The 128,492-nt window shown below is 34.8% G+C and overlaps 5 protein-coding genes, 1 long non-coding RNA gene and 5 other non-coding genes across 32 annotated transcripts; 3 read left to right on the top strand and 8 right to left on the bottom strand.

Moving 5' to 3' along the window:
* Positions 1-5,918: 5,918 nt before the first annotated feature.
* On the bottom strand, positions 5,919-15,137 carry THFS (10-formyltetrahydrofolate synthetase). The gene is made up of 5 exons (XM_006849480.4): positions 14,845-15,137; positions 13,867-14,016; positions 7,597-8,772; positions 7,213-7,359; positions 5,919-6,338 (listed from the first exon to the last, which is right to left on the bottom strand). The coding sequence occupies exons 1-5, from the start codon at positions 15,004-15,006 to the stop codon at positions 6,063-6,065; spliced, it is 1,911 nt and encodes a 636-aa protein (XP_006849543.2). The 5' UTR covers positions 15,007-15,137; the 3' UTR covers positions 5,919-6,062.
* A 5,698-nt stretch (positions 15,138-20,835) lies between these two features.
* On the top strand, positions 20,836-21,438 carry LOC18439313 (uncharacterized). Its single transcript, XM_011626972.3, has one exon. It carries the CDS (start codon positions 20,954-20,956, stop codon positions 21,200-21,202), a length of 249 nt encoding a protein of 82 aa, XP_011625274.1. The 5' UTR covers positions 20,836-20,953; the 3' UTR covers positions 21,203-21,438.
* An 8,474-nt stretch (positions 21,439-29,912) lies between these two features.
* Positions 29,913-76,358, bottom strand: LOC105421053 (uncharacterized). Of its 21 annotated transcripts, none has more exons than XR_016053845.1 (8): positions 75,597-76,358; positions 73,583-73,860; positions 73,398-73,459; positions 70,812-70,871; positions 66,240-66,343; positions 30,988-31,138; positions 30,594-30,745; positions 30,050-30,469 (listed from the first exon to the last, which is right to left on the bottom strand). It is a non-coding gene; the product is annotated as an uncharacterized LOC105421053 (long non-coding RNA). The 21 variants fall into 21 exon arrangements; XR_016053848.1 differs by lacking the exons at positions 30,050-30,469; positions 30,594-30,745; positions 30,988-31,138 and adding exons at positions 42,032-42,322; positions 42,697-42,808; positions 68,351-68,391; XR_016053846.1 differs by lacking the exon at positions 30,988-31,138 and having other exon boundaries at positions 29,913-30,469.
* LOC148782208 (small nucleolar RNA snoR80) lies at positions 65,557-65,686 on the bottom strand. The gene has a single exon (XR_016055184.1). It is a non-coding gene; the product is annotated as a small nucleolar RNA snoR80 (small nucleolar RNA).
* LOC148782207 (small nucleolar RNA snoR80) lies at positions 67,609-67,737 on the bottom strand. Its single transcript, XR_016055185.1, has one exon. It is a non-coding gene; the product is annotated as a small nucleolar RNA snoR80 (small nucleolar RNA).
* LOC148782206 (small nucleolar RNA snoR80) lies at positions 70,058-70,184 on the bottom strand. Its single transcript, XR_016055186.1, has one exon. It is a non-coding gene; the product is annotated as a small nucleolar RNA snoR80 (small nucleolar RNA).
* Positions 72,046-72,175, bottom strand: LOC148782205 (small nucleolar RNA snoR80). The gene has a single exon (XR_016055183.1). It is a non-coding gene; the product is annotated as a small nucleolar RNA snoR80 (small nucleolar RNA).
* Positions 76,359-79,488: 3,130 nt separating the features above from the next.
* WCRKC1 (WCRKC thioredoxin 1) lies at positions 79,489-83,913 on the top strand. 2 transcript variants are annotated; one of them, XM_006849482.4, is made up of 5 exons: positions 79,489-80,029; positions 80,108-80,182; positions 80,938-81,004; positions 81,961-81,978; positions 83,681-83,913. In XM_006849482.4, the coding sequence occupies exons 1-5, from the start codon at positions 79,698-79,700 to the stop codon at positions 83,777-83,779; spliced, it is 591 nt and encodes a 196-aa protein (XP_006849545.2). In that variant the 5' UTR covers positions 79,489-79,697; the 3' UTR covers positions 83,780-83,913. The 2 variants fall into 2 exon arrangements, with proteins under 2 accessions (XP_006849545.2, XP_088720550.1); XM_088864424.1 differs by having other exon boundaries at positions 79,562-79,994.
* A 174-nt stretch (positions 83,914-84,087) lies between these two features.
* Positions 84,088-90,353, bottom strand: LOC18439315 (uncharacterized). The gene is made up of 2 exons (XM_006849483.4): positions 89,208-90,353; positions 84,088-84,375 (listed from the first exon to the last, which is right to left on the bottom strand). The coding sequence occupies exon 1, from the start codon at positions 90,230-90,232 to the stop codon at positions 89,240-89,242; it is 993 nt and encodes a 330-aa protein (XP_006849546.2). The 5' UTR covers positions 90,233-90,353; the 3' UTR covers positions 84,088-84,375; positions 89,208-89,239.
* Positions 90,354-104,325: 13,972 nt separating this feature from the next.
* Positions 104,326-104,407, top strand: TRNAS-GCU (transfer RNA serine (anticodon GCU)). Its single transcript has one exon. It is a non-coding gene; the product is annotated as a tRNA-Ser (tRNA).
* A 12,829-nt stretch (positions 104,408-117,236) lies between these two features.
* On the bottom strand, positions 117,237-121,025 carry LOC18439317 (Aha1 domain-containing protein). Its single transcript, XM_006849484.4, has 4 exons — positions 120,443-121,025; positions 118,892-119,446; positions 117,800-117,879; positions 117,237-117,545 (listed from the first exon to the last, which is right to left on the bottom strand). The coding sequence occupies exons 1-4, from the start codon at positions 120,755-120,757 to the stop codon at positions 117,452-117,454; spliced, it is 1,044 nt and encodes a 347-aa protein (XP_006849547.1). The 5' UTR covers positions 120,758-121,025; the 3' UTR covers positions 117,237-117,451.
* Positions 121,026-128,492: the final 7,467 nt, after the last annotated feature.

Raw genomic sequence — 128,492 nt, 5'->3', positions numbered from 1 at the left:
TATCATGGATTACAAAAAAAAAAAAAAACAAAAAAAAAAAAAATCCGTACGGACTCGCGCGATTCACTGTTCGGACTCGCCGACTCCGTACAGTGAATCGGCGATTCACTGTACAGAATCGTCCGATTCTCTCTAGAACCGGACGAATTCCGATTTTTTAGGCGATCCGGTCCCCTTTTCACGATTTCCGAGTCGAACAGGGCGAGTCCGGTTCGACTCGGCGTTTTTTAAAACACTGCATAGAACAATTGATTTGAGTTTTTCTTTTTTTCCCTTTTTTTGTCATATTGCTAGACTCAAGATATTACATCCCAAAATTTAAGATCCCAAAAATACTCCTAGCTTAGATTTTATCCGTGGACGAAATGGACAATATGCTCCAGTGAGGGCATCATACACTTTTCAATTTTGTTTCTTATCAACTTCAACGTGGTAGATCTCATAGACACCAAGGTGCCTTCTGTGGTCACCGACACTACCCTACTAACACCTTAAAAAAACTAATTCCTAAAAAACGTATGGGCCTGTCTTCCCCATTGAATTTAAAAAAATATATATGTTTTTCATGAACTTGGAATGGTTCTTAATTATTAAAAGCATAATCATTGGAGGTTTTAGTTTGGATACAAAACCTCCTAGATCTACTTTCACTAATTATAGAATGGAGAATTGATTAGGTCCTACCTTTGATCAAGTTTCGATTGAAAATTAAAACATAGACTAATTTTCCACATTTGGAGGATAAAATATTTGGTCTTGTAAGATAGTCATCGTGTATGTTGGTGGTTTTGAGCCAAACATCGGAACCAAACTTCAGGATAGAATAGTTAGGAAAATACACCCAAACATTCCTCCCCCTTCCCATGAAACTTAAACCCCATTCACTAAGGGGCCTAGGGATCCATCCCCAATTGTCAAAATTTGACCATAATAATTTTGGCTAAATGTACGGTAGTTTGTGGAAATATCTCGTAGTTATCAACTAGATCAGCTGATCGGATCACATAACCAAAATCTAGTTTGATTTAGAGCCCATTAGAGATTCAAGTGCTAAATGATGTAGATCCCATTTAAAAACACACTTTTCATTAACAAAGAAACGGTACAACCTATGCTTAGAAATAAAATGTATAATAGATAGGGAAAATATCTCCATACCTCCCATTTTTAAATTTTATATCTCAAGAGACCCAAAGTTTCAAAACGGGTCATAAAAATTCTAAGTTTTATATTTTTTAACCCCCTAAGCTAACTTTATCCCCTTTAAACCTATGTTTTTACGCCAAATAAATATAAAAAAGATATATCCTTTCAAAATACCATCATTTCTCTCTTTTCATGTGATTTTCTCCTAAATCTCACTTTCTACTTATTTTCCTACTCTCTCATCCCTGTCTCTCACTCTCCCTCCTCCCGTGTCTCACTCTCTTTTTCCCATTAGAGAGACAAAGAGGGTGAATGTTAGAGAGAGAGATTTGGGGGGAATATATCACAAAAAGAGATGAAGGGTTTAGAATGAGCATGTCTTTTTTATATTTGTTAAAGCTAAAAAAATAGTCAAAAGTGGGTAAGTTAATCAGGGGTTTAAGAGATATATTTGAATATTTGGGTCTATTGATATATGAAAACCAAAAAAATGGGGTACGAGGATATTTTCACTAATAAATAAAGATGCAAGAAACAAAAGAGGTGTCAGAGATTACCTCAACCGGGCTTAGTACACTCCACGCCAAGTCTCTTGCTTCCAATGGTGTTTGGGATTTTTTATCGGTCTCTTGATTTCTCTTTCTTATGGTAAAACCCAAACAATGCGCATGGATCCCAATTTAGAACCACCCACCTAAAGCCTCAATACTTAGGTCTAATTCAAACCCCTTGGCTTGATCGTTATGAAAAATAGAGATCAAGAAAGGAAGGAGAAAACTACTAGCTAGGGACGATCCATTTGCGGCCCACAAAATCACATAACCAAAACCTAGTTTGATTTAGAACTCATGAGAGAGATTCAAGCTTAACCTAGCCTAGCTTGGACGTGTCCCCCGGAGGATAGTGTGTGAGAGAGAGAATGAGAGATAGGCTAAGGTGGGGCGTAGCTCTTTAGGTTTCTTGGAGAGAGAGTAAGCTATGTGGGGTGTGCCCCTTAGAGAGGCTAGAGAGAGATATACTCTATTTTAGAGAGAGAAGAGAGAGTAAGTAAGTGTTGTAAAGAGAAAAGGATGAGAATTATCCATTTTATAGATTTTTCATGTATTAGGGTTTGCCATAAAATTGTAGAAATAAATCTTGACCGTCGATCTAAGAAGACTTGTGTGGGGTGAGAGATTTGAGTCATCTATTCCCTAGATTCATCATCAAGATGCTAAAGAATGTGCTAGAACTTTACCCTCCACTTCTTAAACTTATTCCCATCAAATAAGTTAAATAAGAAAATTATCTCTTTACTTTCTTTATTAGTAAATATTCATTTTTTATTTTTCAAATCCAATTTTTTTATTAATAAGATATTCTAAAACTCAATATTTTCATTCCTTAATGCAAGTAAGCTTCTCTTCAGAAATAAAAAGCCAACTAACATGAGATGCCTCTCGCAATATTTAGCAAGAAAAGGCAATCCCCTATGGGTGGGGCGTGCCACCCTTTGGTGGCCACTCATGGGCCCCACCCAATTGCCCTATGTGATTTCAATATGCCTCCAATAATTATGGAGGATCCCACATATTTTAGAAACAATAAAAATTGATTTTTAGATTTTTAAAACCTCTTAGTTTATTTAAAACTTTAGAAATGAATTTCTCTTGATTTATAAATTCAAATGACAAAATTAAAACATCAGAGGATTCATAAAAATTCAAATAAACATTCTAAAAATCAAATAATATAAAATTAATTAAATTAAATTAATTTCGACAGGATCCGGATCCGAATAGGTCTAGGATTTAATCAATACATAAGAGCAATTCACATTCAACTAGGCACCATGATCCACACTCGCTTTCTCAACTTGACCCAGAAGTTCTCATGACTTACAATCTACTGCAGGGGCTCATGATTAGACCACCAAAGTCAATCAATGGGCTAGGGGACGTAATCTAAGTCAGTGGATTTCAAGTTCTCCTCTATAGACAAACCATGATGCAACTATGACTCTATGGTGCATAGAGGTAATCTCTCGTACAAGTAAACGCTTCACCATCAATGATGGATTACTATCTCAATATGGTTATCTATATACATGTCGAGTAATGATACAACGATGAGGTTTTAGTCATGTCAGCGCTCATCTGGGCATACTCCAGCCTCATCAAGGGCTAACCTACTAAACCCTCATCAGTTTTATCTATATGCCCAAGTACCTAGGTTTTCCAACTCGGCTGGCCTAGCACGTCAAGCCAAGTCCAAGTATCGGCAAATTGCATTTGTTTAGTATAGTCCACAAAAGGACCATACTCCCATTGAATTTATATTTCACTGTATACAAGATCTCATAATGCCTTTAAAGACCGCATAAACTCAACACGACTTTATATAAACTTTTTCCTATAAATAAAAATTTTCGATACTAAAACGACAACTCTAGATACCATTTAAAGGTGCGCCTTTAGGGCCTCAGCAGTACGCAAACCACACCCAAATAAAAAAGGACCCAAAATCTTAGCCAATGCATGACTTATCATAATGCTGTCAATCGTCACGTGGTCTCGTACGTCACAAAGAGAGCGATTGAGGAAATTTTGCTCTTCTTTACGCAGCCTTCGTATTTGTCACCAATAGAATTTTCAAGGTCATCGCTGTTTATGATAGGAATGCCAATTCGCTGGTCCTAGTCAGTACCGTTTACGATCTAGGTTTAATCTTGAAGCATAAGTTTTTTTTCTAGTACATTAAGAACTTATTTCAAAAAAAAAAAAAAAAGATTGCCAGTACAATTGTAAAAATTACATCCCAAAATTTTTGATAAAAAAAAATCTATAACATGTATTTTAGTCGAGGGAGGAAATGGATAGTATCCTCCCTAGGGATGAGAGGGCTTTTTTTTTTTTTTTTTTGTTCTCTAATAATTGACCTTTTCCATTATTTCACCCTTCTTATCGGTTTTCCCCCGTTCTTTGGTTTATTGTTCACTTTTCTGATATATCGGTTTTCCTCGGTTCTTTGGTTTATTGTTCACTTTTCTGATATGTCTGTTACCGAAGTGTGGAACCAAAAATAGATCATTTTTTTCCTTTTTTTTTTTTTAACCTTCTCTGCGTTCAACCCATTAGAGAAGGCGCTATGGTAAATCAAAACAGTTTTGAGTCAGCATGAATCTTAAAGGGGAGTTTGGACAAACTCCTCGATTTATTTGTAATGGGAAATAGTAGAAATGGTCCGTTGGTCCACTCGATTTGTACGAGTATCGTTACACACTCCCGCGTTTACGTCAACAGGGAGGGCCCATTATCTCTGCCCCGGGAAAATGGGAAAAACCATCTTTACCCCTATATCTCAAATAACCCCAATTCAGTTGTTCTCTTTGCCCTGTCAAAAGTTGTTGCAATGTCCAAGCAGCCCCTAGCTCTCCCACGGGTCCATATATGGTTGAGGGTGGAAACAGGCTGGGGGGCCCGGCCGGGCCCTTCCTAAAAAATTAGGCCCTGGGCCACAAATGTGGCCCGATGGCCAGCTGGGCCTAGGCCAGGGCTTAGACAAGGCCAGCCCTTATTTCTTTATCTTTTTCTTTTGTTTCTTTTTTATTTTATTTAGCCGGCCAGGGCAAGGCCTGGCGAGGGCCCGTTTGGCCCCATCTGGGCCAGCCCTCGGGGGAACAGGGCTGGCCCGGCCAGCTGCCAGCCCTAATACGCCGAGCCTCACCAGCATATCACTTGCAGGATAGGCACTTACGAGGCCCATCACCATTTCATAATGCGAATTCGACGGTGATGGAGAAAAGCAGGACCCATTATATATGTCATGCCACGTTCTGGTTGGTCCCTTCTATCTCCATGAACATCCAGGCTTGAGGTAAATGAACAAGTGCATAACCCCTAATATATAAGACGCTGGGAATTCATAAAAAGTCCAATTATAAGTCAAGTGAAGGACAGGAAACTGAGCTAAGAAGAAAACAAAAATGGAAGACTCTTTTGAGGTATCAAAAAAAATCATCAGATAATTCAAAAATCCACCAAGTATACCATGATGCTTATCCAACAGAAATATTTTGCCACATCCTTATCATGGATGATGATGATGATGATGATGTCATGATGGTCATAATCTTGTTAACCATTCACTGTTGAGGCCTCATTTGGACATACTGCCTATTCACTTGTATATAGTATGATTACTAGTACTTATTGTAAATTGAAGCAGAACAGGTTTTATTTTTATTAAATTCACTAATTTTTTCTGGGTTTTGCAACATTTTTCACATATTCGGGATTATGAAACAGCACATAACCATGAGGCCCGAGTGGAACAAATTGGGGCCAAAATATTCTTTCTTGTTTCAGTTAGAAATGAGGCGTAAGCATGAGTAGTGGTATGTTCAAATGGCGCCTAAGAGAATGGCTCTCAATCTTAAGATAGTTATCTCATCTCTGGTTTGAGCAGTTAACTGAATAGAATGAGTTTTGACCTTCCCAAAATAAGAATATATCCCTTCCTAAGAGAAATTCCAAAGAGAAAAACATTTCATAAGATTTCCAGATTCTAGCCAATGGCTGACTAATATGAAGCCATCTCATCCAGTTCTACATGGGCTTGGTGAACTGTGCAACAATGTCTCACGCTGTACTATGAAAAAGTCATGGGTAATGGGTTTTGCTCATCGCAAACACTACAACAAAAAAATTCCATATCACAAGTACTCAACATCAGGTTTTCAATTTACTAGACGCTTTGGTAGACTGTACACGTGACACAAATGCGCACACAGATTCATCAAAGAAAAAAGAGAGCTTTTTATTAATCTTTATCATGTATCTTTCTCACACAACAGTGAATTGGGGACCTCAAGCATCCATAAACTTGAGCTCTTACCCAATCACAACACATTAATATGAATAAAGAAACAGAAAACTTCAAGAAAGGCCTCTCACCTTTCCAGTCGAGGTGTCAATATCAATATCAAAGAAGCAAGGTCGTGTTGGAAGACCAGGCATGGTGCTCATGGTACCTACCAGTGGGTATATGAAGCCGGCTCCTATGCTTGCTCGAACATCTCTAATGGGTAACATGAACCCATTTGGAGCTCCTTTTAAGGATGCGTTATGCGAAAATGAATACTGGGTTTTAGCCATGCATATAGGCAGCCCTGAAAATCCTTGCTTGGTATAAATCTCTATTTGCTTCTCAGCCTTTATCAATTCAAGAAAAGGTAACAAAGTTAGCAATCTCATTTATTATAGAAAAAGTGAAATCAACAAAACATACTTCTTGTGAAATAGCAAGAGTGAATCTATTCACAACTTGATCACAACTTGTTTGTTCCAGAACATTAGGCTTGGTTTGTCACTGGATTGGGTGGGTAAGTTGAAGATTTGGCCAAGTCTTAAATCTTTGAATTGGAATATGATTTAGAAAGACAATGTTAGAAAGAATTACACCCAGACGGCTCTTTTCAACGTGGCTTGGGTAATGAGAAGACAAACCTTAAGCGCTGGACCCCGACAGCTCTTCTCAACATAGTTTAGGAGGCTGAGGATTCTTAGTTTAGGAGGCTGTGGATTCTTTTTTACTTTTCTTTTTTTCTTTTTTTTTTCTTTTTTTCACCAAGCTAGCAAGGGATTCATTAGGCGTGGCCCTCGCCATATCTTTAATGTTCTGTATCAAGTTTAGTTGATCTTCATTCTCACGGATATGGAAGCATTGGACACTCACTTTCTTGCTCCCTGATGGACTGATGCAGGACATTTGTGTTTGTAACGTTTTTTGTATGTTACATACTTCAACAAATTTCAATGTTACTAAGTTTCAAAATTATCAACTCATATCCTTCTCAAGAGGCCGACTTCAACGCCAGAAAGTTAAACACACTTATCATAATACAATCACATCTCATCAAATTATTCACGTTTTCCAAAATATTAGAAAGATAACACTTTTTTTAAAAAATCTTTGTATTCTATAACTTTCTATTACTTCATGCATGTTTTCATAAAAAGTCAATTCAGCCAAACTAGGTAGTCAGAAAATTGGATAGGGATCTAAGTGCCATAGGAAGGATTTTACCTGCTCTGAGTACTCGACACTTGCAGCTCCATAAGATCTCGCAATTGCTTCTATCTTCTCTTTAATGCTAATGTCCAGTGGGTATAGAAATTGTAGGCTCTGTTTCTGATTCTCGCTCGCCCTTTGAACTGCAATTCCCAGATCAACCTGCAGAGTTTGGAGCAACAGAAACAGTCAAGAACTTGTTACTGGTGCTCTCTCTCTCTCTCTCTCTCTCTCACACACACACACACACACACACACAAAAACCCAGTGTGCGCACACTGTACAAGCACAGAGTCAGGCTCTATATAGAACACCTCACTTGCATATCTCTCTCTCTCTCTCTCTCTCTCTCTCTCTCTCTCTCTCATTACACATGAATTGGGGAGAGTGTCTACTCACCGCTCCCTTTCCTCCATGCGCATGATGAGTGCACACAACTGCATCAAAGGCGCCAGCTTCCATTGCAGCACTCTTCACTGCATTAAGCTCAGAATCGGTATCAGAGGCAAACATATTGATCGCAACCACTACATTCACCCCATAGGCCTTTGTGTTTGATATATGTCTGGCTAAATTAACACACCCATTCTCTACAAGACCTACATTCTCACTCAAGTAAGCACGGTCAAGAGGCTTCCCCGCCACCACCTCAGGGCCCCCGCCATGCATTTTCAGAGCTCTAATGGTGGCGACTATGACAGCACACTGAGGCTTCAACCCACTATACCTGCACTTTATGTTCATGAATTTCTCAGTTCCTATATCAGCACCAAACCCTGCCTCTGTTACTACAAACCCACCTTGCCCAACAAGCTTCAAAGCTATTTTATCAGCAACTATGGATGAATTACCATGAGCAATGTTCGCAAAAGGGCCAGCGTGTACAAGAACTGGGGTACCTTCAAGAGTTTGCATCAAAGTTGGGTTAATGGCATCTTTCATGAGTACTGTTAAGGCTCCCCCAATGCCTAAATCATCAGCGGTTATGGTATCCCCTGCCCTACTGTTACCTATAACCATTTTCCCTAGTCTCTCTCTCATGTCTGAGAGTGAAGTCGTAAGAGCTAGAACAGCCATTATCTCACTAGCCACCGATATGTCAAACCCTGTTTCTCTCACCATTCCCTTCTCTTCAGGACCCTGACCCACTGTGATTTTCCTTAGGAAACGGTCATTTACATCCATAACTCTTCTCCAAGTGATGGAATCGGGGTCAATATCAAGCCTGGCAAATCTCCTGACCTCTTCTGGTGTGAGGTCATCAGGGTTCCGCTTGGAGATTCCGAGTTTGTCAAGGCGCTTGATCATAACATCAGCAAAAACCCGCTTCTTCTCTTTGTTGGGTGGGCAAAGCCTGTTCATTAAGGCCTTATCAGATTGTGAAGCTTCATGAAAGATTCGAGTATCAATTGCCGCAGCTAAAAGGTTATTAGCAGCTGTGATAGCATGAATATCGCCAGTTAAGTGAAGATTAAATTCATCCATTGGGATCACTTGGCTATAACCTCCCCCTGCTGCTCCTCCTTTGATACCAAAGGTTGGCCCTTGACTCGGTTGACGCAAACAAGTCATCACCTGATACATAGGAAAAGTTCATGTTTTCAGAATTGAAAAGGTTTCCTGAAACTAAAATTTCAGGAGTCTGCCCATATTGCACAATCCAATTCTTTGATCTATTGATCACCTGCTACTTTCGTTTATGCAAGGGAACCTCCCATGATCAGAATGATAAAAGCTATATTTAGAGAAAAAAATTCAGTGTCTTTCATCGTCCTGCACTGACAATTTCGAAGTACCTAGTAAGCTAGTAACGGACATCTATAATAGTTTGTGATCCCATCTGCTGTAAATATAAGAGGTTTTACAGCGTCACAGTCTATTTGGGACAGGGGACCATTTAGTCCAAGAGGTTACCTGGTAATATGTTGAGATACATATTATTAGCGTTATAGCATGTTAAGCCAGGCTTAGGTTGCTTCCATAAGGTTGGCACACCTGGAAATAGATTTCCCTGTGATGCTCAATCAACTGTGGGTCTCACCATTCCTTAAATGTGGGGCTCAACACCATGAAGTTTAAACATCCATGGGAGTGGATGGACCAGACACAATGGCTTAGGGGAAGCCACACTGGCATGGCTTTACAGCCAATGGATGGCCATAGTAACAAATGAACGGATGAGAAGAAAAGTACTCCATGTGGAGATCTGAATATGGTGAAAAGAAACACAAACAACTAGTAAAGAAACACAATCAACTAGTAAGTTCATGAAGTAATTTTCCAGACAAAAATGTTAAAAGATTTCTGTCATGGTTAACAATGAATACACATTTCTTGTTGGCCTTAATAATCAGCATAAATGAGGAAAAAAGAAACAAGATAGCAAGAAGGAAAAACAGGACTTCTTGACAATGGCAATGCATCATGCATGACGATGCCAGACACATATTCTGCAAGCTATCATGTTTTGATTCAAATATTTGAAGTTGGAGGAATGGACTCTCTAAGGACTGGTACTTTTGAACCAGGCCTCATTTCTCTCTGACACAGTAAGCACGCGGGATGTAGCCAAAGAGGGATTTAATCCCATTAAAGAAATGTGGTTGAAGAGGGCAGAGCAAAAAAGAGAGAGAGAGAGAGAGAGATACAGAGAGAGAGGGGGGGGGGGGGGGGGGGAGAGAGAGTTACATTTGGGTTAAATATGGGTCAAATCAACATGCTACAACCCTTCACTTATATTAGGCTATATGTATAACATGATAATCTCCTATCCAATATTCAAGGAAAAAATGAAGTAGTGGATTGCAAGTTCTCTCCAAAAAACGGAAAGAAAGAAAGATATCCTGACTGATTAAAGTTCGTCAAGTGAGATGGGAGCTGCAGTTAGAAAACAAACTTGTGTGAGCATTACTGAAAGTTTTACATTATTTTCTTAGGAGCAACTAGACAACACATAACATTTATGCACCAGTTTGGAAAGGGATGGCTTTCTTTTGCACCAGTTTGGAAAGGGATGGCTTTCTTTTGCAGTCTTCATTCTTTTAGGACAATACAGCATACATAAAACATACGGACATGGCATCCAGTACCCGGTCACAAGATGCAGGAGATGAACCATTTTTCTACATTAGTGCTCCTAATCTCCAGATTACAGTTCACCATCACCATCCATCTTAAGACAAGAGGCCGGATTGTATAGCACACACATGCCATTATGCTATATTTTCCTTTACTTGTTATCAGTATAAAGATATGCGGACTTATGGCCTCATTGAGGATATGGCCCTTAATAGAGCAGAATGGCAGGCCATAATTCATGTAGTTGGCCCTATTTTAGTTGAGAAAAGGCTTTCATGATGATGATATTTGTTGTCACATACCCATTCCATATGTAAAGATGCACTCAATCTTGTTAAATAGTGACAACAATTCAAATTCAACTTTTTCCCGAAGTTTACTTTTTCAATAGATTCAAAGCATAACCTATGTTACATAGAAATTGACACACATGTCTATTTGTGACAGATTCAAAAAGCGGTCTGCCTAGGAGAACTAGGCGCATTGCCCAGGCCTGGCAGACCAACTAGGTGGGCTATCCTTGGGAGCCTACCTATGGATCCACCTAGACGGCGCCCAAGGACTGCGCAAGTGCAAATATACCCATCGGGTGCTGTATTTTTGGTGTTTTTCTTTTTTATTTATATTTGGATTATAAAAAGGGAAAATTTCATATAGAACCCTAATTCTTCATATTATTTTATGGTAGATCCTCCTTCCGTTTTTCTTTCAAACGGCATAAGGAAACCCCTAAAGATTTCACCGCACTCCCTCATCTCTTATCTCACTCTTTTATTAACTTTTGACCATAAAAATTAGCCCCAACAAATCTTTTTATACGATATCAACCCAAAAACATTTTTAACCCTCTTTTTCCCTTTCCACCCATTAAAAACGTTTTTGGGTTGAAATAGTATAAAAAGATTTTTGAGGTTAATTTTTATGATTAAAAGTCAATAAAAGAGGGAGATAAGAGATGAGGGGGTATGGTGAAATCTTTAGGGGTTTCCTTATACCGCTTGAAAGAAAAACGGAAGGAGTATCTACCATGAAATAATATGAGGAATTAGGGTTCTATACAAAATTTTCCCTTATAAAAATACACATTTTTAATAGAAGATCTAGACCTAAAACAGGATTACCGGATACCCCTCACCGCCTTTTGAACCTAGGCCGCTTCGGCTTAGGCCCCCCCCTGGCTGGGCCACGTAGGCAGTTGGAGCGTTGATTTGTGACAAGGTGATGGGTGTCATAAACGTGAACCCAAAAAAAATTTCATCTAGACACAACACATTTATATAGTATACGGGTGTATACACGTATGCATATGTGTATATACATAAGCATCTTGAAAAATATCTGCAATTCGCATTGCATCTAAATATACCACAACTAAAATGTCATAACAATAGTAAAGCATCACAAAAAAATTAAATTAAAGTATTATTACTTTGTGAATCGGAATGTTATTCATCAAAAATTTCTCATAGTCCAATCCAAGGTTGCATCAGAACAATGTGGAAAACAGTTCAAAACAGTTATGCTGCTTATTAATTTAAAATAAAAATGGGGAATGAGGTTGAGGTCATGGTGGTAGCACTACCTGAGCCTCCTCAGCTACCGGTCTAGGTTTCCATTCCCACAAACGCATTTGAAAACCACTAACTATTTCTAAACAGGTAGGGGCATGTATTCCCCATTGATCTACCCCAAAAAAAATATATATATTTTTAATTTCTAATTCTAAACCATTTTTTTTTAAAAAAAATTGATGGCCGTTTTTTAAATTGAGCTATGCAAACACAGACAATTTCTATATGTCAATATGGACAATTTTCATATGTAAATATGGACTACTTTTAAAATTGACTTTTGTAAATTTAGCTTTTCAAAATCAACTAGTGTAAATACAGAAAATTGTGCCTCTTTAAAAAATGAAAATGGGATTCAACTTTTTATATCTTAAAATAAAAAATAAAAAAATGTTTTATGAAAAATGGGTTTCATATCCATTCTAAAAGTGTTGGAACATGTGTCAGTGTCACCCAAGGGTCAAGATGTGGTCAAACACTGGACACGTGTGTCTATGATCATAACTAATTGGATCCATCCCTCAAATCTATAAATAGTAGAAGAGAAAAAACTGTCCTGGTTTCATCCTCAAGTTTCTAAGGGGGCACATAAGGTTACAAATTTGGCCCTTGAAGTGATTGACAACTAAAAACCAAGAAACAAATAGACTAAATTGTAAAGTTATGGAATTCATGTAAATGTCCACTCCCTTTATAAGTACAACAATGGAAAGACATTTGGTGGAGTGGCTAGCATCATTGTCTTGGAATCAGATTTTCTTTTGGGATAGAATTCTGACTTTATTGCTAGATTTCTTACAAAGGCAAGTGAGCTAGAGAAAATTAGAGAGGCCAAAGGGGAGAGAACTAGAGAGACTGAATGGGTCATTTATAGATCTGTGTGGCCAAAAATACTTCGAATTAAAACTACCTAATACTCCACCAGAAAACCTTAATTAGTTAGTCTTTGCTATCAGATAAAATAGGAGAAACAACTGATATTACAATCCTGAAATGATGTGGTGCAAAGTGAGCAAGCCAAGAAAAACGGCAATTCAAATTAGGCTATTAGGATAGCTCAAAAGGACAGTTCCAAACAACATGCAAAAAAAAGTGGTTTACAGAAGGAACGTCTTTGGAGAAATATAAGACCTCTCTTTTCCGCAATATATACAAAATATTTTCTTATCATAAACAAAAACAGGTATAAAAGAGGCCCTCTTTTTAAATGCCAGAAGTGCATAAATCCACAAGACTGGGATTTTATCATGTAAGTCAATACAAATTGCTACTCTTCAATTAAACACTTGCCCTGTATATTTATGATTAAGTAAATTAAAAAATAATACCAATTTGAAATGTTCATAGTTTGTACAACTGCAAGTGAAAAAGAAATGAACTAGACAAATATGAAACATGTTTTACGACAGATAAATTAATACATTAACAGCATCCCTGGTCAGAAACAAAATTAAGCGAATTATCGATAGTCTGCCAATGTCACTCATAAATATATCAAAAACATTCGGAAAACTCACTGAAAAATGCACTTCTCAAACAACTAAACGGAGGTTCCAATTTGAAGGGTCTCTCACTCATTTCTCTCAGTCATTGAAAGACACACTTTTGCAGCACATCCAATACACCACTCTTTTCTGAAGTCTTCCAGTTTACAGCTAGCGTTCAAACGAAATCCACTGAGAGAACAACAAAAAAACAAAACCAGAAGCACTAATTCAAATCAAACAACACTACTTTTGCAATATTTCAATCTATGTCTTTCACAACAAGGTTCATTGGGAAAAAACAGAGAGTAAAAGAACCAAAAAATAGGTGGAAAAAATCCACAAGCTATCACATTTCAGGAGTTTCAGATGGGAGACACCTTTCAATATGAAAATCAGAGAAGATTCCCAAAACATAAGTAAAGCCAGGTTATCAGAAGAAGCATAAGAATGATGACTAAATATTTAAGCCAAACAACCTAAAAACCAGAAGAAACCCTCGTAATAAATGTCAGAGAAGCGTCCAGAAACTTTACCTTTTTATCCAAAAAGGCCCCCAAAGCTTGACAGAGGCCCACAGTTGTAGTAGACTTTCCTTCACCAAGTGGGGTAGGAGTGATCCCCCCAACAACAACATAATACCCATCTCCAGAATCTTGCAGTTCATCAACCAAAGATAACAGAACCTACAAATACCAGCAAAGTTTACATTAAGAAGACCAAAATGAAAACAGGTGCCTTTGCAGTTGTTTAGGCCCTGAGAAGATTACACAAAACCCAACAAATAAACACAATGACAAACACAAAAGCAAAAAATTTTGGATATCATCAATTGCAAATAAATGTCCCCGAGAAAATATTTCAAAGATGACAATTTGGAAATCAGAATAAAATATACTCTTCTGCATTTGATCAGGCAACGATAAAAGCAGCTTTAAAAACCACCAATTGGAATAATCAAGAAACAACAAAGCATTTCGGAGTTAATCAGCTGTGATAAATCAAACAAACCTACCAAATCAAGTAATAAAAAAACCAGCCAAGCTTTCTCTTGAAGTATTGAAGACTCATCAACTCTTATACTAAACAATCAACCAACTATAGCTCAATTTTTCTCAGAAGTTCATGAAGTGTTGATAACCAAAAAAGAGGGGAAAAATTAAGAAATGAATCCTGAAAAGCCACCAAATCTAACTCTGAGGAAACTAGATTATTTATTATATATTTATCAAGAACTGATATATGTACCAATAAAGCCCAATCTAACATGAGGAGAACAGGACAAATCATTTTGTTTTTTCAGTTTCCTTGATTATTGAATTCAGCAATAATGAAGAAACCAGAAAGCCTAATGCTTTCCCAGTTCATCAAATTCTGAGAAAACAAAAATAATAAGATCCCATATCTCAAAGATTAAGAACAACAACAAAAAATGGCATTTACTAACGAATTAGAGAAGGAGAAAAACAGCACAGAAAATAAAAGAAAGGAGATATGGGTTTTCAATTGATTGCCTTGGCCTTGTATTTTCCATAAAGATCGTATTGATTGGGGGTGAGATTGAGTTCTTTGGCTATCTCAGCTATGTGGAAAGGCTCGACAGAGTTGGCAATGTCTATGTCGGCAGGCACTGGAGAAACCACCTGCAACTTCCTCAGTGTGTGAGATGAAGCCATCGCTCGCTAGATTTGCAACCTCCCCCTCTAGATTGGCAATCTCTCTCTCTCTCTCTCGACTGGCAATGGGTTCTTGTTTTGCTCAACTTCGGTTGAGTAATGGCCCGCTTCTGGTCAGAAACTAGATGGACAATGAATTGGATATTTTCCACTTGTGAATAATAAATGATAATGGAAAACTGAAAAGAACGCGACTTTCAAGTTTTCAATTAGAGGAAATGGTAGATAAAAATAGACGAATTGGGTTTTTCTTCAATCATTCATTAGAAGGGTAGAGCATGCACATCTGTTGAAATTTTGAAAATCTTGAAAATTGACGCTCCAAAAAATGGATCACATGATGCTTTGTTTTCAAAACTTGAAATTTATTTTTTGTTCATGCATCTTGATGTCCAGATTCAAAACTTCGAATTTATTTTTTTTAATCGATTTCAATATATTTAGACATCAAAACATCTTTCATAAAAATTTTGAGATAGGCTCTAATTTTTTTTGAATTAGGCTCTAATTTGATTATTTCCCTGGACTTCTCAAATTTTTAGATATGAATCTAGTGTGGCAATGGACCCGAATCTGACCCAAGAACAAATGGGCAAGACCCGATCAAGGTCCAAGTATGGGTCTAAAATTTTGACCTGGCAGGTCAGGTGCGGATCTTAGTAGCCCGGACCCAACTCAAATAGTTATGTTATTTAAATAATATTTAATATATAATACTTAAATAATTTTAACTATATATTTAAAATTACAATATTAAAATAATGCATATATATTTAACACATTGATAAAATATATTTAAATATATAGATAGTTTGATTTTTGGGATGGGCCCAGGTCCGATTCTTAGTCCCATATCATATTTTTTGGTCTGGTTCCGGGTCCACGTTCGGGAACTTTGTACCCAATCGGGTCTAAGTCCGAGTCCAGGTCCCATTAGTATATTTTCAGGTATGAGTACAACTCTAGGTTGGGTTTGCCACCCCTAGACGTGACCCTATGTGATACGTTTTAAACCACTGTTCACAAACCCGGTTGGGTTACTCGGAACGGGCTACGGCCAGTTAGGGTGGTCAACTGCCCCCTAACTTAAAAAAAAATTACAAAAAATAAAATTTTTGTTTGTAATAGGTTTTTTAATGTTTTAAAAAGGGTTGGGAAGTATCTTGACCATAAATACCTATTTTTACATTTTTTTCATCTTTTCGGAATATTTTTAAAATACCCTAGGTACAATTAGATTTTTCAAAATCTATTTTTTCACTAATTTTTCTAATCTATTTTTTATGTATATTGTTGAATTATACTTGAAATATAATTTTCATATTATTTTTTAATCTTTATAGTTTTGTTTTAGATTTTTTTAACCCTTTTTACCCTAGTCAGGATCTGCCCTCTTCGGGTTGGCTACCCGAACCAGTTCCAAGTTCCTCAGACCTAGCTCATGGTCGAGTTTTGAGGTCGGTCAAACATTGTGTTAAACCATATCACTAACCTAAAAATGTTTTATTTTTTTCTTCCACCCTCAAATAAAAGAGTAATTTTTTATGGCAAAAATGTATAAAAGGACACTATCAAGATTGGTCATATGATTTAACTTAGAAAATTAAGTCTCAAAAGTTTTCGTAATTTTCCCATTCAAAACATGCCCGATCTGGGGCAGGACTCAACTGGTACAGGTCCGCTCCAAGCAAAGAAGTCTGACGACCCTTAAAACCCCCCTTTTTTTTTTTTTTTTTTAAGGGAAAAGTTTATATATAGCCGAGGCTCTAAACAATCAAATTAGAGCCTGCCTAAAAAATTTCATTAGAAAAGGTTGTTTTGATACTCAAATATTTTCAAATTGGTCATCTTGACATCAAGATGTATGGATATGAGAAAAATTTGAAATGATCAATTTCCAAAACTTAAAATTCAATTTTTTCTCATGTCCATGCATCTTTATGTTGAGATGATCGATTTGAAGATATTTGGGCATCAAAACAACCTCTTCTAGTGAACTTTTTGAGGTAAGTTCAAATTTGATTGTTTAGAGCCTTGGCTATATATAAACTTTTCCCATATATATATATATATATATATATATATATATATATATATATATATATATATATAGATTGAACATTACTTTATTTGATGTTTATACGGGCAAATCTTTATTCTTTAGTTTCTTGATTAGAATGGTAGATACATAGGTCCAACGAGGAAGTTCAACATTTGTTTGTTGCAAAATCAGTTGTAAAGTAATAAAAAAAACGTTATTCAGGAAGGTAGAAAGGGAACAAGTCCAACCTTTGTTTGTTGCAAAATCAGTTGGAAAATAAAAAAGCAAACGTTATTCTTGTTCAATCTCCATATCTCATGCCCATTATATGGTTGTTGCCGTTCAGCAATTTATATGAGGAAGTATAGTATAACATGTAACGCAAAATTGTTTAATATGGCGGGGAGTGTATTTCTACTTTTGAGGTCCCTGAGGTATGAAACATCCTTTTAGGTGGTCCATCTAAATATAATTGAAATTAACAGTTTAAAATGTTGTTTTTAATAGATTATTATTTTTAATTTTTAAAATTTATTTATTTTTTCATTATCATGATCTCCATATTAGAGATTATCTGTCCTTAAAAGTTAGGTCAAAAAATCCATCTCAAAAATAAATTTTTAAGAGGTAACTCATTTCTACATAGACTAACATTTCACCCTAATTGAGCTATGCCAATCGTATTGTCATTCTTACTAGGGAATTATAAGATTTAGATAAGGGTGAGTTTTGTTTATGGTGCCCACTGTACTGTACAATTAAAGCGCACCTCTAAATTTTTTCGGGAGATAGTTATGTTGTCGGTTGATAGCTTGAAAATTCATGTTCAACCTTAATTATAAAAATTACAATTTTAAAAAAATGTTGTAGATTGGTTAGATTTATAAAACGTTTAAAAATCTTGGAAATAGAAAACCCAGATAACTTGTGATGCGTTATTTTAGAATTTGAAATATCCATACATGTGAAGGTCGAGATATTCGATTGATATGTTTTCTAACTTCATAACACTTTTTTCTATTAGATTTATTGAAGTGCACCTTACTTCTACAAGACAAAATGGCAACTTTATATATACTTCTATTAGGTCTGGTAAGTGCCGGGCAAGGCTTGCACTAGTCATGGGTGGAGGTCTCTTTGGTTCAAGCAAGGTCCGGCTCAATCCACTCCTACAGGAACTATCGCCATCGTCGATCGAGTCTATTGCCAGCCCTACCAAACCCCCTTTTTTCCACTCACCTCACTAGTTATTTCTAGGCCAAGGCAGGTCTAATTAGCTCCAAGCCTCCAACTCAATCCAAGCCTGCCCAGGCTCAAGCTAGTGCGATAAGAATTAAGGGCCCTAGCTGGCCCGGGCCAGGCCCAAGCCGTTACCGACCATATTTATGTTTCCGTCATTATTCGTAAAATTGCCCGATCTAACCGCTAACCATCCGGGTAGATCCAAACCGGCCAGTGTCCGGTTTCGATTTTGGGCGATTAGGGTGATCAACTGGTATTTAAAAATAAAAAAATAAAAAAATGTGTATAAATTCTCAAAAATAAGTAATTTGATTTGTAATGCATTTTTAAATATTCATTACATTATGGTAAAGATTAAAAATCGTTTTGGTCATTAATATTCACTTTTCTATTTTTTTCATATTTTTTAGAAAAATTTTAAAATAACCATTGGAAATATAAAATAGGTTAAAACCTATTTTTTTCATTAATTTTCAACTTCATTTGAATGTGATTTGTTTTAATCATTCTTTATATGCTTTCCATATTTTAGCAGATTTGTTTTATATTTTTTTTAACACTTTTTTTACTGCATGGGATTTGTCCGATTAAAACGGTTGAATTAGCCGGTTTATCAATTAGACCGGTTAAATCGCTTCAAAGCCCATATCCGATTAACGGTTTTGATTCGATTATGCGAAGGCTGGTTCTGCACACGTCACTGCGGGTTGCTTCCACGTAGGTTAAGACGCGATATTTGTCATCCAACATGGCAACATGTCAGATTTATGACACTCTCTTTTTTATTTTAAATTACAAAGTAAACTCCCATCCCTATCCGATTTGGTGCATTTGTCACGAAGTTTCGGCGCTGCCAATTATATACCCTTTATTCTTTCCTTTTAATTCGATGAAGTCCGAGAAGGTTCCATGAAAATTTATTTTTTTGTTGGTTAAATCTCGAGCTTAAATTTGCACTTAATTCATTAGGGATTGGCTGAAACTTCCAAGAATTCTTGAGAAATATAGATCACTATTCCTAAAAATAAATGTATACTTTTGTGGTAGATTTATGTCGAATCTAGATGATATTTATCTAGGTTCACATTTGGAAAAACAACTCAAATTAGAAAATGAAAACTTTACCAAAATGCATCTAATTTATCTATAGAAAAAGTTTATATGGAGCCGAAACTCTAAACAATCGAATTAAAACTCACTTCAAAAATATCACTAGAAGATGTTGTTTTGATGCCCAAATGTCTTCAAATTGATCATCTTGACATCAAGATGCATGGACATGAGAAAAAATTTGATTTCAAGTTTTGGAAATAGTGCATCTTATAATGCATATTTGGATTGTCAATTTTCAAGATTTTTAAGTTTTCATAGATTTGCTTAATCGGTATTATTTTTTAAGCTTTAAATTTTATAACTAGAGATTAAAATATATTTTAAGGCTATCACAAAGATTTACAGTATTGAAACATCTTTTGAAGGTGTGATTTACTTTGATTGTTTAGAACATCATCTTTATACAAGCCGCACCTTTTATCTATTATTTAACTCTTTACCATGTTTAACTATTCCATCTCATCGATCACTTGCATTTTAATGGGATTTATTAAATCAAATAAAAAGAATTGATAACTATTAAATAGTACATCTTTTCGATACATTTACATAAAGAAAATGGTTCGATAGGGCTGCAACCCTATCTTAATAAGTAAAGCCTCACCTCATAACTCATCAAAAATTATATATTTAAGTGTTGAAAAACCTTTAAATCGATCTTTGAACATTATGGTAGTGCAAACAAATTACGATTTCAAATTCTAAAAACAATGTATATTGTAACAAATCATCGACCTACCATTTCAATCGAAAAATAAATACTCACATATTCACCTGTACATTTTTTTAGTTTCGAATTTCATTGTCGATGTTGGAAATTAATTTTAGACCCATCACAAAGATTTTTGAAGTGAGGCTTATTTTGTTTTCATGAAGACTAAGCCCTATAAAAATTTCATCCTTGGGATAATTCCTTTTAATAATTTGACCGTAGGAGTCAAACTTGAGACATGGTATCGCTAGGAAAGTTGAGATGTAATATTCTTAAACTTAAGAAGATAAGTGTAGTCATATATTCTGGTGCACTATAGTCACGAGTGAGTATTTTGAATTATTAATGCTTAATTCACGTATGCAGGTGCGTACTACTGGATGTTTTCGGAGCAATTTTCAGTTGACCAAAGTTCGGTCCAAAATTTCGCCTCCGAGTAGATGCTTGCAATCACGGTACGAAACGAAAACTTCCGGCGGAGGTTACCTCGGTCAATAAAAAAAAAAAAAACCTAAAGGGTGTTTTCGTCATTTCCAGCAGCAATAATTGAAGATCCCCAAGGAACAAGGCCAATCAGAGTAATTTTAAGAAAATCTAGGGGCATTTAAGTCATTTATAAATTATGCCACGTCAATGCGTACTCTTTCCGGTCTTCTCTCTCTGTCGCACAAGGGCGGCTCCAAGATGTCTATAAAAATACACCCCTTAGAAAGGGAAGCTCATCTAAGGTTCTTCTTTCATTTAGACTTCTAGAGAGAGAAACCACTGAGTTTTTGAAGTTTCAGAGAGAGAGAGAGAGAGTCCACTAGGAAGTTATTGAAGTTTCATCGCCATTAAAGATGGGTTCTGAAGGTTTTATCTCTCAAGACATGGCTGAGATGCTTGTGAAGGCTGGGTTGTTTTTTGGGGTTCAAGCCTTGGTTTTTCTCATCCTCTCCAAGTCCTCAAACCTGTTCAAAACCAGGATGAGGTCTTTCAAGACTGTGAGATCTGCGAGCATGAGGCGAATTCTCGCCATGATTTCCGACGACCACACCGGGGAATCCTCACCTCAGCATTCCCCCATTTCAACCCTGAAAGAACAGTGAAAGCCTCTCCCTGCAAAAGTGGAACTCTAGATATCATGTTGCTGCACTCATCACGGACACCAACAAGAACATATGTCAAAAATTGACCTCTTATTTTTTCATTGTTTGTTGTGAATTTTTTTTTTATTGGATTGATTTAGGATTGTGAAAGGCCACTTGAGCTACAGGCTGGAATCCATTGTTTGTAATTGCATTCGTACTTCATACAATTAATTGAATTTATTATTTTTTATTTATTGTGGATAAAGTGATTTTCCATTGAAAATAAACTGTTAGATTGGCTAGTAAAGTTGCTCTCCATTAAAGTCATGTGATTTAGGTTTCCAAACACAATATCAAACAGATTGAAGTTAATCAAATAATAAAGTAGGACAAAACAGACATATGTTTCTGTCTAATTTAATGACTCGGGTTAAGATAAAACTAGAGAGAGGGTAAAGAGAACAATTTGAAGTATAGAGAGAGAGGAAATGAAAGTATTATAATTAAACGAACCGAGTTATGTACAGTCAAGAAAATGTAAAACAGTAAAGGAAAAGGGTAAAATTTTGTAAAAAATAGTTAAAAAGCAGACAAACTTACGATAATGTAATCATTAGAAGATTGAAGACGATGAAAAAAAGTCTATAAAAGATGGATAATTCGAAATTGTCGCTTATACCTTGAATATTTTTTAAAATTTACAAGGAAAAAAACTGAAAGTTCTTAAATCATGTTAAAAACTATCAAAACCATCTATAACTTAATTTTAACTAATACAATGTTTTTTTTTTTATTTTTGTGCATTTTTAAAAATTAATACTAACTTTTTTGGGAATAGATTGAAATTTTTTTTTATCAAAATTACAATTTTGTCTTTATTTTCCGACATTTTAAATAGAGGTCACTCGTTAAAGTCATTTTTTAATGATTTGGTATGATTTGAGTTTTTATATAAGCACATTTAGATTTGATTTTTGTTAACGCGTAGGTCAGAAAATCTGAAAGATAGAAAGACCCCAGAGAGAAAACTGTGAGAGATCTTAGATCTAAACAAGCTCTAGCCATTAAACCTGCATCCTTAAGCTTAAAAACAGGTCCAAGGAAGTCACAATTACTTCTAGTCATTAAATATCAAATGGAATGGCTTGGAGCGAGTCACAAAGTCCAAGAATTTTTTTTTTGAATTTTGAGTCTAGTCAATGATATGTTTATAATCACCGGATCTGAAATCTAACGGACAAGAATTATTGTGACCTCCTTGTACCAAAAATAAATGATGTCATTGTATATTTCTCCTTTACATATCCCTATTTTTTATTATTATTTTGTTTCTTTCTTCTCCTCATGCACATATTTATTTGATGTTTGTAAAATTAAGCAACTTCACATAGAATACATGCGTAACATAGTGGCCCAAACGAATGAGTGGTTAACTTTTTAGATTTTTAGGCGGTTCGATGTTAAAAAAATTAGAAGTGTTGTTTTTTTTTCTCATTTAAAATCGTTTTATCTTAAAGATATTGAATTTCCCTATTGATACCCAACATGTGGGACAATAGAGCAATCCGATGTTTTCAATCGGACTGACCCAAAAAGGGGTTCAACCAATATTCATGCTATTGGACTGCCTTGGAAACAATAAAAATAAAATAAAAATTACAATGACAACATTAGACTGGTGGCAAAATTGGAATAAAAAAAAATATGTAGTTTCTATATGGCCTAGGCTTTACGAAAACAAAGAAAAGCCTCACATTGAATTCTCGTCCAAAAGCACTATTGGGATTGAAAATCTCCACGATGGCTCTAAAATTAATTTTCAACACCGATTATGAAATTTGTAGATTAAAAATGGTACAAATATTATGGATCTTTGAATGCTTATTTTTAGGGCGAAACAAATGACCTAGATAATGTACTATAATATGTAATATTTTTAAGGTTTGAAGTCCATTTTTTTCACAACCATAATGATTAAAGCGTAGATGATCGATTTGAAGGTTTTTTTGACACCAGAACTACAATTTTTGGTGTGTTTTCATAGAGCTGCAGCCCTGTAAAATATTGTCCTAAAAAAAATAACAACGAAAATGAGGAACCTATTTGTAAATGTCAAAAAATACGGACCAAACTGTAATTCCAATCAAATATTCTGGTCTACATGTAAATTTTCCTATTTGCCAAGTATGTTTTGGTGGCCAGCTAGTTGGCAACCCAACTTGCCTAGCCACCAGGGCAAGGCTGAATTACATGGCCAAGTCGGCTGAGTCCGAAAACATTAGTCTTCTTTTTAAAGATAAATAAATAAAATCATATCTAAAAAGCAACAATAGAGTTTTCCCTCCCTAAAGTTCTATTTCCTCCAACTCCTTAACCTTATTTTAATCAACTTGGACTCCCAAGAAACTGAAATAGGAAACTATTCTAAAACAACCCAAACCCACCTACCTAGGACTCTAAAAATAAAGAAAACCTATCCAATTTTAGCAATAATGTTCAAATGTAGACACCTAAACTAATATTGCCAAAAAAGGTAACTGATTAGAATGAGAAAGTTATTACGGCTTTGGATCAAAGGGGCAACCAAATGGTTGAGACGTGGAGATATGAGCTACTGCGTCAAAAGTCCTAATTGCATGAGAAAAATGTGATCCTCGCCTATGAGCCACTCCTAGTGCCTTCAAACCGCTTTTGTTCAAATTAGGATCAAGTTTTGCTGTCTTCGTTGACTCACCTATTTGTATAGGTTCTCCATATCTATTTGTATAGGTTCTCCATATGAGGTGCATCATAATCATCAAAGTTTTTTTTCAAGTATTTGAGGTTGGATATATAAATCTTAGTTCGTCATTCTACTCTATCATGGATGCCTCCAAGATTATTCATCGTCATCGTCATTAGAGCCTTTTTCTAACCATTAGGATTAGCTAACACCTCCAAAATTCATACTTAACATAAATTTTAGATCCAAATTTGTAGAAATTCATAATTTTATATATATATATATATATATATATATATATGGAAAAAACTCATGTACGCCCATGAGCTTATCATAGAGAATGCGCTCAACAACCCATATTGAATCTAGACCGATCTGACGTTCACAGATATTCAATAGTATTTGAATTTTAATTGTTTTTATACAAGTTGGATTAACCTGAAATTTTTTTTTGTGTGTTTATCAAAAAGAGGATAATCTATGAAAAATATCAAAAAAAATATTTTACATAAAAAAAATTGATCAAAATACCCTAAAAATGTTTTGGTGGGTATTTTGGTCAATTTATTTCATGTAAAATATTTTTTTTAAATTTTTCGTAGATTCTCATATTTTTTATGAACACAAAAAAATAAAATTCAGGTCAATCTGATTTGTAGAAAAAAAATTAAATTCAAATACTATTGAATATCTGTGAGCGTCAGATCGGTCCAGATTCAATCTGGGCCATTGGACGTTATTAAGGTGATTTGAGAACTTATTGAATCTGGGCCGTTATCAAGGTGGAGTTTTTCTGAAATTCTTCTCATAAATATTTAGAATTTTGGGGTTAGGGCAGAAGTGTAGCAAGACTCGACCGAATCCACTCAGAGTCGGCGAAGTTATAGTGAGTTTTGAGGGCAATTCACCACGTGCCAAAAAAAGATTGTAAAACAATAAAAGAAAAGTTAGAAAATCAAAAAATATTTCTAAGTATGTTTTTAAATAATTTTGATGGGTTTTAAGATGATTTGAGAACTTTTATTGTCACATGATCCAAGTATTTATTTTTCCTTTCTTGATTTGTTTGAAATATTCATCTTCTATAGTCTTTAATCGATTCTTATAACTTATTTTATTATTGTAATTTTTATTTTTATGTTTTCCTAGAATGAGTAGTACTCGCCACCTAGGGAAGTGGTGAGCACCATGTCCAAGGCAATTCCAAAAACAATGGATAGTTGTACAAGAGGGCAGGGCTTGGAGAGGCCAAGGCTAATCTTGGTCCAATCTCATATCATAGGGTCCTAAGCCCAGGTAAGACCCAAAAGAATAAGGCATGGGTGGTTCAGCCTATGCCAAAAAAGCCAAAACCCGGGTCTAACTTGGCTCAACCACTCCCAGCAACTAGAACACGGATGGAATAATAAAAGGATGCAGTTTTTTTTATGAAGCCTAAGCTTTCGAAAACAAAGTAACGCCTCACATCACGTCCTCATCCAAAAAAGACATCAAAAATATTTATGATAGCTCTAAAATCAATTGGAATACCAACTTTAAAATTTGAAGCTCAAATAGTAAAAAAATATACTGATCTTAGATATCCATGAACACTTTTTTTAGGGCAAAATGGACGATCTAGACATGTGTTACAATATGTACTATTTTTAGGGCTTGAAACCGTTATTTTTTCTTACAACTATAATGTTCATGGCCGAGTGATCGATTCGAACATTTCAGATGCGAGAGTTGCAATTTTCGGCGAGTTTTGGGTGAAGCTCTTTATTTGATGGGTTGCAGCCCTATCAAAACATTTTTCATAATCAAATTTTGGGTGGAATAATAAAAAATTTTAAGGAGCTGTACTATCATATACACTATTTTTAATATAAAAATAAAATTCGGTCCACTGTTTTGTTATTTAAAGATGAACTATAAAATTAAGTAAACACCCCTCTTTGCACTACAATTACATTAACATATTATGTAAATAGTGAATGTAATTTACATAAATTACCTTACTTAAGTTACATGTTACATATGTAAGTTGCAAATGTAGTTTAGATTAAACGAAAAGCAGCATGTGAGTCAGGGGACGCATTTTCACATTTGCATCGCCGAGGTATCGAATATCCGTCTTTAAGATAGACATACCGTTGCCGTCCCTCCTAAAAGAATAAATCTAACGGTTCAAAAAATTTCTCCATAAAATTATCCTTGTAGCTTTAATTATTTTTTCTTTTTTACATATTAATTATCTCCATGTTAGGGATTGTATATATCTAAAAAATTTCGGTCCTAATTCTATCAAAAAAAAAAAAAAAAAAGAGGGGCCACATACCTAAATGTGAGTCCTAGGACTCATAGAAATCTTGTCCAAGATTATTAACTTATGTATATTTCCATGTAAGCCCCCCGCGCCCAACCCATTAATCTCACGGCCTCTGAATTCTAGCCTGGCCCGACGGGCCCTTGAAGGTGCCTGTACGTACCTAAACCATCTCTAGCAGGCCTCTGCAGCCCGTTGGGCGTCTTGTCCCACTAGCACCCCTATTGTAGGTGGGTACTTATACGAAATTTCCACAATTGAACATAGCTACATCATTAACTTACCTGATGAAACATGAGCAATCCCTTAATTTTTGAGAAAACCAAAAGGCATTTAAGTATCGTAAAATAAGACCAAGTCATTGTTTTTTTTTTTTTTTTTTTAAAGTTAAAGACCAATTCATTGTTTATTATTGCATTATTCTATATCGAAAACTTTTACAACCATATGGAAGTACAAGCTAGTGCTCCAAGATCTATAAATAATCCACACTAGGGGGACTCTCTTCTCACTCAAGCTTTTCTTATATTTCCATTAGGAATTCGTTGATTTTCTTTGCCATTAAAATGAGTTTTGAAGGATTTCTATCTCCAAACATGGCTGATATGGCTGGTAAGAGTCGCGTTGTTTGTTGTGGTCCAAGCCCTAGTTTTTATCGTACTGTCCAAGTCCTCAAACTCATTCCGCACTGGAATGAATTCCTTCAAGACTGTGAGGTCTCCGAGAGTTGGGAGAATTCTTGCTGTGTTTTTCCACATGCCTCAAGGCGAACGATCTCCGATGCGCTCGCCCCCGCCGAACCCTACAGAATCCAAAGCATAGTTCTCTGTGTGTGCTAGGGAGAGAGAGAGAGATAAGCATTTGTTGTGTTGGAGCTTTAAGCCTGCCATCTTCATGTGGTTTTGTGCTTGGATGGTTTGTGTGCCTCTACTTGTTAAGAGAAGACTTAAGAGTGATTAACTTTTTGTTTAAGAAGATTCATTTAGATTGGTTTTGACACTTTCTAACTGTTTGCTTTCCGTGTAAGTAATGAATTTGGCGTTTCTCAATACAAGAAAAATTTGAAATAGCTTTTCCTCGATATAAAAAAAGATATATGCTCCAAAAATGATTCAAATCAAGTAGATGCATACGTACATGAAAATCTTAAAAATTGAGGGCCTGGGTAATATGTTGCAAGATGTATTATAAAATGACAGTCCGGATAATATGTTGCAAGATACACTATTTTTGAGACTTGAAATCCTTTTTTTTTTCTTTGTTTCATATACATACAGCACGATGTTGAGATGATCAATTAGAGGGGTTTTCAAGTAACAGCCTTTCATGATGGATTTTTAAGGTGCACCTAAATACCACATTTTAAAGTTGTAACTTTATATGAAGTTTTTCTGATTTAGAAATGACACAAGCGCAGAAAAAGGAGGGGGTTTAAGTCGTTGAAACTTGAATGCTTGAGGGTGCAACAACCAAAATACCTCCAAAGATAGGCCACACCTAAAATTATCTCCATTGCAGCTGTGATATAGCTTAACAAAGCACTTAAATATTTATGCATGGGATGGTATGCATTAATATTGTTACCTTTGTTGGACAAATTACAAAGGCCAGAAACGCCCCAGGATGTTAAGTTTAGGTGGACGGGTTGTGTCTGTATCATTTTCCTGCACAAAGAAGGTCGATGGAAGTTTTCTCGGGACTTCAAATCCAATGGGTGGTACATATGGGACTGGCCTTGAAAAACTGAGGCATGGGCTCCAAAATATGACATGAGGGCAGGGCCGGCACTGCACTCAACCTAAGTCCCGCCCGAAGGCTTCTACAAGCCACACAAAAGGGAAAAAAACAAATAGTTGCAGCATGTTCTTATTTATTATAAACTTGCACGGCATATAATCACTAATCTCCCTCCCTCAAATGTCCTGGCAAGGGGTTTATATAGCACTCAGACCCTCGCCCACCAATACAGTAGCCATTAAGGTCCGCACTATAGTTGCTATCCATTACTTTGGTGTGGCCGTTACTGACGCACTCCCCACACCTTCAATGTGTGCTCACATGGCTCATTTAGTGGGGATTACAAGTCTTGGTTAGCTTACATCACAAGTCTTAATTGTCCATACATGCAAATTCAAACTTGCATAATCCATTACAATAGCTCATTACATATTCAGACACACCGTCTCTCACATGATTAGGACCATCACCCAATCACTTGCTTTTGGCATTTATACAATTCAAATTCAAATGCTCACACTCGACTATAATGGCTAACGTACCTATCCAGCCGCATATATGATCAGCTCCCCTCTTTCTCACAATCCATGCCCATGTCTGGTATGTTGGTTGTCTTATGATCCAACTAACCAAGCATTTACTTGAGTTGGTTTTAGTCATCTGTCTGCACCATCTTACCAATTAAACTGCTAGCTCATATGTGCATGTGCGACGCACCAACAAAGCAATAATCATGCCGCTTGGTCGGTCAAGACTAATGGATGTCAACTCCATCATATTGGTATGTATGTTGGGAAATATAGCTAACCTTGCCAAAGTAGTACAAGTCCACTAAGGATTTACACATCCTTTGTAATTTATTTTGGCACTAAGGACAACCACTAAGACTTAACACATGACAATAAGGAAAGGGGTTTAACCTAAATTACGTAGGATCATGTTATACATGGTCTACAGATATTATAGTACACAATCGCTTATTCCATAGTCACAACTAGAGACGTGACATCCCAAGAGGTATACTTTCCCAGAGCCTGCATAAGCCAATTCCAAATTAGAAAAAAACGTCGTTGTAGACCCACAAACTCAAAAACCGGTGGCGCTTTGTTGACATTATTAGAAACAAGTGGTAATTCCCATCATGGCATTTTGTTGACCTTCTTAAAAACAAGTGCTAATCGGGTGGGTTTCTCTCACATCATTTTTTAAGAGTTCCTCTCTCCTCGATCATTGTCCACTAAAGAAAAAAAATCATTTGCACACAAAAAAAAAAGAAAAAAAAAAAAAGGTAAAATGCCTATTTACTCCCTCGGGTGAAACCGAATCCAAGATCAAGACTCCAAATTTTGGGGATGTAGAAGTTCGTAACCCGATGCTGGCCCCGCCTAAAAAGGGTCCCAAGAAGGGTGGTGAAACCTAATCCAAGATCAAGACTCCAAATTTTGGGATGTAGAAGTTCGTAACCCAATGCTGACCCGCCTAAAACAAGGTCCCAAGAAAAGTGGGCTGGAAACGGTCCTAACCTTCAATCCATAGATAAACCTCAATAAAAGAAACTTGAAATCAAGATGTCTCAAAAAATTTTAAAGTGAGTTGTGTTAAAATACTAAAATTCAAATCTTCTCTTTTGAAAATAATTATCCAGTGTGCTTATGTGGTTACAAACTTTTCAGATTAGAAATATCCTTCCAAGTAAGTCATCTGCGTGAGAAAATATGTATATTGCATATGCCCCAGCAAGATGTTTCTGGGCACCCGCCTAGACGGCCGGCTCTGTATTTTTTAACATTAGATTCCACTAAAACGCAAAACTTCGGCAACTACAACATATAACATCTTATGGCACCCAACTAACCTTGTATTTCCCTTCAATGAATAATGGACTACTTCACTTAACTGGCATATTTAGATGATGTAACAAAGTTCGACTTGGAATTAATTTAAATGCATAAGGAGTTATATGCTCTTCAATTGGAGTATTGATATTACAACAGTAGTGATATTATGGTAGTTTTTCTTTCATAATATGCTATCGATTACTTGGTATCTCCTGTACACAATCACAAATAGGATAAGCAAGTACACCAATACAAAATAATTTGAACACAATTGCAATATCATGATAATGTAAGCATAATTCAAAGCTTTATGCCCCTGATGTATGACCTTAAGTGGGGTAGGCGGCTTTATTGATGGTTGCATTCACGCATTAATCGATTCCGATCGATTCTAGCAGACAACTAGTCAAGTATGACAGCCCATGATTTTCTTGATTCCCATAGATTAGCAATATATTTACGCGAATCTGACCCAAAATTATGAACCATTGCATGCCAACCTTCTTCATAATCTTCTTCTCCTATATCCTCCAAGCCACAAATTCAGTACTCCGCTCGTTGTAGGGTGACCCGACCCGAGCGGGCCTCGAATGCAATACACCTGCTTTCTATTTGGCAATTCATGTTAAATCACCTCTCCCAGAGCTGTCTTGATCAATTAGATCTCCAAGTGGATGTTTCTAATCATTAAACCAACAAAAGCTTGCAATCATAAGCTACTTTCATTAAGATAAAGCACATCATAAACCGTTGCTGAAATATTTTAACAAAATGAAAGAAATTATGATGAAACACATTACATACCCTCATAGCCCAAGAAAGTAGAAATCCACAAGCAAAGAGTCTTTTCTCAAAGAATGCAAGTACCAATCCATATTCCGAGTAGCATACAAAAAATAATCTTGCTATACGTTGTATCAATGACGCCTACATCTCCATATGCATGGGTGGAAGTGCTGCAAGGCAAAATAACATTTCATGCTCTCCATCACTAAGAAAACAAGTTTGAAATCATTGTAATTGTCTTTCACCTCCTTACATCTGCTCAAAAGCATTTCCTTGGCAGACATCTTCACAAAAATCATTTCTACAAACAAATTTATTTAGTTTAGAGATATAATGCAAATGACAAATTAACAGTGATGTTAAAAAAAGGTAATTTGACAACTCATTAATGAGGTCATCATCATATAATCACCTCATCACTAAGATCGTCATGCACCATCAACATCACTGACATCATCTCTCCCATCATCACTCTCATCAACATCACCATCTCTCTCTCGAACTCCCTTAAGCCGATCGAAGCCACCGCCTAAGACCTATAGAATGGCCCTTCAAGGAGCATCCTAGAAGATTATTGAAGCCCACAATTATTGTTTATTACTTAATGATGAAGGAAAATGTCGATGTAATGGCAGCAATACAAATTATAAATAGGGGCGAGAGTGTGCATGGGTAAACATCATGCAAAAAAACCAAAGAGATGTATACTATTGCAAAAAGTTGTAAACATAAGTGTGATCCTTCGATCCACTCTAGTACTATGTAACCCATGTTTGTTAGCTTCCTCTTCATCCTTTGCTATTTCCCCAAACACTACTTGGAAGGATTTTTCCAATCTGAAATTTTGGTAACCAGCTTAGAATAAGTAGATGATTATTTTCAAAACAAAAAAAAAATTGACTTTTCTAACACTTAGATCTTACCCTCTTAAAATTGGAGGGTTTCTATACATTTGAGATATTATTGTGAAACATTCTCAATATTTCCATAACACAAACATGCTCATAATGATGTCAATGATACTCGAGATAATTATTACATAAACTATGATCTAAATATCATATTTGATCCACACTATGCACACATTTAATTACTCATAAATCAAATCATATGTTATGCCAATGCCTTAAAAGATAATCTAGTAGATGCTAACACAAAAGCAAATACTCATTTTCAATGATCACATATTCTAAGAACGCAATGCATATCCTCATAAGAAAAAAGGTAGGAGGCCCAATGGCATGGCTAAGAGTACAGCACTTGTAAGGGCAAAATAGTGGACTAAGGTTCAAGTAACCGCTCACAACAGGCTACAATGATAATGTCTTTCTCAAATTCACGTTATATGCTTTAGACCAGTGGTTTAAAAAACAAATCGGTGCCCCGGATCGGGCACCTCAAAAACCCATCCAGATCGGTGAATCAACGATCCAGATCAGGAATCGGCTGAATCGGTCGAATTAAACCTTAAAAAAAAATCCAAAAAATTTATTAAAATTCATTATAAATATTGTTTTTTAGGAATCCAATAAAAAATGTGGGTACTACATTATTAACTTTCATTTTTTTCATCAATTTGCGAATATTGAGATGTTCTTTCCATGTATGAACTTATGTTAACCATTAAATTTACATCACAAAAAAGAAAAATCATAGAATTATTACGGATGAAGTATATCATCATACATGGACTACAATAAAAGAATGGATTAAATCGATGAAAAAATAGTAACTACAATCTTGAATTGGCGAGAAACCCTAATTCGCTAAAAAAAACCCAAATTATTACAATCTAACTAATTATAATCTAAAATTATTACAACCTAACTAACTATAATATTATATATTAAAATTGAAATTGATGGTTTACATTTTATAATTATTTTATTACATAAATAATAACAAATCCAAAAAATATCTTATAATATCATCTAATTTAAAATATATTATTGACAACTGTAAAAAAATAGTACATTACATGATTTATAATGCAAATAAATTAATAAATAAAATAAAATAATTGGTTATCAATGTAGAAATCATTAGAATGTGTACCAATTTTCGAAATAACACTTTAATTTTTCAAAAATTTAATTTTTTAGGTTTCTAGAATAAATTTAGTAGAAGAGATTTTAGTAGAGAGAGAGAAATTTCAAATGGCCTCATTATATAAACCCTATCTTTAAATTAAGAGTAATGATACTATGAAACCATCACACACCCATGTGTGTAGGACCTCAAAGGATCACCATTAAATTTAACACAAATCTCTAGAAAAGTTATTACATGGGTGTGGGACTCGACTTTTCTAAAGATCTATGCTAAATTTAATGGTGATCCTTTGGGGTATTACTTTTTATTTTTTATTTTTGATAAGAAAAATAAGAAAATGATGCTGCCAAGGTACCTTTTATTTTAATTTTTGACAAGAAAAATAAAAAGATGTATTACTTTCTTTGTTTTTTTTTTTTTTTTGACAAAAAAAGCTTTTTTTATTACTTTTTATTTTTTATTTTTTTTGACAACATTACTTTTTTCCTTTTATTTTTTTTGAAAACAAAAATAAGACACTAGATAGCGGACTAGAGGAGGGTTCGAACTTGAGACACTTAAGCTGAAATCGATAGTGATAACCAATTGCACCACATCACCGGATGGTGCTTTTCTTTATATAATAAATTTATACATTATGTTATTGTCTCAACTCTCAACGTTATATTAGTTCCACATCGAAAGACGAGGGTAACATTTCTCTCTATAAATAGCTGTGATAAAGATTCTTGGTGCACACGTAAAAGCACAAGGGCAGCCCATATGACGTTTGAGGTGAGGTGCCACGTGAAGCTGCATTTCAACAGGTTTGAGGTTGCCACGTGTGGCTGCCGTCAGGCAGCTGTGTCGTGTCCCCTCGTATATCGCTAAGAACCGGCGATTCCTCTCTAGACACGCCCAATTCCATAAGAACCGACACGAGATAATCGATTTCCATGTTGACCCGAACGATTCGGGGTCGACTCGCCGTTTTTTAAATCCTTGCTTTAGACTTTCCGTTCTCAATCTCATGCATTCTCATATGTTCTTATGTTTCCTACTTGCTTTCATACAAATTCTCATGCACATGCTCATATCTATATAATTATCGAAGCTCATGTTTACAGATACACATATGATCACAAATACGTTCATATCTATCTTCTTATATGCGCTCTCAATATTCATTCATGTGTTCAAATGCTCACAACATCAAATCTCAAGCAACACGGGTTTGCACTTCTACAAATGCTCATTAAATTATCATCATATTCTTTTACGCAGGCATTGTTTTCAAAACTCCCTTAGTCATGGACCAGTACTATGCCCATTTAAAACCAAGGTGTAGAAGTAGTGCTAGGTTTTATTTCATTCACAAACTAATTCCTTCAAATTTTCATGGATAAAATACTCAAATTTGATGGCAAGCAGGTCCCATCGTGGGCCAATTTTAGAAGTCCCAACCCCAAGATCAATTTGGGACTTAACAATGTTTAACCAAACACATTTTTGGTTTGGAATATTTAAGACAATATCTCATACAATTTGGGACTTAACAATGTTTAAGAGATTTCTCTTATATTTTAATATCATAAGTCATCTCTTAGTAAATAGTCAATTGTATTAATTATATGCATATGGTTTATCCCATAGATAATTACTATCATTGAGACTACCCACAAAATGGAGTATCCTTACATCACATGGTCATATCATAATCCATACATAAATATGCCGCCCTACATAAGGTTTCACATGCTAATTAAAACATTTGCAAGTGGCTCATGAATGTTCCACTAAAAGGCATACTAGCCTTTAAGAGAACAATAGAGGCCACCTATGTAAAAATGAATGCATATGATCACTATGGCATGAAATATATAATCAAGTGAGGAATATATGGGTTAATCTCACGCAATCAGCCATTGAAAAATCAAAAGTCTAGCATAGAGATGCCTAGTAACTTTCACAAGCGGCATTTCTTCATGTGACTCAAGTTTTTCAATGTGGCACAAAATCAAAAGCAAGAATACTTACAATGCAGCGGAAGAAATGGCTCTTAGGTTTATAAAAAAATAATAATAATCAATTTCAAATAAGAGGGCAAATACTCAATTTGGTTTTTCCATAAATCACTCTTATATAATGCCTCTTCTAAAGTTTCTCATAAGCGAAATTGATCTGAGATATAAATTTTCAAAATCAAGAGCAAGGTTCTCCTTTTGAGGATGGTTTTACTATAAGATGCTCCCACACAAACTACACCAAGGCTGTTTTTCAAAATAACTTGAATTTTGGTTTTGGAAATACAAGTTCCTTTTAAGAAATACTTTGAAGGTCTCAAACAGAACTCTATTCAAAGATCGGTGACTATGAGTTACTCCAAAAGATAATGACACATAATTACGTGTCATAGCATAATGCTAAAGAAGCCCTTTTAGGGAGACCAATGGTGATAATGTGGAGTTTTGCATGGTCAAATCCCTTATCGAAAAATAACACAAAGTAGAAATACATAAAATGGGGTAGATTCTCCTCTTTGGTTTCTTACATCCACTTGTACTCAAACATTTGAAATTAGGAGATCCTTGTTTAGAAAGAACAAGTGTTTAAAAACAATTTCCTTTTATCATTTGTTCAAAATTATCACAACTCATACTCAAGATTCATTTGGTTCGGTTGTTCCCAATTTCCAAAATAGTGAAAAGCATGCAATTTTAAGGAAACTCTTATCTCAAACATGAAACCCTTTTTCATGACCAATGAGCCTTATGTGCCATGTAATAATCCTCACATGCTACTCATAATAATTATCAAACCATGCTCACACATACAAACATGTATCATGTCTATATTTAAGCATCACAAAATATTCACAAAACGAAAATACAATCCATTATCTTGACATCTTAGAAAGCTCAAAAGTATAAAACATGAAGCTTGAACCGACATAAGGACCAGTCAATGCTAATGATCTATTCAAGATACATCTCATAAGTTCTCATTTCACAAACATAAAAAATCTATTTCACATTACTCACATAAACACATATATAATTTCTACATATGTTATTTTATTGAATTAGCCATATCCAACGGATTGGTATTTTGAATCAAAGACCATAGATCTATAATCAAAACATTTATGCATATGCCATGTGTCATCAACTCATATAAAAGTGTAAACAATGACCCAAATATCTCAATGTGGAAGTACTGCCCTTTCTCAAGTTTATAGCTTCTGTAACTAGCATATAGCATGCCAAAATAATCTATTAATTAATCATAAGATAGCATGAAGTCAGGATGCTTGCCCTTAAACAAATGAATTCTTAATATACTCAAATAATGCATTAGAGATAGGAAGAAGTCACACCTTGCAGCCTTTTTATGACTGACTCACAGTGTGCCAACCCTTTCAACATCGATCCAAGATGTCCTTTTATCCTTTTGTCTCTGATTATGAACGTACTCATGACCCAATCCATCCTAATGTGCCTTTGGTTTTGATTGGGAATACCCCCAAACACTTTTCTGGTGTACCCCAAAACTTGACCCTAAAATTAGAATCTCTGGTATCAAGCTATGTGATCAAGATTCAGTGGGGTTTTACCCATTATTCCCACTGATCAAATACACTCCAAGATGTCTCAAAAGACTTATTAACCAAAGTGCCTCAATGGAATTGCATTAGAGTGTAAGATACCCTTATCTAGCTTACTCTAGGATGTCATATACAGAGTTTTCTGGTTTTTCAGGTTGAACATCATTTGATTCTAGGGCCATAACTTCAAAAAATACTCATCATTTACTCATGAGGGTTTTTCCCACTTAAAGTCAACTAAAAATGAGTCAAGAAACACTAGGGCTCAGCAAAAAAACATGCAATCAAATGGGTCAATCCCATCATTTAGAGGGCAATCCATGGGCTGTGTAGCAGAAAATACAGGTTGACATACCTCTGATAAAATGACCATGACTTCCAAAATTTACAGAATTTTCTAATGAGACTTGGTTTTTTCATTTCCCTATAAGAACTACATATCCCCCACTAAATGTAATATATTTTGATGCCCTAAAAATATCAAGCAAAGTACAAAGTTTCTGGAATTCTGTCACGCAGAACTGGCACACTAAAAAGATTAATCAATATCCCTCAAAATATGCATGATTTCACCATGAGGTTTGCTCCACATGAAAGTATACTCATAAACATAAAAAATTCCAGAGAATAAACACATCATATGATAGAAAACCATGCTCTATAATTTAATCAAAAACAGTGAGCACCTCTGGAAATTTAACCCATATTTAAGTGCTCTTAAGTATCACATTTTCAAAGACCATGCAAAATAACTTTGGCATCCATGATCAAGTACTTATGCACTTTCTAATTCATAATTAAGACCAAATATAAGGACTAAGGGAATATCTTAGAGCTTCGGCTCTAATGCCATTTGTCGGTGTGCAAAGCCAAGTACCAAGTGACTAATTTAAAAATTTTATCATTGTCAAACAAAGAGGTTTTGAAAATACATAAATTCTTCAAATAAAATAGCAAAGGTACATAATTGGCTTCACACTTAATTTAAAATAAAAATTACGAACTCTAATTTGTCCCTTTACAATTCTCAAGCTTGAAATACAACCAAACATAAGACAATGTTCAATACTCAAGTCCTCATGTATACAACACTACCTAAAATACATACTCAACTTTCTCATCGCTTATGAATTACATCAAACACTTCGAGACGGCAAGACCAATCTCCATCTTCATCAAAAACAAAAAATTATATATGCACAACTGACTTGATCATTGTGAGTCAAATATGAATTCAATTTTGCATGGTCTATTTCATGGCATTAAAGCATAAGATATATAGGCATAAAAGCAAACGTCTCATACATGCAATACTCAATTCCCCCAAAGCACAAAACATCAAATATATGTAACTTATAGTAAATAAACTTGTAAACAGTCAATGAGAAGCTAATGGTTGAACCCTTTGTGCCCGGGTCACAAATCGGACATTTTAGGGACTTCAACTTTGCTTCATAGATGAGAGCATGGTACTCAAGGAGATCACTTCACTTTACAAAGCTCATAATCAATTTTATACCACTAGATTAACTTCAAATTGAGAGATATATGATGCGGATCAAGTATCAAAATGAGTTGAGAGAGATGCAATATAAAAGGCTTAAACAATGAGCATACTACATACTATGGAGTATAGAAGCACAATGCATTTTCTCAAAGAACAAGGCTATCACGAACTCCGTCTTTTTCAATCTCAAATGTGAGAGAAGGCTCATTAATTGATGTTTAAACTAACTTGAATGCTGAGAAAATTCAGGTAATTAAAACTATGGAAATTGATGTCTAGATCATGAGCATTTAAACTAGACAACACATAATCATACAGTTCAATTTGAACATGAAAGACTATGGAAACTAAGGATGATAAGATGGAAAAACTTCTGTAAAATGAAATTTACAGCAAGCTATTGATGGAGAAAATATGTTTTAATGGAAACTAAACTTCAACAAAGTGATTACCTTGACTAAGGAGATGATCCAAACTTCAAGAAGAAGCTATCCATGGGAGGGGATCACCAAAACTTCGATGAACAAAAGAAGTCTAAATGGACAGTCACATGGAGCTCATATGGTCCCTCTCTAAGCTCATAAAAATGACCTCTTGAGTTTAGGGTTGATTGAACCCTTTGTATTTGTATTAAATGGTAAGTTTTGAAATGATCTTAGCCCAAAGGGGGTTACATGTGAGTGGAATAAGCATGTAACACAATTAATCAAAAACGTTATGAAATCTCAATTTAAAACTATACATTAAAACATGCTACAAATAATAAAACAAACTACATTATGACAAATAGATCCCCCACGCCGTGGCACTAACGTCAACATGACGTCAGTGTTGTCTATGTGGCCTTTCAAGGCCTTAAAGCCAAAAATCTTTTGCTCAGTTGGAGTAAGAGAGTGATTGAATCTGGGTGTTTAAGTCTTTCAAAGCCTTTAAAACCAAAAGTCTTTCAAGGCCTTAAAGCCAAAAGGCCATAAATGAATCTGGGACCTAGTTTCATTTACGCCGAGTACATGAGGCAATACGTGTTTATGTTATGAGAGAGTAATCTCTCAGGGAGGTGTGAGGGTCACCTCCAAGTCGGGACTATATTAGTGAGTATGCCTCATGATTGATGTGATGGGCCCAGGCTAGGAGTACCAAACAAATACAATAGAACCCGAGTATTTTTTTAGCATTCATCCTGTGTGGAGTGGTCATGACTCAAGATTCAAGAGTCCGTACACTGACACGAGACCACACCACGGTATATACCCTTACAATCACATGGGAAACCATTCCTCTATAGTATAATCTGACTTAGAAGAAACAGTGCACATGTGCTTTGAGAGAGCCCATGTTTTAGAAAACTTATATATCCTATAGGGGTGCACCTGTAAGCTATTGATAACTGATGAAAGAAAGCTTAGTTGGGGTGACTTTGATGTGGCCAATTATGTGTCCCTACCATAGACTGTGGAACATAGGCCTCTTGGGTCACCTAGAAACAAAGTGGACCACCATTTGGGACTAGCCTAATAGAATACTCTAATACCTAATGTCAAACCTAGAGATCTCATTACCTTTGGTCCATTTAATTTAATATTGATGAGAACATGTGTTTATGCTAAAATATAATTTAGAGAATTTTTGGGAATTTTTGAAAAAAAATTGGAATTTTTGAAATGCATAAAACTCCATTTTAATTATGTTTAGCTCAATGATCATCAAGGACATCCCATGGGGATGCTACGTGGGTCCCAAGAATGTCATGTGGCACCCCGACACCCCCCTTAGGCGCTGACGTCATGCCTAGTGCATGGGGGAATGTATGTCTTTATGTCATTTGTTTTAAACTAAGATGTGTGTTGTCATGGTGTTATATTATGTTACATTTCGTTATAACTTAAATGAGTATTATGTCTAATGTTCTTTGTACTCACATGTGCCACACTCTGACATGTGTGAAGCTGTGAAAATTATTTGAGATTTATTTTTTATTAAAAATTATTATCCACATAAGATATTATGACACGTGAGAGTTTCTCATGTAGCATCACCTCATAGATTTAAGCCATGGAAAGTATAAGTGTTGGAGAATTTCTATTGGTTGTATCATAAATATTTTATTCACATGTGGGCTTTTACCAAGTACCAAAATGCACATGCCCATGTACATAAAGTAGTCTTATGATTTTATAAAAAGTAAGGGCTTTTATGAAATCTCCTTTATGGACCTATGTGTAAATAAATTATAGGGCAAGGAACAAAAGATACATGGTTTGAATTAGAGTTAAAGGAGTGATAAAGGTGATTAAATCGCATCCCCTCATCTAAGTGGTTGAATGGGGATGAGTGGCTAGTATTATGGCCTCTCAGATGTCATAGATGAGATGCACCAAGGGTTAAGATCAATTCACATCCCACCACTTTATATAAATATCTCACAAGGTTCAATTAAACCTAACTTAACAAACACATTTGTGTACAAAAGAGAGAAGGATCTACCTAGGTTTTCACTCCCCAACCCTAGGCTCTTGGTTCTGATGATAAAACTCACCACATTTCCCATACGGTGTTGATCCATCTTTGAAGATCACTTTGAGTCATTACTACCATCAATGATTCATTAAATTTGAGTTTCCTTGCCATCATTTGATGTTTTCTCTTTCAAATACTTGCTGTAAATTTGCATGCTGTAAATTTGCATTCACAGAAGAATTTGCTTCTCTTTATCATTTATTTTCATTGATCTAAGTGCTTGAATTAAATAGTGTAGTCCTTACCTTGATCATGACTTAAATTGCTTCAACCTCCTTCATCGATGTCTAGTTTTCATTAGAGTTTTTCCAAGTGAATTTTTGAGCAATTTAGGTTGATTCATTCACTAAGATCAGTAAGTTTACATTCATTTTGGAGAAACAAAATTGGGTTTGTAAACTCCCCTATTGTGTTGAGAAACGATTGGTGTTCCCTCACTCCATATTGTATAGTTTGAGTTACTACACTATGATTTGTCTAGCCATTTTCACGTCTGAACTTCTCTGAGAATACAAGTATTTTTCACACCATATCTTCAAGTTCAAATTTGGCGTTCATGGTGAGCTTTTGTGTTGAGAACAATTTTGGTGGTCCCATGGACTACATAGTGTAGTAAGCTCATAGTTCGCTTGTTTGGTGTTGGATCATTCTTATATTTTTGAAATCTGATCTAACAAATATTTCTCTCTAATTGAACCTTAATAAGTAGTTTTAAAGTGATTTTAAGCTTCCCAAGTGAATTGATCTCCTTGTGCAAATAAAACCATCCATGCTCTCATCTATGAGACAAAATTAAGTCCCCAAAAGATCAGTTAGGAATCCGGACACAAAGGGTTCAACCTTAGTTTCTCAATGATTTCTAGCATGCTTATTTTCACAATTTACAATTTAATGGTTTATGATTTTAAGGAATTGAGTATATCATATGTGGAATATGTTTGTTCTTATGACTATGTAGTCTATGCTTCAATACCATGTTCGATTGTTGGTCATAAACCATGCACGTAGAATTCACATTTGGCTCATTGTGATCAAGCACTGTGCAAATTTAATCTTGTGCTTTTGATGAAGATTGGAAAAGAAAATAAGTATGTATTTCTTAACTGATGAGAAACTTTATGTATGATGTATTGTGTTGTGAAAGTGAGTAATGGAGTATTTGAGTTTTATCTTGTAATTGGTTGTATTTTAAGTTTGGGATTTGTAAGTGACCAATTAGAGTTGTAATTTTATTTCAAAATTCAGTATGAGCCAAGCTTAGTGAATGGAATTTGTATATCATTAACTACTTATAGGAAGAATTGAAGTATTTTAAAACCTCATGGCTTCACAATAATAATAAAAAATTAACTTAAGTGATAAACTTGGTCTTATACCACCAACAAAAAACATCCGAGTAGGGCTCTAATATGATCCCTTGGTCCTTCCATTCATCCTAAAATATAATTTTGAAAGTGCACAAGTATTTGATCATGCATGTCAATGTTTAAGTGTCATAGTTTTTGAAAGTTGATATTACTAATGGCATGAGGATCATGACTGGAAATTTCCAGAACTGATCAAAGCATTTAACATACTGAAAGGACAATTAATTCTTCATATAATATGATGATCTTTTGTTATATTGGGTGTTTTTAATAAAGTTTCATGTGGAAAAGGCCCCATGACCATAAATTCCATAACAACCACGCCCCCTACCGGCCCTGTTCGGCCCAAAAAGCCAGCACTGAGCCCACAGGGCGTGGGGTCGGACATGGAGGTCGAAATGAATCCGGTATCAAACAAGCACTCAATAACTTGAAAAAAAATTCTAATAATCATCGAACCAAAAAGATTTGAGCATTCACCAGGAACTAAGATAAGCATAAGTATTCCCATAAAACCATGAACATTACAAAAGGCATCATGGCCATACCAAGACCCATACATCCTATACACAGAAACAACAAAAAATATACAACCCAGATCATTACATAATCAAAAGGGCCCAAAGCCAAAAATATATATACAAGTCTAATGTCTTGACGGGGTCGGCATCCACCCAGATAGTCTTCTGGCGCAGGTTCTCCATCAATGCTGATTAACTATCTACATGGTGAAAGTAGGGGATGAGCTTCATAGCCCAGTAAGTGGAAACTTGATGTCATGATTTCATACATATACCAGTTCATTCATGCCACATATATCATACTTCAGTTTGCAAGTCTCACCATTCATGTAAGCATTTAACACAATTGACATTATAACCATCCTAGTTCTAACTTATTAACGTTAAGTCAAGCATGGACGTAATCAAGTGTCAATCAAAACAGATATAGCATAATTCGTAATATATATATCAACTATTGATCATGACATTCAGGCATAAGGATTGATCAAAGCATTTCAGCATAAAATATAGCAAACACCTCATCATCAAGCAATCACAACAAAAGAAGTCCTACAGTAGGAGAAGTGCCTACTTGGCTAGGAGTTTACACGGTCAGGGTGCTAATCACTATGAATGGGGAAAGGCCACCCAAACATCTCCTGCCCCAATTCCGGTCCTATCATGGGGAGTAGGGGAGGTCACAACTGTCGGCACAAGCTGGTAACAAGTCAGGTCATGCAATACGCTCAAAGCATGCCAAGAAATCACATATCACATCATGGGCACCTCACTGGTGTCAATCATGGCCATGTAATATGCTCAAAGTATGCCAAGAAATCACATCTCACATCATGCACACCTCAATGGTGTCAATCATGGCCATGCAATAAGGTTAAAGCATGCCGAGAAATCACATATCACATCATGCGTACCTCACTGGTACCAACCATGGTGCAATACGCCCAAAGCATGCCAAGAAATCACATCTCACATCATGCACACCTCACTAGTGCCAATCATGACCACGCAATACGCTCAAAGCATGCCAAGAAATCACAAATAATCACAAGAGACATCACCAGATTATATTATCATGCTTATCAATTCAAGAGACATTACCATGTCAGTAGCATGTTATATATCAATGTAATAACCATCATAATGTCATATCATCATGCTTATCAATTCAAGAGACATTACCATGTCAGTAGCATGTTATATATCAATCTAATAAATATTACCGTCATATTATCATGCTTATCAATTCAAGAGGCATTACTATGCCATTAGAATGTTATATATCAATGTAATAAACATCACTATGTCATATTATCATGCTTATCAATTCAAGAGATATTACCATGTTAGTAGCATGCTATATATCAATGTAATAAATATCATTATGTCATATTATCATGCTTATCAATTCAAGAGACATTACTATATCAATAGCATGCTATATATCAATGTAATAAACATCACTATGTCAATTTCTGATTTTCCAGGATGAATGTTGTACACTTTTAATGGCATATCATTAAATTTAAAGATCATTTAAACCTACAACCAATTTCTTGATAATCTCGACTCATATCAAGACAATTTTCATATAGCAAGTAACCCCAAATATTGGTCTAAAGTTTGTTAAAGTATTTGATTTTTCCTGGTGAAATTTTTGTTTTGCACAGTAGAAAATTCAGGATGACCCCCTATTAGAAATATCATCATAACTTTCAAACCATAAGGAATTTTATTAGGAGTCCAAAACCAATTTCAAAGTGGTTTCATCTCATTTTAGTAAATTTTGGTCAATCAAAAGCTTCACCAAAAAACATGTTAAATCTCTGGATTTTCATTTCATAGATCTGGCATGCATCAGCAAATAGTTAATAGCTTTCAAATTACATAAGATATTAATAAAAGGTCTTTTCCATGAATTTTGGTGGATCAGTAGAATGTTAATGTATTTCCACATGGAAAAGATCCCTTGTTAATATCTTATGTAATTTGAAAGCAATTAACTATTTATTGATGCATGATAGATCTGTAAAATGAAAATGCTGGGATTTAACAGGTTTTTTTGTGAAGCTTTTGACAAACTAAAATTTACTAAAATGATATGAAACCACATTGAAATGTTAGATAAATTAGTCTAGTTTAAAATTGGTTTTGGATCATAATAAAATTTCTTATGATTTGAAAGTTATGGTCACTATTCAAGTAGGGGGTCACCCTGCATTTTTTGCTGCACAAAAAAGAAATTTTATCAGGGAAAATCAAGTAGTTTGACAAACTTTAGACCAATATCTGGGGTTACTTGCTATATAAAAGTTGTCTTGTTATGAGTCTAGATTATCAAAAAATTGGTTGCAGATCTAACTGATTTTTAAATTTAATGATATACCCTAAAAGGTGGGCAGTATTCATCTTGAAAAACCAGAAATTAAAACCAGAAATTGACATAGTGATGTTTATTACATCGATATATAGCATGCTACTGACATTGTAATGTCTCTTGAATTGATAAGCATGATAATATGACATAGTGATGTTTATTACATTGACATATAACATGCTACTGACATCATAATATCTCTTGAATTAATAAACATGATAATATGACAGTGATGTTTATTACATTGATATATAGCATGCTACTGACATGGTAACGTCTTTTGAATTGATAAGCATGATAATATGACATAGTGATGACTATTACATTGATAATGTCACTTGAATTAATAAGCATGATGAAATGATATCAGTGTTTTAAAATGCGGCCACAACATGCGGGATGCGCTGGCATCCGCATCCCGTTCAGGCGCATATGCGCTTTTGACAGATGTTGCCGCATATGCGCCGCATCAAGCCGCATCATGGCCGCATCAGACCGCATCTCGCTCGCATCTGTTTCCACGAAATGTTTTTTCGATTTTGCCCCTAGGGGAGGGGCAAAATGGTCTTTTTTTTCCAATGTTTAGGGAAACTGTTTGGGGGGTTACTATACCCCTTAATCGAAGATTTCCAGCCACTTTTGTGGCTTTTTTTGCATAAATCGAAGGAAAAGAAAAATTTGGTGAAAATTTTTTTTTCATCAAAATCTTCGATTTGGCGGTTGTTTGATACTTGGATGTTCATTTGATGTCTTTTATTGTTGATTTGGGGATGTTAAGGTGAATTTGTGATAAAAAATTAGGGATTTCAAAGGCCGTGAAGAAATCGAGCACTACTTCACAGAGTCGGTAACTTTTTATTCCTTCTTGTACAATAATACTATTATACTTATTTTTGGAGCAATGTCTTCTTCCCAATCTTCTAGTGACAAAGATCCGGCTTAGAAATATGCTAAACTAAAAAATCCGAAAGATAGAAATTGTGTGATATGCTTGCTCTGTGGAAATACTTATATGGGTAGTATTTTTTGACAAAAGAGCATTTAGCCGGAATTTTTGGGAATGTGAGAGCATGCCCACAAGCTACAAATGATATAAAAAAGGAGATTAGAGAATATTTGGATAGATTGAAAAAAGATAAGAAAAAAAAAAAAGAATTACTTGATGATATGCAATTATTTGATGATGATGATGATGATGATATGTCTGAAATTGCTGAGGCAAAGGGGTACTCATACTCCAACCTCAAGAGAGAGGGTTATAAATATTGGTGGTAGTGCTGAGAGAAGAACACCTCTCTATAAGGGGCCAATGGATTCTTTTTTCACCCCTAGCCCCGAAATTGTGGTTCAGGAGAGAGAAAAAAACTAAACAAACCACAATTGACAATAAATATAAGAAAGAACAAAGGAAATCGGTATGTAAGTGGATTGCAAAGTGCATTTACATGGCCGGCATTCCTTTTAATACTATAACTCTGGATAGTTTTGCATGTATGGTCCAGACAATTGGATAATATGGCCCAAGACTTATTCCTCCTTCACTACATGAGGTTAGGGAGCCCTTGTTGAAGGATGTTGTATTTGATGTGAATAAAATTTTGATTTCTCAGAGAGAAGGGTGGGAGAAATATGGGGCCACTATTATGGGTGATGGTTGGTCCAATGGGAAATCAAGGGCATTCATTAATTTTTTGGGTAACTACCCAACAGGTACTTTAGTCACATGATGGTATATACTTATCTGGCTTGATGGATGAGATTGTCGATTTTGTTGGGGAGCAAAATGTGGTACAAATTATCACTGCCAATAGTGCCAACTATGCTGCAGTTGGGCATTCTTGACTTTGAAAAGGAAGCATATGTTTTGAACACCTTGTGTAGCTTACTGTGTTAATCTTATGCTTAAGGAAATGGGTACATCTTTATTTAATGGGGTGATTTTAAGAGCTATGTTTGTTGTTGGATTTATTTACAATCACACCATAGTCCTAAGCATGATGAGGTCTTTTACAAAGAAGAGAGAATTAGTGAGACCGGGTATCATTAGATTTGCCACGTCATTTCTCACTCTTCGAAGCCTAGCCAAGCAAAAAAGTGCCTTGAGGATCATTTTTGCTTCAGAGCAATGGAGTCAAAGCAAATGGTCAAAGCATAAGGATGGGAGAAAGGCTAAAAAAAATATTTGAATATATCTTTTTGGAGTCAAATACTTATTGCATTGGAGGTGGCTCGCCCTTTAGTGAGAGTGCTTCGACTGGTTGATGGTGATGCGAAGCCCGCCATGGGCTACATACATGAGGCAATAACTTGGGCAAGAGCTGAAATAGAAGATATTTTAAAGGATGATGAAAATATGCGTAAGGCTATGCTTGAAATTATTGATAGGAGATGGGATACCCAGCTTCACAGGCACCTCCATTTAACCGGTTCTTTTCTAAACCCATCTCTTCATTACAAGCACCCATCCATTGAGTCAAATCGTGTAATAAATGGTGGGTTCTTAAATATGCTGGAGAGGTTGGTGCCAGACAAAAATATCCAGGATGAAATCCAGAGCCATGAATTGATTAAGTTCAAGTTAGCCTTGGGAAACTTTGGGAGAGATATTGCCACTCGAAATAAGGACACTACAGATCCAGGTAAAGGCCAAAAGCCCAAAAATAATCTTACTTGTCTCTTACTTAATGTATAGTTTATTGTTTATTTTATACCCTTAATTTTTAACTATATTCTAAATTATAAAATATTATACAGCTGCATGGTGGGCATTATATGGAAGCGAGACACCAAATCTACCACGTCTTGCTATTCGAGTGTTGAATCTCACATGTAGCTCATCTGGTTGTGAGAGCAATTGGAGTGCATTTGAGCATGTAAGTCCTTTACTCCTCATTCCTTAATCTTTATTTCTTGAATTTCAATTTTCTAATCTAAAATCTAATTTATCTTATTTCAAATTTCTACCACAGCTCCATATAAAAAAAAGAAATAAGTTGGAAGCAAAAAAAGTTGAATGATTTGGTTTATGTGCGGTATAACGAGCGGCTTAGGGAGAGGTATGAAAATCGCACGAAGCTCAGCCCTATTCAATTATATGAAGCTGATGGTGATTCCGTAAGTAAGTGGACCGTGGATCCAAGACGAGCGTGTGTTTGAGGGTGAGGATCTTATATGGCTTGATGTCGAGCTAGCAACAGGGGTTAATGAAGAAGATCGACCTAACACTAGAGCACAAAGGAGTAGAGGAGCTGCTGGGTCTAGTCGCACTCGCACATTAGCTTCAGAGGTCGAGGAGGAAGCTGACTTAGAAGAGACTGATGAAGAAGAATACATGGAGGCCGTCGAGGATAATATTGATGATGCGCATGATGACTCTCAAGATGACTTGTCTGATTGATATTTGAAAAAAATGAAGTTCAAATTTCAAAATTGACTCTCAAAATGGATGATTGTATTAAGTTATTAACTATTAACTCTTCTTGAACTTGACTTTTGGCTTGTATTTTGTAATATCACTATTTTGTGCTTATGGTTGTATTTATGGTTGTTGATGGTTGTGCTTATGGTGCAAATTTGTGCTTATGGTTGTTGATTGTTGAATGCTTTACGAAGCTGATTTCAAGTTTCTAGATTCTATCAGGGGATAGTGGATAACTGGATACAGAATCTCCGACAGCTAATAGTTTTGAAGTTAATCATTAAACTAAAATACCTACTATCACATATATCACCTTCATATTTTTTTCTATACATTAACCTATTTTTTTTATTTTTTAGAATTTTTTTACATTTATTGACCGCATCATCGCGATGCACCCGCATCAGGGCCGCATCGCCGCATCGGCCCCCCATCACATCAAGGCCGCATCCCGCATTTTAAAACACTGAATGATATAGTGATGTGTATTATATTGATAGGTAGCATACTATTATGATGATAATGTCTCTAGGATTGATAAGCATCATAATAGACATAGTGATGTTTATTACATTGATATATAGCTTTATTGATATGGTAATGTCTCTTGAATTGATAAGTGTAATAATATGACATAGTAATATTTATTATATTGATATATAGCATGCTACTGATAAATGCCTCTTGATTTGATAAGCATGGTCATATGACATAGTCATGTTTATTACATTGATACATAGCATGATACTGACATATTAATGTATCTTTAAATTGATAAGCTTGATAATATGTATTAGAGATGTTTATTACATTGGTATATAGCATGCTATTGATATAGCAATATCTCTTGAACTGATTAGCATGATAATATGACATAGTGATGTTTATTACATTGATATATAGCATTCTACTAACATGGTAATGTCTCTTGATTTGATAAGCATGATAATATAACAAAGTGATGTCTCTTATGATATGTGATTTCTTCATATGGTTTGAGCGTATTGCGTAGCCATGATTGGTATCAGTGAGGTGTGCATGATGTGAGATGTGATTTTTTGACATGCTTTGAGCGTATTGCATGATATAATTGGCACCAATGAGGTACGCATGATGTGAGATGTGATTTCTTGGCATGCTTTGAGCGTATTGCATGACCATGATTGGCACCAGTGAGGTGCGCATGATGTGAGATGTGATACCTTGACATGCTTTGAGCGTATTGCATGGCCATGATTGGCACCAGTGAGGTGCACATGATGAGAAATGTAATTTCTTGGCACGCTTTGAGCGTATTGCATGGTCATGATTGGCACCAGCGAAGTGCGCATGATATGAGATGTGATTTCTTGGCATGCTTTAAGCGTATTGCATGGCCGTGATTGGCACTTGTAAGGTGCGCATGATGTGAGATGTGATTTCTTGACATGCGTTAAGTGTGTTGCATGGCTATGATTGGCACTAGTGAGGTGCGCATGACGTGATACGTGATTTCTTGGCATGCTTTGAGCGTATTGCATGACCTGACTTATTACTAGCTTGTGCCGGCAGTTGTGACCTCCCCAACTCCCCATAATAGGACAAGAGTAGGGCAAGAGATGTTTGGGTGGTCGTTCCCCCATTCATAGTGATTAGCACCCAGACAGTGCAAACTCTTATCCAAGTGGGTATAGGAAGTAGTGTCTTGCAAGGCTAGTGCCTATCAAAATCGCAAAGTGTGTTGGTGACCATGGGTGTGAGTGAGGTGTCACAGCTCAAACGGAAGCGAGTGGCACTTCTTCGATGGGACAAGGTAGAAGTTCCAACCTCGGACCCGAGGTAAGTGCTTCTATTGCAGGACTCCTTTTGTTGTGATTGCTTGATGATGAGGTGTATGTTATATTTCATGCTAGAATGCTTTGATCGATCCTTATGCCTGAATGTCTTGTTCAATATATGTGCATATATATATATATATATATATATATATATATATATATATCACGAATCATGCTATATATGTTTTGATTCGCACTTGATTACGTCTATGTGTGACTTCACGTTAATAAGTTAGAAACATGATGGTTATAATATCAATTGTGTTAAATGCTTACATGAATGGCGATATACGTGGCATGAATGAATTGGTATATGTACGAAATAATGACATCAAGTTTCCACTTACTGGGCTATGAAGCTCATCCCTTACTTTCACCATGTAGATAGTTAATCCACACTGATGGAGAGCCTACGCCAAGAAACCGTCAAGGCGGATGCTAACCCCATCAAGACGTTAGACTTGTTTATATTTTTGACAGTTTGGCTTTGGGTCGTAGGCCTCTAGGTTGTATATTTTTTTGTTTCTGAGTATATGGTGTATGGGCCTCGGTATGGCCATGATGCCCTTTGTAATGTTCATGATTTTATGGGAGTGATTATGCTTATCTTAGTTCTTGGTGAATGCTCAAATCTTTTTGGTTGGGTGGTTATTAGAATTCTTTTTCAAGCTGTTGAGTACTTGTTTGATACCGGCTTTGATTCAACCTCCATGTTCGATCTCGCACCCTGCGGGCTCGGTGCTGGCCTTTGTGGGCCGGTAGGGGGTGGGGTTGTGACAGTTATATCATGCATAATTTGAAAGTTATTGACAGTTTGTTAGAGAGTGTCTGATCTGTATAGTTATTTTCAGGAAGTTTGCACTTTTGTATGTGGGGGTTTTGAGCAATCAAAACTTATAATCTTGAGTTTGGGCCGAGTTTCTCTTTTGAGGAATTGTATCTAGTTCCATGTAAAATTGGGCTCATAAAAAAATTCCTCATATTTTATGAGAAATGGTCATTTTATCAGAGGTGTGTCAGCCTGTGTTTTCTGGTATACACTGCAAAACTTAACTCTCTGAGACACAAGCTATTTGTGTCCTTTTGGTCCATTATTTCATATACCCACTTAATGTAATTTATTCTATTTTGAGCCTATTATAACTGAGAAGAAGTCCCATGAGTAAATTTTGAATAAATTTAAAGTTATGTCCATATGATTGAATGATGCACATCCTGAAAAACCAAAAAAACTACATGAGCAACATTCTAAGTGTAAGTAGGGTATAGATATCTTATACTCTAATGTAATCCAATTATAGAGAATCAGTTGTTATAAGTTTTATGCCTTCATAGAGTGTATTAAATCAGTGGGATGACTGTATAAATCCCACTGAGTCATGAATATAAGATTTAATACCCGATACCCGAATATTGGTCAAGATCCGAGTTTCTTTCAAAAAGTGTATGATGTTATTCTCAATAAGGCCAAAGATACATTACGATAGATTGGACCATGAGCACAATGACAAAAAAGGGAAAGAGAAGATGAAAATAAATCAGAGATCGAAAGCAAAGGCTTGCCACTCCACAAGACGTAGCTATGGGATCACAAGGTATTATTCCTTACCTTTTTATGCATAACTCTAATATTTTGCCAAATTATTGTTTCAAGAGAAACAAACTTCACTCCATGATTTCTTATGGTTATTGATTGGTGGATTATCTTGGTATAACATATGATGATTAATAGTATCTCTTAGCATATTACACGATTATTATAATTGGAAAGCAAGGGCTAGTCACATAAGCTATAAACTTGAAAAATGTCAATACTTCCATATTGAAATATTTGGGTGCTTGTGCACACTCTAATATGAGTCGATACATAGAATATACATGTATTTTTATTCTAGATCTCTTTTCTCTAATTTAAAATACCAATCCATTGGATGTAGCTAATTCAAGAAAAATAACATATGTAAGAATTATATGTGATTAGATGAGTATTATGATACATGTGGAATGGTTATTGTTTGTGGCCTGTTTTATAACATGCGAACTCTTGAGACGTATCTTGATTATGTCATTTGCATTGACTAATCCTTATGTTGTTTCATGCTCCATGCTTTATACCTTTTTGAGCTTTCATAGATGTCAAGATAATAAAGTCAATTATCATATTCCCCTTTCGTGAATACTTTGTGATGCTTAGATCCCAACATGATTCTATTAAACGATTGGGTAGATATCGATTAAAGGATTCTAAGATGAGCTACAGAATTAGAGGTCAAATCAGGATAGGATCGAGTAATAACAGAAAAAAAGACTAGATCGTATAGGAACGGACACGATCGCACAAGAGTTTTCATGTATGAAATAAAATTTTCCTTAAAGTTGCATGTTTTTCACTATTTTTCAAATTGAGAACAAACCGAATCAAAATGAATCTTATGCAAGGAATGTGATAATTGAGAACAAATCATGAAAGGGAATTTGATTTAAAAACTTGTTTTTCTACAGTTAAACAACTTCAAAATAAAAACAAAAACACTTCTTTTTCTAAACAAGGATCTCCGGATTTCAAATGTTTTAGCAAAAGATGACGTTATAAACCAAAGGAGAACCTACCCCATTTTATGTATTACTATGGAAAACTGGGGTTATGACAATGGAAAACTCCATATTACTTTCACTTTTGGATGATCGCCCTAAAAAGACTCGTTTAGCATTATCCTATGACCACATAATTGTGTATCATAATCTTTTGGAGTCTCTTTGAATAGTGTTCTTTTTTAGACCTTTAAAGTATTCCTTAAAAGAAAGTTGTATTTCCAAAACCGTAAATTCAAGTTATTTTGAAAGACAAGCTTGTTGGTTTTAGTGGGAGCATCATTGATCAATCAAGTAGTAAAACCATCCTCAAAGAAAACCTTGGTCTTGATTTTGGAAAATTTATATCTAATATCAATTTTGCTTATTGAAAATTTTAGAAAAGGCGCTGTATAAGATTGATTTGTGGAAAAAACGTAATGACCTCGTATTTGAAATTGATCTTTTTATAAACCTATGAGCCATTTTCTTCCGCTGCACTATAACTATCATTGTATTGATTTTGCGCCACACTGAAAGACTTGAGTCACTTGGAAAAATGCCGCTTGTGAAAGTTACTGGGCACCTCTATGTTAGACTTTTTATTTTTCAATAATTGATTGGGTAACATTAACGCAATGAATCCCTTTTTGCTTCAGTTGTTCTCAATTTCTAAAATGGTGAAAAATATGCAACTTTAAGGAAAATCTTACAAGAAAACATTTTTTCATGACCAATGAGCCCTACATGCTATGTAATAATCGTCATATACCATTCATAAAAAATTTCTATACTCACTTGTACACATAAGAATTATATTGCATAACTAAGTATTCACAAAATGATAATACAGATCATGACATTATCTTGGCATCTAGGAAAGCTCAAAATAATAAAACATGTAGTTTGAGGCATCATAAGGACTAGCCAATGCTAATGACATATTCAAGATACATCTCATAAATTCTCATGTCATAAAACACCCCACAAATAATAACAATTTCATATATTTCATAATGCTTATGTAATCACAGGTATAACTCTAACATATGCCATATTTCTTGATTTAACCATATCAAACGGATTCGTATTTTGAATCTAAGATCATAGATCTAAAATCAAAATACTTATACATATGTCTTGCGTCTTTAACTCATATAAAAGTGGACACAAACACTCAATTATCTCAATATAGAACTATTGGCCTATTTCAAGTTTATAGCTTATATGACTAGTCCAAGCTTTCCAATCATAATACTCACATAACATGCTAAGATAGAATATTAATCATTAATTATAAGATATCAAAGGCTCAAGATGGTTGTTCTCAGACAAAAGATTTCCCAACATACTAAACTCGTGCATAAAGGGAGAAATAAGGCATACCTTATGTCTAATAAGGACCAAATCATAGTGTGCCAACCCCTTTGTTCCGATCTATGATTTGACTACACCATTTCTTTCTCCCTTTTGTTACTGTACGCATGGTCTCATTTATCCTAAAGTGTATTTGGCTTTGTTGACAATATCAGCATACACTATCCGAGAGTAGCTCAGATCTAGACCAAGACTCGGGTATCGAGTATTAAATCTTATGCACATGGTTCAGTAAGGTTTATACAACACTCTCACTGATCTAATACACCCTATGAAGTCATAAAAACTTCTAACAACTAATGCTCCATAGTTGGATTACAAGAGTGTAAGGTACTCGCACCCTACTTACACCTAGGACATTGTTCATGCAGTTTTTCTAGATTTACAAGATGAGCACGACCCACTTCTATGGGCATAACTTTAAAACTATTCAAAATTTACTCATGAGACATATTCCTAGTTACAATACACTCAAAATGAAACAAATTACATTAGGGGGTAATACGAAATAACTGATCAAGAAGGCCTTGGTCAATTTCTGCACAGTGTAGCAAAAATTGCAGTTTGACTTACTTCTGATCAAACGACCATATCTCATAAAATATGAAGAATTTTTCTATGATCTCAAATTCACATAAAACTAGACACAACTCCTAAAAAGTATAAGTCGGCCCTAACTCAATATCATATGTTTTGATTGCTTAAAACCCCCTAACGCAAAAAGGTGTCAAGTTCTTGGAAACTCATTTCACAAAACTAGCACACTCCAACAAACTGTTAATAACTTTCAAAATATACATGATTTGATCATGGGACGTTTTCCTTATGAAACTACACTCAAAAACACAAAATACCATAGAATATCAACATTTTATATGAAGGTCCTACCACTATGTCTAAACCAGTGAGCAGTTCTCAAAATTGCAAGTCATAATTCTCATGCCATTGACACTATAAATTTTCTAGAATTAAGGCACATACACTTTGGCATTCGTGATCAAGTGCTTACACACTTTGAAAATCATACTTTTAGACCAAACTAAACGACAGAAGGACAATATTAGAATCGTGCTTTGATACCATTCGTTGGTTATATAAGACCAATGAGCTGGAAACTCAATTTATAAATTTTCCACTTTTTTGAAACCATGAAGTTTTGAATACACAAAAGCTTCATAACAAAACTGTAATATACAAATTCCAACCAACCCACAAGCTAGACTTATACAAACCTTAAAAACTAGAAATTACAACTTCAATGGGTCCATTTACAAGTCCCTTACTAAAAATAAAAATAATTCAATACATTATTTAAATACTCAAAATGCTTGTCTTTAAAACACACTACATTATGCATACTCAAAATTCCTCATCCTTTTGAAATTACATGCTGACTTCATCTGCAATCTTCATCCTCATCAAATACCACAGTACTACACATACACCATGTACTTAATCATGATGAGCCAATATGATTTCAAATTTTGAACTTGCATGAACAATATAACATGGCATTAAAAGCTTATACTACAAAGTCATGAGAATGATCATGTTTCTCATATAATATACTCAATTCCTTCAACCATAAGGCATTCAATAACTGTAAATCACAACAAATAAGCATGCAAGCAAACATGGAGAAGTCAAGGTCGACCCTTTACGTCACAATTTAGACCTTCAGGTACTTACTGTTGTCCATAAATGAGTGCATAAGTGGTTTCAATAGCACAAGGAGATCAATCCATTTGGGAAGCTTAAAAAAAAACTTTAAAACCACTTAATAAGGTTCAATTAGAGAGAGTAATATGACAGAGATCAGATTTCGAAGGGAAATAGAGAAATCCAACTCAAAACAATAAAAGTGTGGTCCACCGGTCCACAAAACTTTTCTCAATGCAAAAGGGGAAACTCCAACCCAACAATTAATTCTCTAAAATGAAAATTAATTCACTGATTTTGATGATAAACAAAAGATATGCTCAGAAAAAATCGGATGGAAATAGACTATGGAAAACTAGACATGAAACAAAGAGATTGAGGGTACATAACTTAAGATCATGATGAAGGACCACACTATCCAAGTCAAGCATAGAGATCACTCAAAACTATTGATTGAAAGAGGTAAAAGCTTCTATAAATATAAGTTTACAATAAGCCTTTGAACATGAAAGAGTGAAATTATGAAGAGGAAAACAAAAATTGATTAGTACCTTGATGGTAGTATAAGCTCAACTTGACCTTGAAGAAGGGGGAATACCATATGAGATCAAATGATAATCAAAGATGATCAAACATAAGAGGCAAACGGGGTGGTGTGTGGATATCAATGTAGATCTCTCCTTCTCATTATTAGTTCATAAAAGGCGTTTCTCCAAAATTTGGGTTTTAATTGAACTTTAGGGATATATATATATATGTATATATATATATATATATATATATATATATATATGAAGTGATGAGATTGGAACTGATCTTGACCTTATAATGCAACTCATCTATGGCACATAAGATGCCATAATCCTAATCACTCATCTTCATCGAACCACTTAGATGAAGGGATGAGATTCAACACCATTATCATTCCTTTAAACCCTAATATGAGCCATTTGCCTTCTAGTCCTTGTCCCATGTTTTATTTCCATTTAAGCTCATATTGAAGATTACATAAAGGGAAAAGTTTATATAGAGTCGAGGCTCTAAACAATCAAATTCGAGCCTACCTCAAAAATTTTATTAGAAGAGGTTGTTTTGATGCCCAAATGTCCTCAAATTGATCATCTCAACATCAAGATGCATGGACATGAGAAAAAAAAATGGATTTCAAGTTTTGGATATTGTGTATTTTGTAACGCATTTTTGGACCGTCAATTTTAAAGATTCTCAAGTTTTCATAGATCTCTCGATGTACATTACTTTTTAAGCTTTAAACTTTATAAATAAAGATGGAAATATATTTTAAGGCTATCAAAAAGATTTTCAGAATTGAAACCACATTTCTCGACACTATTTGAAGGTACTCTAATTTGATTGTTTAGAGCCTAGGCTCTATACAAACCGCACCCTTACTTAAATAGCCATGGCTTTTTAATAAAAAAAAGAAAGCACACTAAGGATAAGGGCATCTGCAATTAAGTAATTTAGAACATCCATATGTGTATATAAAATATCTATAACACACAATCAATAGAAATTCACCAATACTTAGGCTTCACATGGCTTAAACCTATGAGATGATGCCATATGAGACACACTCACATGCCATAAAATCTTATGTGGGAAATAATTTTAAATCAAAATAATTCTCAAAAATCTATGGCTTCACATACCAAACGGTGGCCCATGTGAGAAAATTAAACATGTGACAAAATACTTTATTAAGTTATAACAAAATATAACAGCACAATATAACATGTTATAACATAATACCAACAAAAGAGCTAATGACAAAAAGGTCCCCATGTGGCTATGACATCATCAAGGGAAGGTGGGGGTGCCACATTGCATCCCTATATAGCCACATGAGACCATGGTGGCACCCCATCAGATGTCTTTGTTTAGTATTTATGTTCAACAAATTCAAAAAGCCTATTTTTGGTGTTTAAAAAATTCTAAAAATTTTCCAAATATTATCTAAATGATTTCTCAACATTATTACATATTCTCTTATCAATATTAAATTAAATGGACTAAGGTAATAAGATCTCTAGGCTCAATACTAGCAAACAGAGTATTCCATTAGGCTAGTCCAAAATGATGTTTCACCAGTATCTCAAGATGACCCAACAGACCTATGCTCCGAAGTCTATGTCAGGGGCGCATAACTGGCCACATCAAAGTCACTAAGCCAAAGCCTCCCATCATCGAGTTTTCAATAGAATATAGGTACACCCCTATGGGACATACTATTGTTCTAATACAGGGGCCCTCCCAAGGCACATATACACTAGCTCTTCTAAGTCGGATAATACAACAGAAGAGTGGCTTCCCATGCGACTGTAAGTGCACATATCGTGGTACAGTCTCGTATCAGGGTACGGACTCATGTCCATTGAGTCATGACCACTCCACTAAGGACGAATACTTGTAAAATACTCGGGTTCTATTGTACTCAATTGATTCTCGTAATCTTGACCAACCATCACAACCATGAGGTATCCTAATCAATATAACCCGGATTTGGAGGTGACCCTCACACCTCTTTAAGAGATTACTATCTCAAAGCACATGCATCCATTACCTCATGAGCTTTGAGTACATAAATTTAGGCCCTAATGCACCAAGATCCCTGATTCATTCGCTCTCTTACTCCCATTAAGCGAAAGACTATTAGCATTAAGGCCTGAAACGCAACATAACCAACAAATCCGGCTTAAAAGAGCCGGTGCACAAGTGCTTTGAGATGACCCCTATTTTAGGGAACTTATATTCCCATAGGGATACACCGATAATCCAGTGAGAACCAATTATAGAAAACTAAGAGTGATTTGATGTAGTCAATTATGTGTCACTGCCATAAACTGTGAAACATTGGTCCGTTGGGTCACATGGATCACTACTAGAAACTAGCCCAATGGAATACTCCAATATCTAATGTTAACTCATTACCTTTGGTCTATTTAATTTAATATTGATGAGAAAATGTGTGTTCATGGTGAAATATCATTTACAAAAAATTGGGAATTTTTTATCATTTTTCTTGAAATTTTTAAATCACATAAAACGCCATTTTAAATTGTGGGAAGGGGCATTATTGACAACTTATATGTTATTTTTAGAAAATGCTATTTTTAGTAAATTAAAGGGAAAAAGAAGAGCCAGAGAGAGCAAAGAAAAAAGGGAAAAGAGAAAAAGAACCGTGCACCTAAAGAGAGAGAAAGGTAAATAGGTCAAATTTTCCAAAAATAGCATTTTCTTGAATTAAAATGTAATTTCGTATTAATGAAATATGACCAAAATACCCCTCCCCATAATGCAAGAAATGACCAATTGGTCGCCTTTGGAGAAAGCCTAAGTCATGGACACCATTTGAGGTCAATTCGGGGGCTTCCCGTGGCAATTCGAACGATCAAACACCGTAGGATTGTTGCTCGTATTATTATGCATGTTTTGATACCCATTGATCGTCCTGAAACGGAGTTTTAAGTAAGAACCCAAAATCCAGCCAAGTCTATAAACTTTTGATTCTTCGACTACCAATATAGCACGATCACTGACGTTTTGAGAGCTCTTTCTTATCACAAATTGTAGAGAATATTATCACGATCATTTTGTGGTAAAATTCGTTCATTTTAAACTCCATTTGAGCGCATTCCAAATTTGGGAGGTCGTCGAAAAATGGGATTTCGGCTACCGAAAAGTGTGCCTTCTTTAACCTTCAAATTCAGTGTCATCCGACCTCCAATCCCACACAAAAATTATATCAAACTTAAGCCCTTCGAAGCAAGGTCGCAACGAACCCATACTTTCGACGATCCAAAATCAAGATCCCAAGATATCTCCTCTTGAATATGGAAATGTTTCACTTTTCAAGTCTGAAAATTCAAGTGTCGAGCCCATCTTCTCTCTAAAAATTCTCTCGTTTCGGGTCACACCATGATGTGTGTCATATGTCAAAACTAGCGTATTGACGAGATTTAGCTCGTGTCCGAATTTAAAAGTAATTGGACTCAAAATGAGCAAGTTATGAGCATTTAAAATTCACCCCGAAATGAGAAATCACAGTATTCATAAATGGTTTATGGAAACTGGTTCATGGAGGTTGCACCGCAATAGTATAAAACCCACATTTTTTTGGTAAGCTAGACACAGAATGGTCCCGAAGGGTCCAATTGAGCAGAAATTTGGTATTTCCGGGATTTTTCGACATTCCGAATCTAATGGTGGTTGTCCGTTCGTCTAAAACTTGAAAAATATGGTTGTAGTTATATGGTCATTTTTAGGACAATAGGAGTTGTATTTTCGAACCACATTTTGTCCTGATCATCTTAAACTCGTCAGATTGGGCTGAAATTTGGCTAGGATCCTTCAAGCACCCCAAGCCATCATCCTACAGGTTTTGGGGTCATTCTGCCTTTTTTAAAAAAACAACTTTATTTGATCAGTGCTTCCGTAATGCGTAGGCATTTTTTGTACCGGCGAGACCAGATTGCAACAGGTTCCTTCCTTATTCGTGCCGAGGGTTAAGTTAGTCAAAAAATACCCGATAACAATGTTCTTTTTACTCACATGTGCCACTCTGGTATGTGCGAAGCCATGGAAATTTTTTTGAGATTTATTTTGATTTAAAAATTATTATCTACATAAGATATTATAACATGTGGGTGTTTCTCATGTGGCATCACCTCATAAGTTTAAACCATGTAAAGTACAACTATCGAAGAATTTCTATTGGTTGTGTCATAGATATTTTATTCACACATGTGGGCTTTTACCAATTACCAAAATTGACATGCCCTTGTACATAAAATAGCTTTATGATTTATAAAAACTAAGGGCTTTTGTGAAATCACTTCTATGAACATATGTGGAAATAAACTATAAGGCAAAAACCAAAAGATAAATAGTTTGAATTAGGGTTAAACGAGTGATAAAGGTGATTAAATCTCATCCCTTCATGTATTTAATTAAATGGGATTGAATGGCTAGGATTATGGTCTCTCATGTGCCATAGATGAGATGCACCAAGGGTCAAGATCAATTCACATCTCATCACTTTATATAAATATCTCACAAGGTTCAATTAAAACCTAACTTAACAAACACATTTGTGAAAGAGAAAGAGAGAGAGAGAACGATCTATCTAGGTTTCACACCCCAACCGTAGGCTCTTGGTTTTGATGATCAACCTTGATCACCACATTTTCTAAATAGTGCTGGTCCATCATTGAAGATCACTTTGAGTTTCCTTACCATCATTTGATCTTTTCACTTTCGAATACTTCTTGTAAATTTGCATTTACATAAGTATTTGTTTCTATTTATCATTTGTTTTCATTGATCTAAGTGTTTGAATTGAATTGTGTAGTCCTTACCTTGAACATGCCTAAAATTGCTTCAAACTCCTTCATTCATGTCTAGTTTTCATTAGAGTTTTTCCATTTGAATTTTTTGAGCAATTTAGGTCAATTCATTCACTAAGATCAGTAACTTTATATTATCTTGGAGAAACAAAATTGGCTTTGTGATCTCCCCTTTTGTGTTGAGAAACGATTGATGTTCCCTCACTCCATAATGTGTAGATTGACTTACTACACCTTGATTTGTCTAGCCTTTTTCATGTCCGAATGTTTTTTAGTATGCAAGTATTTTTCTAAACCATATCAGTGTGTCTTCATCATAATTCCAAGTTCAAATTTTGGGTGCATTGTGAGCTTTCGTGTTGAGAAAAGTTTTGATAGTCCCATGGACTACATAGTGTAGTTAGTTCATAGTTTGCTTGTTTGGTGTTAGTTCTTTCTCATCTGATCCAATGTATATTTCTCTCTTTAATTGAACTTTCTTAAATGCTGTTAAAGTGATTTTAAGCTTCTCAAGTGAATTGATCTCCTTGTGAAAATAAAACCATCCATACTCTCATTTATAGGACAAAATTAAGTACTAAAAAAATCTGTTAGTGATCCGTACACAAAGGGTTAGACATTAACATCCCAATGATTTCTTGCATGTTTATTTTTAACAATTTACAGTTATTTAATGGTTTATGATTTCGAGGAATTGAGTATATCATATGTAAAACATGTAGTTGATGCTTCACTTCAATGCCATGTTGGATTGTTGGTCATAAACCAATCAAGTAGAATTCATATTTGGTTCATTGTGAGGTGCATATTTAATCTTGTGGGTTTGATGAAGATGAAGAGTGGAAAATAAATAAGTATGTATTTCTTAAATGATAAGAAACTTTGAGTATTTATGTTGTATTGTGTTGTGAAATGAGTAATCGAGTATTTGAGTTGTCTTGTAATTGGTTGTATTTAAGTTTGGGATTTATAAGGGACAAATTAGGGTTGTAATTTTATTTCAAAATTAAGTATGAGTCAGGCGTAGTGGCTGCAATGTGTACATCATTGACAACTTATATAAGAATTGATTTATTCTAAAACCTCATGGTTTCACAATAATGAAAAAAAAATTAACTTTGAGTCACTTAGACTTGGTCTAATACCACCATCAGTCAGCCACTAAGGTGAGTGAGGGGCTGCCACGTCACATCCCTATGGGATGTCCTTGATTGTCATATTGTGGAAACAAATTCAAAAAGGCTCATTTTGGGGTTTAAAAAATTTCAAAATATTATCTAAAATTTTCAAAAATTTTCCAAATGATTTTTCATTAATATTACACCTTTTATGATCAAAATAAAATAACACCAAAGGTAAATGAGATCTCTAAGCTTAACAATAGGCACTGGAGTACTCCATTTGGGCTAATCTCATGTGGCAGTCCACTTCGTCTCAAGGTGACCCAACAGTCTGTGGCAGGGACACATAATTGACCACATCGAAGTCACTTTAATTAAGCTTCTCATCATCAGGTTCTCAATGGATAATAGATTCACCATTGTATAACATATAAGTACTCAAAAACAGGGGCCCTCTCAACGCACATGTGCACTCGCTTCTTAGTGGGATCAAACTATAGAATAGTGGCTTCCCAAAATGCGACTGTTAGTGCATATGCCATGGTGTGGTCTCGTGTCAAGATACAAACTCATGTCCCTTGAGTCATGACCACTCAACACAAGGCCATTACTCAGAAAATACTTGGGTTCTATTGTACTCATTTGGTTCTCATCGCCATGGCCAATCACCACAACCATTAGGCATACTCAACAAAAAAGCCCCAACTCGGAGGTGACCCTCAAACCTCCGCGAGAGATTACTCTCTCAAAGCGCAAATACTCATTGCCTCATGTACTCGAGGTATATAAATCTGAGCCCCAATACACCAAACATCCATATTCAATTTCTCTCTCTTAGTCCCAACTCTAATACAAGGGTCCTCTCAAGTCACATGTGCATATGTAATCTTGTGATTTTTATGAAGATAGAGATTGGTCTTGAAGTGTTTGATGTAATTCATAAGTAATGACAAATTTCAGTATGTATCTTATATAGTGCTGTATAAATAAGGACTTGAGCAGTTGAGCATCACTTATGTTTGGATATATTTCAAATTTTGGATTTGTACAGGGACCAATTAGAGTTGAAATTTTTATTTTAAAATAAAAGCAAAACCAAGTTCAGTGGCAAGAACTTGTGTACATTTGCCAATTTATATGAGGAATCTATGTATTTTCAAAACCTCTTTGTTTCAAAACAATAAAAAAATTTAAATGAGTCACTTGGACTTGGCTTAACACACCAACAAATGGTATCATAACACTTATATGTCCCACAAGGGTGCACATGTAATCCATTGAGAACATGATGATGGAAAATTTAATTAAAGTGACTTTGACGCGGCCAATTATATGTCATTACCATAGACTGTGAAGCATAAATCCATTAGGTCATCTTGAGACAGTGAACCACCATTCTAAACTACCCCAATGGAGTACTCCAATGCTTAGTGTTAAGCCTAAAGATCTCATTTACCTTTTGTCCTATTTTATTTTAATGAAAAAAAATGTATTATTAGTGAAAAATCATTTGGAGAATATTACATTCTGCAAGGAGGCCATGTGGCCCCCACACGCCACCTAGGGTCCAACATCAACATAACATCATGGCCTATGCGTGGGGGCCCTTTTGGAATTAGGCATTTTGTTATATTGTGTTGTTTGTTTTATTTCCTAAGGTGTAGTATATTGTTGTAAAATGCAATTTTTATAAGGTTTTTTTATTTATTGCTACATGCTAATTTGACTCACATGGGACCCTTTTGGAAAGTGTGACAGTGATACCAATATTATTTGAGAAATATTTTGAATTAATAACCTTATCCATGTGAGAGATTATGGCATGTGTGAATTTCTCATGTAGCTTTGTCCCATAGGCTTGAGCCAATTGAAAATTATTGGTTGTTGAAATTTCGTTGGATGTGTCGCAAGATATTTTCTTCACAAGTGGGTTTTTTTAATTACTACAAAGGACATGCCCTTGTCCATATAGTAATTTAGTGATTTTACTAAAACGAAGGGCTTCTATAGAATCTCTACAATGCACTTAAATGGTATTTTTTTATGGGACAAAGAGACCAAAATGTTAAAAAATCAACTTAGGGTTTAATTAAGGGGTGATGGTGGTGTTAAAAACTCATCCATTTCCGTTGATATAAGTGGTCGGATGCGGAAGAGTGGCTAAAATCATATAGCCTCTCATGTGCCATAGATGAAAAGCACCAAGGACTAAAATCGCTTCACCACTTACCACTTAATATAAATACCACATGAAATTCATTCTTCACTAACTTAAGAGACCACTTTATGAACTTAGAGAGAGAGCAAAAGAGGCCCACGTACTTGCCCCTTTCCCCTTCCTTTACTCATCAAATTTTGGTGATCTATTCTCCTATGGTGTGCTAGCTTATCTTTGAGGATCAATCGGATCATCTCCATATCTAACGTAATCATTTTCTTGAAGTTTAGTTTCCATTAAAACATATTTCCTCCATCAATAACTTGCTATAAATTTCATTTTACAGAAGTTCTTCATCATATCATCCTTAGTTTCCAATGTATTTCATGTTCAAATTGAACCATATGCACCATCCCATGAATAAGTGTAGTCTAATTCGAACCCTCATCAACTAGACATCTATTTTTCCAGTTTTTTATTACCTAAATTTTTTTAACACATGAGTGAATATAAACATCATATCAGTGAGCTTTCTTCCACAATTTAAATTCAAAAGCATAGAGTTCGTGGTAGCCTTGCACTTTGAGAAAATGTCTTGTGATACTATGCTCCATAGTACGTGGTATGCCCATTGTTTAAGTCTTTTGAATTGGATATATCTCAACCCTCTTTGATACTTGGTCATCTTCATATCTCTATCAAATTGAACTTGTAAAAGTGGGTATAAAATTTATTATAAGCTTTCGAAAGTCAAGTGATCTCTTTGAGTATTGAAATCATCAATGCCCTTTTCTATTGGACAAAATTAAGTCCCTAAAAATCTGATTTGTGATCCGAGTACAAAAGGTTCGACCATTGGCTTTCCATTAATTGTCTGTAAGTTTATTTATTGTTAATTAATGTTTTGTGCTATGGAGGAATTGAGCATTCATACATGAAACATGATCGCTTTTATGCCTATATATCCTATGCCCTAATGCCATGATGAATTATTAGCAATAAACCATGCAAATTGAATTCATATTTGGCCCACCATGATCAAGTCAATTGTATATATGTAATCTTGTATTTTTTATGAAGATGGAGTTTGGTCGTGAAGTATTTGATGTAATTCATAAGTGATGACAAATTTGAATATATTATCTTATATAGTGTTGTATACGTGAGGACTTGAGTACATGAGCATTGCCATATGTTTGGTTGTATTTCAACTTTGGGATTTGTAAAAGGACCAATTAGAGTTGTAATTTTTATTTCGAAGTAAGTGTAAAACTAAGTTTACTGGCTGGAATTTGTGTAAAATTGCCAATTTATACGAGGAATTTATGTATTTTCAAAACCTCTCGTTTCACAATGATAAAAATTTAAGACATTCAAGAGCATAGAAATCTGTGCGTTAAAGAGGTTATATCCCCAAAATTTGGGGTCCTAAAACTAATCCTAGGTAGGGTTTTACCCGAGGGAGTAAATGGACAGTACACACCCGAGGGAGTAGAATATCTTTCGGCAACATTAATAGAGGACACACTATAAGTTTTAAACTCGAGATAGTGTGAATATGGAAATGACGGGGAAGTGTATGTGGAGTTTCCCGGAACAGCAGCAACAGAAAAAGGCCACAGTTCAGAATAGCCACAAAAGTTAGTATAGCGCCCAAGCCACTACATCTGGGGGAACTACAAATCAAGCCCACAAAAATTGGTGAAGGGGCACATAAAGGAAATACAGAGGATCTTATAATCATTTTCTCTATGATTCCTTTCCAATGAAAATTCAAAGGCAAAAAAAATAATGAATATTGTAAATATACTATATAGAGGTAATTTAGTCCACAATTAGTATCATCACCACACCCACTTTGATTTAGAAAAGTACAAAGAAAAGACAAAATAAAAGATACGATCAAAGACAAAAAAGGTGAAAATAAACCCAGAAAATGAATCAAAGGAAATAATAAGAAGACGCTCCTATGATTCATGACAGCACCAAACAAGTAATTTGAGGAAAGGGATAATAGGAAAGAAAGATGGTCTAAATAGGAGAGGAAAAAACAGGAGGAGAAAAACCCAAATGCAAATCATGAAGAAAAAGAAATAAGAAGAATTTGAAAACTTGGGTGTTTGTGAGCAACATAGATTATCACCAAGATAAGCAAAGAAAAATTGAAGAGAAACAAAAGCAAGTTAGGGAGGCCAGAATAAAAGAGACGAGCACGGTAAGGGAATAAAGAAGAAAACAACGAAAGTACGGACTTACCTTTTTCACTTTATAACAGAGAGAGGGGGAGGGAGGGAAAGAATCCAAGGCAACACAAAAACATGCGGATCCACCAATTTTTTGCATCAATGGAAACCCAATACCTGCAAAACCCGGAAAAAGCCAATAGGAGAATAATTTTATCATTCACATCACAAGGAACACATTTAGCTCACAAGCTAAAAATTTTAATCCTTAGAGACAAGCACTTAACTAGAAGTAAAGTAAACCATGCTTATGGTTGGGCGTGTGACTAATATCTAATTTGTGCTTTTACATATTCTGATATTCCTCTTTAGAGCATAATAAAATGAGATATTTACAAGCATCATTTAATCAAAACTTCAAGTCAACATCATATCTATTTAAGCAACCATTAGAAAAATATCAAAGACAATCCCTTTGCTAAAAAACACCATGCGTAAAACTACAATATTGCAATACTTTCTAGCCAATTAATTTTCTCACTACAATTCATGCTCCTTAACATAAAAATGATTAGAGGCTCGCTTATTCACATGCATTGAAAAGAAAACATCATCTTCAATATAAGTTTCACAAAAGAGTTCGTCTAAGTATAAGAAGTGGCAGAAGCATCCAAATTGTACAGTCCATTTGCAACTATATACCTAAAACGTACTAATCTGCATAAATAATCAATCAAAATATGAAACACATAAAAAAGCATATTAACACATGGAAAACTCATGAGATTATAATTTATTTGATGCAAATTAAAATAATTTTGTAGTCTCCCCTGTTTGCCACACATTTTTATTCAACCGGTGCTAGACTCTTTTCCATAAATTTACTCAAAACGAAACAAAAAAACAGTTTGTGGTATGACAACAACGAATTATTTTCACCCGTTGATGTGTACTAGTGTGGGATTTTTTTTATTGGAAGTATGCTACCGGCCAGATTTGCCAAACAAGAATGACGGGAATAGCCACACCACTGAATTATCGACAAATGTGGTTGTGCTCAAGGCCACTGCTCATTCATCCTATTCTAAAGTTCCTCAGCCGTAATCTATTTGATTCCAAACTGCAATAGCTAAGAACATAAACCGTTTCATGCAAGGGAGCATATCAAAAGCACTACCTGCTGTAACCAATGCTCTCAAACATTCGAACAAGCTATATTCCTTCCTCATAACTCTGTGCCACACAACTCCCTCCCAAAATCGATTCCAACAGTGAAACATTAATAAAGGACACAAGAAAAGTCTAAAACTCTAGACAGTGTGAATATGGAAAGGGATGGGACACACAATATAATCAAAAACCCTAGATACTGTAAATATGTAAAAGGGATGGTGCCTACAATACAAAATTATCAAAATAAAGATAAAGGGCAAACAAAAAAAGAGTGTCTGTGGAGTTTCCCAGGACAACAGCAACAGAAAAACGCCATCGTTCAGAATAGCCACAAAAGTTAGTATGGCGCCCAAGCCATTACATCTGGGGGAACCACAAATCAAGCCCCCAAAATTGGTAAAGGGCGCATAAACAAATACAGAGTATTTTATTTTCATTTTCTCTATGATTCAAATGCAAAAAACAGTAATGCATATACAATATTCTTTCAAAAAATAGTGCACATACTATATATGCACTCTACTCCACAATTGGCATCATCACCACACCAAAAAACAGAAATTTAATATTAAAAAAAAAAGATCAGATCAAAGACAAAAAGGATGAAAATAGATCCAGAAAGTAGATCACATGAAATAAAATGGAAAGATTCCTAATATTCATGATAAAATAAGTAATTTGAGGAAAGCAATAACAGAAAAACAAAGATGGTGTAAATCAGAGATAGGCAGAAACAAGAGGAAAAAAACTCAATGTGAATATCAAGATGGAAAACTAATGAGAAAAAGTTTTGAAAAGTTGGGTGTTAGTGAACAACATTGAGTGTCACCAATAAAATAAGCGAAGAAAACAAGATAGGGAGGCTGGATGAAAGAGGCAAAATAAAGAAGAAAACAACAACAAAGGCCCCTACCTCTTTCACTATGACACCAAAGAGATATGGAGAGAGAGAGAGAGAGAGAGAGAGAATTCAGTGTGCCTAAAATCTGGGCAGATCCGCGACTAATCTACCTTGAACTCCAACTTTTTTTGCATCAATAGAAACCTAACACCTGCAAACCGGGAAAACCAACAGGAGAACAATCTGATCATTCACCTTACAAGGAACACATCTGAATCACAAGCAACAATTTTTAATCATCAGAGACAAGCAATTACCTAGAAGTAAATTCTCATGATTATAGTTGGTCCTGTGACAAATATCTAGTTCATGCTTTTATAAGAATGGGATAATTATAAGCATCATGAATCAAAATCATAAGTCAACATCATTTCTACTTAATCTACCATTAGCAAATCTCAAAGACATTCTGTATGCTAAAGAGTCTTAACAGGTAAAACTATAACGTCACCAGGATGTCTAGCCAATTGATTTTCTCACTACAATACAGATGTATCACATAGAAACGCGTAGATGTGATCATGCTACATCAAAAAAAATAAGGCTTGCTTATATAAATGCTTTGAAAAGAAATCATCATCTTGAATATAAGTTTCACAAAAGACTCACAAAAAGTATACGTGGATATGGAGACAGCCATATTGTACAAGCCTGTTTGCAACTTAACTATAGCTACAATATACTAATCCGTGTTAGACATGTTGCATATTCATTTCTTAAGTGATCATCAATTAAAAGCAAAGAATATGGAGACAGCCATATTGTACAGCCTGTATGCAACTTAATTATAGCTACAATATACTAATCCGTGTTAGACATGTTGCATATTCATTTCTTAAGTGACCATCAATCAAAAGCAAAGAAAACACATAAATAGCATTATAACACATGGCAACCCCATGGGAATATAATTTATATGATGCAAATTACAATAGTTTAGTAGCCTACCCTATTTGCCATATTATTTTTTTTCAATTTGCTAGACTCTTTTCCACATATTTACTGAACCAAAAAATCCAGTTTGTCGAAATGAAAACAAAAGATTTGAAGAAATAATTCACGCCCACTCTCATGCAAGAGAGCATATTGAAAGTAAAACCTATACTAATCAAAGCTTTCAAAAATTCTACCAACCATGAAATGAACAAACCCCGATATTCCTTCTTCATAACTCTTTGACACACAACTCCTAGCCAAAATTGAATACCTTAGTGAAACATTAATATAGGACAAAAAATATGTGCAAAACCCTAGATACTTTCATTATGGAAAGGGGATGAGACACGATATTGTGAATATGGAAAAGGGATGGTGCCTACAATACAAAATCAAGAAAACAACAATAAAAGGGGGAAAAAACAAGAGTGTCCATGTAGTTTCACAGGATAACGGCAACAGTAGAAGGCCACGGTTCAGAATAGCCACAAATGCAAGTATGGCACCAAAGCCATTACATGTGGGGGGATCACAAACCAAGCCCCCAAATATTGGAAATGGACGCATAAACAAATACAGCGTCTATCTCAATTTTATTTTATCTATGATTCCCTTTTCAAATAAAATTTGAAGGCAAAAAAAAAAAATGAAAAAAACTCCAAAAATTCCTTCTTTGTAACTCTTTGAAGCATAACTCCTACTCAAAATTGATTCTAGTGAAACCTTAATATATGACACAGTGTAAGACCCTAGATACTCAGAATATGGAAAGGGGATGGGACACACAATGTACATGAAAACCCGGGATAGTGTCATTATGGAAAAGGGAAGGTGCCTACAAAACAAAATCATGCAAATAACGATATAGGAAATAAACAAAAGAGTGTATGTAGCGTTTCCCATAACAACGGCAACAGGTAAAGGTTCAGAATAATAGCCACAAAAGTTAGTATGCCGCCCAAGCCATTACATATGGAGGAAACACAAATCAAGCCCCCAAAAATTGGTAAAGTGTGCATTAAAAAATACAAAGTATTTTATTTTCATTTTATCTATTATTCCCTTTCCAAATAAAATTCATACGCAAAAAACAATAATGAATGTACAATATATAGGTACTCTAGTCCACAATCAGCACCATGACCATGCCCACAAAAAGAAGCTTTATTTGAATAAATAAATAAAAAGAGAGAAAAGAAAAGACAAAATAAGAGATAAGATCAAAGATGAAAACCGGAAAATAAACCCAGAAAGTGAATCAAAGAAAATAAAACGAAAGGCACTCCTATGATTCATGAGAACATAACACGAGTAAATTTGAGGAAAGGGATAATAGGAAAGAAACATGGTGTAAACCAGAGATAGCAGAAATGGTAGGAGAAAAACCTTAATGTGAGGGAAAACGATTGAGAAAAAAATTTAAAAAGTTGGGCAAGTGTGGGCAACATAGAGAGCCACCAAGAATAATAAGCCAAAAAAAAGAAAAGAGAAACAAAAACAAGATGGGAAGGCTCGAAAGAAAGACAGCCCAGGATGGCAATGGAATAAAGAAGCAAAATACAGAAAAGGGGCCTATCACTGTGATACCAGGGAGGGAGAGAGGGAGATAGAGAATCCAGGTCGTATCAAACCCACCAGATCCGTCATTAATCTACCTTGGACTCCATCATTTTTGCATCAATGGAAAACCAACACCTGCAAAACAAGGAAAACCCCAATAGGGGAATAATCTGATTATTTGTCTCACAAGGTACACATTTCAATCACAAGCAAGAATTTCTAATATTGGACACTAAGTAAATTAAATCATGCTTATAGTTAACTGTTCAAAGAATTAAATCATGCTTATAGTCGGGTATGTGACAAATGTCTAGTTCGAGCTTTTAGAATTTTCCCACTAGAGCATAATAAATGAGATACTTATAAGCATCCTTGAATCAAAACTTTAAGTCAACATCATATCTATTACAGCTACCATTAGCAAAATGTCAAAGACATCGCCTCTGATAAAGAACCCAAGGGGTAAACCTATAATGTTACTAATATATTTAGCCAATTAATTTTCTTACTGCAACTCTGAGCATATTGATACGGTTATATCACATAGAGAAAAGTAGATATAATCATGCTCTTAAACATCAAAATAAATAGAGGCTTGTATGCATACATTGAAAAGAAAACATAATCTTGAATAAAAGTTTCACAAAAGAATTTGCAGAAGTATAAGAAGTGGTTATGGATGTATCCAAATTGTACAGTCCATGGCAACTTAACTACAGCTACTTCTGTGTTAGACATGTTGCATATTTATTTCTCAAGTAATCAATCAAAAGTAAAAGAAACATAGAAAAAAGCATAATAACACATGGTAACTCAAGTGAATGGCATTTATTTGATGCAAATTACAATAATTTGCAGTCTCTCCCATTTGGTATATATTTCATTCAACCATCGCTAGAATCTTTTCCATAAATTTACTCAACCAAAACAATCCAGTTTTATGGGAATAAAAACCAAAGAATCATAGAAATACTTCATGGCCCATTGTGTAAGGGAGTAAATCGAAAACACTACCTATAGTAATCAAAGCTTTCAAAAATTCAAACAACCATGAAATGAAAAAAAAAAACGGATATTCCTTCTTTATAACTCTTTGAAGCATATCCCCTACACAAAATTAATTCCTGTAGTGAAACATTAATATGGGACAAACGATATGAGTGTAAAATCAAAGATACTCTGAATATGGAAAGAGTGGAAAGGGGATGGGACACACAATATAACAGAAAACCCTGTATACTCGGAATATGTAAATGAATGGTGCCTACAATACAAAATCATGAAAATAAGGATAAAGGGGGGAAAAAAATAGTGTGTGTGGAGTTTCCCAGAACAACGGCAACAGCAAAAGGCCATGGTTCAGAATAGCCACAAAAGCTAGTATGGCGCCCAAGCCATTACATCTGGGGGAACCACAAATCAAACCCCCAAAAATTGGTAAAGGGCGCAAAAACAAATACAGAGTATCTTATTTCATTTTCTTTATGACTCCATTTAAAATAAAATTCAAAAGCACAAAAAATTAATGAATATACTACATCTAGGTACTTTAGTCCACGATTAGCTGCATCACCACCCCTACAAAAAGAGAGACAAAGAGAGAGAGAGAGAGAGAGGCACAATGGGGCAAGGATGGATGAGAGAGGAGAGAGAGGTGTTGGGAAGAAAGGACTAGGTTTAAAACTAAAAGGCAATGGAAATGAAAAGAACACTGAGTTGACTCCCATTTTGTATGATAAAAATGTTACTCTTTTCAATATATATCTCTTATCCAACTATATTTTAGTGAGTATCTCCCTAGGGCTGTCTCCTCCAAACATTCACACCAATGTAATAGAATAAAATGTAATAAACAATACAAACAAATGGGGGGAAATTTGTCTTCATAATAAGCAGAAAACAAGCAACTCAAACATGAAACACACTTTTGATCAAGAAAGTGGAAAAGGTCAACATAGAATGATGGGGAGAGATTGTACCCGGCATCCATCTCCATATGATGAATATTGAAGAAAAATACAGTACATGTAGTATGTTACGAATGTTATATAAAAAATACTTCACATAAACTTGGATATCTTCTGAATCTATATCTATTAAAGCAATGATTGCAAACTTCAAAACTTCTCCTGCTGATTTAGCAAACTGTTTAAACCAAATACATAAATTATCGTCAGAAAATGTAATCTTGAAAACCTATTGGTGTAATCTTATTGGAGTAGCAATCAATTGTATGATCAAAATATTTATGTAACTAAAGCAAAATCGGAAAAAGAAACTAATAGAGAACCAAGCCACAGAGATAATGGGACAGATAAAATTTGAATTTTGAAGCTTCAACATATAATATACATGAAAAGCTACTAATCCACTTGTTCATGTAATTATGAATTTAATATTTAATCATTTAACTTCAAGACAATCAATAAAAAAACAAAATGAGCATGCGAAGTTTCATCAATCTACAAGACTTTGCAATTCAATGTAAAAGGAAAATCCCATCTGTTTGCTACCAATTTCGACAAACTAAAGGACACCTAACAAGACTAATCCAAAAACCAGAGGCACAACACAAAAGAAAACAAACAATTAAGAGGTAACAGAACAGAAACATCAATACAAGCAAACCATAAATTAAAAAAAAAAAGGATGTATACAAACCTGATCGTCAGAAAAAAGCATATAAAAGCGAAGTGACTAATCATCAGGCCACATTCCACTATCTGCAGAAAAAGTATGAGATATGGCAACAGTGGAAATTAGGACAGGAGCAAGAAAGATAAATTGTCTATATAGCAAGAGAGAAAACAAGGAAAGAAGAAGTAAAAGCTCGGAAGAGATATTACCATTTAGTAAAGTCGGATACATGCAGGGGCCTGCCAAATTGAAGAACGAGAACTTTGCAAGGGTAGGGTATCTCTGATGATGGAGTCCACTTCCTGCTTCTTCGATAAGGTATTGAGGAGTACATCCTTCTCTCTAAATTACTTCTCTCCAAATTTTCTCTCTGAAATATGGTGTCCTCTCTCTAGATCATACATAACTAATTTTTCTGCACTTCCTCTTTTGGAAAAACAGAGGAAGTCCGCTGCTGGCAATTTCCCATTTGTGCAAACATGGATATCTGGAAGCCATTGTTTTAACCGTTAGTTACGTAACTCATTGATTGAAGGTTGACATTTATAATTTCCACGGAATATTTTAATTCATAATGCATAATTTAATTTAACTATAAATCTCTGCCAGACAATGGAGCCCATGGGAGAATAGAAAATGCATGATTTCCCTCCCTTTCTTTTGCAATCTTTAGGAAACAAGTGCATCACTTCTCCAAGAGATAACAGAAAATGCCTCGTGAAAGAACGACACTATATAACGGGAACATATCCACAAGGCCATTGGCCCATCAGCAAATATGGGAAAACTCTGCCCGACAACAACACTTACGTAAGGCCATCTTGAAAAAAGTAAGAAAGATTCCACAGAGTACAAACAGTAGACAAGTTTGTATTGTATTCCTCAACAAGGATCCCTATTTCCAAACCAATGTTTTGAAACTCCGTCGGGCCTCGGACTGGGGCCTGACCCAAGCCGGGTAACTCAGGCAAGCCTCAGTGGACTCAGCATGTCCCATACAAGAACAAAACACGCCCAGAAAACCTCAAAAAAATGTGAAAAAAAATAAAAATAAAAATAATTAGAAATAGCGAAAACTAAAATGAGTAACAGAAATCATTAAGAGTCTATAAAAGATGAAAAAATTACATAAAATATGGATTATTGAAAATTTTATTTATACCTTGAAATATTTCTGGAAATTTTTCAAACCTTGCTCAAGACCATTTTAAGGCAATTTTTCAAACCTTGAAATATTTCAGAAAAATCAAAGAGAAAAATAAAAACATCGGAACATACAATAAGGAAAGTTATCAATTCAACACAAAATCTATAATTTTTGAAGTTCCTAGCAAATGCGAGTTGGCCCCTGGAACTCATTTCCGCGGACACTGAGATACTCGGACGAGTCAGAGTGGACTCAAGTCGATTCCTTGAGCAATGTTCCAAAAAACTAACCTAGTGGAGTAAAGTAGAGTCCTAGAGTAAATATTCTTATATTTAAAGAAAAAAAAAAGGTAAGAGTCCTTGAGTAACGTTCCAAAAAACTAACCTTAAAGCATGCTGACATAACACATACACATGAAACCGAACAGTAAAAAGAGCATGCTACAACCATAACCTGGCCTGAAAATCAGTACGGTGAAAGGCGATTACTCGAATCCCATTCAAAAGTTAGTGCCTTTCCTATAGCACATCGCATCAAAAGAACAATCGCACAATTATCAGATATTATCAGAAATATCAGATAAAATTTTGCTACACTATGAAAAGATATTAGAGCACCAAGATGAAATTGAACGCAATTAAGAACAATGAAGATTAATAACAATGAAGATCAATGTTTTTTAACTCACATCGCGCCTGGGACTCATCCCCCGGCCCCAGGCGACCTTGGCTGAGTGGTAGTTTAAAATAAAATAGGAATGGTTAAAACTAAACAAAAACAAGGCAACATAAAAAGTCCAAAAAATCTAAAAATATATATATAACATAGACTTAGAAAAAAAAGTGATCAACAGTTGAAATTCTAAAAAATAAAATTAAAAAAAAAATAAAAACATAAAAATAAGGCATGTGACAGGAAAAACTCACAAAGCATTGTAAAAACCAACAAAAAAAAAATTATAACATTGATCCCAAATTTTAGGAGGCCCAAATTGGACCCAAGTACTTGACTATGCAAGATTAGGCTCGGCCGAGTTTCGAATCATGCGTGAGAAATAATAATAATGAAGAACATACCTGAAATTTCGCTGAGGGCTTGATGAGAGAGGACGGAAAAATATGAGGGATGGGGACAACAAATAAGGGCTACAGCTTGAAGAAAGAGAGCAAGACAGATAGAGAGAGAGAGAGACAGCAACAAGAAGAGGGATATGAATAGAAAAAGGAGGTTACAGAGAGAGGAAATAAGGGCGTGAGAAAAACGAGGGGCTCTCTCTCTCTCTATCTGTAAAACGAGGGGCTCGACTGGGGTTGAATAAGAGAGTGAAAGGGTAGAGAGATAAAACTTGGGGTTGCAGGGGGATAAAGGAGCGGCTCGGCAGGGCTGAGAGAGAGGGGAGGGGCATCGGTAGATAGAGGGAGCTTCTGGTCGCAGAGAGTGAGAGATGAGCAGTTCAACCAGCGTCGAGAATGACGCTTAATTCCAGGGTTTATGACTCCTGAATAGAGATTCCATTCTAGGGTTTATGATTACTAAATAGAGCTGGTAATGGACCGGCCCTCCTTCGACCGGTGGAACGATAAGTATTTAGGCGAGTCCCAACCCTGGCCCTCTCTGGACCAGGCCTAAAAGCCCAAGTCCAGGGCGGGGCCGGCTCTATCATGGTCCAACACTGACAGTTTGAAGCGCGTCTATCTACCCCACGAATGGAAGTTTATGAGGCTCGCTGTTATAAAACTAGCTAATTAAAATCGCAAGAGATTTCGTGGGGGATAGTCAAATTATAATTTAAAGGCTTAATCAACCTGAATAGACCATTTTTTCTTTAAATCATCGACAAAGTCACCGACTTCTTGCAAAAAATAAAAAGAAGCGTACTGTAAATCATATCTAACTAGGATAACTAAAATTATAGAATAAAAATGAAAAACTTACCTACCTGGGCCCAGGATGCCCAAACCTGAAGCGTGTATTAGAATCGTGGGTTATTTATCCCTTTTGCCCTTTCTTTTTGCCTTTGAATTTTATTGAAATCCAACTCTGAAATTGGCCGAAATTTTGACTATGAAAGTTCAAAGAGATTACAATTGTGCTATGATTTTGTAACCTATATCTAAGATCGAGAATTATGGGATCTAGGGTTTTGGAGGCTAAAGGCTTCTAGATAAAGGTTTTTGGGATCTATGGTTTTGGAGGCTAAAGGTTTTTAGGGCTAAGGTTAGGATGACCTAAGCTATAGCTTATTATCGATAATTAATGTTTAGAAAGCGAGCATTTTAAGTCTCTAAATGTTTAGACTTCTAAAATTTATAGAGTTTTGCTTGAAATTGGTTGTATGTTGAATGACCCGAATCACACAGCTTATATACGCATCAAAAGTCGGTTTCCACACATTTTAAAGTTTATACATTGTATTTATCTTAAAACTACATCAAATTCGGTTGATGATGAACACCGTGTCATTTGGAGAGTTTTGGGTTAGATGATGCACCTCGCAGCATTTGGAGTTTTTTGAATAAACGCCACACTCCCCAGGTTTGGACCTAAATAAGATTTATGCAAAACAAAACTTTATGGGCCATATCTTAAACAGTTGGAAAGCTCTTGACATCTTCTATAATTTCGAATCAAAATTGGGCCAATTTGGGTGTTTTTTAAGGGATCTATAGAGCTAGGATTTTTGGGTATTGATTTTCAGGTTTATGATGTTGTATTGGTGTATAGGTTAATTTCCTATGTTTATAGGGCTTAGGTCTATCTAAGATGACTATTTGGGATATTGGGTGGTCCCTAGAGTTCAGAACCTCATGAAAAATTAACCAATTTCATAATGGTGTACCTACACGTCGCAACATTCAAATAAATTTATTATGGACTTTGTGTCTAGTCAATGACATATCATCAACTACCCCAATTTTACATCTAACGTTCAAAGAAAAAGTTTATGCAAGGTTGAGGCCCTAAACAATCAAATTAAGTTGTAACTCAAATTTCACTAGAAGATGATATTTTGATGTTGAAAAACCCTCAAATCAATCATCTCAACCTCAAAATGTATAGACGTGAAAACATATGGATTTCATGTTTGGAAAATAGTGTCTTGTGATGCATTATCTGAGTTGTCAATTTTCAATATTTTCAAGTGTTATATATATCATTGACCTACACTATTTTGTAAGGTTTAAATTTTATAATTAGGGATGAAAATAAAATTTAAGGGCATCACAAATATTTTTACTATTGAGAAATCATCTTTTAATACTATTTAGAGGTACGTCTTTTCCAACAATCAATAATGGTTGTGATCTACTTATGCCACAAGTAAATGGTTTAACTTTTTATTTTTTTGGATAATTAAGTGGGGAAGACAAGCCCTACCAGTTTTTTTTTTTTTAATAGAATGGGAAATAGTTTTGGAAAGTTGTTGCATGCGGCGGGGACCGCATTATTACATTTGTAGTCCCCGAGGTATAAATCATGCATTTTAAAGATGGATGCAAATAGGTGGTCTATCTGAAAACAATTGAAACTAACGGTCCAAATATTTTATTAATAGAATTATTATTTAAAATTTTAAAAATTTATTTATTTTTTCATATTCATGATCTTCATGTTAGAAATTACATGATCCTTAAAAATTACGTCAAAAAATCCATGTCAATTTTTTTTTTTTTAACAGGTGACTCGTTTCTACATGGACTCATAGAAACCATGTCCATTAGGTTTTTGAAGGTGTTAGTTGGTGGCGCTAGTGATATTAGAAGCCACGACGTGGTAACTAGATATATGTGTGTTAACCTTAGGACCCATTCATTACTTGCTATAATATGCGAAATCAAATAGTTGGAGATGTGCTGTAGATTGGGCACAAAATCCAAAAAAAATTATATCGAATATTGTGACACACTTCAATCCACTGCATTTCAAATCAAATGACAATGAGTAATAATGACCTCCATGTACCAAAAGTGAATGGTCCATATAATCCCTAAATAAAGTTATAACACCATATTTAATTCCACGAAATATATATATTTCAAAGTAAAACTCCCAAGGGCGAAGTTCGTATAAGGCTACAAACTTATTATTATTATTATTTTGGGTAAATAGCAATAACCTTAGTTGTATGAGTAAAATTGCACTATTCCACACCTTCTATGTTAATTAAACCGTGTAGATTTGACATTTTTTTAAAGTGCATCAAGGGATGCATTTCTACATTTGCTTCCTCGGATGCACTCAAATGGTAGCCCCACCTAGATTTAAAAATAAGGGTATTAAAACTATATTAAAAATCTCAGTCTTGTTTTTTAAATATATTTTTCTTTTGAGATTCATAATTATCATAGTTTTGATTTTTTATCTTTAAAATTTTAGATTCAAAATCCATAGTTAAAATAGATTTTGAAAAGAGGACTCATTTAAATAGGTGAAGCGGGAGGACTCATATAAACCTTGTCCAAAATAAACTAGACACCATAGATTATTGCAACCTTGAGCCATCAAGGTAAGGTACACCTCCAAACTTTGACATGGGATACCATTTTGGTGTTAAAATTATTAGGATGGTACAAAAATCTATTTTTATCTCTAATTGTAAACTCTAAATAGTCAAAATCAAGCAGATCTATAAACACATGAAAATCTTGAAAATAAATTATCTAGATAATGTATTACAAAATATTCTATTTTTAAGACTTGATGTCTCTTATTTTCTTTGCATATATACCTCTTGATGTCGAGATAACCGATTAGATATTTTTCAAAATAAAAACAAACTTTTTCAAAAAAATTAGAGGTGCGCTTTGGTTTTTAAGGTGTGAACCTTATGTAATTTTTAGAAAAGGGGATAAGGTACTATTTGAAAAAGCCAGTAGGGGCTGTCATGCCAACTAAAAATTACCCCAAAAAGACCTTATATAATTTATTTTTTTCTATATAAACTTTGTCCATGTGGCGATCCTTTTTAATCTACTTTTGTATCTTGGACCCACTTTTACACTCTATTCCATGTTGCCCGCTCACTTGCTTCCGGATAAGCCTCTATTTCTCTCTCTACAAAAAAAAATATTTTTTAACTTCCAAATTCTCTCTCTTTCTCTCTCTTCATTCCAGTTTCCAAATTGATCCATTGAACCATTCATGTATATCTTTTGAGTGATTTATATTTTGTAATAATGGCGGTTTTGGCAGCAAATTCTCACCTGAGTTACAAAGATTTTTGCCACGCTGATCAACCAGTAACAGTTCATCCTCTCTCCTCTTCTTACATGGTATCCGTTTCTGGGGTTTTCAGTTCCATGAGGCCTGAAGAATCAGTGGTTGCCTCACCCAAAGGTAGGAGCAGAAGAGAGAGAAAGTTCGTGAAAAGTGGAGTGAGAAGCAGAGCTTTCTGGCAAAATGTTTCGAGACCCTCGTCGATCGAATTGGAGGCCATTGTTGGCTTGGAGGAGCTCGATCAGGCCCTCAAGCAGGCGCAGGACCTATCCCAGCCCATTGTCATTGAATGGTTTTTTCTCTCTCTGTCAATTTAGCAGTTCTAGTTAATTAACTGTGTCAATTACAAAACCCCTCTCTCCATTTACAGGATGGCTGCTTGGTGCCGGAAATGCATATATTTGAAGCCAAAACTGGAGAAACTTGCAGCGGAGTACCACACAAGGTGAAAGAAAACTAAACACTTTCTCTGGTCTTCTTTTCCATCCGTGGTGGTCAGTAGAAAGAAAAAACACCAATGGTACATATCTCTCCACATTAAAACTATTAGGTTATTATGATGGAACCGAATGGGGAAAGGGTTTGGTAGTGATATTTTAAAATAAAAAAAATATATAAATAATATTGTAAAAACATAAAATATACTGAAAAAGGCGGTCCAACTTTATTTGGCAGGCTAACTGATTGAATCAAAACCGGTCTGTTCAACCATTAAAAACGGGTTAAACATTGATACTGATTTTTATGGTAGACAAAATTTGGTTTCTACTTTCGATCAGACTATCCAAAGTTTGGGTTAGGTAGTCTAAGGATTCCAACAAGTCCATAAAAAAGAAAAAAAAAATAAAAATAAAGAATAATAAATAAATAAATATATATATATAATGTATGGAACCATGTGATCAAGTATGTCCAGGTAGCTTAGTACCTAGAAAAACTCACCTGGTACCATAACAGGATGGAGGGGGTCCATAAAAACCAAACCAATTCCGAGTTCCAATAAAAAATAATAGGTCAATCTATACGGATTTTCCGAATCATAACGACCGTGAAACTCCGGCAGAAAGAAATACCACCAAACACCAATGCAACCTCTCTCTCTAGCAATGTAGTATTTCTCTCTCTCTAACCGCTAGGGGCATTGTTGCGTGAGTTTATGGTCTTGAATTTCTAACTCTTGAGTTGTGTGCAATTTGACAGAATAAAATTCTATTTCGTGGATGTCAATAATGTCCCTCAAGCCCTTGTGAAGCGTGGCAACATCTCTGTATGTTTTGTTATCCCTATTCTTCCTCCTTATTATGTATGCTTTCGATAATATAATGCTCTCTCAACGTAGAGCCCTATAAACCTGAAATTGCCCTTCTTACCATGCATATCTTGCTATTCTCAGTCCATATTTTTTATTTCCAGCCATTTCAGATCAAGACCATGTGATTTTTATGGATATTTTGAAATTAAATCAAAATATATCATTAAAGTATTAAAATAAATATTAATTTTAGATCTATTTTTCCGTTCCTTTAATATGAGTTTGTAATAAAATGTACGCCATTGGGCTATTGTCAGCTTTAGGCCGATCCATTGGTGGTCAGTCATCCAAGTGATGGGGCTCGCAACGGTTTTACCTTGACCACCATTATGGGTGTTCTATAAGGTTGCAATCTTAAACAATCCAATTAAGGGGCACCTCCAAATTTTATTATAACATCTATTTTTGGTGTAATTATTTTTTTTAAGATTATCTGAAAATCTATTTTATATTTATTTATAAAATTTTAAACTTCAAAAATAGTTAATATCAAATAGATTTATAAATATATGAAAATCTTGAAAATGAATGGTCTAGATAATGTGTTGCAAGTTGCCTTATTTATGAGACTCAATTTTTTTATTTTTTTTTTCATATTCATACATCTCGATGTCAAGATGATCAATTAGAAGGTTTTTCAATATTAAAATAACTTTTTTCGATAGATTTTTGAGGTGCATCTGTAATTCTACATTTTGGTTGCAACCTTATATAAACATTTTCCTTGCTTTAGTGAATAAGGTTTATATGAGTCGGTTGTCTCACCTATTTAAATGAGTCCTCTCTCCAATATCTATTCCCATGATCACTTAGTTTATAACATATTTTTTAATTTTTTTAATGCTAGAACGATCTTGTCCTGATTTATACATTTTGTTTCACTTGCATGCTTGGACGGATTTTGGTTTCAGAAAATGCCAACAATTCAGGTAAGTTATGAGCCACTATTATTGTTATAGTTGTTGCAATTGTGAAAGAAAAAATACCTCAAAAAGCCGCAGCTTTATTCTAACATATCGCATATCTTACCCACTTCGTACCTTCCTTGAAAATAAAAAATCCACCGATTCGGATTGGGTATTGGCCAAATAAAAAGGTATTCGTCCTAGAGCAACTCCCCAAAACCCATCTTTTATACTTATTATTATTTTTCTAAATTTATCTAATAGTTTATAGGTCCCAAAAACCCCCAAGCTCTTTTTTTTTTTTTTTTGGCTATTTCCCCCATCATTGACGCGGGCCATATCCAATGGCCAATCCATCAATCTAACACAAATCTGTATGTAAAACCCCCAAGCTCTTTTTTTTTTTTTTTTGGCTATTTCCCCGATCAATGACGCTAACCATATCCAATGGCCAATCCATCAATCTAACACAAATCTGTATGTAAAACCCCCAAGCTCTTTTTTTTTTTTTTTGGCTATTTGCCCCATTATTGACGCTGACCATATCCAATGGCCAATCCATCAATCTAATACAAATCTGTAGGTTGGATGATCCACCCCACTGGTCCAAATTTTAAAACACTACAAAAAATATAGTTACACATTGAAAACTTATAAAAATTTAATCTCCACCTCAATGACCATTGTCAAAGAAAGATGAATTTGAAACCCTAAAGTTAGTTCATTTTACAAAGACTTTTTCTGGAATTGAAAACTTATAAAAAGTTCAAACTGCTGAAGAAAGATTGATTTCAAACCCTGCTGAAGAAAGATTGATTTCAAACCCTAAAATTAGTTCATTTTATAAGACTTTTTTTTTTCAATCTATTTCACGTATTTTTAAATATGTGCATGTACATAATTTTTGGAGTTTCAAATACTAAAATAAAAAACAAAAGTAAATTTGCGAGGCATCAAAACGTTTTCCACCACTGAATCCGGTTTTTTCAAAGGGATTTTGAATATTCAGCCTTACTAGAATCCCACGGCCTTAGGAAAACATCATCCATTAATCAAGGGCTTGTTTGAGTTTTCTAATATTTATACATATATAGTGTGAACACTCTAACATAACCATAGGCTAGTGGTCCTACAGCTATATATGAACCCAACAACTCAGATTCAATCTAGACCGATTTGACCAACAAAATCTCATTTTGTATTTTAATTTTTTTTTTTTTTACAAATCCAAATCACGTGAATGTTTAGACGTCTATTCTTTTCATCAAAGTGCACCTAATAAAAATATTAAAAAAATAATTCGTAATATATAAATCTACCAAAATACCCCTAAAAAATTTCGGATGTATTTTGAACAATTTATTTCTCACGAAATATTTATTTGATATTTTTATTGGATTATCCTATTTTTAAAAAACATACGATCAAAATTTCAAGTGATTTGGATTTATATATATAAAAAAAAAATTAAACTTCAAATGCGAAATGCAGTCGTGATCATTAGATTAACCCAAAATCAATCTAAACCGTTGGACTCATATGTAATTGTAGAGACCTACTGGCTTAGGCTAGCATTTCCTATATATAAAATGAAGCATCTCCAATAATTTCTAGTAATTAATGCCTAAAAATATTCCCCGCATGCCCATTTTTGCCTCATTTAAAAGAAAAGAAAAGAAAAAAACCTTCCTTCCAACTAAGCAAAATCTTCCTTTCAATCAAACAGCTATGGAAGGATGGAGAGATGAAGGCAGAGGTGATCGGAGGGCACAAAGCGTGGCTCGTGCTTGATGAGGTCCGTGAGATGATCCACAAATTCTTGTGATTCCTTCCTACTTTTTTCCCTTTCTTTCTATTTTTCTATTTTCTTTTTGCATTTTTGTCATTAACATATGTTTATAAAGAATAATTTAGTGAAACATAGGGGAAAAAAGAAACATTAGCAGTTTAAACTCTAAACTCTCTCACTCCCTCTAAGTCCTGTCTCTCTTATGAGAGAGGCCCAAGTGGACCTTCAATGACAGTAGCATTACTAACATCGACTGCTAACCACTCCAGCCCAAGCCTGATTCCTGGAACTTCAATGTCACTTGAAAATGGCTTCTTTATTTTGTTGCTTAACAACATCATAACTGGAAAAGGAACTCAAATTTCTTTTATTAAACATGGAGGTCATGAAAACAGATGAGTCTGCAAAACCCAAATTCTCAATTTCCCAAACAAAGTTCACCAGACATTTATTCACCAAGATCCACCATTTGGAGAGAGGAAATGAATGTACAGTTGATAATACTACAAAGTGATATACCGGGAATCCCGGTAAACATAAACAAGACTCCATGACCACAGCATTTGTGCCACAGCCACAATGCTTTCTTTGAATAGAAATTGCTTCTCTCTTTACCACCAATGCAGTGAAAACTGTACATGCGGCAAAAGTGAGCTTCAAAACCCAAACATAAAGAACAAATTTCAAGGGGAGAGATGAAAGGAATTACGAGAAACTGACAAACATGGATGCAATGCAAGTTCAGAAAGCTCTCTCTCTCTCATGTATAGACACTCCAATCACTTTGACAACAAAAAGGCGATAACATCAACGAAACATTAGAGGCAGAAATGTATGTGATGACATGCAGATGGTTGCAAACAACTTCAGAGGTTCACTAGCACTATGTTTACTCTTAAACCATGTAACTGACAAGGAAAACTAAGCATTCTGTGTGCTTGCAAATAAGTACAGTGAAGTGCTTTGAAATGGCATAAGGGCCATAGTGTACCTGACCTCGAGATTGAAGGTCAGAGTAACAAATTTTTTTTTTCCTCTCGTGATCAGAAGGTGAGAGTATCGCTGTGCAACAAACACCTCCAATTTAGGCGAATCAGACCCCATAACAAATACAGATAATTTTGCCAAAAGTTTGCCTAATCAAGGTTCTTGTCCAAGACTGCAAGACCCAAGTTTTATTAAAGGAAAAACTAATAAATAACAACCTAATATTGCCAATTGAAGTGGATCCAAAAAGAAAAAGCATGGTCATGGAGTCATATATCTAAGTTTTCTATTGTCTGATAATTGAGTAAGACTTGATTGTTTCAAGGACAAGGTGAATGTGTTCGGTTTTAATGAAAATGCCTCGAAGTTCAAACTTCAATAAACCACAGCTTCCTTATAAACAAACAATTGAAAGCACCATAACGATTAAACAAAAAGGAGGAAAATATAATGCGATCCTATTTTCAGATGGGTCTCAAACAGTGGTTTAAAACATGGAACCAGGTACGGAACCCGCAGGCTCCGGCTTGTATAGGCACGGCAAATCCAAGTCAGATAGCTCAATAACTCGGACCAGAAATCATTGTTTCTTTTTTCATGAACACCTGGACAGACTTCGTCAGGACTCAGGTTACCCTAATTAAGGTCATCTGAAACCAGCAAGATGCCGGTTGCAAGTGACTTGGGCAGACTCAGACACCCCCAAATGCTAGACCTAAGGAAATGGGTAAAGCTGCTGACAAAATCTATAGGCATTAATCCCTCATTAAGTGTCTGTGATGGTTGAGTTGCTTATTTGTATCTTTTATCTTTACCAAATGTCATTTCTTAAAATGCATATATAGAAGGCCATGGTCACTATATAATATATGTACCATACACACATCATATGAATCATACTAGTATCAGTCTACTTTTTCCCCAGAGAGCAGTTCATATGACAAGTAGCATCAAAGAACACGTTTTTGCCATGCTTTCATATGTATGTTCCTTGTTAAACTCTCAACATCTGCACTTTCATTGAACCCAAACATCCCAATTGGCAATAGGTACTCATCATGCTAGTTTTATTAGTCCACCAAAGCCTACTCCCCTTCTATATCTCAATCATCTCCAACGCCACCCTTGTGAAAACCTAATCCACTCATCTTACCGCGATCCCTCACCTACCACAAAAATTAAAAATAAGAACTAATAGTCATGCGCACCCCTCCCTCTCCCTTCTCATTTTTCCATCTTGTACACTTTGTTTATTGTAAACTACACTCTACATCTCTCCCCAAATAATGAAAAGAACCAGTGCTTAAATACTTCAAGCCCGACCCAAACCAGCCTAAATCAGCCGGAGCAGGCACCCTGCCGGTTCTAGGTGATCCTAACTTGAGTAACCCAAGTGATAACAGAATCTGCCCAAGCCTACCCATGCCATGACAGAGCCTGTCCAGGTATTTAAAGAAAGGAAAAGTATAGAATGAGACCATTTACCTTTGATAGAAGGTGGTCACAATAATCTTGACCATTGGATGTGAAATTGGGTGGCTGCAATTATTCCATTGACCAAGCTCAAACTTCAAAAGAAATTTTCTTGAACTTCGTGACACATCCAAGCAATCAAATTTCACATCAAATGGATGTAAGGAATTATGACCACCTTATATCAAAGGTAAATGGTTTCATTCTATACAATCCCTTAAAGAAATCAGCAATTCCTGATCTGAGTCCTGACGGATAGAACTCCGGACTAACCAAATAGACTTAGACCGGGCCCTGCCTACTTCCAGGTTTCATCATAAGAGCAACAACAACAAAGAACAGCAAACCATTCCAGTCACAGACCATTTAAAAAAAAAAAAAAGGACTCGACCATTAACCTCACTAGTTTCCGTAAGTTCTTTGTAACCATGATGCTTCACTAATTTTACTTTTGTAGAGCAGCTGGTTTTGTTTGACAAACTTCAAGGGTCTGAACCCTTCATCTCCCTACCTCACCCAAACTGATGTGTCTACTACTAAGTCCAAGCCTAAGGGACGTTTCTCTTTCCCTCCCTTAAATGCCCACAAAGCCAAAATTCTACCATGTCCAAACTACATAAATATTCTAGTCATTTTTAGTACTTTTCAAAACAGTGATTCCACAACCATAATTTCGTCCTTTCCAATCTTTGATATCATGTAACCTAGACAAGCATTAACAAGAAAAGAAAAGAAATATACTATCACTGAAGATGATATGGTCCAAAGGATACAATTTCGGAGAAAATTGTCTATAGGAGATCATATAATATCTTGATCTTTAGGTTAACAATATAGGAGAAAATTCAAGATGAAATTTTCCTCCCAATTTTTCCCACTCAGCTCTCATCAAAGGAGACAACCAGCTTAACCTTTCCAGGTTTCATTATACTTATATATATATATAATCTAATGTTTTGTTACATCCCCCCTAAATCCCCCACTCATAAACCCTTATTTTAATTTTTATTTTATTTCATTTACTTTTACTATTTTTTGGATCATCGATCCAATGATCTTACATGGATCTGTCAGTGAACGATCCGCCCCAATGATTTGGGTTCTAAAACCCTCATACAAACATTACTTAATTGCTCATAACTATTTTCGTGACTTTAGCTAAGGGCATTTGGGATCATTTCCAAAAAACATATAGCACACAACTTGGTATTCTCAACTACCGAAAATTGGGTTGGCAACGACTGGGCTAGCCTTGGCCCTAGTCCCTGTAGGGCCAGCCCTGGCCTGACACAGCCTAGACTCTGCCAACAAGATCCTAGCTCAGGCCGGACCAGGCTAAACTTGGCAAACCCTGTCGCGGCTATGACCCAGGATCGGCCCTCGAGATGCGGTGGTCTGGCCCCGCTTGACCTAGCCATGCACGGCTATGACCCAGGACTGGCACTCAGGCTGTGGTGGCTTGGCAGCCTAGCCTCAGGCCAGCCCTACCCTCGTGTTGTGGTGGTCCGGCCCTAGCCTTGCCTTCGGGCTACAACTTGTGGCCCGGGCCCCAACTTTTAGGGCTGGGCCAGGCTAGAAGGTCCAGCCCATTGCCAGGCCTACCAAAAACTTAGCCAATCACCTGAAGACCTAGGTAATCATACTATGACTGCAACTATACTAAAATTTGCATAATAATGGGCAATTTTTCAGAATTATGACTGATTTCTTCTTAACATGAATCCATTTTGTATGGGCCTCCAACATGCCAGTTCCCCATTTCCACATTCACATGAGTACATAGTTGACTATTGCATTGCTTCAAGTCATTTGTACATCATGAGTATTTGTCATATTAAAACTTTAGAATTCCATGTACCTATAAACTTCTGTTTTCTAACTTAAGAACAATCTATTCATCCAAAAAAAAGAAAAAGTAAGAACAATCTTAGATCCAAATGGATGATCAACTCCTCGAGATCATCAATCCATAATAGGATTTTCGTAGAGTTCTTATTCAAGAGTAGATGTATCATGCTGAATAAAGATCACTTTACAAGCCAGTTGAGCCCTTCCTACTCTAGAACACAAGCCAGCTCACCTCTTATTCGAGCAGTCATGAACTTTTATGCACATCTCATCAAAGAATGAGGAAGGATTTCTCCAGAACCTTGGCCAATAAAGTTTCAGCCTTTTGCATTTTCTGTATGCATGTAGGGTCATCACCAAAGAGCTGTTTTTTCTTTTCATAATTTGCACCTTAGATGTAGTTTAGCCAAAAGAGAAGTGAATGAAAAAAGTTCATACAGTCCTTTTTATAGATGGGTTCTTCTAAAAGAAAAGGCCGCATGATGGCTTTACGTCATTTTTTTTTTTTCCTTGTGTGTTTGGGGAGGCGGGCTTATATGTTGGGAATTTGGAAGATTGTGAAGGTCATGGACACAGGCATGGTGATTCTTTTTATTTTATTTATTTATTTATTTATTTTTTAACAAATTTAGGCTTGGTAAATTTGGGGAGGCAACTTTTTTAGTTTTCCAAGTTACTAATCTCAATTTTGGGATAATATGTTGAAGGACATGTCACGAGGAATAGGCAATTTGGAGGGTTGATATAACTTTCAATATCCTTCAATATGTTGAAGGACATGTCACAATGGGCATAATGTGTTTCAAGCATCAAACTATAAAAAAATGAAAATCCAGAAAAATAAAAATAAAAAGATACCAACTTCCTCTTATGCACACAAGGTATATGTACCTTGACAACACCCAATATTCTTAAAAATTCAGCCAAACAAAAAGAAAAACTCTTCTCCAGTTTCTGAATAAAAAATAAATGAAAATGGAAGGAATACAAAAATTAACCAGTTTCCTCTACAACAATTCAACAAACAACAACATGGAAAAGACTTCAAATTATCACCAAATAGAAGCAAAACTGAAAAAAAAAAGAAAAGAAAAATTCAACACATTTACTGAGATCGTGAGATATAACAACAATTGAAATAATTTCAACAACATACCTTCTTCACAGAATACCAGAATAGAAGATCTCCTATCGTTCGATCAGCCCCCCTCTCGCCTCCGACATGACTGCATCCCCATCCACCTCCGCCTGTGGCCTGCTCGAAACTGTCTCGCCGCTGCTTGTGGGCCCCACGATAGACGTGGTGGGGCCCACCTGAGCCATCCGTGTACCCGAACTGATCCCTGGGAACACCATCCTGTGCCTCCTCGCAATGTTCTGCAATGTGCTCCCGATATCGATCCCCAAATTCCCCTCAATCAGCTCCTCAAACCCCAACCCTAACCCTAATCCTTGCCCTAGTTCCCTCAAATTCTCCAAAATGCCACCCAAAGGGTCCTCCCCATCGCTCATCGGGACCTGTGAATCTCCAAAAATGCCCCTCAATGCTTCGGAATCGGCAGAAGGATCCTGCAAGGTCTGCAAAATGCCCCTCAAAGGGTCCAGCACCTCGACGGGCAGTGCCTGAGAATTTCCCAGAATGCCTCTCAATGGGTCATCGCCGTCCTGCAAATTCCCCAAATGCTCCTCGGTTGGCAAGACGAAGCGGCAGACGGGGCACGAATTGTGCGTCTGGAGCCACGGAAGAATGCAATCGCCATGGTACAAATGGTTGCAGGGTAATTGCTTGACCTCGTCGTCGATTTCGAATTCATCCTTGCAGACTGGGCAGTAGATGGCGAGATCTGAGGTGTGAGAAGGTGGCGGAGAGATCCTAACCGTCGGAATGGAGGCGATGGAAGCTTTGGAGGTGGGGAGAGGGGAGGGGTTGTTGGGGTGAAGGAGGTGGGCTAGGGTTTGGGAGAGGAGTTCCCATTGCTGGCCGGAATCTTCGCCAGAGAAGTGATCCTGGCCGGAATCTTGGCCGGAAAATTGGTTATGGTGGGGAGGGGAATCCAGGTCCATTTGCTCGATGAAGTTGCCTTGGCAGTGGGGGCAAAGGAGAGAGAGAGTGGGGAGGAGAGAAACCGACATGTCGCACTCGTGGCACCAGTAAGTCTGCCCTCTGCTACTCGATGACATGGTAATGCTCTCTCTATCTCTCTCTCCAGCCGCTGTAATGGCCCCTTCTCTCTCTCCAGCGACTGTAATGGCTTCTCTCTCTCTACATCAGCTGCAATGGCTTCACTCTCTCTCTTTCTATGCTCTGTTTCTCTCCAGTTGGGCCTCTTTAAGGCCTCTCTCTCTCTATCTCACTGCTCGCTGTGCCCATTAACTCGTGCGTACGAGGCTATGCCGCCCTGGCTCTAGACCACCAATCACTAAAGGTACGTTTGTAAGGCTGAGGCCATAAACAATCAAAATAAGGCGTACCTTCAAATAGAGCCGTTTATTGATTAAAAAAATTTATGATGATCTGGAAATATTTTCATTTCTAGTCATAACATTTAAATATTAAAAATTGAGCAGATCGTTGAACACTAAAAAAATCTAAAAAATCAAGATAATAACTTATTAGATGCACTATTTTAAAAATTTTAAATCTTTTTTTTCTTAATTCCACGCATCGAGGTCAAGATGATCGAACTTGATGGTTTTTTAACATTGAAAAAGCCTCTTCTTGTGAATGTTTGAAATGCGTCATAATTTGATTGCTTAGAGCCTCACCTTTATATAAATTTTTTCATGACTAAATGAGTCTCTAACACTTGTATTAATATTAAGAGGGGGCAATGGGCCAAACTAGTACCCGGGAGTCGATAGATACACCCAACCTCGGGTTTGAATATGGGTCCAAATTTTAGACCTGAATACTATTTAAGTTTAGATGCGGTTCAATTGGACATGACCTATACTTGTAGTTATAGGATATATGATGACAATCATGTATCTTTAGAAAAATAATAAGTGTTCATATTGTCACAATATTTACAGTATTATTGACCAAAAAAAAAAAAAATCACAATCATATGATATATGATGGGCAAAAAAAATAGCAAACAAAAAAAAAAAAATCTTAATCATATGGTCGAAATGGATCCAACCAAACCCAAAGCCCGACATATCTTAGCACATATCCAAATTTTGGATCCAAATGGTATTCGGGTCCAACTCCAACCGAACCCATACCAACCTGTTGCCACTAGCTTGTATTTCATCTATTCGGTCTCGTATACGTTTCCCTCCGCTTTCTTATCGTCTACGGCTACTTGCATATTCTCAAATCTCAATAGCTCCATTATCAATCGAAAAAGAGAGCAAAATTCCCAATTTCTCCATACAGTGGCTCTCTCTCTCTCTCTCTCTAAGAAAAGCAAAATGCATTCCCAATTGCTCCACATTGTTTCTCTCTCTCAAGCAAAATTCCCAATTGCGCCATATCTCTCTCTCTCTAAGAAAGCCAAATTCATTCCAAATTGCTTTATATTCTCTCTCTAAAAGCCAAATTCATTCCAAATTGCTTTATATTCTCTCTCTAAAAGCAAAATGCATTCCCAATTGCTCCATGTTCTCTCTCTCTAAAAGCAAAATGCATTCCCAATTGCTCCATATTGTAGCTCTCTCTCTCTCTAAAATAATGCATTCCCAAATCCCTATTACTCTACACTGGCTCTCTCTCTCTCTAACTTTTGAGTTTATGACGACTTTCGGTTTGAGTCGCCATCATCTTACTATTATAAAATGCTGGACTTTATGCATAGTTTTTATGCCTTCGATGTGTTATTATTTTATGTATCTTAGAAGGGGGGCAACGGTACGCTCCCTATCACTATCAACATCTTTTCTTTTCAAGTTATTTATAGTTGAATCAACATTGAAAAAATAGTTATTTGTCGAAAAGGTTTACACTCCCGCAGAGCATATTGTATACTTACTCCCTTAATATGTTAGTATTTTACTCCCTTAATATGTGAGTATTTTTAAGATTCTGAGTTGTCGGATGTATTTTTTGCAATGTGGCAACCAACTTCAGAAATAATTTAAAACACACTATGTGCATTTGAAAAAAAAGTGTTTTAAAATTGAATGTAGATCATCGAATTTTTGGACGGCGAGATCAAAGTGTTAAAGAACTTAAAATCCAATTTTTAAAATAATCATCTAGAATTCTTCCTAATTTGATTCTGCACCTACAGAAGTGAGCAATAAACTTTTACATCAGTATACTCGTTCAATGTTATTTGAATTTGATTGAATGTATTCAAATCATCTAAAATGCCCACATCCTTTTGTGGTAGCACTCCGCCACAATCCCAATTCCCAAAATATTCACATGAACTGGTATTATCAAGATAAGATTGGTCTGTCCGATCAGAGTTTAACTCTTTAAGTTCAAACAAAAACTGAATTTAGTTTAAAATATATTAAAATTAATATTTTATTGTTTTTGATTGATTGAACTAGTTAATTTTGATCAATTGAACAAACAAAACATTATATATATATATATATATATATAAATTTTTTAACTATATTTTTACTCTTTATTTTTTCTCAAGCCAGATCCAACCAGTTTACTTGAACCTGATGTTAGTTGGACCAAACCCGTAATTGCTCTGATAACATTGACGCAAACCATTGTTATCCCCTACCTCTCTCTCATAAATATTTAAAATGTAGGAAAAAATGCTCTACTCTCTTCTAATAATTCTTTTTTTTATGGTATTATTTAATTTTATTACTCAAAGAAAAAATTACAATAAGGTTAAGCATCAATTAACTCCTCTGCAACAACACTCAGCCCTCACCTTCAAATAGTATCGAGAAATGTGGTTTCAATACTGAACATCTGTGTAATAGCCTTAAAATATACTTTCATCTCGAATTATAAACTTTAAAGCTTAAAAATAGTATAGATCATGCAAATCTATCCAAACTTGAAAATATTGAAAATTGACCGATCAAAAGTACATTATAATATGCACTATTTTTAAAGCTTGAAATCTATTTTTTCATCATGTCCATGTATCTTAAAGTTGAGATGATTAATTTGAGGACATTTGGACATCTTCTACTGAAACCTTTTAGGTGTGCTCTAATTTGATTGTTTACGGCGCTGACTCTATATAAACTTTTTCCTTAGGGGAATTCCCTTCCAAAACAACAAATCCCCGTCAATCTTGCTTAATATTTTTTAAACGTTGTAAGATGCGTTGAAATCAACCCTATGATTTAACACACCTTTCATTCATCTCACATCACAAATGCTACCCTTGTTTTATTTAGGACTACATGGTGTTTTGTCGTCAAGATAAGAAGAAGGGATCATTACCAGGGAAAAAACAAAGAAAAAAAAAAGACTTCTATACTTTTGTTGGAGCATATATTGTACACTTACTCCCTTGGGCAGAATACTAACTTTGGAAAAAAAATTTAGATCCAAAATTTTGGAAACCCCTAAAAAACTACCGGATGATTATATTCAAATGATAACCTTTTATTTTTAATATTGTTTTTTTAACACTGTCTCACTCTAAAAGAATTGGATGTTTCTATATGTGGATTATAAACAAATTGAAGCCCAAATTGGGCACCACAAAAACGGGTCCCAAATCGAATCGGCAGATAGCTATTGTGTAAAACAAAAAATGAAATAACGAAATCATGTGAAAAAATAGTGAACCAACCAAAAACTGGTTTGGATTAGTGAATTGGCAGTCCAAATCGATGTTTTATTGTAGAGAGTCGTTGTTTTATTATGCAAAACTGCCAGTTCCCTTTTCGATTCGGTCATTTTCTTATATATACATAGAACCAGAATGAGACAATAGATTCCCGAGTAGAATCAAGCTCGTTTTCTATTAAATCTAGATTATCTTTCTAAGCCCATATAGATGAAAATTAGAAATTCATTTCATCAATTATAGTATATGACTTGAAGATGTTATACCCCCAAAATTTGAGGCCCCAAAAACACTCTTAATTGGGTTTTATTCAAGAGAGTAAATTAACAGTATGCTCCATATGTAGCATGAAATCCTTCGGCAAAAAACAAGAGATATATTGGAACCAAAGATGTGGAAAGCGCATGTAAGTATTCCATCTAAAAAACAATAAAAATTAACTGCCCAAATGTTTTTTTACTAGAAATATATATTTTTTATTGTTCACGTATTTTTGCATATTCATGAGATTACACATTTTTAAAAAATTAAATCCAAAAATCCATATAAAAAATAAATTTATTAATAAGCCCGTGTTTCTACATATGCGGGCTTGACCACATGAATACCAGGTCAGACCAAATCCATTGTCTTTTTCGTAACCAAGCCGGCAAGACGCCCAACCAATTGGGCGGCACCATCCCATCATTTGTCTTCTGCGTGTCCAAGTATAAAGGCAATTTGCCTCTAGAGTGACCGCGGCACCATCCCATCATTTGTCTTCTGCGTGTCCAAGTATAAAGGCAATTTGCCTCTAGAGTGACCAAAATGCCCTGTTACTTGAAATTCTTCCTAAATTCAACATTCCCTTAAACTAAAAGTAGTTTATTTGGAGAAATATAAAATGGGACCATTTACCTTGTATCTCTATTTGATACAAGTTGGTCGAATTAATCTTGATTATTAGATGTGAAATTGGGTGGCTGCAATTATTCTATTGACCAAGCTTCAATTTTAAAATAAAATTTATTAAACTTTATAACATATCCAAGCTATCAATTTTTACATCAAATGGTTTTAAAGAATTGTGATCACCTTGTATCAAAAGTAAATTGTCTCTTTTTATACAATTCCCACTTATAAATGGAAAAGCTTTGTATGGGATCCCATAAATCACATAAATGTATACAATGACATTATTTGTTTTGGGTGCGGTTTGTATAGAGCCTAGGCTCTAAACAATCAAATTAGAGCCTACCATCAAATAGTATCGAGAAATGTGGTTTTAATATCGAAAATTTGTGATAGCCTTAAAATATATTTTCATATTTAATTATAAAGTTTAAAGCTTCAAAATTAGTGTAAATCGACATATCTATGAAATCTTGAAAATTGACGGTCCAAAAATGTGTTACAAAATACACTATTTCCAAAACTTGTAATCTATTTTTTTCTTATGTCCATGCATCTTGATGTCGAGATCATCAATTTGAAGATATTTTGACATCAAAATAACCCCTTCTAGTGAAATTTTTTAGGTAGGTTCAAATTTGATTGTTTAGTGCCTCAGCTCTATATAAACTTTCCCCATTTGTTTTTTATACAAGGCGACCACAATCATTATTGACCATTAGATTTAAAATCAGGTGGTTGAGAATATATCATTAGTTGGGCACAAGTCCAAAATAAAATTTCTCGAATGTTTTGACATGCTTTCATTTATTGGATTTTATATTCAATAGAAAAAAATTATGATGACCTCCATGTACAAAAAATAAATGGTATCATATTATACAATCCTATAAATTATATGTAACTACTTCTTAGTTGTTTGATATGAATGGATGGCTAAGATTGCTCACGTCAAAATAATGTTTGATTTTTATTTTCATTTACAAAACATTTTTTAGTAAAATTTGGGGTGTCACATATTTTTATTGGGTTGTGCCTATCCAAAATAAAAAAAATATTTCTCATGAAAATAAATAACCAAAATGCCCCCACAAGTTTCAAGAGCATTATGGTAATGGTTCAACAAATTTTATTTTTTTTTTAATTTTCTATCATGCATACCCTAAATTTCACTGCAAAATAATTTATAAAATAAATATTAACAACAAAGCAGTATGAGCCATCGAATCAAGACCTGACGCTAAAAAGCCAACTTTTAACATTGTAACTCAAGCAATCGCAAATATCTATTCAAATTTGACAGCTGAGAGCAGTGGTAACATATATTTTATATGTAAGTGGGATCACATGTAAAGTTTTGCCTTACGTAAGGTGTCAACATTATACAATCAAAGCAGAAGCGCACCTTCAAACTATGTACGAAGATGCAATTCCATTGTTAGAAACTCATACGATGACTTGAAAATCTATTTCCACACAATTCAAAGATCACAAAATGGTGCAGGTTGAACATATCTATAAACACTTAATTTTTAAAAAAAATTGGTGATCCATATAATTTATACAAGGTGCATTATTCCCAAGACTGATGTCTTTTTGAACTTTTAATAAATAAAAAAAGACAGAATCATTTTTTCCCATATTTATACACCACAAAGTCAAGATGTTCAATTGATGGACCAGTAACATCAAAAAAGTACTTTTGGATGAATTTTTTAAGTGCACCTTACTTTTATAGCAGAAGGTTGATACCATACAAACTTTACCCTCCGTGATTGATAGCCTATAAACTCTTTTACTTGAAAGTGAAAAAGATACATATCAATAAAATAGTAAAACTACCTAAAAAATTCAATGAAGTGGTTAAGTAACCTATTTTACCATGGTCTGTATTAAATCATTTTACTTATCCTGTGACACACTATAGTACCCTAATAAAGAGAAAATGGCTAGTAAGAATACTCATTTTAATCCCACATTCATCCAAGAAATGGAGAGGAATATTGCATGGAGACTATCCCTATGCAGTACCTTCACAATAACACTGTTTTTGCTCAAGTTTTTTTTTTAGGGGTGTGGTTTGTATAAGGTTGCAACTTTAAACAATCAAATTAAGGCGCTCCTTTGAATTTTATCATAAATATAATTTTGATATAAAAAATTCTTAAGATGGCTTGAGAACCTATTTTCATCTCTAGTTATAAAATTTTAAACTCTAAAAATGGTTCAAATCAAATGGATATATAAACACATGAAAAGCATGAAAATGGACAGTACAGATAATGTGTTGCAAGATACACTATTTTACAGACTCGAAATCTTTTTTTTTTTTCATATTCATACATCTCGTTGTCTAGATGATCAATTAAAGGGTTTCAAATATCCAAACAACCTTTTATGGTGGATTTTTTAGATACACCTTTGATTCTAAATTTTAAGGTTGCAACCATAAACTTTTTCCTTTTAAAAAAAAAAAAAAAAAAATTTCATGGTTATTTTTCAGTAAATGATTCCTAAACCAATAAAATTATCATTAGGTACATTGTTACATTTTATTTTATCCAATGTTGAAAAGAATCATACTCTGGCTCTGACTTGACATGACATGGGTTTGAGACAAAGTGAATCGGCTATTTTTAACAAGGAACTGAAAACCATACATGAAATCGGGAGACTTGGGCAATTTTTAAGTTTTTTTTGACTAAATTGTGGGGCATTTGATGTTAAAGTAATTCTGAATCAGCTCAATGATTTTTAAATCACTCTTTTTGTCATTCAGAGTAAACTAGGTGTGAGGTGTTTTGTTTTTTGATGTTTCAATGAAAAGACATAAGTTTCTAGGGTCAGATTAAACCCCAAGTTGTTTGGTGGCTGCTTTTCATGGGTTTGTGGGGTAATTAGAGAGCTCAACCACTCAAACATGGAAAGGCCAAATATAAAATTGCTTAACCGACCGTTGCTTTAAAAGGGCTTCTGCCATGATTCAAAGGTTAATAAGTTGGTTAATTTAATGAATTAGACACTAAGTTTGAATTGATTGGCTTATATCTACTAGTGAAAAAAGGCATTTGGTCCACACTGTGTATATGTGGGAAATTGTGACCACATGTGACATTTTCGAACAAATTAGCAGAATTAGTGAAAAATGAGAGGTCAATCGAATAGTTTCAATTCCAAGATAGAATTTGAACTTTTGATATTTTCTATTTTAGATTTAGATCCAACAATTTTTTCCAAGGATCTTCTATAGGGCTCCAATGCCAACATTTTTTATCAAATTAAAATATATTAGTTGAGAAATAAGAGAGATATTGAAAGAAAGGCAGTTTGGGATTCATGGGGTATTTTCATGAAAAATTCTTGCCTAAAAGCATAACTAATGCATTGATTTGGGCTCAAATTGATCAAAATGGGCATGAAAATAGATTAAAGCTGTATATATATATATGTATATATATATATAAAGGAGAAAAGAAACCCCATTCACTTGAGTTCAGCCAAAACATGGCCCGGGTATCTTCTCGGTCCGAACCAATCAACGATTCCTAAGTCGGCTCGATGATGTTTTAATCCTTGGATTAGATTATTTTTTAACTTTAGCAAATTTATGTTCTCAGCCGAATAGAATAAAGGGAGACCAATGCGTACGGTGCTACCCATATATCTATATCTACACATCTTCATATTTTTGTGGAGCTACATTGAAAGGTTTTCTTGGAATTTAAATCACAAATAAGAAAAAGCAGACTAATAGCATAACTCGAACCAAAAAAACAATGGAAATAAATGAATAACCGAGAAAGAAGATAGGGTTTTCTGTTTTTGTAGTTTTTGGCTTCTTGATCAGTTGAAAATTATAACTCTAGTTCTTGCAAAATATGAAGTTTAGAATGCTAGAAGAGAATAATATTGAAGAATCTAAATTCCAATTTTGAAGTCGTCTAAAAGAGTGGGGGAGAGGGGAACTGGGGAAGGTGTTTGGACACTCGAGGAGATAAAGTTGTCATTAGTCTAGACGTGTCACATACAGACTAACTGTGAGAGAAAGAGAGATCAACTGCTAACTCTTAGAGTTAAAAAAAAAAGGAAAATGAGAGAGAGAGACCACCTTCTAACTCTGAGAGAGGTTAAAAAAGGAAAATGAGTGAGAGATCACCTGCTAACTCAGAGTGAATTAAAAAAAAAAAATAGAGAGAGATTACCTGCTAATTCTGATAGAAAAGTTAAAAAAAAAAAAAAAGGAAAATAAGAGAGAGAGATCCTAACTACATGATCCGAGCCATCTAATACTTAAAAAAGAATTATTGGCTTTTGAGATGTCACCCCCTAACAATGTGACAGAGCTCTTGAATTGAAACATTCGGTAGTAAAAAAAAAAAAAGGAAAAAAAAGTGCTCCTAAATTAAAGATTTAATTTTTAAGGGGTTGAGATTTTGTTGGTTAAGTTAAACAGCATTTTAAAAATCGGATTAATCGGTTGATAGACTGCTGGGTGTACCAACAGGGATCTGTTGGATCAAAATTTGCAGGAATTGGGCAAAAAAAAAAAAAAAAACTAAAAAAATAGGGGGAAGTCAAGAAATTCCATTTATAAAAAACCCACATCACCCACTCTCTAAGGTTTGGATTGAAAGATTTTGATCCAAAAGCTGATTTTTAAAATAATAATTGCACATTTTTGCTAAAAAATTTAAGTGTAAAGAACAACTAACATGTATTTTATGAAAGAAAGACTAATGCGATCTTGCCGGGGAATATAGTTTTTTATTTTTATTCTTTTCACCATTTTTCTTTTTTTGGGCAAAGATTACTTACAAGTAGCTATATTACAATAGGGACAAGCTTTCTATGCTTCACCTACAACATAGAAGTTCTATCTTCCCTTTTATCCAACCGTCCATTCTGAATGGAAGGCTAAGATTGCCCCAATCACAATGTCACGACTCTACACTATTTTACTTTTATTTTTTTCTATAGACTATTTTGATACCAAATTTTGGACATCTATTCCTCTATTAAACTCTCACCAGCGAAAAATATAAAAAAAATATTTTAAAAAAATAACATGACTAAAATGCCCTTGAAACTTTTAAGGGGTATTTTGATCATTATATTTTATAGAAAATTTATTTTAAATATTTTTTATAGGTGCGCCCCAATGAGAATATGGCATGTACCAAATTTTATATTTATACAATTTTTATAAAAAAAACTAAAAATAAAATACTTTGAAACATCGGATCCAAGATCAAACGGTGAGTGGCTCTCTCGATCAAAATTAGACAGCTGGATGGCAGGGGGAGGATAGAACTTCTATGCTATAAGGGAAGCATAGAAACCTTTCCCATTACAATAACTATTGCTTCAAAGAAAATAAAACTAACAAATCCAATATCTTAAAAACCTTGACGTCATTAAACTAATTTTCTTTAAACAAATAAAATATCCATAATTTTAATGCTTGGGAATATAAAAACAATATAATTAAATATAACAAGAAACAAAAATTGATTGTCAGAGATTACCTCAACTGGGCTTATTATACCCCACACTGAGTCACCATCATCTGATGCTGTGGGATCAACGATCAACCTTCAATCTCAATCGGGAAAGCAAGTTTAAACAAATCCTCTAATATAACTATGAACTCCTTTATCACATCTCAAATCCTTAGCTGAATTCCCTTAACAACCTAGTTTGAAAGATATAGATTATCTATTTGCTACACCCTAAAATCCTTAGCCATAAATTCATAATTGAGAGATGAGAGAGAGAGAAGAACTACATAGCCTATAGGTTATTTCACAATATGCGAGAGAGAAAAACTTTTTTTAAGAGAGATAAAGGGAAATTCTAAAGGGCATGCCCTTTTGTGGGATATGAAAGAAAAAGATGAGAATTAGGTATAACATATAAGATGTAAAGATTTTAGGTAGAAATAATCCCTTTTTATAAGTTTTGAACAATATTAGTATTTGTTAGGGTTTTCTTTGACTGGGGTGAGGATTTGATCATCCATTTCATAGATGGGCTATCAACATTATAGAAGGTGCTGGAACCTTTATCCCTATTTCATAAATCATTTTCCCATTAATGAAAATTAAGAAAATAATTTCAAATATAATATTGAGCATACCAAAATAATGCACAAGCCTTCTCACGATTTCCAAAAATTCATCCAAAGCTTCCTAAACCAATACATTTCCAAAACACATAGCAACTTGGCCTACAAGCCAAAATCACTTATCACAAAAATATAAGGCTTCTAAATGGGTGGGGCGTGATACCCTTGAGAGGATCTCATAGGCCCCACAGTCTATGCCATGGTAGGCCCATATGCACAATGGGCCTCTATGTAATTTTAAATATTTTTAAAAGCTCAATAAAATAATTTTAGAATCTATTTGAATATTTAAATCAATGTGAAATCATTATCTTTAATTTTATCAATCCAATTTTGATAAATAAAATATCCATAGATCTAAAAAAATTCAAATAATAATTTTAAAATCATATCTATCATAAAAAAATATAATTAAATTAATTTGACGGGAAAACGATCCATATGGTTTAGAAATTAAATCAATCAAACACTAAGGAACTCCACCTTCAACTGTGGACTACGGACCACACTTTCTTTATTAAACCGATCCAGTGTTTCCCATGACCCACAGTCCATGTAGGGGCTCATTAGTAGGTAAAAGTCTGGCGAATGAGCCAAGGGATTGCAATCGCAGTATTTGGATTTCAGGTTCTCCCCTGAAGACGTGCCAAGGTCACATAGACCTGATGCGACCACAGCTCCTATAGTGTATCAGGGTATCCCTCGCACATACATACGTTTCATCCTGAAAGGTGGCTTGCTTTTCAAAAATGGTCTATCAATATGCATGTTGATGTGATGGTACATGGATGAGGCTTTGGCCCCCGTCTCTAAAGGCCACCATCACACACAAGGGTCACACAGTCCCTCGGCTCACTCATCCGGGCATACTCCGACCTTATCAATGGATGACCCATTAGAACCCTTGTCAGTTTATACTCTATGCCTAAGTAACATGGGTTTTTCTCAACCGATTGACCTAGACCGTCAAGCACAACCAGGTATCAACAAACATCGTTTGTTTAGTATGGTCCACGAGGGACCACACTCCTCCTGAGTTCATGTTCCACCATATCATTTCATTTTACAAGCACTCATAAGGCCTTTAATGGCCACACTCACTCAACATTTTCTCGACGGGATTGTCTATAGAGAGACAATTTATCTTTTGTAAATGTAGGTGAGAATCATTATTGTCACTTGAATTTCAAAATGGGTGGCGGTAAGATTGTGATTAAAAGAATAGACACAAAGTTCCAATTTTTTTTATTATCAAACTTTGTAACTCACTCCAAGCCATCCAATTTAATATCTAATGAGTGGGAATGAGATTGTGGCGTTCATGTACAAAATATAAATGGTCTCTTTATAGATAATCCCTATCTAGATGCTTTTACAAAAGGGAAAAAATTTATATAAGGTTGCAACCCTATAATATAGAAGAAAAAGGCACATTAGAAAACCAATAAAAAAGAGTGTTCCAAAGGTAGAAATCCTTCTAATTGATCATCTCAACCTCGACATGTATGAATATAAAAAAAAAAGAATTTCAAAACCTAAAAAGAGGCATCTTATAACAAGTTATCTAGACCAACTATTTTGAGAATTTTCAAGTGTTTATAGATTTGTTTGATCTACACCATTTTTGGATTTTTAAAATCTTATAATTAGGGCTGAATATAAATTTTCAAGTCATCGTAAGATTTATGATAACGGAACTACAATTTCAGGTAAAATTTAGATGTGTGACTTATTTGTAGGGAAAAGTTTATATAGAGCCGAGGCTCTAAACAATCAAATTAGAGCCCACATAAAAATTTTCACTAGAAGAGGTTCTTTTGATAATCAGATATTCTCAAATTGATCATCTCGGCATCAAGATGCATGTAAATGAGAAAAAAAAATGGATTTTAAGTTTTGGAAATAGTGCATCTTGTAATGTATTTTTGGACCGTCAAGTTTCAAGTTTTCACAGATTTGCTTGTTCTACGCTATTTTTTAAGCTTTAAATTTTATAATTAAAGACGAAAATCTATTTAAGGCTATCACAAATATTTCCATTATTGAAACCGAATTTCTCGATGCTAGTTGAAGGTAGGCTCTAATTTGATTGTTTAGAGCCTCGGCTCTATACAAACTGCATATTTACTTGTATGGTATAAGGTGGGCACCTAATACAAACCTCACTATTTACGAATATTAAATAAAGGAACCCATAAATACAACAAATCTTCTATGTGGCCGCAACTCCAATATCGATGATATAGCCTAGATTTGGCATTGGAAATTCTGAATACATACCATTGCCATCATCTCAAATATCATAGATTTGATTCACCTTAATAACCATAAATTTGAAAAAGAAAATAATTTTAAAGCCTTAAAAATTTTTCATCCCACGACATCTTTCAAATCGATGTGAAAACCTCATATCTATATTGTTGGCCCAAATACAATGAAACTTTAAGATTTTCAGAAATAAATAGAGTTATAACAACAAGTTGGGTTTTGAACTCAATAAAAAATATCCACAAACATATGGCATGTAATTCTTATCAAAATACCGACAAAAAGTGTTGTAAATTCTTTTGAACTCAAGAGGATGTACAAATATCACTAACTTTGTAATCCACTAAAGAATCACAACTAAAAAACAACTATTTCCAGCCAGCATGCATCCATCATAAACCATTCCAACAATATAAAATAATGCCCAATACCTTTTTTCTTGCTCATACAATATTTTTCAACTTTCTTGTAGTATTTCTAGAGACAAAAGATGAAGAAAAAAGTTAGAACAAACTCACAAAATTCGTACGAATTTGTAGACACTGTTTGATAGCTTTTCTAAAGAGAGAATGTGGCTGAAAAATATATTTTCCAACAATATATAGCATAAAATAGAACACAAGTTTTCTGCAAAACAGTTGTTAACAAATAATCTAGAGAGAGAAAGTTTCTTCGAGATACTACAAGATACTGGAATTGATCATGTGACACTAAAGGCTCTCACAGAGATAAAATGCACGACCCTTGCACCCGACAAGTGTTGCATTTCAATAGCCACTTGTTCCTCACTTTACATGAGTCTTTCTTATTCTCTACACAAAGCACTAGCTTATCTTAAAATATATTTTAAATAAAGTAGAAAATAAAAAATAAACCAAGAATTTAGGCCTTTATTTTGTAAATATTTAGAAACAGATTTTTCTCTAACATATATGATTTTTGGTCCTCAAATGGTTTACCCAAATCACCAATAAATTCTTTGGCACTCGATCCAAATTTCCCAAGGTCTTTCTGACCCAAAACTTAAAATATCTATGTATTTAACTATATTTCAATATATTTCATTATTTGCAATTCGAAAAATATTATCGTACCCAAACCCGAACCAGACCCACCAGATCTAATTTTTGGACTCATATCCGGATCCGGATCAGGTCTAACCTTCGGGTCCCGGTCGAGTTGGGGTCCATTACCATCCCTTCCCTTGCAAATATAAAAACCTTCATTTCTTGTTATTATAAAATCCTTGTAGTTGTTATTTTGTCAACGTCGCTTTGGCCGAGTGGTTAAGGCGTGTGCCTGCTAAGTACATGGGGTTTCCCCGCGAGAGTTCGAATCTCTCAGGCGACGACCATTACCTACTAATTTTTTAATCATATTTCATTCTCCTTCGAAGTTTGCAACTTCTTGTGATTTTTTGAGGAAAGCACCAAAAAAAAAAGGTTGTATTTTTTATTTTATTTATTTATTTATTTATTTTTTTTCTGTTTTCCCTTGCAACCCTTGCATTAACTCAGCATACTGGATCTTGGATCATTATCCATTGTATCAACCTTATTGGTTAAACAGGAGAAAAGATTTAAATCTTTTTACAAATAATAAAATTAGATGGTTACCACTGTGCCCCATCTCATTAAGTAAAACCTCACAATAAAACTCATTGAAAATTGTAGTTCTCGTGTTTGAAAATTCCTTAGGCGATAATCAAGACTTTACCATTATAGTAAAGAAAATTGGATTTCAAACCCTAAAACTATTGTATATTATAAGTTTATAACACATTATTTAGACTGTCTATTTCATCCTAAAATAAAGTTTTCACAGATTTGTAATATCTGTAACAGTTTTTTAACTTCTAATTTTATAATTGATTTTGGAAATTGATTTTAGAGGCATCATGGATATTATTGATACCTAGTGTACTTTCTGAATGAGGACTTGAAGTGTGGCTTTACTTGTATTTTCACATAGCTTGAACCTTATAGAAACTACATCTTTTTTATATGGACCAGGTTTCTAGGCAGCCAAGCTTACATATGTAAAAATGTGTGCCTTTTAATAAATCTATTTTTTATATGGATTTTAGGACTTAATATTTAAGGACATGTAATCTCTAACATGAAGATCATGAATATGAAAAAAGAAATAAATTTTAAAAACTAGAAATAATAATTATAGTAAAAAAACACTCGGACCGCTAGTTTCCTTTGTTTTTAGATGGAACATCTACTTACATCCATCTTTAAGATCGATGTTTTTTGGACTGTATATGTAGATATGCGGTCCAACCCATATGAAACAATTTTCCTTTTTTTATTGGAAAAGGTTAGAATAAAACCTATCCTATAAGAAAGTAAACCTCACCTTAAAACTCACAAAAAAATTGCAATTTCAGAACTTTAAGCTTACAGAAACTGCATCTTTTTTTTATTGGAAAATATCAAAATAAAGCCTAGGCCTTGTGGGAAAAAGTAAAACCTCTCCTCAAAACTCACAAAAATTTGCAATTTCAGTGTCAAAAAACCTTCAACTAAATCATCTCGACCTCAACCATTATGTTTGTGAAAATAAACTAAGCCCTAAAATAATTTATATTATAATACCTTTTTTTTTTTTGGACAAATGTCACGAGTTTCTATTAATATATTATAATACATTATTTAAACTATTTATTTTCAAGTGTTCATGGATCTGCAAAATTTTCTTTTTTGACAAATATTACTACTTTTATTGAATACTAATTAAGAGAAATTACATCATTAGAGATAACAAAAGAAGGTAAAGAAGCACTACCCTTTGCCAAAACATTAGCCACGGAGTTTGCTTCACAATAAACATGAAAAAAAGAGACCGACATGGAGGACACCTAATCCATCATTTTCAACCATATGGGCCGCAATTCCCATGGGACACGTTGTTGCACCGTCTAATTACATTAAGAGAATCTCCTTCAATCTAGCAACTGTTAACATAATTCATGTTAATACAAATCTTCAACCCATTAAGCAGCGCAGTAAGTTCAGCATAGTTAGCAGTTGCACACCTTATCGGACCAGCGTAAGAAAAAATGATGTTTCTAGAACAATCACACAAAACTCCTCCTACTCCGGCTAAACCAGGGTTATCAAAAGAGCTACCATCGAAATTGAGTTTCACGCTACCAGCAAGAGGTGCATGCCAGACATGTCTCGGTCTACTTCTAACACAGCCAAGACGAAAAAGATTATGTAGGTTAGCCATAACAGCTATCTTAGAGACACCCCATTGTTCTTTTAACACTGATAGCCACAACCAAATTGGAAGTTTAATAGAATGAAGTATCATGTCAAAGGGCATAGAAGTCCCATCAAAGATTCTTCTATTTATTTCTTTACATCAAAGGTTCTTCTATTTCTTTTTTTCAACATCTCCTACAGTATGACTCCTTTAGCTATCCTCCAAATAATCTTATCCAAATTAGGCAGATGAGGGAGGGTAAATTGAGAAACCATCCCCTCCACAGATTGGGGAAGGGCCAAATTAATATCTACAACATCAAAAAACTGATACCACAATCTCACCATAAAAGAACAATGGATAAAAAGATGCGCACCAGATTTACCATTAGTTTTACATAATAAGCATACATTCGGCAGGATTTTTCCCCTTTTTATCAAATTATCAATTGTCAAAACCTTATTCATAGCAGCCAACCAGACAAAAACTGGAACTTTGTGGGGTATCGGTCATTTCCAGATTTGAGCAATATGAGGACACTACCATCTCCATCAATCATGAAAGAGAAGATTGTAACATGATTTAACAGTGAAAACACCGTCACTCTCAATCTCCCAAACCATCCCATCTTCCTCATTCTGCGCAACATAGATCTTATCTAGCAATACCATTAATGCACACCATTGAAAAATTAGGACAATGTTCAAGCGTCTATAGGGCAAGAAAACATTCCAAGAAATATTCTGACCCCTTCTTTCTACAACTTCACTAACTTTTAGATTAGGCCTCTAAGGCATTCCCAAACAGTTTTGGGAAAACCAAAGGATACACCTCAATCCACTTGTGATGCCAAAAAGAAATTTGATTAGCACAACCTAAATTCCACCTAAAACAACCTGAAATCAATGGCCTACAGTGTACAATAGTCCTCCAAATATGTGATGCATCCCTACCTCTACCACCCCCACGCTATCCATTGAATCTATCCATACCATACTTGGATAATAGAACTTGATACCACATGTGGTCATTTAAATGAAGATTGCGTCACCACCATTTGCACATCAAAGCTTGATTAACCAATGTAATCTCTGTATACCCAAACCGCCTTCTTTTTTTGGGGTACATATTCTATCCCATCTAAGTAAATAAAATTTCTTTCTCTCATTATTTGAACCTCAAAGGAAGTCCCGCATCATTTTTTCAATCTTTTTTACACTTGAGGCATACATTTTAATAAAAGATATCTGATATATCGGAAGATTGGCTAGACAAGATCTCAATAAAGTTACCCTTCCACCCAATGACAGATACTTATGCTTCCAAATATCTAGTTTTAGTTGGACTCTTTCAATCACTTTATCCCAGACAACAATGGAGAGTTATGAGTCAGAAATAGGAAACCATCAGGACCACTTGGTGCTTTATCACTAGAAAGCACAAATACTGCCTTATACACCTCCTCCATAGAAACATCTCTCTCCAAAGTATGCCTTATCTCCATCGGCAAAACTTTATATGGAACTATGGTAAAAGAAGGTGTAAATTTAACTTCTTTGATGAAAGCCTTCTTAAAATGACTAATAACTGCCTCATTTAGAGCAGAATCATCTTCTGAGTCAATCTCGGGGATAGACAATCCAGAAAGATTGTCTCCTTCTAGCACAGGCAATCACGTGAAAGCATTTAGTATTAAGGTCCCCTTCTTTTACATAAAAGTATCTAATCAAGTCAGTTACATCTTTCTCCTCCTACCATCCCACATCAAGTCTAAAAGGTTTCGAACCCTCTTTTAACAGACCAATATTCAGCAAAATAGGGCAATGATATGAAGAAATTATGGGTAGAGCCTTGATAGAAGCTAATGAAAATTCCTCCATCCACTCCATTGATATAAAAAATCTATCTAATTAGGATATGTACCCATTTTTTAATTATAAATTTTATATTTGATAGTGGAGATTGATTTTAAAGCCATCATAGAGATTTTTCATGCTTAAAGTGTTTTCGGAGTGAGCTTTCGAGATGAAGATGAGGCTTTACTCTTTCCTTCTAAAGCCTAACCCTTATAGAAGTCGTATCCTTTCTCTTATTTCCCTTTGTTTTGACCAGCGTTTAAAGAGATTATCTAGAAAGAGACCATTTATCTTTTGTATATGGAAATCATACTCATCTTTGTCCTTTAAATTTAAAAATGGGTGGTTGTAAAAGATGTTATTAAATAGACACAAAGTTCAAAAAAAAAAATCTCCAACTTCGTGACTCACCTCAAATCCTCCAATTTAACATCTAATGATTGTGAATAATTGTAACCTCTATTTACAAAAGATAAAATGGTCTTTTTATAAACAATCCCATATTTTAAAGGGTGAGGTTTGTATAGAGCCTAGGCTCTAAACAATGAATTAGAGCCTACCTTCAAATAGTGTGGAGAAATGTGGTTTCACTACTAGAAATCTTTGTGATAGCCTTAAAATATATTTTCATATTTATTTATAAAGTTCAAAGCTTCAAAAAATAGTGTAGATCGATAGATCTATGAAACTTGAAAATCTTGAACATTGACGGTCGAAAAATATATTACAAAATACACTATTTCCAGAACTTGAAATCTATTTTTTTTTCTCATATCCATGCATCTTGATGTCGAGATGATCAATTTGAAGACATGTGGACATCAAAACAACCTCTTCTAGTGAGCTTTTTGAGGTAGGCTCAAATTTGATTGTTTAGAGCCTCGGCTTTGTATAAACTTTTCCCTATTTTAAAGCCATTAATTTAATCTCTAATTACCCATTTGATCAATTCATATTCAACCAATATGTGAAAAATCAGTTAAAATATTATGAAAAGTAAAATTGGGGGACTTTGGGGTAAGGGTAAACTCGGATTTGAACTGGTGAAAAATCGGTTAAAATATTATAAAAAGAAAATTGGGGGACTTATGGGGGACTGCTAGTCTCGGATCATCCACATAGCGTATCTGATTCGAATAAACGATTCTCAATTTTAATTGCCCTAAATTTCAAAACCTTATTTTAAACAAAACGATCGTTTCCCAACTTTCTCAAAAAAAAAAAAGAAGAAAAAAAAGTAGTTATTTTTAATACAAGTTGGGGAGAAATGTTCCAATAAAGAAAGGTGAAAATGCTATGGATATTTGTCCTTTTATGAAAATTCATAAAACTTCTAAGCTAGAATGATCAGGGCAGCAAAGTACCACAACATAACATCTCGGATGGCTTCTCGGCTTGAATGGTCAAGGTAGCAAGACCCCGCAAAAAAAAATTCAAGAGATTGATTATTTAACATCTCACATATTTTTCTTTGACAATATTAAAATTTTTCTCAAAGGAAACACCATAATAACTACATTTATTTTCTTTCCAAGTTGAAATTTGCTACTTCCTTTTTTGTTTTTTCAAATTTTCTTTTAAGTGGTATGCTCATTATTATTGGATGGGGTTTCTATTATGATGTGATAATGAGAGGACAACAGAAATTATCATGATAAATACATTTTATTGGCATATGATTAGCGTAAGGAAATACCATGATGGTAATGCAACACCCACAATATGCTTTGGTATCAATTCTTGTACATTTTGTTTAAAAGTTGTACCTTTTGTTTAGAAGCTGAAAAATTAGCCAAATCCAAGCTTAAAGAAAGCTTTGTATACTTCCCTTGCTACTTATTGGTTATATACTCCTCATTTTCCAACCGTTCTATCTAGACGGTTGAGATGGCCCAATCACAATTTCATGCCTCCACACTGTTTTATTTTTAATTTTTTTTATAAAACATTTTGACATCAAATTTTGGGCATGCACTTCTCTTTTGAACTCACATGCGCAAAAAATATTTACAAAATATTACTGATAAAATAAAATAACAAAAATACACATAATAGTTTCAAGAGTATTTTGAACATTTTATTTATCAAAAGTATTTTATAATATTTTTTTAGGTGCACATCATTAAAATGATATCACATTCCAAATTTCATAATCATATGATTTGCAGAAAAAATAATAATAAATAAAATATTCTAAGACCATGGACTAGATCAAATGGTCAATGGCTCACTTGATCTAAATTGAACAGTTGGATAAAAAAATTGTATGGTATATAACTCATATACAGTAGGACCAATAGAAAGCTTTTTCCAAGCTTAATGAGCTGAGATTTGGACAACTAACCAAAGCAAGAAGCAAATATTTGGAAGACTTAATCTTGAGGATTCCTATTCCTTAATAGGACTCTTGTGCTCAAGTTTTTTTCTCTATGTGGGTAAGCTGTTTTAGACACCAAACCTAAGAAGCAAGAAGATTTAGGCCCATATTCCAATTACTCTTGGTGCCGCATTTTTTTTTTTTTTTTTGGGTAGTTCAGGACATGAACTTTAAGATTTAACATTGCTATGGCAGGACATGAACTCGGGATTTAACATTGCTAGCGTCAACTGCTAACTATTAAAGCGCGAGCCCAATTTCTTATTCTCCTCGGGCACATTGAACCCGGTGTTGTTAGCACCGGGCCATATTACCACCAGGTCGGACCAGTTAAAACTGACCATGTGTGGCTAATTCTTGATGCAAAGAATCGAGTGGCTAAATTAGTTAGTTTGAAAACTCGGCGAGTCGAACTAGACTCTCCCGATTAGACTCGAGAACCGGCATACTCGTGCCAGTTCCACTGCAATACCGGGAATCGCCCGTGTCTAGAGAAAACTTGGCGATTCACAATAGTGAATCGTCGAGTCCGGTCGGTTCTCAACAGTGACTCGCCCAAGAACACGGGCTGCACAGTGTTCTTCACGATTTTCATGATTTTTGTCATTTTCTTATCATTTTTCTTCTTTGTCAGCTTTAAAATCGAATCTTGCATGCTTTAATTTAAATTTTTCAGTCATTTCAGTCAATAAAAGGTAATAAAAATCACCGATTTTGACAAAAAAAATTTGGATCTATGAAGAACGAAAAGTGAGTTTTAGGGTTCCGCCATTTCTCTTATTTCAAGCAAAAGAGGACATCATTTTTTATAAAATCTGAAGGTTATTGATCGTAAGAGTGTTGTTCAGAAGTTTTTGTTCATAATTTGTGAGTGTTTTGGACGATTACATATCAAATTTGAATTTGAAGCCACAGGTGCAAGAAAAACGGGTAAGAACTACGTTTTTTTTTTTTTTCCGCCATTCTATCAAATTCACTCAATATTTGCAAATAATTTATTAAATTTATAGGGTTTTGATTCCTTATAGGGTTGTTTATCATCACATGTATTCAATTTGATTTTATTTATTTAATTTTAGCTCGCTTTTTGAGAAAAAAAGACTGATGTCAGTGAAGAAAAAATGGAGTGCGGTTTTTTTTTTTTCCTGCTATTCTATCAATTTTACTCAATATTTTACAAATAATGTGTTAAATTTATAGGGTTTTGATTCCTTATAGTGTTGTTTATCATCACATATATTCAATTTTATCTGATTTATTCAATTTGAATTTGATTTTTGAGATTGAATGACTGATGTCTGTGAAGAACTACGTTTTTTTTTTTCTTCCTAAATTCAATCGACTTTATTTAATTTTTTGATAATAATGTGTTAATATTATAGAGCTTTGATTCATTATAGTGTTGTTTATCAAAACATGTATTCAATTTGATGTAATTTATTCGATTTGAGGCGGATTTTTGAGTTGGAATGATTGATATTAGGTAGGTCCGTGAAGAACTACGTTTTTTTTTTTTTTTTAATTCATGACCAATTTTTTTGAAAAATCGTGATTTTTCGAAAAATTGTACAAATCGTGACCAAGTTTTGATTATCATGAGGAATTAAACAATATTTTTAATTTTTATTGTTAAATTTTTAGTGCAAAAAATTGTATGTTGATAGATTATTTATGCAAAAAAATACATGTTATTTTATTTTTAATGCAAAACTGTATTTTTTAATTTGTTGTTAATGCAAAAAAATACATTAACAGATACATGCTATTAAACTGTATTTATTTTTAATGCAGTTTTGTATTAAAAATGTCTTTTTAATTTTTAATGCAAAAAATACATGTTATTAAACTGTATTATCATGAGGAATTAAAGTGAATATCATTAAAAAAAAATCGTGGCATGTATGATAATTATATTATCTTGCATTTTTCAATTTTATTATTAAATTTTTAATGTAAAAAACGTATGTTCTTGATAATTGAGTTGTAACCATGTTTAGAGCTTGTATTTTTTATTATATTAACTTGCATATTTGTAATTGAGATGTACGACTATTTGTGATCATTTCAATTGAGTTGAGATTGTGCCCACTATATCATTGTAAATTTTATTTGTAGCATTGTGAATGACTATATCATTGTAAATGTTTTTTGTATCAAATATACGTGTTGTGGCATTATGGATGACTATATTATTGTAATTTTTTTCTTGATTCTAAGTGTGACTTATACAGACTTTTTTTTATCTATAATGTTGCATAATTTTTTTTTTTTTCTCAATAGGAACTAATTCATGTTTGTCGAAATGAAGATTTGTGACAAGTCCATATGTATTGGCATTGTGAATTACTATACTATTGTAAAGATATTTTTTATTGATACTATATCAATGTAAATTTTTTGTTCTATATATAATGGCTAATATAGGCTATTTTTATCTATGATGTTGCATAAATAAATTATTTTTCCCAGTAGGAACTAAAATATTTTTGTCAATAGAAGTATTTTGCATTAACAGCAAATATAACTTCATGAACTACCCCTACATATTATCACTACACACAATGATTATTTTCATGTTGAACTGTTAGGTTAATTTTTAACCTTTTACATATTAAAACAATTGAACCATGACAAGATCTGCGGAAGACCCTGCATGGCAACATGGGGTCAGACTTGATCCCAACAAAAAAAACAAAATTATTTGTAATTACTGCCAAAGAGTGATAAGTAGTGGGGTACATACGTTCAAGCAACACTTGACAGGGGTTAAGGGAAATGTTTCTGCGTGCAATAGTATCCCTAGTAATGTAAGAAAGCAGATGGTGGCATTTCTCAAGGCTACCAAAGGTAAAAAAAATTGTAAAGCAGATGATGGATGAGGAGATCGCTAGTTTATATGCGCCATCAAGCATGAATGATCCAGAAGAGCAATATAATAATGACTTGGAGATGGCCACAAGAATGAGTTTACAGGAAACAAATCAGAGGGAACGCGGGTTTAGAATGACTGGTGGTTATGACATGGGCATACATGGTGGGCCTAGCTCAGACATGCATGGCGGGCCCAGCTAGAGCATGAATGGCAATCCCAGCTCAAATATGTATGGAGGGATTGGTGGCAATATGTATAAAGAGGACTCAGACGTTGAAGAAATTGTTTCTAGCTTATCTAGGAGTGCCAGTATTGCAGGTCATGGTCGTATAAACCCATTTCTCTTAAAATCTAAGTCACAACAGATGACCCTCAAAGACATGGTAAAAGGTACGAAGAACATGTTGGGTAGATATGTTGATAAATTGTTCTACGATAAAAGAATCTCCTTTGATGCAGCCAATAGCTCATATTTTCCACCTATAGGCAACGCAATCCAGAAAGTCGGGCCCGGGGTAAAACCCCCGACGGCATACGAGCTCAGTGGGCCAATATTGGATGAAGAGGTGGATGAAGTTAGAAAGTGGATTGAAGAATATAAACCGAGTTGGCCAAGAACAGGTATTACTTTCATGAGTGATGGTTGGTTGAATAAAGTTAGAAAAAAGGAGTTTTTAAACTTCATGGCCTATTCTCCAAAAGGTACATCTTTTTTGTCTAGCAAAGAAGTATCAGGGATAAAGAAAGATGCAAACTTCTTGGTACGACTATATGATCAGATAGTGGAAGATGTGGGAGATAAGCATGTAGTCCAGTTTATTACGAACAATGCATGTGCATGTGTTTCTGTGGGCAGCAAGTTGATGGATAAAATGAAGCATTTAGTATGGACCCCGTGTGCTGCACACAGCATCGATCTTATGTTAGAGGATATCGGTGAGATCAAAATTGTGAAGGAGAAACTCTACAGAAAGCGAGGTTGGTGTTGAGATTTATATATAACCACTCTAAAATTTTATTTTTGTTCAGAGAACAGTCTAAGAAAAAAGAGATAATCAGGCCCGCCAACCCGCTTTGCGACATATTACTTGGTTGTAGACTCCATTTGGGAATCTGAAGGTATATTAAAGAGATTGTTTACCAATGAAAAGTGGTTAAATGACCGCTTCTCGAAGTCTAGTACCGGGCTAAAAGTGGACGGCATAATATCAAATAGAAGGTTCTGATCTCGATGTTCTAGTGTCGTAGAGGCCACTACCCCTTTGGTCACGGTGTTAAGAATGGTAGATGCTGACAAAAAAGCTACCATGGGCATTCTTTATAAAGGTATCGAGAAGGTCAAATCAGCTATTGGGAAGAAGTGTAGTTTTACTAATAAAGTGATCGAGATTATAAAAAGAAGGTGGAACACCAAATTTGGACGTCCAATTCATTATGCAGGTAAATATATATTTATATCATTATAGTGTTTCATTCTAAATTATTTTTTTATGAAATTTTAAATGATATTTCTCTATCTACATATTTTCTAGGTTACTACTTCAACCCAAAATTTTTCTATTTGACACCTGAACATCCCCACAAGATTATGGAAGAGGTCAGATACATTATTGTCATATTAAAGAGAAGCCATCGAAACCAGGTAGCAGCAATACAAGAGGTATTATTTAATATTTGGATAAAAACTTGATTGAGTTGTTATATTTGTGAGAAATAATACACTAAAATGAAATATTTTATTTTAGCTTGCTATGTATAGGGATGCTATAGGATCATTCGGAACTAGACTTGTCATGAATTATCGAACTAAGATAGATCCAGGTTATCCCCTAACTAATATTTTGTTCATTCATATATTTACTCTTATGAATTGCTCTTGCCCTTACAATGCTTTTTGCATTTTAATCTAACTGAATGATAGAAGATATATGGTAGTCATGCACCTCACCTAAAGAGGATAACAATCAAGGTGCTCTCCCAGACATGTTCTGCTACTGGCTCTGCTACTGGTTGTGAACGAAACTGGAGTACGTTCCAATGGTTGCACACTACTAGGAGGAATTGACTCGTTTCGGAGAAGCTTCATAATTAGTCTATGTCCATTACAACTTAAACCTCCGAGAGCGACAAATAAGAAAGAAGCTTGATGATTATGGACCGATAGACTTGGACGCAATATTTGTCACAGACGCAACAAAACAATAGGTAGTAGAAGAAGATGAGCCAGTGTTGCACAAGAGAACGTTCCTTGAGACTATCGATGAGGAACATCTTGAAGAAGGTGATGAGCAGCATGAAAGAAGCAGCCCGCCAACATATTCACAATTCGTTGAAAATGTCGGTGATATTACACCTAATGAGGGAGAGTGGGAAGGGAGTCTAAGGGAAAATGAGAGAGATGATTCTGAAGCCACCCAATCCCAACCAAATTATTCACATATCGAGTCCCAACAACAAGAAGGTAAGGATAAACATGACAATGTAAGTGACTATGAAGGATGGACAAGCTTCGGGGATTTTAGATTAAAACCACAACAAAACACTAACACTCAAAAATTTGGGTATAATCAAGTGCCCACTAATTTGGATGATTCATTTTTAGAACGAGTCAATAAATTGTCACGTGAGTTCAATCAATGGCACCAGCGTGACCAAGATGAAAAACGATGTCGTCTGTCACTTTATTTTTAGATCGTATGTTGCGAATTGTATACTTTATTGCAGTTCATGTATGATGATATACTTAATCCATAATAATTCTATGTTTGTCCTTTTGTGTGATGTAAATTAAATAGTAAATAATATTTCATGCAGAGAAAGAATATATCAATAATCGCATATTCATGCAAAGAAAGGAAAATTCTTAATGAAATACCCCCATTTCTTATTGAATTCCTAAAAAACAACATTTATAATGAATTTTAATAATTTTCTCGAATTTTTTTTGAAATTTAATCCAACCGATTCAACTTATTCTCGATCCGGATGGATTTTTGAAGTGGTCTTTTTAAACCACTGGTCAAACATCATCAAAAGTTTAACCAGTTTTTACCGGTTCTGAGTAGCCTGCTCCCAGTAGTCAGCTGCATTCCATGCGCAAACATCTTCAAGTACAATTTATGGGACCTGGCTAACTACAACATCGTTATGTTTCTAGCTCTTTCTAGCCCCCGACTAAGTGATAAACAAAAGCAAAAAGTTTTGATAGGGCTCAACCCTATCAGGCAAGCCTCACCTCAAAACTAATGAGAAATTGCATCCCTGGCATCGCAAAACCTTCAAATCGATTATCTCGAACTTCACCATTGTGGTTGTGAAAAAAAAAATTCAAACCCTAATAGTAATGTATAATGTAACATGTGTCCATTTTGCCCCAAAAACAATTGTTCATGAATCCGCAAGATCAGTACCATCTTTTTTTTTTAAGAAATGTTGACGTTAAGATCTGCACCATCTTTTGAACTTCAAATTTCATAATCGGTAGTGGAAATTGATCCTAGAGCTATCATAGAGAAGATCTAAGGTGATTTGATTCTAGAGCTATCATGGAGAAGATCTAAGGTGATATTTTCCTTTGTTTTCGTAAAACCTAGGCCCTATAGAATCTCCATCCTAAACAAAATCCAAATTAATCTTTACTACAACCGTAAAACCGTAACTTCTCTCTAGTCACTACCCACCCCAACAAAACTCTAGTCATAGTTGGAGAACACTTGTAGCAATGCCAGGCCACATAATTCATGAAGCATTGAACAGGAAACCAAGGTGAGTTACCATGGATGCTTAGCAAGATCGGAGTTTTTGGCTTCAATCAGAACAAGGTCAAATCTATACACGCTTTGGAGCAACAAAATAATAAGATGGAAAACTGAAAAATTTTCCATTTCAGGTCTGAGTTGAGATAATAAGAGATACAGAGACCATAACCATGAACTAAATTAAAAGTTAAAAACGATAGGAAGTACACGAGCCAAACCAAATGTCCAAGAGGACAGGACAGCTGTGATTGATTCAATAAGAGCAAGAGAGATATATATGAGGCGGTAGTTTGGACAGTGTTGTTGCAAAGAGTTTCATATTCCATATCCAAATACGGCACGTATCTTATGAAAGATGAGATCTCTCCAGCCTCTCTCTGTGTTCTCCACGACAGTTGCATTCCCATATCTGCAATATATGGAATACCATCGGAATAAAAAAACAAACACAACCCAAAAGCAGAAAAGAAAGTTCACAAACTCGTCTAGAGTAAAATGAAGGTAAGAGAGAGTGTGATGATGTCACCCAAATACATCGTAAACAGTGTTGCATGCATTTATGTGCATCTCATTTCCACGAGAGAGAGAGAGAGAGAGAGAGAGAGAGAGAGAAACCACAAGGCTGTTTTGAATTTCAGATTAACTAACAATACTAAGGCATACCTGTCTTCTTCAGGAACATCAGTTTGTGTGAGTTTGATTATTGTTACACCTGGCTCGGGCTCTTCAAAAATTAGCCGCACCTGCAACAATATTAACCAGGCGGTAAGATCAACCTGCAATAAATGAACTTTCTTTCTGAATTAAGTTATAAAAGAACATATGTCTGAACAAATAGCCAGTAGTCAGGTCCAAACACACACACCCGCACGCATACAAAGAAACAGGTATTGGTTAGCTGAGAGCAGAAAACACCACCATATTAGCCACAGAATGCACCATATAATTGAGAGAGTATCAAAAGACAACAAAAACAGCAACCAAAAAGAAAATTTATACATGTAAATGTATTAAAAAAAGTGGATTCTTCACTTCCACAAAGGGGCACTTAAGTACCATATCAAGACTATCAGTTAAATGAGAAGTCAACAAATAGTGACCCACCACGCTCAGGTTAAACAATGCGAAGAAAGTTTGAGTGGAAATATGGACATTTATAACAATATAGACTTGCCAGAATTGAATGACCACCATGAAAGTGTCAACAAGTAAAAAATTTATCGTATAAAAGTGGAAGAATACTCACTAACAAATGTACGATATATATATGCGGAATAAATAAGAAAATTAGCAATACAAGGAATGAGACCAAGGTTCAGAAAGCACTGCACAACTGGGTTTAAATCACCGAAAAAATATTGTGCATTTCAAGGGCAGTTGTTCCTCGTCGATAGCTAACTCATAGTGAAGTCCCACACAATGTGATTTTTTTCATTTGATAGAACTTAGTGAACAAATGTATCCTTCTGAGATACTAATTTTGAGCAATAAAGAATTCACCATATGGATGCCCAAAACAGTAGAAAATTCCATGGCAACATTACAAAGCATCAAAGAAGTGATACAAAAGCGTTTTTTCCCAAACACTTATCAACATCAAAACACGGGTATTTTAGCAGTTTTTCAGTGTAGTTTTTCAGCTCTCATGCAAACTGAAACTTTTGATGCAAGTTAGAACAAAGGAGATAGAAAACAAAATAAATAATCAATATTGACAAGGATTATCCAAGTATCATCTCAATTATGAATGCATACCGTGGAGTGAATGCCCTCAGGCCAGCTACCAAACCTCCATTTCTGAACAATCAGCTTCCCTTCTTGAAGTTCCTCAATGACACCCGTAATTGACCCATCAAAGAGTGAGAAAGACGCACCCACATCCTTACTGATCTTCGCATTACTTTGAGTAAATCCCTTCCACCTATTCTCATCCATTAAGATATCATATACATCGCTTGGCCTGCAAAAGAATTTTTCAGTGAGAAAAATTGTCTTAAACCCTTCTTTCACTTTTTTCTTGGCTGGAGGTGGAGTTGGTGTCGCAGGCTGAGCATTGCTATCTGTGTTATCGACCTTTAGCTTTGAAGAGCCCTTTGGTTTGAGTTCCAACTCATCCTTTGCTGGCCCACCAGCACTCATGCTCTCCACATATTTTCTCACTCTTTCGAGAAGAATTGGCTTCCCTTTCGATATGAAGGCCTCTTTAAGGCATTTGCCTATGGGACCATCGTCTTTCACGATGATCTTGACTTCTGGGTCTTCGTCTGCATTCTCATCTGCAATGTATGGGAATTCCACGTCCCCATCCACCTACGCAGAACATATTCCACATGAGAAGAGAGAAATAGTGACCCAAATTTATTCAAAAGCAAGCTACATTGAATGAAGGGGAACTAAAAATTCTTCAGAGAATTTTTTGTTGTTCATGTGCTTTCAACAACCTACAATATCAACAAAAAATTCCACATTATTTGAGCAAATGCAAATCAGATATCATTGTATCTAGTTATTTAGAACATGCCTAATCATATTTACATGTTAGGTGAGCCCAAGAAGCAAAACCCAACACAAGCACAAAACTCAATAAACAATGCCCTATCTTCGCAAACTTTCCATCAACACACCAACATAACCCACCCCAAGATTCGTGAACTTAGTTTATAACTTTGTTGATTTCTGAATAAAACACAGCAAAATTCTCCAGTAATCTTCAGCGCAATGTCGTTAAAAAATTTAAAATAAAAAACAAAAATAACATTTTTATTTCATCCAGCACCGAGGTACTAAACTGCCATATCAGAATCAAGACGATCACAGACAGTTAAAAAACAAAAAAAAAAAGTTATGGCTGCATTTTGGAGACATACCAAAATTTTTAACAGAAAAATAACAGGGGTTAACTCCCTGCAATCAATAATGACTGAGTTGTTGAGCAAATAAAAGGTTCTTCAGATAATAAGAAGTTGCAGACAATAAGACAAAATCAGTATCTAAGATAATAAGTAACAACCACCTGATAATTGAAGTTCTGAATTTTATAGCAGTCTCTCTAAAATTTCGTCCCTTCCATACCATTAACTCGTGAAATCTTTCCCGTATGAATTATTTTTATTTATTTATTGATACAACAAAAGACATGGTTGTCTATCAAAAAAACACAACAACGGACACATTTTTCCAAAACAATACCATAATACCCAAGTAAAAAACTCAAAAATAATGAATAAACAGGTAATTATCTCAAAATATATATAATTTTATTCTCAGAACTAGCATCAAAAACCTATAATGGCGGTGACTTCACACCTTTTGAAGGCTCTTTCCTTCTGAATCCTTAGCCTCTCCTTGCCAACCCAACTTCACACTTATCTCATAACCAGGAATAATCTTCCCCTTCCTAATATTCACATAGGCCTCCCCTTCTACCTTCTCGACCCTCTTCGTCTTGATCCATAAATTTCCCTCCCCCTCAAGGATGACGAGGTCCTGAAAAAGCTTCGAAAGCAAGTTCCTCGACCACTCCAGGCAATCTTTCTCAGCCCAATGCCAGTTATGAACGTTTGCACCATCAGCTCTGTCCTCCACAATCCATCTCTTGTCTCCCTCACCATACTTCGCCATGAATCAGGGCAAGAAGCTCAAAAAAAAAAAGTGGCGAAATTCTACAGAAACCACGGTTTCAAAGAAGGTTATTCAAATGAGAGGTGAAGAAAAACTAGGGTTTTGAGATGAAAGCAACAAGCAGAAGATACAGGATTTTAACAGGAGAAAGAGAGTAGTGGCAACAATTAGGGTTACGGTTGTGGATTTTAAATGAGGGAGTAGAAGAAAAATTAGGGTTTTGCAAAAGGTCGAAGATAGACTTCTGGCTTGGAATGCTCCAGAAAGTGGAGGCGAGAGGGTGGGAAAAATATATTATATACACAACACACTCTGTGTTGTGTACGAAACATATCGGCAATCTACCGTACGTTTAGACGGTTGAGACTTGAGATAATCTCCGTTACAGTTTATAGAACGGATGATAAATAGGTGGCAATAATACTTATTTATAAATGGAAAAAGTTTATATAAGGTTGCAACATTTTTTTTTTCTATTTAAAGAACTGAGCGAGAAATTTGGGTTAAAGAAAAACAACGTATTTATTGATATAGAAAAAGCTTATGATAGAATGCTCCGGTACTTGATTCGGTAGAAGTTTGAAAAGAAACTAGTCTCCAAGCATCACATAAACTTTGAGAAATATATGTATGATGAGGCACTAACTAGTGTGCGGATAAGTAAGTTTTGAGTGACAATATATCTATATTAAGGGTTAGCATTTAGCCTATACCTATTTGCCAAGGGTTAACATTTAACCTATAGCTATTTGTCTTAGTTATGGACAACTTAACTAGGCACTTACGAGATGAGGTATCGTAATGCTCGTTGTTTGCAAATGATATAGTTTTGATTGATTAGACTCGAAACAGCATCAACACAAAGTTAAAACTTCGAATAAATGATCTAGAATCTATATATTTTAAAATTAGCCAGACTAAAATGAATTATATAGAATGAAGTCAAATAATAATAGGAATAAAGACGATGAAGTAGTTAAGATTGACGACAGGGAAATATAAAAAAGAGCACACTTTTGATATCTTCGGTCGATAATCCAAAAAAATGTAAAGATTGGAGAAGATATCGTACAAAGAATTAGAATTACGCGGGTGAAGTGAAGATGTGCAATCAAATTTTTATGTTATCGCTAAATACCAATAAAGCTAAAGGGTAAGTTTTATTAGACAATTGTGAGACCCGCTTTGCTCTATGAGTTTGAATGTTGGGCAGTCAAAAAATAATACATCCATAAAGTGAGTGTAGCGAAGATGAGGATGTTGAGATGGATGAGTAGTAGGATAAAAATGAATAGAACCCAAAATAAAGACATTCAATAAAGTTTAAGTGTAGAACCAATAAACGATGGTGAATGTTTATCATACTTGAGACACAAAAAAAGTAGGGCATGGTGAATGTTTATCATACTTGAGACACAAAAAGTAACGTGTCCTGACCTCTAATTTCTCATCTCATGGCCTAGGGTGATTCTCAATGTTATCATAATTGGACTGACCACCTAAACAGTGCGGAGTTTGGTCAAGTCAAAATATGTTTAATTGTCAATTAAAATGATAATACCCTATTTTTTAAAAATAGAAAAGATAAATAAAAATAGTTAAAATATTTGCTAAAAAAATTATTTCGCTAATCCAATCGGTAAAATAAGATGTTTCAACCAGCCAAAAAATTTAAACCAGTGGTTTAAAAAATGGATCGGTGGTCCTGATCCGGCACCCAAAAACCCCATCTGGATCGGTGAATCGGCGTTTCGGATCTGGAATTGGCTGAATCGGTCGGACTCGACCTAAGAAAAAATTCAAAAAATTATTAAAAATCATTATAAATGTTGTTTTTACGAATCCAATAATAAATGACAGTACTACATTAATAACATTTACTTTTTTGCATCAATATAGGAATATTGAGATTTTCTTTCCCTGTATGAAGATTCTCATCAAATATTTATTAAAATCTAACTAAATACAATATTATACATTGAAATTAAAATTATTGGTTTGTATTTTATTATTTTATTATACAAATAAGAATAAATTTGAAATTTGTCTTGTAATATTTTCTAATTTAAAAATCTAATTTACAACTATAACAAAAAATAATACATTGTAAAATTTATAATGTAAATAAATTAATCAATAAAATATAACATTTGGTTTTATAAATTAATAAACAAAAAGTAATACATTACAACCTAACTAACTTTAATATTATATATTGAAATTGAAATAGTTGGTTTATATTTTATAAAATATTTATAAATAAAAATTCTAAAATGTCTTATAATATCAACTAATTTAAATATTTTTATTTAAAACTATAATAAAAATGATATATAATATAATTTATAATATAAATAAATAAATATAAGATTTGGTTATCAATGTATAATTATTAATTATAATATCATGATTAAAAAAAATATTAGAAAACAGTTCCATATCATATGATTAAAAACAAAAATAAAACCTCTTATAAATTTTAATGTTATGATATTAAAAAAATTTAAAAATATATTTTTACCTAAAAAATGTACCACGCTTTTTTCAAACAATTTCCAAGCACACTCTCTAACTTGCCAAATCATTATGTCATGCCGACGATTTACTGCAGCAATACGTCGAGTCGTGACGTCACACACTGCTTTTGTATAGATAAAACACCCAATCCCGGTTTTTGGCCAGATTTGGGACGGGCTAGGCAATTCCCAATCCAGATCGCCCGATTCCGAACCCAACATTGATTTAAACCATTAATTTTGAATAGTTGCCGGCAACCTTGATTTTTATTCTAGAGAAGACTAGCCAAGGATTAATAATAGACATTTGGATGAATCAAAGCAAGCGGTCAATCCTGCCTTTTTAAATAGGAAAATTATCGCTAATATATCTATATTTTAATAAAATTGGAAAAAAAAACCCATAACATTCCAAAACCCCACCTACACATTTTTTTCCAATTTTTGGCTTTTTTGGATGAAAATAGCATTCACGGTAGTATTTTTACCGTAAAGAACATTACAGTAATTTAATACCGTAATAAGTTGAAGGAGTATTACGGTAATTAAAATACCATAATACATTAAAGTAATATTAGTATAATTTAATTACCGTAATAATATTACGGTAATTTAAATACCATAATAAGTTGAAGGAGTATTACGGTAATTAAAATACCGTAATACCTTAAAGTAGTATTACAATAATTTAATTATTGTAATATTGTCCAACCCTCAAAACAAAGGATTTTCTACTTTCTCGAGTCTACTATCTATTTACTCCCTTAACAAAAATTCATGCTAGCGGTATTTTTCAAATCTCAAATTTTTAGGATATAATCTCTACTTAATTTTTATATGGTTCTCAAAATTTTAGAACAAAAACACTCTTAAATAGGTGTTTTTGAGTGAGAGAGTGGATTTACATCATGCTCCCATGGGAACATGGATTTTTTGAAAAGAGAGAGAGGTAGCCCTGATATTAGCTTCGGTTTGAGGCTTTTCAACCAATTAGCTGGTGGAAGTGACTGGGAAAGTATTACAGTAATAAGAATACCGTAAAGACTTCCCACGGGCGTACGATGTGGATCTACTCCCTCACTCAAAAACACCTATTTAAGAGTGTTTTTGTTTTAAAATTTTGAGAACCATATAAAAATTAAGTCGATATTATATTTTAAAAATTTAATATTTAAAAATACAGCTAGCATGAATTTTTGTCGATGGAGTAAATAGATAGTAGACTTGAGAGAGTAGAAAATCCTTTGTTATGAGGCTTGGGCAGTATTACCGTAATTAAATTATTGTAATACTACTTTAAGGTATTACGATATTTTAATTACCGTAATACTCCTTCAAATGGTATTTAAATTACCGTAATGTTATTACGGTAATTAAATTACCGTAATACTACTTTAAGGTATTATGGTATTTTAATTACCGTAATACTCCTTTAACTTATTACGATATTTAAATTCCTGTAATGTTCTTTATGGTAAAAATACTACCGTAAGGGTATTTTTGTTCAAGAAAAGCCGAAAATGGGAAAAATAAAAAAGGTATAGGCGAGGTTTTGAAAAATTTGGGGTTTTTTTTTTTTTCCGATTTTCTTAAAATATAGTTCTCATTCGCGTTAGTCACCACCGTATGTGAGTGCTGCCGTGTGTGATGTGGGTATGAGTTGTCATGTGCGATGTGGGTATGAGTTGTCGTGTGCGATGTGGGCCGTCGAGCGCAGCTGGATAGGGTAGTCCAGGGGACTTCCTCCTCTTTTCTCTCATGTTTATGAACCACTTGTCCCTTGCTTGTTGCTTTGTGTGCTATTGAATGCCACTTGTAAAGTGTGTGCCATGTAGAGGTCCCTTTATGCCACTTCTTGTTTGCATGCTACCCCTTCATTTTCCTATTTATTCATCCCTTCACACTCCTCTTAAGAGTTTGCTCTCTCTCATGCACGTTTTCCCCCTTTAAGCCGATAGAGCCTCAAGCTTGAGACCCTCCATTGAAAGCTTGACCTTGGAGAAAAATTGTGTAGGGAACTTGGAACCTTTGGTGCATGTAAGTAGATTCATTTTCCATGTTTCTATGCTTTGTGATACATGTTTTTGGTTAGTTCATTCAAGTATGAAATTCATGAAAAATTATGTGTGTGTGACTGTAAATATGAGCATGAATATGCAAATCATGAAGTTTAAGCTTGATTATTGATACAATTTGGAATATGCATGTGGCTGTACGCTGCAAAATTTATGCTAGAAGGAGCCCTGATTTTCCATGATTTTGCATCATAGATTGAGCATTGAGTATATTTATGATGATTATGAAAATTTATGGAAATACACCGTTATGAATATAATTTAAGATGAAAAATACCTTGTATTAATGCCTATTTTGATTTGGAAGTTATAGTTCATTCTTTGAAGTATATCAAAAAATTGGAAATGAAATCCCATGAACTATGCATGTTTTTGTGGTGAACTTTTCCAAATGAGCCCAAACTAGTTTTAAATGAAATACGGGCGAGTCTACTTCAAAAATTATTTTGGACTCAGGCCGAAATCCCTTATGGTTTGAGAATTATACCCATGTTTGTATGAATATGTTATTGTTGTGAGTGATAATGAATTTTCAGAACTATTTTATGTTTTATACTAAACTGTTTACTGACCAAATAGTGTCAAAATGACCTCGAATCACTTTCAAATAAAATATGGGTGTGTCTACTTCAAAAATGGTTCTGGAGCCATGTTGAAATTCCTTATGTTTTGGGAATTATGCCCCTGTATGTGTGAGTATGTCACTGTTGTGAGTTGTAGTGAATTTTCAGAATTGTTACATATTTTGTACTGAACTGTTTACTGATCAAATAGTATCTAAATGATATAAAATCAGTTTTAGATTAAACGTAGTTGTGTTTAATTCAAAAATAATATTGGTGTCAAACCAAAATTCCTTATGAATCGGGAATTGCAACCCTTTTTCTAAGAGTGTATCATTGTTATAGTTGCAGAAAATTCCAGAACCTTACACATTTTTATAATGATATGTTGGTTGACCAAAATGCCCCCGATTTAGCCCAAACTAGTTCTAAATGAAAGATCAGTGAACCTAGCTTGAAGTTGGTTTTGGGACCATGACTAAATTCCTTGTAGACGGGGAATCATGCTTGCTTTCTTAGGGGACTGACACCATGAACTTTCTATTCTTTCATGAATTATTATGCATGGTTGCAACAAGATATGCGAATGAAATGGTGGATACTTATGAATTAGTGAATAATTGACTAAGTATAAGTATGATTGTAATAAGTCATACTATGATTTGAAATGGAATATGCCTATGAATTAAGTGAATGCTATTGCTTGTAAAACAATGCATGCTTGTGTGGCGTGGTTATGAAAGATATGAATGCTTATGAAGAGTTAATGCTAATGAATGAGTGAATGCTTATGAAGTATTGAATGTACCTGACTCAAATAAAGCAGACTGCAAATGTGATGGATCATCAATTTGTAGCATGTTATGATGTGATAAGTGCTAGGTGATATGCGACTTGTGTGGTCAATCATGTGATAGGTGTTAAGTGATGTGTGACCTATGTGGTCAACCCTATGATAATTGCTAAGTGATATGTGATACATCAGCATGTTTTGAGCGTATTGCATGATCGTATTATGCTCTGATAAGATTGCTTATGAATTATTGACAATACATGGTTGAAATAAGACATCCCCATGAAATAGTGAATGCTTATAAAATGTTAAATATGTATAGTTGTAATAAGACATGCTTATGTGAAAATGAATGAACATGATTTTGAGACATGCTCTATTATGATATGTGTACATGTTATGATACATGTTCTGTTATGACATGTGATATGAGATCTGACCTGTGTAGTCAGCTATGTAATATATGATTCTAACTTAATGACATGCTTTTAGCGTATTGCATGACCATGATTTAATATGTGATTCTGATTCATTGGTAGGCTTTGAGCGTACTGCATGACCATGATATTATATGTGATTCTGATTCATTAGCATGTTTTTAGCACATTGCATGACCATGATACACTATGTGATTCTGATTCATTGGCCTGCTTTGAGCGTATTGCAGGGCCATACTGTGATAAGTGACTAATTAATATGCTTTGAGTGTATTGCATGACCATAATATAATATGTGATTTGATTCATTGGCCTGCTTTGAACGTATTGCATGACCATAATATGATATGTGATTCTGATTCATTGTCATGCTTTGAGCGTATTGCATGACCATGATATAATATGTGATTCTGATTCATTAGCATGCTTTGAATGTATTGCATGACCATGATATAATATGTGATTCTGATTCATTGGCATGCTTTGAGTGTATTGTATGGACATACTGTGACATGTGACTAATTGGCATGCTTTGAGTGTATTGCATGACCATGAGGTGATAAGTAATATGTGATCCAGTGGCATGCTTTGATCATATTGCATTGCCAACTGGTGCCGACAGCTTCCCTAGCTCCCCAATGATAGGAAAGGAGTTAGGAAGAGTGTGTAATGGGAGGGTCGCACCCCCCAAACTTAGGTGTGATAAGTGAATCGTGTCTTGCAAGGCATATGTCTATCAAAACCCCGAAGCGCGTTGGGGACTATGTGTGTACGTGTGTGAAGACATTACGAAGTGGGACACCCACTTGTCATTGTCTTCTCTCCTGAGTGATAATAGAAGTCATAAGCAATGAGATTGGCTTGGCCTGATGAATAGGGCTTCTATTTTTGGAGTATGTGAATTAAGGAGTGAGTTGGTTTATATTTGTTGATGTTGCTACACTGTAGTATTAGTTTAAATTATACTATGGTGATTTGTTATGATACTTGTGATGAAAATATTGGATAAACTGCCATTTCATATGATGGCTGCATCAATTTTGCTTATCTCTTAAAAGAATCACTCATGGCACCTTGCTAGATATAGTATGATACATGGCATCTGGATCTACTTATTGGGCTTTATAGCTCATTCTTTTAATTTCCATCATTGTAGAGAAATAGCCGTAGGTCAAGGACAGACAGTTGGGAGATCGTTACTAGTGGCTAAAGACTCATACTTGGCGAAAAGACTTTTGTTGACCGTATGTGTTAGATGGCTGTGGGCCACAAGCTGCTTGTGTTGAGCCTTGTATTTTTTTGTTGGACCTCAGTGCCTTGGACTTAATTATAATAATTTTGGGAACTCATA

The sequence above is a fragment of the Amborella trichopoda genome, chromosome 4 (genome assembly GCF_054954075.1).
Source record: "Amborella trichopoda isolate Santa Cruz 75 chromosome 4, AtrichopodaSantaCruz75HAP2 v2.0, whole genome shotgun sequence".
NCBI classification, from domain to species: Eukaryota; Viridiplantae; Streptophyta; class Magnoliopsida; order Amborellales; family Amborellaceae; genus Amborella; species Amborella trichopoda.
Note: the sequence above shows the minus strand (reverse complement) of the source record. Positions and strands in the feature narration are given on the sequence as shown.

What these genes read in the sequence shown, in the direction of transcription:
- THFS (XM_006849480.4), bottom strand. Translation starts at nt 15,006, where the DNA reads ATGGCTTCATCTCACACACTGAGGAAGTTGCAGGTGGTTTCTCCAGTG. An exon ending in GGGCCTTTTTGGATAAAAAG is followed by an intron (nt 8,773 to 13,866) that starts GTAAAGTTTCTG and finishes CCTATGTATCAG; the next exon opens with GTGATGACTTGTTTGCGTCA. An exon ending in CGCATGGAGGAAAGGGAGCG is followed by an intron (nt 7,360 to 7,596) that starts GTGAGTAGACAC and finishes CAAACTCTGCAG; the next exon opens with GTTGATCTGGGAATTGCAGT.
- LOC18439313 (XM_011626972.3), top strand. Translation starts at nt 20,954, where the DNA reads ATGGGTTCTGAAGGTTTTATCTCTCAAGACATGGCTGAGATGCTTGTG.
- WCRKC1 (XM_006849482.4), top strand. Translation starts at nt 79,698, where the DNA reads ATGGCGGTTTTGGCAGCAAATTCTCACCTGAGTTACAAAGATTTTTGC. An exon ending in CAGCCCATTGTCATTGAATG is followed by an intron (nt 80,030 to 80,107) that starts GTTTTTTCTCTC and finishes CTCCATTTACAG; the next exon opens with GATGGCTGCTTGGTGCCGGA. An exon ending in GCAGCGGAGTACCACACAAG is followed by an intron (nt 80,183 to 80,937) that starts GTGAAAGAAAAC and finishes GCAATTTGACAG; the next exon opens with AATAAAATTCTATTTCGTGG.
- LOC18439315 (XM_006849483.4), bottom strand. Translation starts at nt 90,232, where the DNA reads ATGTCATCGAGTAGCAGAGGGCAGACTTACTGGTGCCACGAGTGCGAC.
- LOC18439317 (XM_006849484.4), bottom strand. Translation starts at nt 120,757, where the DNA reads ATGGCGAAGTATGGTGAGGGAGACAAGAGATGGATTGTGGAGGACAGA. An exon ending in CTGAGGGCATTCACTCCACG is followed by an intron (nt 117,880 to 118,891) that starts GTATGCATTCAT and finishes ATATTGTTGCAG; the next exon opens with GTGCGGCTAATTTTTGAAGA. An exon ending in GATGTTCCTGAAGAAGACAG is followed by an intron (nt 117,546 to 117,799) that starts GTATGCCTTAGT and finishes CATATATTGCAG; the next exon opens with ATATGGGAATGCAACTGTCG.